The sequence below is a fragment of the Adelges cooleyi genome, unplaced genomic scaffold (genome assembly GCF_023614345.1).
Source record: "Adelges cooleyi isolate 19-005CV unplaced genomic scaffold, UGA_ACOO_1.1 ACOO_flye_CR_arks_rails_tigmint_CR_PRNA_651, whole genome shotgun sequence".
NCBI lineage: Eukaryota > Metazoa > Arthropoda > Insecta > Hemiptera > Adelgidae > Adelges > Adelges cooleyi.
Genome location: NW_026096352.1, coordinates 7,013,715 through 7,157,893, shown reverse-complemented (window position 1 = coordinate 7,157,893; position 144,179 = coordinate 7,013,715). Strand labels below are relative to the sequence as shown.

The window sequence follows — 144,179 nt, the reverse complement described above, 5'->3', positions numbered from 1 at the left end:
TATTTGTCTTCCATTTACTTTAACACCTTTCGTTTTTTCTTTAAATCTTTTAATGGCACTTTCAATAAAAATATTGAACAGCAAAGGTGACACAGAGCAACCTTGTCTCACTCCTTTCCTAATCAATTCGCATTTTTTAACGTCTTTTATTTCAATTTGTGTTTTTTGTTGGTTGTATAGTTGGAAGATGATACGTCTATCCCTCCAGTCTATGCCTATTTGTCTCATTGTTTTAAATAACATTTTCCAATTGACGTTATCGAATGCCTTTTCAATATCCACAAACGCTATATAAGTGCTTCTATTCATATCTATTCTTCTTTCTAATAATACTCTCAATGCAAGTAAGGCTTCCCTTGTTCCTTTTCCAGGTCTAAAGCCGAATTGATCGTCATCAATATTGTTTTCAACCTTATTTTTTATCCTGTTTTTTATTATATTTAGCAAAATTTTCGAAGTATGCGATATTAAAGATAAAGTCCTATAATTAGCGCATTCTGTCGCATTACTTTTTTTGGAATTGTGACTAGTTTACTAATCGTAAAATCATTTGGTATACTTCCTGTAATATAACAATCTTGTATCTTTTTATAAATGATCTTCTTGACTTCTTCATCGGCATTCTTCAATAGTTCGCTTTTCATTAAATCAGGTCCCGCTGCCTTGTTGTTTTTAAGTTGTTCCAATGCAATGTCAAATTCCCTCCTAATGATCGATGGTCCTTTAAAGTCTGTTTCTACTTCATCTTCTTGTTCGATGTAATCAGTCTCTTCTGTGATGCATTCTCCGTTATATAACTTTTCGATATACTGTTTCCATCTATCACTTATGTCTTCCGTATCAGTTAATAATTCACCCCTTTTATTTTTAACTATACTGCTTTTTGTCCTATTTTGAAACGATATTGATTTAACTATATCGTATGCTCTATCCATCTTACCTTTACTTATCTTGTCCTCAATTTCTTGTGCAATGTCTTTCATCCATATTTCCTTTGCTTCTCTACATTTTGTTGCTATATAGTTTCTTGTTTTTTGGTGTTGTTGATAATTTCCTTTTTTCTTATAATTGTTCCTTTCTTTGATCAAATCCAGTATTTTTTGTGTTATCCACGGTTTCCTAGGAATCAATTTTTCACTTTTCAAAGTTGTGTTGACTGCATTTAATATACCTTCTTTTATTGAATTCCAATCATTTCAACCATCTATTATTTTTACATTTTCCTTTGTGCTATTGGCGAACAGTTCTTTTATTTCTTTATTCTTCAGATTCTGAAGATTCCACTTTAATGGGTTTTTACTTCTTACTCGATGCTTCCTATACTTTGAACATTTTAAAGAACATTTAGCTATCACTAATTTGTGATCGCTGTCAATTTCCGCACCTGGGTAGCTATGGCACGATTTTATTAAGGTGTTGGAACTAGATTTTGTTAAGATTAGTCTATTTGGTATCGGTCTACCTCACCCGGAGAGATCCACGTGTATCTCCTTCTTTTTGGTACTTCGAACATTGTGTTTTGTGCTACTAAATTGTACTGATTGCAGAAATCAAGCAATCTTTCTCCCCTTTCATTCCTGAGTCCTAAACCGAACTTTCCTGATCCCCTGTCATCATAATCTTCACCGATTATGGCATTAAAATCTCCCATAATTATTAATCCTTCGTCTGTCCTAGTAAGTTTCAAGGTATCTTCAATTTGCTCGTACATAATTTCTAATTCTTCTTCTGTGCTATTTGATGTTGGGAAATAAACTTGCAGTATAATTAGACTACCTGTCTGAGTTTTTTTATCTTTATCAACAATATTCTATCATTCACGTGTAGCGTGTTAACAATATTCTCTGCCCATTTTTTCTTCATTAATATAGCTACACCTCTCCGTCCTTGAAAATCACCACCACTTGTTATAACTTTGAATTCATCGCTATTAAAGTCACTATTGCCTTGCCATCTGGTTTCACATAGACCTAGAATATCAATGTTCTTTTCGATCATTAAGTTTTTTACTTCTTCTAACTTCCCTGCTCTTAGCATCGTTCTTACGTTCCATATGCCTATATTCATTACGTTTTGTTTATTTTTTTGTTTGACTGTTTTATCCGTTTTGTGATGAGGTTTTCGCTTGTTGACGACCTGAGAAGCCTCATTACTTCTCTTGCCGAATCTTGAGTATTCGGATTCATGATTAGTACTTTTTATATGACTAGAAGAGCGTATCATGGTTGTGTGTTGGGAATGGTAATGCAGTGGTTTCCCCTTGCCTTCTGCATCGCAGTAGCACCTTATATTTCTATGAGGTGCTATTCAAGTATAGATAAATCTATACTTGATACAAACAACGCTGCTGCCCATTGTTTGGTCCATTTTGGTCGCCTTTTACGACTGGCATGGACTACCGCAGGTGTATTTTAACCCCCCCCTGCAGGGGTAAATTGGTGAATAGATTACTAAATTCAAACATATAACATCATAGAAATGACCTCCATGTTTGACCCTCCCCTCCGGAATTTGTGACCTGTATGTCCAGATCCTAATATTATGACGGAAAATGGTTATTTTCATCCAAAATAAGTGTCTGGGTTAAATTTCAGCCTTCTACAATATTAGGAAGTGGGTTAAATTCATTTGGTAGATTTGAAAAACATGAAATTTCAGTGAAATGGCCCCCACATATGACCATGTGTAGGACGACTTGGATTTCTTAGTCCCAATATTATTACAGGATATTGTATTGTCATCCAAGGTGAGTGTCTGTCTTAAGTATCCTCTACGACATCGGGAAGTGGGATAAATCATTTTCCAAGATTAGAAAATACCCGTACAAAAACGTACGTTCGTGTTAGTGAGTTAAAGCAAATTAAAAAAATAATATAGCGTTGGTTGTATTAGGTATATCGAAAAAATACGAATGACGGAACACAGGAAATTTTGTCATAAATAATATATATGAATTTCTTTTCTAAACTATATGTATATGAAGCCTGAGAAAAATTAATCCTCGTAAAACTCAACTTAACAGAATTTTTTTTTTAAATCACTGTCAAGGATACTGTGATAGTCCAAAATATAATTTAACTACTAAAAAAAGAGTCCTAACTACTGAACTCATAGTTACATATCACAGTTTAAACTTTAAGGTAAGATTTTGTAAAAAATTGCCTATACTTAACTCCTTAAAAATGGGCGTCCTCTTATGTTTTAAATTTTTCAATCTTAAGATATTTTTTACCATCTACAATTTTCCACCAAAGCGTTTTTTAAGTGATCAAATCACAAAGGGTTAAAACTTATTTTTTCTGGCTATTATTTATCTTTTTTTAATGAAACCTATAAATTAAAAAAAATAAATTTGTGCGTGCAGTGTGCGATTAATCATAAATCAGTATTATTTTCAAAAAATATACCTATGTACAAAAAAATTGGTTGTACAAAAATATATAAATATATTACACAACACCTAAATAAATTGAATAAAAAAAAAATTATGGCGGTACTGGTTCAATTGCAGTTATTTAATATAATTAATTAATACTTTATTAATATTAAATAATACTCCAGTTTTTAACAAAAATGATTGTACTGCAATAACATATCTAATATCCCTTCACTGCATGATTTTTTTTTTACCATATGCTATAAATGTACTTAATATTACTTAAAAAATTTTAAAAACTTTTTTTTGAGTTTTGGTTTTATGGAAAACGCTAATTAAAGAATTGTGCCAAATATGGAACATTGTGCATCAAAGATGTATAGCATAAGCAGATTTAAACAATAAATACAATTGTTCCATATATGGAACATTGTGCAGTGAAGGGATATAGTTAAAATTAATTTAAACTTTTTAAAATAACTAGAGTAAGGGTAACAGAGCTCTTAGATTAATACTAAATTGATCAAATATCTTGATTTTCTTTTTTAACAGCTTGATAATCATCGACAAGTGCATATAGTTTTAGGCTCTATTTGTAAACAAATAATTATAGCTAATCATCATAATTATTATTAGATGTAATTCGTTTATGAGTTTTTAAGTCTATAAACTAATACAACAACTCTGTTATCGAACATACATTTCTATTTTTAATGTAGTTAAATCTAATATTCTATTATTTATTATGGTGTTTAAGAAGTTATAAATTAACATTAATATAGATACATAAAATAAGTAATAAGTAAAAACTACACTGTAAAATCTTTAAATCTAGTGTTCTTTACAAAGTTATAGCATTTACTAAATCTAGGTACTCATACTAAGCGTGATTTATTTCAAATGTTGTTATACTGTTTTTTTAAATCTTTAAATTACATATGTTCTAATACAATGTTTTGTTTTTAAAAGGATGAAGATGTGCAAGAGGCGTCCGATAGAAGACGCTGTTATCTTAAACGAAGTATTTCACCGGTAAGAAATACAAAAAACAAAAAACCTAAAGCTGGTTCATCAAGTAATAATGAGTTATATTATTTAAATTTACCTTCCAAACATCTGATAAATAAACAACAGTTAGAACTATGTGGGAAAATCCCATTAATCGTTCTTCGTCCCTTAAGTCTTGAAACAATAAAACAATCGCCAAATTGTAACGTCAAAGATAATACTAATACAACGAACCTAGAACAAGATACAAGAAGCGAAGTTATTAATAACCTCAATAACGATCTCAAGGTAAATCTCATTGAAACAATGACTAAATTGTTGAGTCAAAGCTCAATTAAATTTAGTTCCCATATTATGAAAGGCTGTACTAACGCAAGTTCGGTTGAATCGACGACTTCAAAAATCCCAGTTGAATCAAGTAAACTGGAACAGGCTAATTGTACTGGTCCCATTGACTATGTTTCTAGCTACAAAGAAAAAGAAAGCTACAAGAGTCAGCGGGAAACTGAATTCTCGAAACAGTTATCCAACATCAGAGATAATGACCGTTTACAGGATCTTAGGCAAATTTCGGACAGTCAAACTTTAAAAATCCCAGTTGAGGCAAGTAATCTGGAACAGGCAAAATGTACTGGTTCTATTGACTTTGTTTCTAGCTACACAGAAAAAGAAACTTGTAGTCAGGGGGACAGTGAACTCTCGAAACAGTTATCCAATATTAGAGATAATAACTGTTTACAGGATCTTGGACAAATTTTAGAAAGTCCTTTATGGTTAGAAATGTTAGACATCTCGGAAGACGAAAACTTGCTGAAAACGTGTTATTCTGAGACAAGTCTATTGAGATTAGGTATCAACACCTACAAAAAAACGTTGTTTGATGAGTTCAAACCTGTATCAAAGAGTAGAAAACTGAAAAAAAAGAGATTGCAGCTTCAATTAAAAAATAATAGGAGCCTAATAACACTTTATAAAAAGAATAAAGGTACGCAAATTCGAGTTACAAGTAAAAAAAGATTGTACAATAGTCACATACGCGAAAGACGTCAATTTTGGGCTGAATATCGAAAAACACTTGTTAATACAGATCAGTGGAAATCGTATGTTCGTATGTTTACTCCAGGTTCCACTCAGGATTTTAAATCTACTGATTTAAGTGATTCTGCTGATCTACATTCACCTATTACTTCTCAGGATCTCACGTTGTTGGAAGGCGGTCTCGATTTCGCAATAGTCTTTAGCGAAATTCGACGATTTAAACTAAGACAGAAATTATTTTTTCCAGATAAGTTGAGTGTAAAAGACCAGGCCATGGCTTCTCGTTTATTAAAATGCATGTCTAGTTTTAAAGGTTCACAACCCAATTCACCTAAATCATTGAAAGACTCAATTAACTATAGTTATAACATTAATAATGAACGGATAGAAGTTGAAGATACAATACGTGACGTTCTGGATAATGTCGTAAGTACTGTTTGCACTACCCGAAATGAATGCAATACTCAAAATTCTGACTTGAATATTACGGATAGTTTATGCTTTTATGAAAACGAATATGACATTAGAGAAAATATTTTGTTTAATGTTAATCTTTCTGACTTAGCACCAGTTGACATTCTACATAAAAATAATGAAAATGATATTGTTAACCTAACCATTCCTGAGGTTGATATGGCCGATATCAATAATATGAATGTACCTGATTTGATTAAATGTTCGAATGTATTGTCCAATTTGAACGAAACATTGATAACAAGGAAAGTGTATACACAAAAAGATGCGTTGGAGGTTAATGTATTAGAAAAATCAAAAAGTAATGACATCAAAAACTTGAACGAGAATAATAATGAAAATTTAAGTGAAAAAACAAAAACTAACGAAGACAAAAGCTTAAACGAACCATTAATTGAAAACTGTAAAACGTCCACTATGATATCTACCGAATGCGACTCTCAAAACGCCATTGATTTCATGGACTATTACAGTTGTATGGAAACGAGCATGTCACGCAGTAACGTTAATTTTATCTCTTCCGATAACACACTTTTAGCCAAAAACTCGGAAATCAATAAGGATGACGTATCAGTAGACGTGAATACGGCAGTAGACTACAAGGTAATTAAAACTAATGACTTTCATGTTACAAACAATTTCGCCTATTCGATTGATGACCATATGAATTCCGTGCTATCCGAAATTGCCATAGACGCTGAAGACAACGGATCGCCCTCAACCGACGACTCGTATAATTTGTGCATCGTGACTAATGATGACGACGTACCCGTCCCTGATACATTCAGTGATGAAGACAATGAAGGAGAAATCAATACTACCAAAAACATCGGAACTCTCCCATACGATCATAAAATCGTTGACACAAACGAAGTATCCGAAGTTGCAATTGATTTAACTGTTGATAACCATGAAAAAAATGTCAATATATATGAAGGACCAGTAAACGAGTTGCAACAAATAAATTCAATCTCTATAACTTTGGAAGACGTTGCTGATAATAATGTCGTCACCAAAATCGACTCGCCAAAAAACTTTGAAAATATAGTGCAACATGAACAAGACTTTACGGGTATTGTATCGGTAGAAAAAATAATGAAATGCCAATCTAACGAGGATAAATTAAAGACGTGGAACGTAGCAAGCTCTTCTAGTGTTTCTAATTTAGACAAAGTGAACATCCACGATTCAAAATTGTTTGAACCAGTTACAACTGACAGTGACGAATGGTTATCCGACGATTCTTCTAAACCTAGTACTATATCCAGCATTACACACTCTAATTTGGACAATATGAGTTTCAGCGATGACAGTCATAATTTTGGAGAGCCAGAACCTTTCTCATCCCATCAAATTGACGTCAACAGTGAGTTGTACAGCAACATTGATGTTATGTCAGACGAGGATAGTAATTCTGTTTGTAGTTCTTTGGATGATGATAAAAACACCCAAGTAAAAAACGATGTTAATAATGAAACTAATAATAAATTTATTTTTCCGCTTATCAAAACTATTACGGATATCGCATCGGACGATTCTAATTCTGAGAAGAATGAAAACTCTTTAAGTGCTTCGAGACCATCTCTAAGAGAAGATCGAGAAAACGATGTGGAAAATAATATAGTGTCTCGTGAATTAAACAATGTACATTTTTTAGAACAGTTTGATCAGCAGAATTTAGAACACAACAGTGAACTCTCCTTGTCTTTAAATTCTGTTTCTCTTAGCACTGACATTGACCCGGATCAGGAAAATATAGATTTTAGATTAGAGGAATCTGAAAAAAATACTTTTAAAAATGCTACCGTAACTTCTGGTGAGCTCCGAGAAATTGACTCCGACAATGAATTACCTATAAACATACAAGATGAATTGGATACATCCATCAGTTCCTCTTGTAATTCACCAGAAAGTGATCAAATCATCAAAGAGAGGGATGACGTAATATTTGTTAACCAAATAGAAGTTTCGACGACTATTGTTGATAAAATTGATTTGACCGAAACTTCAAACCATTCTATTAAGACCAATGTGCCGCAAAATGAATTTATTATTGTACTTGATGACGAAGATATGAAATCTCCAAGTGGTGTCAGTCCGATAGATCCCATATTGGAATACGAAGTACATACTAGTGCAAGTAATGATTCCATAATTACGAGTATCTCTGGAATCGACAACGGTCAAAATCGAAATGATAATTCTATGGACACCAATACGAATCGTAATACTAGTCCTCTTTATGAAACTATTACAATAATCTCATCAGATGACTCTAATTCTGCTACAAATGAAATGTTGAATTCTTCCTTACAATCTACAGAAAAATATCAAGAAAACAACGCAGAGATTGCATGTAATTCGTCAGAAGACTATCCAAATATGCAAGATCAAGAAGACGTGGTTGCTGATAACTCAATAGAAATTAACCAATCAAAAACTAATACTGTAGAAAATCTCAGCACGACACCTGTGGCGCATCGGGAAATAAATGTAGACAGTGAATTGGCTATGTATATAGAAGACGTATTAGGCGAAATCAGTGACTCTGAATCTGATTCATTGGAAAGTGACCAATCCCTTCAAGATGTCGAGACTGATATCAATCCAAATAAATTTGTACCAACTTTTAATAATGATATGATTTCAACCACAATTGTAAGCCAACCATCTTTTAAAGTATCGAATAAAGCAAACCATGTTACTGATACGAACCCGGAAGACCCTAATTTCAAACTAGCCAAATCCAATACTGTTACTGACCTCAACAGCTGCGAGCAAGATAATTACATCCCTACCAGTACTATTTCAAACTCGCAAAGCACAAGTTCAGATAACAGTTCTAGCAATGGTGATAGCGATAATGATAGTGATCTCTCTGAAAGTGTGGTAGAAAAATATGATAGTGATAGGTGTAATAGGTATTCTAATGCCGTTTTAAATATTATCCCGGACAGTATTGCAACTCCAGATGTTAGTGTCCAAGATTACGAAGACAAAAGTATTAAAAATTCAAACTGTAAAAATAACTTGAAACCTTCTGAAGTTTCCAGACAAGAAGATAAAGATGTGACAACTAACACTAGAGTGCACGATAATTTTAAACAAGATTCTCCACCACCCGACGGATCCCATCTTTTGAATAGCACAGCAACGCCTACAAATATCTCCCAAGATACTGAGGTTCAGATTAAAGAACACAAGGACAATAATAATTTAAAAAAAAATATTTCCTCGGTGGTTGATCACTCATCTAACAATCAAAGTGCCAACAAAGATGAAGAAATACCAGTTACAGCTACAACGTCCACGCAACAGATTAAAAATAGTAACAAAAAATATCGCAGTGTGTATTTTAACGGTACCACCTATTTGATGACTTCTAATACCAATTTTTATATTGGCGACTTCTCCGACTTAGTTAACAATGATGATGGACGTAATCTTTATGCTGATATTGTTGCCACGGACCAGCCAGCCAACCATAGTGCTGCCAGTAGTACCACCAGCCATAGTACTACTGTCACTCGTAATTTAACCAAAGTTACCGCAAGTTCTTCCGTGACAGTTAGTCCTGATGTTACCGTCAGTCAGACTACCGACAACATTGATGCTAGTGTACATTCGGACCGTAATAACGAAACTGGTCCTTCCAATAACATGTTGGATGAAGCTAGTTCTACAAAAACTGACTTTGGGGTTGATAAACGGCCTGTTTATTTTCACAACCGCCCCACATACACTACTAACCTTCCTGCTGACATGTATGCCGATGCTTCTGTTACATTTACCGGCCTTCCGACTAACGTCATCGACCCAGGCTTAAATGACAACTTTAGATTCATTGAAAACGACAATCTTGAATCGTTTTACGTGGACAGCATTTCGCACCACCGTTTTTATAACGATGAAAACACTGTTAACAGTAACATATATAGGGAAAACAACAGCGTTTCTGTCCTAAATAATTATTCCAAATATTGCGATAATGTACAACTACCTGATCAGTTTGATGCTAATGAATGGAAATTGTAATTTTCACACTTTCACTAACAAAAATTAAAAGTTTTTACATAGTTTCATGTTCAATTTTTTTAAATTTAATTTATAATTTATAATTGTTAATGTACATAATTTAATCTACATTTTTCTGCCTATTTACTTCAATTTAATTTTTTTTAAATTCATTTTGTATAATTCATAATAATGTGTTACAAGAATTTACTTTCTGTAATTTTGTGTAATTAAAAACATAATTAAATTAGTTTTCAATTTAATATTAGTATAATATACACATTTTTAATTACAGAGAATATTTTTTTTTATTTTATTCTCAATTCATTAATAACAAAAATTTGATTTTTCTAATATAGAAAATAATATATCGTAATATATAAAATATATTACGATTTTTAAAGTGAACTTATGTACTGTTACTGTATATGCTTTGCTTGCGTAATTAAATATTTATAATTTGATATATATTCAAAAGATCTTTTGTTTATAGTGACTATTTTGATTTTCCCAATATTAATGTATAAGACTTCAACTTTTTCTTTTTAAGTAAAAAATATAAAATTAATTAAGTACTCAATTTGTTTATATTAATAATTAGAGACACTGAAATAGGTATACTCTAATAGTGCATCCTATTACCTATTCCTTTGAATTTAATGGATTTTGTTTTAAATAATTACAATGATTAAAAGTGACAAATATAGTACCTATATTTTAATACATGTTTTGAACTTTTTTGTGAAATTTAAGGAGTTTTGGTTAATTCTAATTCTAATAAAAAACATCTATTAAGTTGTATGTACATTTATAACAGTGAATAACTTATATGTAATGTATTAAATTGTATTCATTTTATGATATAATCTCAATTTAAAAATGCCAAAGTATATTTTATCATTTTGAGACTGATATCGTTCAAAATAATTATAATTACCTATATGTTATTTATTTCACTTCACAATATTTGTAAGTTTGTGAGTTGTTTATTTTTTTGTGTTTTTATTTAATTTTACAGTGTGATTTTTATTGATTTAATTTTAATATATTGAGTTGTTACTGATGTATAATACATGTATAACGTTTTTTTATCCCATAAAGATACTAATATCAACTGCTCGAAGTGATAATAACATAACCTATTAGGACTTTGATTCGTGAATTATATTCTACCATAATCTGCTAAATAAATTAGATATAAATAAAAACAACTTTAAGATCTCAACTTCGTTTTACTTTCTTTTGTTATTTTTATTTTATTATTTTAAATATTTTTTATTTTTTTTAGTTATTATTATTTTATTTTTAATTACCTTTTTTTAAAGGCATTAGTACCTAACAAAATTAAAACGTGCAATGAATACCCTAACTAAATGTTTTTTTTTTTTTTTTTAATGCATTATCTTAAATTGGGGTTTAACCTTGATATAAGGCTACGAAACATGATGAAGCAGCACATTCTCTTAATAAGTCTTGCATCAGTGAGGACATAACCAGATAAGCAGTGAAACGATTTAAACTTAAATTTTTGTATTTTAAATTACTCTTGAATTAAATTTTTTGGTTTCCTTTTCAGTAATTTATATTTTATTTTTATGATTTGATTTATTTAATTATTTTCATTAATTGTTATTATTTTTTATTTTTACTTTTATTATTTTTTTTTTTTAATTAATAAAAAAAGAATACCTAGTTATTATTCAGTTATGATTTTGTAAAATGATAAACCTAAAAAATTTGATTATTAAAAATTGGTTTATAAATAATATTCCTACTATAATTTACTTTCGTTAAACTTTGAAAAAATAATAAATAGAAATCGTAGATTACAGTCCTATACGTAATCGATAACTACGGTAAGTTTACAATTTACATAGGTAATATAAAATTGCTATATGTTTGTATTATGAATTAGTACAATATGTAAGAGTTGGCTAATTTATTTTAATTTTAGACAAATGAGTGAAACAGGTTCTGCTCAGACATTATATTAATACGTTTTTCTCTATTTAACAGCGATAACTTAAAAATTAAAGGCCCGATTGTATTAATAATTTGTAGGCTTCTTATTTATATTATTTATGCAAATATATATGATATAAATAAGCAATGGTAAGACAAAGGATTTTTTTTTTACAGCCTTTTTTCTAAATTACTAGGTAAATTTATCTTTTAAAATTGTATTAACTCTAAAATATTTTGACATTTTGTTTGTAACTCATCTATTTAAAACACTGCTTGTACTTTTGTACTACCAACTTATATTGTTGAAACACAAATGATAAATTAATAATTAAAATACCATGGTTATTAAAATAAAACACCACCCATAAAATTACGTCTAAGTTCTTTAGCTCTGTGTCTTTCATGGGTTTTTTTTCTGGTTCATAATAACGTTTTTAACCTAACCATTTGGTCAATTTCTTCATGTAGACCGTTTTTCTAAACGATTAACCACGTTGATGGCAGTAAATGCTATAGTATTCATGATTTTAAAGTCTTACGTTCCACATGACTGCTATTATTTCAAACCGCAGTTCTTATCTTATATTTTTAGGTTATGGCAATGACACGTTTAGGAACATTTATATCACGTGCGCTCGTTCGGCAAATCTTGTTATCATATGATTAAAAATTTTGTTCTTTCTACGTTGTGCTATCACAATATTCAAATTACAAAAAAACACTGTAGCTTACGATATTTATTTATTTTTTTTTTTTTTAAACTGTAACTTAGCATAGCATTCGTGACCATGTGTACATTTGTTTTAAATAAATTAAGTCATAGGACCAAAAACATGTTATAGCCGTCATGTGTACAACTTTCTCATTTTATAAGAACAGGTTTCTTAGCTTTTCGGTCATTTTACCTCAAACTTTATAAATTAAAATTAGTTCATAGATAATCTATTTTAGTTTACCTATCTTACCTACCAAATATTTTAAAAATTATTATCTTTTTTTTATGTGCAGAAAAATTACCACCATTTAATATTTAAGGGTTTAAAATATTTCCACCCAAAATGTACATTATTTGCAACTACAACAAATGTTCATTACAGTTTTTAATAGTTTGCTATCCTAATAACTTTACTAGTTTTTAACTTATAAAAAATAAGTCAATAAAACGATTTTTAATGCACATAACTCATAAGTTATACCTTTTGGAACGTACTTAACGATTTGTTTCATAGTCAATATTTCATATTGTCCCAGAAGGATTTATTCTAAAATGTTTTAGTTAAACTTTTTTATTTTAAAATCAATTAAGTTCAATGTAACAAACAATCCTAAAGGCTTCACAATACAAATGGTCTTCTCTTCCTCCCTACTTTCCCCTTGGAATTGGTCAATCCACTTTATACTCTTCCTCACAGCCAATGGTTTTATGGCCTCCATCTTTTACATTAAGATGTTCCTTAATTTTCCCGCTTAAGTTTTGGACCGTAACTTCTTCCTGCTTTCTCTATTCTCGTCTCTTTAATATCCTTTTCATAATGCACCTTGCATGAGCTACCATCCATTTGTTATTTTCCTAACTCCTTTTTTCATTGTCCCACTCTTTCTCCTTACAGAATTATCCTCTTTAACTTTCTATGCTTTATAGGTATTGACTCCCGTTCTGTTCCTATCATTCAATCCATTCTCAAATTTATCCTTGAAGTTGGATTTATTATTTATTTAAGAACTACCATTAATAATGTAAAAAGCCAGTACAGTAGTGAGGTAGGGGTAAAGGGGGGACAGAACATGGTGGGGTTGAAGCACAGTGAAGACGGGAAGGTCACAGGTTTACAGGAATCATCATTTTTAGTTGAAAAATTCCTGTAAACCTGTGACTTCCCCCCCTCCCAATGTACCAACCAGATGAATTAGTGATTCATAGAGTTGCTACTCGAAGGAATTAACCCAGTATTAAAAGAGTTACAGCGTATACAGACAAAAAAAAGCCCACGTCATTGTAAAACCAATAGCAACACTGCTCCGTATCGAAGCTAAAAACATAAAATATGGCTTGGTAACCTTTTTAACCCCTACATACATAAAGAAACAATTTCATATTGTCAGCGTTTAACAAAATAAATATTTTTTATGTACAACATTTTAATAAACTTATTTTATATTTTACAAGTCTATAATCTGAAAATATAATTCATAAGAAAGCATTTTGATTTATCATAATATAATCGATTGAAGCCAATAGAGGCTGGCATAACTGTGTTGCCTTATACATGACAAGAAACTAGATCGTCTTAAAAATTTAAGAACAAATGCTGGTCGCCGCGGAGGTAAGTTTTTAACGTTATCGGTAGTAATCGGTTTGTTAATTTTAATTTTATGATAAATATGACGATATTATAAATAATAAAACCAATCGCGTATCTTCCCTTATTTTTTATCTTATAATTTGTTATTTATTTTACTGTTACTTATTTTATAATCTTATAATTTCTCATAATTGTTATTATTTTTCCTACTTATTACCACGGCTTTTATAGTATTCATTTTACCTAGACATTTTTTAAATTCATTAATTTAAAACATATATAGCCTATAGGACCCGTGTTATTATTCTTGTTTCTGTTAGATTTACGATCATTCCTTATTCAATTCACACTGTATTATATTTTAATTTTAACTAATTGAATATTATTTTATAGTTTATATCCATAATAGTAGTAGTAGTAGTAATAATAATATTAATAGGACACATATTTTCATAATAATACGTCATTGTCAAACTGATGACATGAAAGTATTTTATTAAAAACTAAGTAGTAATAACAGAACTAAATTGAATAACAATCATTACATGCGTACACCAAACGATGAGCATAATTCTTCGTAGGCCACATAACTGATAGTCATTCCGGGTAGCATTTTGACTAGAGCGGCTAGAAACCCTCTGTACATGCCTAAAGCACCAGACGTCTTCCAATTGTGCTTAACTAAATCCATAAACTTAGCATCCGGCTGATCTGGCACAACAGAAAAAAATGTTTATTATTTTTAAATACATATTTTTACCAGAGTAGTAAATAGTTGATATTTTGATTAGGAGCTGCAAATTTCGGATTGCCGATTTCTCAAGGGGCGGTATGAACAAGTTAAATTAAATGATCTTATTTCTTGTTACATCAGGAGTCCTTCAAGATGGCCATATCTCTCCACTACTCTTTAATATTGTTTATTAATGACATTAAGTATACAATTAAGTGGGCTAAAGTTAGCCTGTTCGCAGATAGTTTTATAGTTTACATGCAGATTCAATCTGTTAAAGATTGTTGCAATCACCAGAACGGTAATATTGCTTTTGTGGACTGATGTACAACAAATGGTCTTAGTATTACCCTCAATGTAGGTGACAAATCGTGTCTTTTTCTATTCGTTTTGAATATAAAATCATGGATTCAGTACCTCTTAGGGTAAACTCCATACGTGACTTAGGTGTAATCTTATGTTGTAATTTAACCTTTAACGATGACATTCAGAAAATAATTATTAAGGCATCCCGTATTCTTGGGTCATATGTCGTCATACCACTTAGTTTACAAGTTTTAATTCTTTAATAATGTGTTTTACTATTCCTTAGTGAGACCCAACTTAGAGTAAATTATGGTAGTCTGGAACCCTGTTCATGAAAATTATATTATCTGTAATATTGAAAAAGTCCAACATAGGTTATCTTAAGTCTCAATCGTACTATTCTCTTTGCATAATTAATAACAACTATCAATCTGTCATCTCTTGTTTTAATATTCATACACTTGAGTGTAGGGGATTTTTTTGATATCAAATTTATCTATAATTTAATAAATGAGAGGGTTGGTGTTAGTAACCTTTTTCAAGTTTCCTGCATGTTATCCACAATAGGGTACTGTGTTTTATGTTGAATAACATTAAATATTATATGACACGCACTCACCAATTAATAGGTTTCGCTCCACATGTAATAATTTCGTGTTAAAGTTAGTGTATTTTTAAATAATATTATCACGATAAAAAAATCCAGCATTACCTTCTCCTAAATTGTATGCCTTTTATCCTAATTGTTTACCTCTTTGAATTTTTTATGTTTATAATTTATTAAGATATATTTATTGTTTCTATAAATTTTACTACATTTTACATTGATGTATACTATTTAAATTAAAATGAATTATGATGCTTTTTAATTTAGCTATTTTAAGTTATTTAAATAACTTGTTATTTTTATTGTTGTCATTGGCTAATTATTGGGTAATATTAAATGATCTTTGATTTACACAAAGAGCCATTGTAAGTTGGTACTTATTTTTGCATTAGTAACAAAATATTTTTTTAATTTAGCACACTCTAGAAACGTATCCAACGATTGATTAGATACTAATAAAAAAAAAAATGTAATTGAAAAATCCTAGTCAGCAGAATAACTAATTCCTCAAGCATATATCAAAGAAACCTTAAGATCGTCCTGCAGATATCCTAATTCAAGATATTCAAAACATTAACTTATCCTAACAGCATTGGGAATCCTAGTCAGCAGAATAACAAATTCCTCAAGCATATCTCATAGAAACATTAAGATCGTCCTGCAGATATCCTAATTCAAGACATTTGTATGTGCAAATCAAACTAAACTCCTATTAAATATTAAAGAGTCAACAATTCCATGTACTGTACAGTTTTTAGAAACAACGAGAATCATAATCATAATTATTAGGATAGTTGTAAAGGTGTTATTAAAAGAAACCAATTATTGATTTTTCCTATAATTAAAACTACCTTTTCAGACCCATGCCCCTTGCTCATGATTGTAAGATAAAACAATTTGTATTAAATTAATATATAATATAAAAGTTTAATAAAACTGATATTCTATATCAGTTTTATATAGACTATATTGTTATTTTATCAAAAATATGTGTCATTAATGAAAAAAGAAAAAATTTAAATGACTGATAACAACATTTCTTTAGATGGTCTACAACTTAATTTTAGTGAAAAAAACCTTATCCGAAAAAAATATTCTGGGTTTGAAGGGTTAAAGTTTTTAAAATAGCATTTATGATAATCACACAATTTGGAAATCTGGAAATCCTTGTAAAGTCAGAGAATTGCATTAAGACTGAGAAAAAATTATACAGCGAACAAAAATTGAAAAATAGATGAAATAGTTTTTTTAATTACATATTAGTATTTGATAAGTTATTTAATTTGTAGTTTTTAATTTTATAGCAATATAAAGACTGATAAATAAATTAAAACTACTTTTATAGCATCAAAAAGTCCCTAGTTTGGTTGAATAAAAGGTCCAGACAACCACGATTACAAGAATTCACATGCTTTTCTGTCTTATCCATTAATTAAGCCTTCATACATAACTGTCGATGTAATACATACTAATACAAGTTGTAAATACTAAACTCTCTCATTATGAAGAAATTATATAAATTTATGGATATAATATTTGATATTTCAATATCGTGTAACAGAAAACTAATACTCACACGTCCAGGTATGTACCTACGCAAGATCAAGATGATTTACCAACAATGATGATGCTGATGAAAATGGAGTGAAAAGTTGACAAAATCAAAGTATAAAGTGTCAAAATACATAATATAACATAATTACTTTTCAAAATGTTTAGATTTTGCGTCTAGTTATTTTTGTAGAAAGATTAGTAAAATTAACATTTGTAACGTTTTTCTTCAAATTATCTAAGGTTTAGATTTTGATCAAACTGCAAACATTTTACATTTTATATAAGATGTAATTAAAAGTAATATTGAGTTCCATGTTTACGTTCTCAAAAAACCTAACCTAATCATAATAATTGAAATGTTATATTTTAAATTATTAAAAATACAAACATTTTATTCCAACATTTTATTGTATTGTGGTTAAGGCCACTGGATATCGACCATTTTTAAGGAGTTTTGTATAGGCAATATTTAAGAAAAAAGTGGTTTTAATACATTTCGACCATGCCAATTAATTTACCGGTTAATTTTTAAAAGCATCATGGTATTATTTTTAATTTAAATCATTTTGTCTATGAGTAAAAGCCATTTTAGTTAATATAAAGTACATTTTTTGTCCATCGCACAGGCTGAACTAGTGATCCGATAAGTAATCTAAAAACAGATTTGAATTTGTCATGAAGTTTACTTGAGATCGGTCAGCGTACTTTTTTGATATCTTATTCCTACTATGCATAAAACACTTTTGAACATTTTATAAAAATTCAAATTTAGAAAGGGTTAAAATTAAAAATTGAAAAAAACGCTCTGACCGATCTCAAGTAAACTTCATAAAAAATTCATATCTGTTTTTAGATTGCTAATCGGATAACTGGTTAGACATGTGCGATGGACAAAAAAAGATGTGTTTTGGCTGAAAAAAACAGTCGGTATCCAGGGGCCTTAAGTTGCAGCATTCATATCTTTAAAATTCTAAATACGTACAGGTCTTTCATTTTATACTTGAATGAATCTCATGCTTATGAATAAGATTGATTATAATTTATTTTTAAATTTACAAATCGGCGGTAATATACAAAAATTGACAATAACTAGAAAATACGTTATTGACAACAACATTTAGTATAGATTGTACAATTTATACTCGATGACAATACTTAGGAAGTACAACGAGAGGAGTAGATATGGTTAACGATAACTTGCCTAAGACGGTTGTATTTCATTCATATCATTTAATTGAAACTTATTATTTCCTCGACTTTCCATTAACCCAGTATTTTACTATCGTTGAAAATTTGGACAAAATAATCGGTCGGGGTCTCTTATAATTAAGGAAATGATTTGTTGACACTAATATAATTATAACTAACGACTGATACAAGTACATTAAACTTGTTGTAAGCACAAGAACATAGCTACAAGTCAAGACAAGTAATCTACATTTTTATGGAAACTTATAATATGTTTTTTTTTAAATACATTTTGCAACGCCCTTGATCGTTATTCACTTAATTATTATTTTTGTATATTTACTGTTTGCTTGGAATTTAGTGGTCAGCATAGAAATTGGATAACACGTACAATGAGCAACAGTGCTGGAACATATGGCAGATGCCATGTTGACAGACCACTGCAATCTTTCACCATTTAACCGATTTTTGGACATTTCGTAAATCGTAAGGTCGATACCTGTAAATACCAACATACCTAGCGTATGTGGCACGTATCCCTTAAAAAATCCTGTTAAGCCTTCTTTCTTCCATGTCGTTGAAATAACTTCTGAGGTGCCGGAATACTTACCGACCATTAGCCGGGTTTTAATAATCTGCAAAAAAACTTGCACCGAATTAACTAGTTATAACTTTTCGACGTTATCAAAAGATTAATAGAAGCCAAATGATCAACATTATTCATTAGTCGACATATTAGGTTGTGCAGTTAATCTATAGGTTTATAAGTTCTATGTGAAACAGGATCAATTGTTACCCATGATGCGTTAGACTGTAATAAAATTATGCTGAGTTGGACTAAACGTCATTAATTTCATAAACCCGTAGTAGAGTACTGTGATTAGTCCAAACACTATTTATGGAACCTAGAAAGTTAGTTGTAACACAGTATTAACAATGACTAGTCAAATGTAGCATTTTTTTAGTCAGCAATCCTAGTAATTTCTAGTTGTTTCATAAAAATGGTAATCGAAGTGAGTTAAGATTGATTTGGCATTAGTTTAAATATCTCAAGTATAATTTGGTCGCAGTGTTAAAAACGGTTACACAAAATTACAAAACAATTTATTTTGTTAACTTTTTTATGTTTTTGTTTTAAGTGAATATTCATTACACTACACATACTATGAAAATAGTAAATACCATAAATAATAATGGATTATGTACATGTTTAGTTGATTCTGGAAATAAACATAAATCATCTACATTGGCTAATGTGCACCGGCACCATAACTAATGTCTAACATGTACAATATAGTCGAAGTTATTGGCATTGGCTGTAAAATTATTTGGGCGATTTTGCCGAAATAATTAGGTCAATAGTATATAGCGCAGAGTTTTTTTATCATCCCAAATAGGTGGTAGTAAACTGCGCGGAATTCAACTTTTTATCCGAGTTGTATAATATAATATATATTTTGTTGATCTTTTGGATATGAAGATTGAAGTCATCCTCTAGCATTGTACATACTTTTGTAGTAAATTTTATAATCACTAACCTCTAATGTCTAAACAAATGCGCTGAACTTGCTGTAAGACACTAATTTAGTATTTTTAAGGTCACCTAGAGATATCATCTTCCGCTTAACGCTTAGCCGCAGATCTCATTTTTTGACGCTCCAATATATTTGCATAGTTTTTTTTGTGGTTACGGACGAGTTGATTTGAAAATAATATTATATTTGTTAGTGTTTTGAGTGTGGCGGAACACGTTTTCATGGAACACTTCCACTTTTTTTCTCCATTCTACAGTTCTCCTGAACAACGATAGTTATATTCGTTTTTAATTGTTAACCTTAACCACGTTCGCTTAATATCACTTAAAAGTCAGTCATATCGCTATGTAAGTACTACTTAAGCTCGTCTGAAAATTTCCATGTGTAGTTTACTTCACTCATAATGATACAGATAATATTCCTGGCGCAATTTACTACCCCGTAGTACCATACGATAAAATTAACGGCGCATTTTACTACCATATTTCTGGTAAATAAAATCATTCATTTATTTTAGTTTTTTTTGCTATTTCATATTGTAGTTCTAAGACACATGTATTATGATAATGGAGTATGCGATTAAAATTATAAATACGCTTTATTTATATTATATCAAATTTTCTTTGAAATATCTAGATTTAAGATCTCTTAACTAATATTGTTACAAATACAATACACACACACACATATATATATATATACAGGGTGATCAACTTATCGTGAATTACTGGGTTTAATTAATAATATAATTTTTTTTTCCATAATGTTTTTATACAATTTGATCTCAATTTCTCACAATTTATTTATTTGTTTTTAACCCCCTCTCAACTAAGATACTGACTGGTCCACGGTAAGTTGATCACCTTGTATGTATATGTTTATGTATATATATATACCTCAAGTGGATATAATATACCCTGACTGGTTCCTCCGGCTACAGCGCCAGCTACAAAGCGGACGCCGTTGGTCATTTCTTTATCCATGGATACCCACGACTTTTTCAATAAGTCATATACGGTAAACTTGATGGCAAATTCGGGCGAAGTCTTCAGTAAGTTGAGACCATTACCTCGCCAAAACGACCGAACGCCGCCGTCATGATAAATATGATTCATAGCTTTCCGCACACCACCGTTGTCCGTCGTCTGTGCGCAACGAGAATATAAAAATGTGAACAACATTTTAACATCATTTCTACATCGAAGAGATATAATTACAAATATGCTGTGTGTGGATAATAAGAAACGTAACTATACTCTATTCAGAATAAGAACGCACCAGTTGGCGGACAAAAACTTGTCTTAGTTTAACTAGTTGAGAGGTTTATGTTCGCTTAATTAATTTGATTATTTTTAATTTTTCTACAGTGACTAGGAGATACGTTTATAAATAGTTTTTTTTTAAAGTACATACGTATTATCATATTATTCTAGTCTTCACCTGCAAGTAAGTTTTGATGCGATCTAACGGGGCGGTCACGGTTTTGGATATAGCTGCCGCCGAACCGCCAGCAAGGCTATGCATCATCCATGCATTTGTATCGGCTTCATTTGTATCGGCCAAACCCATCCACGACTTGAACAAATACGGTCGTGGGTTACCGATGGTGCCGTTATTCATCGTAAGCGTGTACCACTATTTTTTGTCTTGCATACTTTAAATAAATTACATTGCATATTTAATGATATGTAGATAAGTATTATTATTATACAAATAAATAATATTCACGATAAAAATGTTTTGAGCCAGTAATAATATATTTTAAATTATTAGAATGATTATAGTTTTACATTATTTGCTAGCTGTAACGATTTTTGTAAACTATCACATACCTATTATTTTTTAGTGGTTTTCTTAACAGCTTGGTTTTGAAAATCTTTCTTTAATTCTTACAAAAGATAATTATTTTTTTTATACATTTAAAAATAAACCAAAACTGATTTTTTATACACAACGCGAAATTTGTTTGCGTAGCACATATATTACATATTTTAAACATACTGCTATAGGTGCCTTGTGATTACAATAGAAGGATAAAGGAATATAATGTAATAATAATCTCGGGGTCGTGGGTTTGAGCCCCACGTTTTTAACTTATACGTGGAGCTCGAACCGAGAGAGTGCGAAAGTATTTTGGAAAAAAAAAAGTTTTTCAGCCGAGTCTGCAACCACGAAAGAGCATTTTCATGTCTCGTTGAAGTACCGAATAAATATAGATTAGTTGTGGAATTATAATTTTAAAAAAATATTACATGGAGCTTCCAGTTACAGCATAAGCCAAGGAGATTAAAAAATTATATACAATCATGTTTCTGGCTAAAATTGTAGTGTTTATTATCTGGCCAAAAGTAACTTAACATAGAGAATTAAGCTATTTTGAATTTATTATTTAGTTCTAATTTGAACGTTGAGCGTACAACATATCTCTTATCTCATATCAGTTAACAGCGTAACAGATTAATATTCGAAATAGATCCGAAATGGTCATTCCGATAATTGTATTTCGTCGTCGCTTCGTAGTTATTGTTACATTGCGGCGCGTAACAGCGTAACGCTTTTTTGGTAACACTTTTTTCGGTTATTTACCGGCTAAATCTCACCCTTATCTCCTACCCCCTATTTCACTCCCGTCCCCAACCCTTTCGCTTTTTTCGTTACGCTCTTTTGATAACGCTCTTTTGGTAACGCTTTTTTTGGTTATGTGCCAGAGCTAAGACATGAAAATGTCAAAAAAAACAGGTGGGACTGTACCCCCCCCTCCCTCTAGTTCAGTGACTTAGGTACACCTATGGGTACATTCACACTTTATCCAATGTAATACAGGAAGTAAAACATCAACAATATCGGGAATTATTTAATTATAAATGTTCATGGTAAATATATTTTAAGAACTATCGATTATTATCTAATTAAATTAACTATGTTAATTATTGAAAATCAGTAACAATTTTTAATAATCTATCAATGTATTTACTTAAACATATTGTTGATAATTGCTTAGGAAACATCTGATTTACAACCGAATGAAATCAATAGCAATTTTTTATTTATAGGAATGAATTGCCGCATTTAAATATTTTTTTTTGTAATGAAAATGTGGTGCAATAATCTTATGTAAAAAATATCTTCAACAATAATATATACCTACGGCTTGATTTGAAATTATGTCGTCTTCAGTAATAAGCATTGATCGGTCGATGGAAAGTAGCTCCGAGCTGCATTCGACTATACTTGCCAATCCTCTTAGTGTTACAATATCGACTGTGAACAGTTCTTTGAAAACCGTCGAAGATAACAAATACCTTAACAGACCGGATATGGACATCCAATACGCTATGAGTCTTTTAAAAAAAGATGACGACTACATAGACGTGTATGTAAATTAAAACTAATAATAGATTATGGTACGATTGGAGGGTAGACCAATAGATAATAAATTTCTATTTCTGGTTCAGTGTAGTTTAACCATATTAAAAACAATTTGTCATTTTGACGACACAATTGTCATAGTTAATAGACAGTCTAGTCGCTAATGTCACTCTACTATATTACTAAAACCCTCTGAAAATTCTATAAAAATCGTGATCGGTTCAACAATATACTGTCTATATTAATTATTATTTAATTATTGATTTAAAAATAATATATTGTTGATTTAATAATACTCACTGTGCATCTATCATATTAAATTGTACCTAAACTAATCGATTGATTGGAGTTTTGTTTAAATTAACAATTGTTTCATCAATTAAAAAAATATAAGTCATCGTTCCAACTAAGTAGTTTTGTGAAATTAACAAAACTATTCCTATTTTAACAAATACTGTATTAATATTAATACAAATCAATAATCATTTGTATTTTTCTTAGTGTACATCACATATAATTTAGTACACGAATTTGTGGGGAATAAGAAACTTATGAGTGATCAACTAATTACTATGAGACTTTACTATGATTTGCAATGCATCTTTCAGAGTTCTTTAAAATTAACAAAGTTGTAAAACAAAAATACTGTTATGAGATTACTATAAAATCTCTAGAAATAATTTAAACATGTTTGTAGCCTAGGGTCAGTCCATGTAAATCATCACCCACGCTATAACAACACCATGGATACAATAATCCATAACTCACAGATAGAGATAGGGATTAGGTGTGAAGGAGAAGGAAATGAGGTCTTACATTTAAATTATAAAATTAAATCAAATAAAAAAAATCCTGCGCATCTTGATTGATAATTGGAACTGCTTAAAACATATTCATGATTTCATGTTTTAAGATTTAGCTAAAAATAAGTTGATGACTACAGATGTTTACCAAGGAAAACTCAAAAATTCAAATTACACGTTTTTTTGTATACTTTTTTTTTTTTTTTATTATTATTTCCCTCGGTGGCAAAAGCCATTGGGTTACATTGTGCAGAAACAGTACACCCTCATAGACAACTGCATAATTTGGTCTGGGATATAAAACTAACAAGCCTGTTAATGGCCCCGAGTTGAGGTCCGAGGGTTTCTGACAGATCATCCGATATTTCGTTATCAGTTCGTTGAGTCTGATATTTTGTGCACTCCGTAAGTATGTGTTTCACCGTTAGCCGAACCCCACATGCTTCGCAGATAGGGGATTCAGACTTTGACATTAATAAGTCGTGCATCAATCGAGTGTGTCCAATTCTCGTTCTGGTAATGAGGACTTGATTCTTTCTAGATAAGTTGGTCGGTTGGGTCCATTTGTAAGTGTGATTTTTGATTTCATTGAGTTTTGTATGTAAGGACCTCCATTGCAGAATCCATTCTTGATAATATGTCGATTTGATATGCAATTTTAGGTCGCTGTGAGGAAGAATGTTGAGAGTTCCCGCCGATTGTGATGATATTGCTTCTTTTGCTGCAATATCAGCTATTTCATTGCCAGCTATGTTACAGTGACTTGGGATCCACATGATTTGAATTAAAAACCCTTGTTTTTGGAGTTTGTACATTAGGTTAGGAATCAAAGTGGTTATGTCGGAAGGATTATAAACGTTGTTCAGGTTTTTTATGACACTGAGAGAGTCACTAAAGATGGTGGATTTCCTTATGTTATTTTCTTTAATGATTTGTATTGCTTGTAATATTGCAATAGCTTCTGCCGTGTAAATAGATGTGAAGTTAGCTAGTCTAAAAAGATGTTTTCTTTCGTTCCAAATGACCGAAATACCGACACCATTTTCGTTTTTGGATGCGTCCGTATAAATTTTTTCTGATTCATCTAGGTGACATGTTTGTAGTAAAAGATGACTGTACATTTTTGGATCTGTACACTTTTTTTTGTAAGTTGTTAAATCTGTATTAATGTTTAAATCTGATTTCCATGGAGGGATATCGGTAGTTTCAGGTTTGATAATGTGTGCAAAAGGGATGCTTTCATTATGTGTACTTTTACAGAGCAAGATTATTTGTTGATGATTATCTAGCAAAGAGGGCGTTCTTGCTAGTCTGCTTGCTAATAATAATGATGACATCTTCCTATGTATTGTTAATGTTGGAATGTTACCTAAGTTGTGGATACTTGCTACTGGGCTAGAACGAAAAGCACCAATTGCTATTCGTATGCCGGTGTTGTGGATTGAGTCAATTTTTTTAAGAATTGACTGTGCTGCGTTAGACCAGAGAAATGACCCATAATCAAGTTTGGAAAGTATCAAGGATTTGTATATCTTAAATAGGGTTACAGTGTTTGCTCCCCATGAAGTGTGAGAAAGTATTTTCATTATATTTAGTCGTGACAGTGTAGCTTCTAAGATAATTTATATGTGAGGCCCAAGATGTTTTTTGGTCAAAAAATACCCCAAAGATCTTGACGACTTTATAGTTGACTATTTGCTGGCCATCGAGTTTGACATTTAGTTCAGATGGTTTTCTATTTTTTTTTTTTAATGATTGCTTGTGATTTAGACGGAGAAAAAGAAAAACCGTAGGTTTTCGTCCATTCTGTGAGATGGTTGAGCGCTTCTTGGAGGTGATATTGGATTGTTGATACTTTTTTGCTTCGACAAAAAATGTTGAAGTCGTCGGCATACAGGGTGGAATGAACAGGTGGCAGAATAGTATCGACTATGTTATTTATAGCTATTAAAAATAAGGTGACAGATAGGACGGAACCTTGGGGTACTCCGTTTACTTGGATAAGCTTATCAGATAGGATGTTACCAATACGTACTTGGAATGTTCTTGTTTTAAGGAAGTTACATATGTAATTCATTAAATTACCAGAGCTTAATAAGTGATTTAGTTTATGGATGATATGTGGGCGCCATGTGCTATCGTATGCCTTGGATATATCTAGACATATCATGCCTACTGATTGCTTTCCTTCGAAGGCACTTTGTATTTCGGCGTGGATTTTGGAAAGGCAATGGTGTGTGCTTCTATATTTTCTAAAACCATATTGATGTGCTGTGAGGTAGTTTATTTTGTTAAAGTACCATGTTAGTCTATTATTAATTATTTTTTCAAGTATCTTTCCCATAGTATTTAGGAGGGATATTGGACGGTAACCTTCCGGCTTAAATTTATCTTTATACGGTTTGCTTAGGGGGATGATTATGCTGTGGCGCCATGCGCTGAGAAATGAATTGCTTTTCCAAATGTAATTAAAGATTTCTAATAGGTATTGTGTAGCGTTAGAGGGGAAGTTGCGTATAAATATGAAGGGGATATCATCTGGTCCTGGGCTTTTGCTCTTGCAATTTTTTAGGGCATTGTAGTATTCGTTCAGGGTAATAGGACTGTTTAGATAAGTTTGATATTCTACGTTAATGTTTATGGCTGAAACAGGTGGGGATGCGTCTATTGTTTCGTTGTTTTTTTAGAAATTCTGGATTGTAGTTGTTGTTACTAGTGTTTTCTTCAAAGTATTTGGCTAATTCGTTTGCAATAATTGTTGGATCGGTAGTTAAATTAGTGTCGTCAGAAAGGAATATATTTGTGTTTATTTGTTTTCCTTGAAGAGAGCGTATTTTATTCCACATAAAATGGCTAACGATTTCTGAATCTAGGTTGGAGGTGAAATTAGACCAGCTATCGGCTTTACTTCTTTTAACTAGGAACCTTGTTTTAGCTCTAAGTTTTTTTAATTGTATGTAGTCTGTAGTTGTTTTAGAGTTTTGGAATTGTTTGAGTGCTCTGTTTTTATCTTTAATACATTTTTTAATCTCTTGGTTCCACCAAGGGACTTTTTGTTTGTGGGATGAAATGGCTGTTCTTCCTATAGTACGTTCAGCGGTCTGTATGATTATATCACTAAACTTAGAAACAATTACATTTATGTCACTCAAATTTAGAAAGTGTTTTTTGTATACTTAAGACAGCACAAAAAGAAATTTTAGAGACTAAGAAGGGAACTTTTTTCTTGCGATAAACAATTATATTATTAATTTTTTATGATTGAATTTGTATTCATTTAATTTATTTATTTCGTTTATATTAATATATTTTATTTTATTAATTTATTTATTAATGGTACTAATACATTTTTAATTATTTATTTAATCATTTTTGAGCAGATAGTCAAAACATAGCATGCGTTGTTCACTGGATGTTATAAATTTATGTACTTTGGCATATTTAGCGAAAAAATTAGAACCGTTTTTTAATGTGTTTATTTTTATCCAGTTTGATTTATTGATACCAGTAGTCCATTTATTATTAGTTAATTATTTAGTGAATCTGTTTTATTTTTAAATGTCACTTTATTGTTCGTATTACCATTATAAAAAACCGTTTGGCGTATATTATTAAAAATAAAAATTATACATCCAAGTGGCTGTTATTATTGTTGATAGTTTGTAAATGGGTGAAATAGGTTCACTATCTACTTGAAGACTTTAAACAACTTTACTTAACTTGACTAAAGCATTATTTCATTTTTTTTTTTGCTATAGTCATTATTTATATTATGTGACTAAAAAAAGGCAGTTGATTTTACTTAATGGGTAAAAAAGATAAGATTATTTCAAATGTCCTCTTGGCCTAATTACAGACTTGGTCCCAAGATTCAAATTCTGAACATGCCACTGAGATTGAAAAAATTGTATTTTTTATAAAACTGATTAGTTTAAAAATGTTATATTTTAATTTAGGTATAGTCATTTAGAAGCAGTTTTGAACAAAATGTTATCCGAGAGGCCTTCTAATCCTGTCGAAAATTTTGAGCTCTACAGCAACATATTAAAGCTCGCGTACCCAACGGTCAATACTAGATTTGAAAGTGTTTTCGTGGATAATATTAACATAATGGGATGTCTGAGAAATTTGGAACTATACAAAGTACAGTGAAAGCGTACCCAAACATTAGTAATTATCTAAATCCAACATTAAATATTATCAATCTTAAACGAAACCTAACGGCCGTTAAAACTGTTCTTTAGTGATACCGATGTAGCAGTCACGTATACCCAAAATACACTGATAAGTGGTATCTCGTTGAAGTAGAATGAGACGAACCCATATAATTTACCTAACTTTATAATATACAGTGAATTCATTATGTAGTGATACAATATTTATGTAAGAGTGAATTAAAAACGGGAAATTTTTTTTTAGGTTACTTACTTATTTTAAATAAGCATTAAGTTTAGCCCATTTCTGGCCAATGGTGCGTAAGCGTACCATAAAATAAATACATCCTTGGCCGGAAATGGGTTAAAAAGAAATATGTTAACTGTAGACTGATCAAAAAAACTTGTGAGTTTACTTCTTTTATCTTAACAGCAACGAAACAGGCTATTTATTAGAGAGCAATAGATAACCAATAAACAAATCGTCCTTTTAGCCCCTACAGAAGATATGTTTAACGTTCTTCTTTGAAACGTTACCTTGGAAAGTGACTGCGTTTTATTTTTTTTTTATATATAAGATAGCTATTTCCGTTGCCTTTAAAACTCATCTCAAAAATTAAAAAAAGTACAATTTTAATATGAGAAATTTATTTTAAGGCATCCCAAGTAATTGTAATTTTTAATCTTATTGCTCAGAATAAAAATATATTAAAGTACTCGTGCTATGATCAATTTTTCACCTATCTAAAATTGTATTGGGTAAAAATAGTTTAATATTATAGCCGGACTATCACGTAAACATCAACCGTCCTATGATAATTTTGATTAGGTTTATTGGTTTTAGTATATGTAATAATAGTTAATTAAATTTAAATATATATATATTAATATGATATAGTAAATATTTTGCTTAGAATAAAGAAAAAAACCTTTTTAAAATTTGTTTTCTATCATACAATAAAGATGAATAATTGATCATTTCAAAAGAACGGTAGAGCAAAACTTTTCAAAAAAGAAAATGCTTGATCAGTTTTAGACCACTCTAATAAAGATAATTTTTTTGTATTCTTTTAATAAAAAGTATTTTTAAAATAAAACTATTTTGTTTGAATAACTGTTATTTTAGAAAAAACCTTAACCACAAAAAATAATTCACTCTAGTGTATAAGTGTTTTTCAGCAGCAATGTTACCATCATCAGCGCTAGAGTGTATTATTTTTTGCGGTTAAGGGTTTTTCGGTTATTTCAAACATGTTTTTATAATAATTTTATTTCTTTAACTTTTATTTTAATCACAGTGTGCGTTAAACAGTCAATTAGAAAAACAAAAGCGGCACGAACGCCAAAAAACCAACAAAGAAGTAAAGTTTTCAAAGTATAAAAAAACAACTGCTAACGAATCCGTCACCGACGAGTTTAATGGTTTTAAACAAAACCTACGGGAAGCAAATTTCCTATTTAACAAAGCAGGATGTGGACTGTCTGAGAACGAGGTGTCTATAATATCCACGTCCATGAATCACATGGCCGAACTGAACAAATTCAAAAGTCTAAGGTGACGTTTTAAGATGTAAATGTTATAAGGATAAAAACAATTGTTAAAACCAATTTACCCTACTGCAGTAATCATATTCTCATATTAATTTTTCAGATATTGGGGTAAAATATTTGGTGTGAAAAAAAATTACTACATTATTGAATGCGAGTGGTCAGAGTCCGAACTACACAACAGGTTATCCGTGGTGAGCACAATAATATTCTTTAGCATACAGAATAACTATACTGTTTTACTAACAATAAAATAAAGTGTTTTATTACACTTAAAAATGTCTCGGCAAAAATCGTTTATCTTTTTTCTCTCAATGTTCGTTATCGACCAGTACATAACATTTTAATATATACTTGGGGTCCTTTAAACCTTAATACTTCAAATTAGTGCTACATTTGTTTTTATTTTAATAAATCTCTCACTAAAAAATAAATGTAGATATTTTGAAACCCACTATTTTTAAATTTTAAGGTTTTCAATATCCAAAGCCGCCCCCCCCCCCCCTCTGATTGCCACCAATGCCTAAAATTGTTTCGTGCTCCAGGTTTTTTGATAAAGACATTGAATCATGGATATGTTTTTAGGTTTGATAAATACCCCTCTCCTCCCTTTTAATTTCTACTTCTCCAACTATTTTCCAATATATTTATTTAAAAGTAAAATAACATTTCGATAGGCGACTACCGGGCGATAGGTTTTAGTGGTGGTAAAGATAGGTCACCGTAAATGATTAGTAAAACGTTCTGTTCGGTTCGTAGAAATTTATTTATGTCTTGTAATATATTTTTTACAAGGCGGAAAATGTTATAAGTAGCAAATCAATAGAGCCCAAATCAAACAGCTTTGATTCTGAAAAACAACCGATGAGTTTATCTCAGTTGAAAGATGCACCTAGAAGTAAACAAGACTTTAGCATCGAGTACATTGGAGGCGATGCTTCCAGCAAAGTGACTGAAGTTTTATATCAAAATGCAAAAGAGAATAGCACCCAGTTTTCTTTTAGTTCTTTTGTAATGCCAATCGAATCGGAGCTGGTATCCAAAGTCGGCGCTAAAAATATGATACCACCAGAAATACAAGGATTCGGCGCCAATAAATCCGTAATGACATAAAGTAATTCCTACTCGAATTTATCAACCGAAATAACGAGTAGTGTTATTGTGCCAGGTATACTTTGTGACGAACGAGCTAAACGGGGAATGGATTGAGTTACCGCCGGTCAAACCAAACCATGTAATCGAAGCTCGAAGAATAAAATATTTTCTATCTGGAAATTTAAATGCAGTAGTACGTAAAATTAAAAACAACTATATTTATAATAACTAATCCACACCAATGAGGACAAATCACAGTGTGGTAAAAGTAAAAACGGTTATTGATTTGTAGGATTTTTTTTGTGGAAAAGTGTATAAACCATTTAAAGGCTCTTCGGTTCCAATTTTCGGATGATAAAAAATTATTGAAAGTTGGTTAAAACAAAGATAACAATAATGTATTTATCATAAATCATGAATATTGAATAAGAAAGTTGAAAAAAGTGTAGATACCTGACATCAGAATCTTAAAGGGGAGGGAGGGAGCAAAAGTGACTAAGTTGAATGAATTATGAAAGAGTATGGAAGGCTTAACTATGGAGTTGTGTTAAAATATATACAAATAATAGAGAACAGATTTAAAAGGATCAATATAAGAAAAAAATAGACCATTAAAATGGGTGAGATAGTTTAGAACTGTAGAGGAATTTAAAAATAAAGCTGGCAATAAGTGTGTAGACTAATCTATTAACTGTATAAATGCAGAAACCAGCAAAGTGGTTTTTATAAATTAATAGTGGACCTCGATAAAAATAGGTAAATCACTAATCTAATCTAATACTCTAAATATTCTATTATAATCACTATAGTATAATGCCATTCCTTGCTGTTAATGTAGTACATTTTCAGGACAGCGTCAAAGCTAAAAATAAAAAAGAACACCATATTTGTGTATCCTTTTAAAGCGTTTGCCACTTATTCTGTTGTAGATAAACACCTATCCTAAGTTTAATGGCTTGGAAATCCACTATTTGCGAGCGCAAATTGCTCGAATTTCGTCAAGCACTCATATATGTCCTCAAGACTTTTGCGAAATCAGTTCAGTTGAAGGAAATCAACTCATAACTCCTTATTCACTTCTCAAGTCTTTGCCCCAGTTAGCCAAAAGAAGTAAAAACCCTGTAATTTATTAAATAAATTGTTTACCTATACCTATACCTATTCTCACAAATGTATCGATTAGATATCTACTCTTAGATAAACATTAAATAGATATTTAACATTAACACGGTAGTTATAATAGCATAATTTATATAGGGGTTATTTTCATACATTAAACATTTTTTTTATCAGTTAATATCATTTCTAATCTTACAGCTACTGTCTACCGAACCGATTTTAATTGTTTTTATAATTTTGGTTATAAAGTTTAACATCTCTTTGTTTTAAATTACATTATTATGTTTACACTTTTATAGATTTCCTAATAAATCTATCTAATTTATTAAATTATAAAATTAAAAATTGGGTTTCACAATCTTACGGAAAGTTGTAAGCTTTGTTTAAAAAAATAGAAATCCGTCTAATAGATACGCAAGAAAGTGACTTGACATAACACAAATATAGAAAAAAACACACTTTAAAAGTTTTATAATTAGAAAAACTTGTTATTTATATACCCTTAAATTAGCTAGCATATTTAAAACGGCTCCTAGATCATTTTATGTCAAATATTACCCATTAATGAATAGCCATTTTCCTCTTTGTTAACAGAAAACACACTGTCCAGATTAATATTCACGATATTCATAATATTCTCATTTATCCGGTTGAAATATGTTTTAAAAATTATAGATTAATTTATTTTTGATATTATTATATTTAAATTGTGTAAGTATATATTGCGTGAATAACTTAATAGTATGCCGGGTTGGACAAAATGATAATAGCTAATTCCTATTTAAAGGACCAATTTAAGAAACCAATAAATATCTACATATTTTTAATGCACAACCTGACATTTCAAATACTTAACTATGCCTTACAGCTGTTTAATCGACTATACACCTATTATCTAAGTGCATACTCGAGTTTTTTTTATAACGAAAGAATTTGTTTTTTTCAAATAGTCGTTTTTAACTGTGTGCCGAACATTGACTTTAAGCCGGCAGCGAATTCGAAACTAATGCGACCACACTATTGGGTGCACGTCAAGTCCAACATAGGAAGCAAAGGAGTCACAAGACAATGGGCTTACCTGATGGCGACCAAATCGTTTTTGGGCGAAGGCGATTCCAAGGGCGTGTCTGGCATGTCAGAGAGCGAGGACTCGTACAGCGACTACGACGGTGAAGCTTTGGATACCAAGGCAGACTTGTTGATAAACTTGGCGAAAGACAGTACTGTCGGCATGACGGACGCTTGGAAGGGCGAACAATGCTCGAAGTTCTTGCCACGCGATTCTTGTGTAGCGATGAAGTCCAACATATGGCCAGGAGCGTTAGCCGTTTCCCGTAAATCGTAAGGGAATCTTTTTTGCTTTTTAAATACTAAAATAATCTATTTATTTCTTAAATTCCTTCCAATTTAATACAAATATGATCAATTATTCATTAGTTAATAAAGAAAGAGGTAACTTTATAACAATTATCTAGTGGTAAAATGATAGGTACTAGGAAAACTTAAAAATTGTTTTCTTATTTTTCTTAAGCATTCATTGATTAAGATTAAGATCTTTGTAACACCTACACGTGTTCCGTTTATCTCTGTCATTGCTCTATCGTATTCTTGCTTGTAGCGCACATTTATTGAGAGCATCTATAATTTTATCTGTTCCTCGCTGTATCGTTGCTTCTTGCCAAGGCACGATCTTAGTGATACTACTTGACCTTTAGACATGGGCCATGGTCCGCCCATCCGAGAATTTTATTAGATTAGATTTTTAATAAATTTGTTGCAGCTCATTGTTTTTTGTTGTCCTGCACACTCCATATTCGAATTAATGGGTCACATGGCCGTCTAACTTTTGATGTAAAAATTTGTTTTGTCGATAAACACATTTTCAACTACCGTCTTTTTTTTAGTTAAAAACTAAATGATACTCATTACTTATTCCATATTATAATTTATAAGTTATTAACATATAAGAAAAAAATAATGTTGTATATTTCCAGACAATCGGAATTCTTGTACGTCGGATGGGCACAGAAATACGATTTTATAGGGTTCAGTCCGTTGTTGGAAGAATTTGATGAGGAACACTTCGCCGGGAGACATATAGCAGAGGGCAATGACCCCACACACAAACAAGAAAATGAATACAACATGCATGTACAACAATTAGAACAGAAGATTAACGTATTCGAGCAATTGTCTGGCGAAGTTTATGAAGGAGACGAAAGAATACTTAACAACTATACCTATGATTGAATAAACACGTTATACACGTCATAAATGCAATTATTTTGATGTTTTAAGATTTGTTTATTTATTTTATTTATATAGAGATAGAGTTCTAGTCATGTTAACCTGTAAGTATGCGTAATTTATAATCGTACAGATAGCTATTGTTTATGTTTATGAACTTAAAACCGCTAAACAGCAGCAATGTTACTTCTGAAGAGTGGAAAAGTAAAAAATGATTTTAAAAATCAACACGATAGAAGAAAACAGTATAGCGAAAAACCAGCACGGCCAAAGTCAACTAGTAAAACTATCATTATAGATAGTAAGAAATTATTCAAAATTATCAAATCACTTGTCAAACGCTTCGATACTATTACATAATGTCAAGTCGTTATTTAGTACTTACAACGAAGCGTTTATTACCACCACAGGCGGATAGGCCACCGAGATAACGGTAAAATATTTATATACCTACGGTGATTTATAAAGGATAAAATGCACTTTTTTGGAGACACTTTAGTTTGTGTTATTTTAAAAATTAATGATAACCTGAAGTTAAATATTTAGGATGGGAAATAGAGTGCAGTAGAGCTATGCGTGCATATTACTACACTCCACCCCACCACCCGTCATCAATTTTAAACTTAATAACTTTAAAATGAATTATCCAAAACTGTTTATCGACCAATCAAAATGTTTAGCAAATTATTATTAAATGGTTGATAAAATATCTGTGTTACTATTCAAGTGTTAAACGTTTATCGAGCTCTGGAAAATACTAAAGAGGTAAATATTTAGTAATTTGTAAGTAAAATATAAAGGTAAAAAAACTACTAATATATGTAATTTTATTACTTAAAGTATTATTCATAAAAATGTATGTTAATATAGGTTATAATTATAGGATTTATACTTTTTATATTTATTTTAACTTATAATTATATTTCCTAAGGTTCGACAAAAAAAAAAGTATTTCAGTCGTTCCGTGTACTCATAAGTTTGGATCCTTTTTGTATATTTTTCCGGTGATACAAATTTAGCCTATCCAGCTCTGTCTATCATGTGGTTGTAAAATTACGTTTAAGCTCAGCATAGTGAGATTAACATCCACGTAGTTTGTAAGGTAGTATAAATACTGATTCAAAAACTATAATTTCGATGCGAATTTACGAATACTGTAAAATTGTATCAAAGCGTTTGACGAGGGTTCAAAAGGACTATAGTATCTTGCCTGCACTTTGTTAATTTCCTACTGTGTTAATTTTTTACTGTACTTTGTAGTTCTAACTTTTATACTTCAAGGTTTATATGATGTGATGAGAAAACATCACTCAACCGGGTGTATTCATATATATGTAGCCTACAAAAGAAAGGATAAATTCCTCCTCACACAGAAGTCAAATATTCATTTTAGGTACTAATTTGCTAATAATGCTGTATATTTTACTTTTATACTTTTAAGAACCAAAGTACATAACTATTATTGGCTGTATCAGAATTTTTCTACCATATCTATATGTTTGAAAAAAAAACAATATTATAAACAATAAAAAATATTGTATATTTTACAAGAGCCATTGCATGTTATTAAAATAGGTTTAAATAAAAATAAATAATAAAATAATTGTATTATCATCGTGCATGTTAAAATTTTACTTATAGTGCATTTTTGTTTAAAAAATAATATGTTGTATGTAAAAGCAATGTGGATGTTTACAACAAAATGACAGACTGTAGTAAGATTATAATAACTAACTAATTAGAATAGATAAATAAGAGCAAATACAAGGGCAAAAATAGATAAAATCATTTAAAAAATATTATCACATGCATGTGTATAATGTACACACATTACACGCGTTGCCAATAAAAAAATATATATAATATATTCCTCTTCATCTCACAAATTGTACTATAAATATAATTTGTACTATAATATAGCATAATTATTATCATTATCATATTTTGTACAAGCGAAAAACATTTAACAACAAATTGGTAATATTTATTAATGAATACACATGGTCCGAGTTGAAGACAGTACAACTTTACTAATAATAACGGCGTAATAAAAGTTAAAAACTAAGAAAACTATAAATTATATTATAAGTTATAAATATAATACATTTATATCAAAAATTAGGTGAGTGTCAAATTCTATGTTCATTGGTGGTGTCACTTGGTCCGATTACAGTAGTACACTTTGGCATGTCATTCTTCTTAGCAGCTAAAACAATATTAGTAGGTTTCCTATATAATTTGAGCGGACGTTGAAATCCCTTTGATGGATTATAAGGCATTGTGAGCGTCTCACAATGAGAAAAACCCACATCGGTCAACAAGTATTCAGTAAACATCGGAGGTCTCAGCTCTATAGTCTTATAGTTTCGCCAAATTGTTTCCTAAAACACATATATTTATAAATTGACAATATTTTTTGATAATCTGTAATGTTAAGTGTGACTTACTGTCAGGGTTTTCTTGCGACCATATGACTTCCATGACTGAGGTTCTAAGACTAGTATGCCGCCAGGCCTGAGTTGTGCAAACATACGTTTAAAAGCCCGTTTTAGACCGTCATCTCCCCAATTCAAATGGATCCATTTGGTTATGCTCAGGCAAAGGATGACGTCAAACTGACACGTTTCCATCGCCAACATGACATCAGACTCAAGTACATAGTTTCCCTAGAACGATATATTAAGTGATTAATTTGAGTAGAACTTCTTATTTCACGTGTACACGAAAATACTTTTATCTGAGAATGGTTGGAACTAAACGAACCCATCGTACACATACAAATACACAAATTCACTAAACTGAACAAAAACTCTAGTTTGCAGTATATGAGGTACGTTTGTTTGCATAATTACAATTAAATTTTATGTTGTTCCTTACCTGTATGAATGATACGTTAAATGGAAACTTTCCGGAACTCTGCGTTCCAGGTAAATTTATGGGACCATACAATATTGGCATGGACATAGGAAATGACTGTATTATGTCATTTATCCGATTTTTGTCTGACGTATTACTGTAATTTGACGCCAACCGCATTGAATGATTTGAAGTATTACTGATGTAATGTTGAACATTTTTGCGTGCAATATTTATTAGTTTACGATCAATGTCCATTCCGACCACTGATCGAGCACCAAAATCTCTGGCCACACTGAACGTTACATGACCGATATTGCAGCCAATATCCAACACATCCTTGCCATAAAACAAGTCCATTCTTGCTGCCAATACTTTTAGTCGATTGTCTCCGTCTTCTGTATTACGATAACCATAATATCTAAAAAGAAAAAAATTCAGCATAAAAAATTAATTTAATAAGAATACAAGCAATATTTTGTGTTATCATTAATAGTGAAAGTGAATAAAAGTTGTTTTAGTAGGTAACAACAAACTTTTTCACGTGTTTCCAATAACCCCTGAGCTAGTGATTAGCACATAGCCAATATCAATAAAAAATTATAAGAACTAGGTATGGGAAATAATGCATTGAAAACTACTAACTTAAATATAGTAATTCCGCCCATTTCTAATGAGTAAAAGATAAGCAATTTTTCGCAAAATATTAATTTCGATTTTCAACTATAGTGTAACTCTACTTATTAATATAGTAAAGAGGATACTTTTATAACTACCATTAAGGTTTTGTAATAATTTTTATAAATAATTGTAGGCTATTAGGTTAAATTACTTTAAGTACGAGCCATTTATGTTTATAGGTAATTTCATTAAAGAAAAAAAATTAAAGATATTCAATAGAATTTTAGTTGTATTAATTTAAAAATAAATATATATACTGCATTACAACTGAAAAATTACTAATAACAAATAATTAAATTACATTATTTAAAAAAAATGATTACATTTTTATTTTGTTACTGTAAAGAGCTGTATTTGTATTTTACTTCTCAAGACTGCTAGAAATGTACATGACTATAATTTCTTATTAAGACTTACCCAATATTAAAGCCTTTAAGACCCCCCAAAAAAAAAAAAAATTTTAAAAATTGTGAAACAAATCATAATAATCTTAGAATGCAACGTGAAACCAATAATTAAAACAACATGCAGTTATATGCTTTAAAATGTTGTCTTAAGTTATAATTAAAACAAATGTATTCTTTTTAAAAATAAGTAGATTGATTATATTTTACACATTTTTTATATGAATAGATAAATGAAAATTCTTAGGCCGGTCCATAAATCTTCAATCGCTATACTTTACGAGTCGTGTAGGAGATATTTAATCGTAAATTATGACAATTATTTTTACTCAGCGTTTCCCGATGGTTGTTGGTAAATGTGACAGTCAAAGGGATAAAGAATGTTCTTATTACCTATTGCTTAGATTCTCACAAAACTCGGAGTTCATCGTCTACAACAGTCTATATTCGCCACACGAAAGACGATAATTCTGCGAGCGTTCGCGATGACAATGATCGTCAGCAATAATTTGTTTTTAAAGTTTAAATAAGTAAGTCGAGTCATTCTATAATTTTAATAGTTGCACCATGATGAAAATGGTGTATAAACAGACATTCTGATTGTGGACATTTCTTTTTTCTAACTACGTTAACACATGGTATTTTAAGATAAATATACATAATACACTTGACAAATGTATAGGCGGTTCTTACCTGTTGTAATTTCCATATTTAAATGCAGCGTTTTTTTCTTTAAATTTGGGCTCATTCTTATTAACCTTATTTTTCGGTTTAGTTGATGGTTTGGTGGATAACGGCGTCTTGATGGCAGACTTATCCGATGAAGAAGCCTGCACAGCGACAGGACTTGCTACACTGCTCTGGGGGTCAATTTTTTCGAGCTGCTTTTGAGTTTCTTTATCATCTTTAACACTTTTAACAGGTAAAGGTGATAGGCTCTGGTTAGGTTCTGGTATAGTTACCTCCTCTTGAACCTCTTGAACAATGATTTTTGGAACAGCTAAATTACTAATTTTTTTTTGGCAGATCGGTTGTGTACTGCAACTATTATCTTCAGTCTCCTCTTTTTGCACTTTTTGAATGATTTCTTCAATAATGTTTTCCACTACTGAGGGTGCAACTACATTATTATTCTCAGGCTTGCATAATGGCCAGTTTCCTGAAGTGTCTGTTTTTGGTATTTTAATCAGAGGATAAATAATATCTTCACCTGAACCATCACACTCATCTGGTTCATCACTAAAAAAATGGTTAATTTAATTAATTTAAGTTTCAATTGTAATTTAATACTGTAACATTTATCATACATAAACATATACTATTAAAAAATAATAGAAAATATTCATTTAATGTGCTGTTAATTGTTATTGAACATTTGTGTGATATAAAAATAAATATTTATATATATATATATAAGTGAGAATATGCTAACTAAGAAATTGCATAATGTTTTTTTATTTATGACTTATATATACAATAGTAAACAATCTATAAATAGTACATTAAATTGAATATATGAAATAAATTATGTTTTATTACTCACTCGGGTACTGGAGTATTTTCGATTAACAAACTACAATCAGATAACAATTTTGTTGTTTGTTTCTTGGTCTTGCGCTTTTGAGGAGTCCGTCTTTTCAGTGTTAGTAAATTATCAAAACAGTTGACTTGCTTAGCTTCAACACATGTACTCAGTTCAAGAGGATCAGCCAGGTTACGCGGAATCAAAACATCTACTTGGTCTTTTTTAATGTTGACTTTGTTCGAATGCAAAGGTGATGATTTTGGAGTCTTATTCATTGCTCTAAATTTATATATAAAATGACGTTAATATTTTTGAGCCGTAAAATTATTAATTATAAACTTATGTTATACCTGTTGACATCTTCATCTTGTAGGCTATTTAAATTAAGTGGATCTGAAATGTTACCACCAAGTAAAAATTTATTAGGTGGTTTTATATTATGAGCTTCTTTTTTCTTTTTTTTTGGAGACAAATTTATTAAATTTGATGTGCTAACACATCTCTTTCGAGTTGGTTGAATTTTTAATTGGTCATCAGAAAACTGAAGGTTTTTACATACTGCCTTCAAATCACAATTTTCACTCGGAGGAAAATCCTCAGACTCATTTTCAGCCTCAGCTTTGGTCGCCATAATTAACCTGTAAAACAGAAATAATTTAATGTTCATTGTTTTTAATCTAGTTTTAAAACACACATGATTCTTTTGAAATGTTAAAAACGGACATTTAAATTATTTACCATAAATAAAGTATTACTAATATAACATTTACTTGGTATTAATTTAAAAATTTCTAACTAAACAACAAATTTTGAACTAATATTGGCAAAATATTAGTTTTAACTGAGAAGCAGTTTTAAAAATTATCAGTTCTCACTTATGAATTAATTACCAAAGAAATAGTGGATAGTAATAATATTTAATATAATTCTTTAACATTATGTTGACATTAGTTAGTTTTTTTAATATTATAATTAAAAATTGTATTGGTACCTATATCTAAGAACATATGACACTAAAAATAGTGATGAAAAATTAAAAACATATTTCCTAACCTACTTCAATGTGGTCAATAAACATAATTTGTCGGGGGAATAACAAAAAAGTAAAACCCACGATGATCTTTCGATCAATGTTATATTTTGTCATCAAATTTAAAATTAAGTTTCAATTTAAATATTTGTTTAAGTCGATTGCCTTCTAATTGAACATCCATCTGCTCCAACAGTTTAGCATACAATGTTCAACTGAAGTGCATAATGACACAAGTTAAAAAGAAACTGGCAAGCAATTTGGTCGCCAACAGATCGAGTATTTATACTTGGAATAATAATTATAAACATGTGAATAAACTCGAAAACCATGGTAAGTTTGAAATAAAATAAATTATTTTAAATACGTTTACGACTATAATATCAAATCGATATGAAATAATAAAATAATTTAATAATAATTTCGCAATAATTTTACTGCATCACAATTAGACGAGTTCTTTAGCTGGCCGCATAAAGCAGGCGAATCGTTAATCAGAATTATTAATATTAGTACCTATGCAATTAAGAAGCTACATAAATTAAAACGCAACTGTTCTTTACCATAGAGCAAGCCTATAGGTTTCAACTAAAACCGTTCTGTCAAATCATGTTAATAATGTTTTTACTACTTATACTGTTGACAAACATTGTCATTTTGTTTTTTAATTTGATAACTCTATTATAATTATTATAAGTGATCTTACAAAGCCGGTCCCTTACCGACAGTCTATACAAACAAAAAACAATTTACAACCTCGGGTGTATACAGGTAAAAAATATAGTACTAAGCATTAGTGAAACCTGGAGTGCGAGAGTGAATAGAAGTGAGAACTTCCTTTTATTTACTAATGTAAAGTAGCTTCTACAACTGAAAAATACTAATGATTAGTACTAAACATCGCGTACCGGGCATTAGCAGGAATGAAAAACAAATTAAAATGTTTTACACTTAAAAAACAAGATCTACAAAAAGAATACTAACAGACAACAGGCAATGTATCTGAATAAGTATACCCATCAATAATGCTTTACGTCATGACGGATCTTTCCTTTAACGACTGGTCGTATCTAGTGACGGTTTAAATTATACGACATTTGATGGCTTAAGAGGCTTAGGCTTTTCTTAAACGCTTCTTATCGTTGTCAGCTTTAATACAAACAAACACGACTAATACATAACCCGGTTTAAAATGGTAAAAAGAAAAAAGAAAATAAAAAGATAAAATCAGTTCGGGAAGGTGGACATGTTTTCAAACCATAACCATAAATAAATCAACAAGGACAGTTTTAAAGCTTTCAGAAGATAAGAACTAACAACAAAAACTAAAAATACAGTATTCCAATATACTTTTTCTATTTTTTTTATGGAAATATATTAAGAATGATATTTTATTCATAGGTTTATCTCTTAACGATTCAGGATACAAAGCTTTGATTAAATTGAAACATGTCTAAACAAACGGCATTTATTTAATCCGTTGTTAAATAAAACAACAGTAATAAAAAATGTTCTTAAGTAGGGTACATTTAAGATGGCCAAGTGATAAAAACAGTCGTAGTATTAGTCGATGACCGAAGTCAACGAAATAGCGAAATAATCAAATACAGTAGTAAATAAAGTAATAGAGAAAAATAATTTACTTAAAATATAATATTGTATAATTCAAAGATTTTAAATACGAAACACAGGAAAAAATCGTAAAAGACGTACGTACAGTTTTAATCGCAAAAGTATTACTAAAATATAAGACAATAATAATTGTAGAATACCTACAATGACGTATGCTTAAGGGTGAAAAATATCAGCTTTTGCAACTCATAATACAAGGAAAGATTTGCGGAAAGAGGAGCAGGGGAAGACCTAGAACGAGCTGGCTGCAAAATCTAAGAGAGTGGTTCCATTACAACACTAAGGAACTATTCAGTGCAGCCAAGGACAAAAAACATATAGCCATGATGATTTCCAACCTTCGATAGAAGAAGAACATGAGGAAGATCTACAAAGAACATTGTTTGCTGTCCAATTAGGTTAATGCTACGTTCAATGCGAAATAAATCAAAAACAATATATTCACTTATTAAGACACCAAGACAAAACTGAACTACAACATATAATAAAAATAAAACATAGTCTACACATTTTATTACATACAAATAATAAGCGTTAAAATAATTAATATAAAAGTTATGTTACGTTTAAGAGTTGATGGAATTTTTATTTTCAAAAACAAAGAAACAGTGTTCTCCTAAGTCCTAACTAAGGAGTAAAATCCTTCAGTTCGAAGTGTACATCTTAATATAATATAATACCTACCAGATACAGACGTCCGCTATCTACTCACGGAAATAATTCGTCTACGCCACAATATGCCGTTGTCGAGCAGGTACCGGTTATTGCGGTATTACACCATGTACGTTACCTTAATCACCTACTATACATGATTATACAATCATGCATACTAACATAATAAACAAAACTGCTAACAATAATACAACTAATCCGACTAGCCGCCTACTAATAAACCGATCTCTCCAATACAATTAAATAATTCAACAGACGAATGGACCAAAATCTCAATCAATTAAAGACATCGCTCTGGCTCATCAAATTTAGATACACACTCTCCTACTTGTCAACAACAAAAAGACAACTTTTTCACTCCTCATCGCTACAAAATACTTAGTCTAAATGAACAATTAAAAATATGCAGGACGATGATGACATATTCTATATATATCTTATATACGATTGAGCAATTGTCTTGAGCTTTGTACTGCACATATTGAACTAATTAGTGTCGGCAATTTCGTATGTAAATCGACATTTGATCGTTTAAAAATTCAAACTAAAGACTCCGAATCCAACAGAACTATAAGAAGAGAAGGCTGAATAATATCATACATTGATACCTACCAAAGAAAATAACCCAATCCATAATCTACACCCCTCTACATCGATAGAAACAATACAAAGAGCTATAAATACGCCTCTGAAATTAAGACAAGTCGCAAATTTGCTCCATAAAGCGAATAAGCCATCTATTAACGCTATTTTCGTGAATATAGAGCCTATAGATAAATACAAAGCAATAAGTGTGTAAATTGTCAAGAATATGACCATATCAAATCGAACCACGGCAAAAGGCACCCATTATCTAAGCGTCAAAATCCAAAATTCCTTAAGCGTAACTTTAAATCATTTATTTATCCTTTAATTGCATTACTCACAAAAGTAATATCTAGTTTAATTAACAACAAAAATAACTAACCATAACCATACATTAACTAACAATTCATTATTCATTTTACAATTTAATGCCAACGGTTTAAAAACGATATTAATAAACTTCAAACAACATCACATTCTAAATGTATGGACATTATACTAACCACCCCGACCATACTGCTCACGGTGGCGCGGCGTAGCCACTACTTAATAACCATGTTTATAAAATCCCCTATTGAATTCCTGCTCCTTCCATCTTTCTATAGACTATTGGTAATCATGTACTATACGTATAAAATTAAATAACATACCGTCTCTACTGCAGCTAATATATTCCCCTTTCAAACAGAATAACAAACTAACTTTTGAATGATTACTTTAATACAATACAAAGTAACTTTATAATTGGTGGAGATTATAATATTCCAACCATCAATTATTATGATCTTGTCTGTCATACTAACAATCAATAAATTTAGACACATTTGTCGTTAATATTTCAAATAGTATAAATTATACAACCGAAATCCCCTAAAACTGAATTCTGAAGTCTTATTAACCCTTAATACTTCACCTCTAATGCATCAAGAGCATCCAAGATTATTTAAGTTCCATACGTGATCAGCATAAATTTCGTGATACTGTATTGTTTAAAAATAAATTAAATCAAACGTAAAATTAAAATCTACTGACGACATAGATTTGTGTAGTAAGTAATCTTACAAACATTATAGAAAACTGCTGCTTGAGCATGAGATATTACAGATACTACACACTTCATACAGACCTTAGACTAAAGACTGTAAAGATCTACTTTATTTCGTATGTACAACAAAACAGAACGTTCGGTCGTCACGTGTCATCAGAGTATAATATAGATTACATAAAGAAAGAAGAAATCTAACAGCAAATGATAGGTGAAGACCAGTAGATACTCTGGCTTCGGTACCTAAGACGTTATAATAGGTGCTACGATCAAGATTTATTTTAGACAGTATGTTGGAAAATATTTTACAGATCCTATCACATCACAGTATAAGAAATAAGAATCGTAGTATATGATCTGCGACGTCAATTGTTTCGTTTTGGTCGACTTCGCATGAGAGCAGTACGAAGAAATAAAAACGTATGCTAGAGACTAGTGATAACCGTAAAATGACTGGCACCGTTCTAGAGCGGCCGTGTATTTTTCACTACAGTAGCAGCCACGTCGTGAAAATGTGTAACACAAGTTCCTGACGTACTTTTTCATTTTGTCATGGGAAGCAGCACTGAACGTCAGTAAAACTTCCCATGACACATGAGTGTCGTTTTCAGATCAAAATTCGATTTTTTTTTTTTAATCGAAAGCTAAATAATCTCGAAGAACATTTACATGAAATAACAATCCGACTTTGTGGGGCGCCTATGATACGTTTATATACTGCACTTTAATAATAAAAAAAAAAAATTGCACGGTTGTTAAGTATTTGTCTTCACTCGCGTCACGTCATCAAAAACAACGGTGTCGAGTCTTTGGAGGGATAGAATTGCGATGTACGTGTCAAGACTACGTTCAAGCACCATTTTATTAGCTAACATTATTATGTGGGCTTGATATTAACATAATAGCAAATACTATGCCGGTTTCGCATTACAGTGGGTTAGCGGGAAACCGTTACTAGCTTAAATCGAATGTCTAGTTAAATGAAGGATTAATTAAGTAATTAAGGTAAAATCAAACGTCTCTAAATGTAAACCTCCAAGACTCAAATAGATTTACAATCGGAAAAGGCCAAGCAGTATAAAAAGAAGACAACAAAAGTACCCATATACCGCACATTATTCGTTTATAATATATTATAGATAAATATGTATTTAATAAACGATGGTTGTATGCACTAATGAAAAACTAATACAAGAGAATGGTTCATTCTTTTACAGTAATAGGTTAACACAACGTCTAACGTATACTTCCTATTTAAGGTTTATAAATTAATAGTAATACTGTTAAGCGACAACATAACTCTTGAGAATAAAGTAGTAAAGTGGTTTCCAGTAAAACTAAATAACTTAAGAGTTATGCCGAACTAATCGGAACTTGCACTAAAGTAATTGAACACAATCAAATAACAGTCGCCAGAAGCGTGCTTTAAGGCAAGGGAGGGGAATCCCCTCAGGGTCAAGGAAAACAAATTTAAGCGTATTATTATTATGCGACTATTTTGTAAACATATAAAAATGAAAGTATTAGAAAAATAAAAAATATTTTGAAAAAGTCACTATTGTAATCTGAGCTACCAATTCCAGGTATGGTATTTGACCCTCGTGTTTAAGATTATATCTCGCGCGGCCGGTCGCGGTGATTTCTCTAGGAAACTACTACAATATAATTAAGTAAACCTAACATATGAAATAATTTTTAAGTATTCCACTGAATCCAGTAGTCAATAAAAATGTACAACTAAGGCGCGCGTGGTACGCATTTACTGACGAACATTTATTCAAATTATACACTGTGTAAAGTATACACTAATCACAGAAAAAATAAAAACTAAACTTTAACTTTATTTTACTTCAAAAAAAAAACTTCACCATTTTATTTTCTGAAATACAAAACTATAATAGAATTATTATATGATGATCTAAAAGATAGATCCGAAAAACCACTGAAAAATCATTCAAAGGGTGTGAGTCATAACCTAACCTGGCCAAAACTGTGTTTAAAAAATCAAAGTATTTTGTTGACATATATCAATATATGTCAACATTAAATTGTCTCTTATATCTTACATTGTGTGAATGACAGAATCAATATTATAATACGTCCGTTAGCATGCTTATCATTAAAAAGTAATACAATATAGATAATAACTATTAAAAAAGCATTGAAATATCGTTATTTGTTACTTAATATTTATTGACATACTCACATTAAGTAACTAAACCTAACCAAATATCGTTAAATGAGCAGTACAGCCATTTATTTTTGTATATGTGTGTCGTAAGGTACAGATGAAGCGAAAAGTTCAAATTCCATTATACAAATCTGTAGCTTGGGTCTAAAAGGGCCAATGTCAATTTTGGGCATAAACGAGTTAGTCCGCTAAATGGAAAAATTGAAACATCCTTTATATACTGTGAAAAAATCACACTCCGAGGCCAAAAAATGAATTACTCGTGAAGAGTTTGGTAAAAAAAAATAACATAGAGCCTAATGGAAAATAAAAACTTTAAAGCTCATTTTGCGAAAGTTGCAAAAAGTGAGATTGGCCCTTTTAGACCCAAGCCACAGAAATATTTATAGGAGTTTCTTACGACACTGCAAAAATGTTTAACGATGAATGCATTCCATATGAATAATTGGACGAAGGCCCTCGAAACGAACGTTATACGCCAATGTCGCTAATATTAACATATTATGTACGTATTCCGTTTTACACACATTAAGTGCCTTGCATATAGCGTAATACTATAAATTAATATTCTAATAATTAATGTTACCAAATAAAAATTTTTAAAATAATATAATATTTACTATACAATACAGGATATTTCAATATAATTAAATATATAATAACAACAATAGTATGAAACTATTGTGCGAGGAAACGGTAGCCAACGTTTATTACCAAACACGCGGCCGGATCAATGCAATAACCCAAAGGCAACTAAGTTGGTACACTGCTAATGGCCAAAAATTAATACTATTCCAGCGATACCAAAACCGCTTTGACCCTCACGCAGTTGTAATATGTACTTTAAACGTAGCCACGAAGCAAGTTCAGCAACCCATACATCTCACCCAAACAACCCCCTCTGGTTTAATAATATTATTATCATTATAAAAGTGACAATTTCTGTTCTCGGTGCTCTGTCGTTTTGTCAAATAATTATATTTGCGCTTTCATTAGTGTACTTGAGATATCTTAATTAAATTATACTGTTAAATCTTGGACTTATTTAGGTCCTTTAATATCGCTCGTAATATTACACGTCTTGTCGTCCGGGTTACAAGTTAGAACTACCAAGTTGGCGAAAATACTAAAAGATTAGTGAGGAACAAATCAATATAAATACGAACACTACTTAGTGTCTTCAAGTATTTCTTAACAGTACATTACTGTCCGCTTTTTGATAAAACGTTACAAAAACATGCAACTCATGATTAATAGGAGGTAGACAGCAGCAGTTAGCCGGCCATTAGTTCTAATACAGCGTTAAATTTTGTCTAAAAATAAAACTGTGACGAGGTACTTAAATTTGCGGTAAATATCTAGGTAGTTTAAAGATTTTTGTTAAAAATATCGCCTACAGGTAAAAAAACTAAAATATCTATAAGATGAGAATATAAACTACCAAGTTATGTAAAAAAAAATGAATGAATGTTAGAATGTTTTCTACCACGTCGCAATTCGATGACGACAGTATATTTTGTTTCAAGATTGCTTGTGTTTACCTAAAGAACCAAAAGCCTTTTTTAGCTATGTATTGTTTTTGTTTTTATAATCATGTGTTTTTCTCAGTCTGTTGTATGCGCTGATGATGGTAACACATTGCTGCCGAAATACGCTTTAGAGTATAATTTTAATGGTTAAGGGTTTATTTAAATATTCAATTATTTTATTTCTTTACTATATAATTACCACAAGTGTAGCTTTTTCTTTTTTTATTAATTCTTTTTTTTTAATTATGTTGTTTTTTCTGTGTATTTTTATTTATTTATTATTTATTCTTTCGTGTGTGTGTCTGGACTCGCGATATCTTTTAAACCGTTGGCCGATTTCTTAATGTAGCAAGACTATAGATCGTGGGTATACCAAAAAAATATCATAAACCTTTTACTCTAGAAGGGGTAGAAACTTTATCGAACGAAGTGTTAGGTAAATGAAGTGTCTAGGTTCTGTAAACTAAAGGTAGTTATTGAGTGGAGCTATAACATATTATACGATTTTCTTAAAAATTAGTCTATTTTTTTTTTTTTACTAAGGAAAACCCCCGAAAAAGGGGAAAATAACACTTTGACACGTATACATTTCTAAGTATGTGTGAATCAACAGTCTATTTCGATTTAAATATATTTTCATTAAATTAGTAAATATGATATATAAGTAACAACAGAACCAATTCATAATAGACTGGAGACGATCAACACTAATGGTATATCCTAATATCCAAAATATAATTATATGGATATTCTAGCTTTAACAATACTTTTATCGATTTTTGTACTTCTACCATCTACAGATTCGCATCAAAGCGTTTATTTAATGTGATATTATGTTATCTAAGCCATTCGATTAAAAAATTAATTAATTAACCGGCCATTAGCGGAATGATTTAGAAGCAGTCCGCTGTGAATACAGTTTGTGGTTAAAAAAAAACACAGCTAATAATAAAAACGTTGCAACTACCATTTTATAAAATTAAATGTCGACAAAAATTAAAAAAATTACTCTTAATGGGTCAACGAAAACTTACCACGAACCCAGTGTTTTTTAGACTCCGTTGAAAGCTTTAATTTAAAATTACAATTTTTTTTTGTCTTATTTTACGATATTTTTTTAACTGTATGGGATAGATTTTTTTCTTCATAATAAAAACAGTCAATAGACCAAAAATTGTTTACTAAAGGTATTTTAAAAAAATAATGATAAAAGAACCCATGCTCGTAAAAATCGCGCAAACACTAGTGGAACAATAGTTTTTTCTTTAAAGATCTGCATAGAGACTTTTTCTTTTAAATTATTTTGATACTCACGCATAATACAACCCTCGCCTTACTAGTCATCACCTTATTTTTATGCCGCGACTTTTTTATTTAATATTTAGGTTTCGGTTGAACTCGATATCTCATAAGGAAACGATATCCTGATAGATTTGAAATTGGAGAGCGTCCGAATTCAAAAAAATAAAACCACTTTTATAAATTTGCCAATAAATAAACCCACCCTTAAGAACTTTGAATCTGCTAAGTGTGCGAAATTAAAAAAGCCGTCTCAGATTAATTAAAACTAAGAAATTTGCCCCGATGATTAATATTGATTCAATTTTATTAAATTACTATTAATTATAATAGTAATTAATTATAAATATAACTATTTACTATAAATACCAATGAAAACTATCGAGAACTCAGCGAGTGAACAAAGCCTATTTTCCCACGCATTTCATAACGACCGTGTGTTTACAATAATACACGGCTTATTAGCATATCATAAGTAATAAGATAAATGTATACAGTATTATTGTTATTATTGCACGTAGTATTAATAAGAATCGGGCGGACGGGCTTTTAAATAAAACAATATATCCGTCCGCCGGTCGAAAATTTATTTTCAAAAATTATGTGTTGTTTAATCTTTTATTTATTACGAGAGGCGTTTGGGAAGTGTAAAACTATTCTAGTCATTTGCTGCTCTTCGATTGGTGAAAATCGCATGGACAAGGTCGAGCCGGAAGAAAACAAAATGGATTTTAAGAAGATGAAATGCCGTCGAGTTAGTTTCGATCGGCGATCGCGTCTCAAATATTTTTTGAAATCAGTGAGGAAAACAGTGAGGGTGAAACGATCGTCAAGTTTTATATTACAATAAACATAACTACTATCAACCATAACATAATACCTACTACTGGACTTACGCGTGCCGTAAATATAACTTGATGATAAATAAATTAGGTTCATAATAATAATATCGTAACAATAGCAAAAGCGATATTTTCTTAAACATTTATAAATGACCGTTATTATTTTAAGCCTATAGTTGCTATATGAGTATTGTCGCAATGATAATAATCAATAAACATAAAAAAAAACATCTTTAACCAGTAAAATATTTTATGATTTTTTTTACGGATATACCAAGTTAATATAATATTATAATAAGTAATAATAATTATTCTTCTAAGTGTATTATGAATGTGCGCTTTAAATTCCAGCTGATCGGAACGGACAACGTGCCGTCGCCGTAAAAGGCTGGCGACCAGTGCGCATGACCGGGACCGTCGTACGGCGGACGTGTATTAATCATATGCGACCGACGACGGTACGGCTTACGCACGGCGCGCGGCCGCGGTGATGTGCCCTGTGGTCGCCGCATCAGATTTCCCGGGAAACGACAAACGTATAAAATAAAATAATAACTATTCACATCGAATATTTTCGACGTGCCGATAGGGAAAAACGTCGCCAAACACAATGCAAAAACAAATAAAAACGGTACTCACAACATGGATGACGAGGCGCTGTAGGGTTGTTCGGGCGGACGGCTGCTCGGTCACGGAACGGCCGACGCCATTTTCAGTGGATCGTTTGCCGTGTATACGGGTGATGGCTGAGCGGTGAAGCGCGGGGTGAACGCTGGCGAGACTGACGCGTACGGTCGGAACCTCACAACGCGGCAACCAAATGTTTAATAACCGAACCGAACGACGGCCGCCGGTTTCGGGCCCTCCGCCGAGGCTAGCGCACGATAATTATGCGTCCACAGTGCTGCCACCGGCGAACTCCTTACCGTGCTCGTACACACAACGTCTGTGTACCATACGGCAAAACAATAACGTGTGCAGCGACTTTATCGCGGCACGGTAGTAAATTTTATTGTGCAATTATTATTATTATTATGTAGACGTTAAAAGTACAACAATTATTACACTATCGTTATCGCCCCGTTCAGTATTATTTATTAACATGTTATGATCGTTCGAGTTGACGGATCGTATAATATGGAATATTTAACAGTGTTTTAGGAAACATTACGTACCACTGCGTACCTTATCCAGCCTCCTCTCCGCCAAGTGTACGTGCACGATAAAACGAGTAAACGACCCAATGCCACCAGAACGATCATTATAATATGATAGGTACGCTCAGCTGAATATACTGTACTCTATACCGAACGAAAGCGAAAGGAAGAGATAAACAAAAATATATTATTTTTCAAATGGCATAGTACCTACCTATACCCAAAGATACCGGTCACTGAGCGGCTGCTGGTGCCCTATATACGATACATACGAGGCATCACAGTACAAACACGATTTCAATCAACTGAACCTACATACCATTATTTACCTGAGGCTTAATTATTGTTTGGAAATGAAAGAGATGTCGCCTAGGTTATGTTCGGACTTCGGTTTATTAAAGACCCAACTCAAGAATTCCTCTTAAAACATAGGCATACCTAGGCATTATTTAATTTTTGATTCAAATACAAATTCGAATAATTATAAAAATACAAATGTATTTTAGTTAAAATTTAAATAATAACTACACATTTTTTTTTTCAAACAAAAATTCTAAATTTTAATATCAAGAAGATTTGTATTTTGTTGAATTAGAATAACAAATGAAACATTATTTAAATAAAGTTTAAAATATTGTAAAATAGTTAAGTTTTGGTTGACGGACAATTTTAGACATTATTTTATTAATTATTTTTTAAAATAATATAATATAATATATTTTACAAAAATATTTATTAAACTTTTCAATCAATAAAAAATGTATTTTAATCACTAATAGGGGTTTAACTGTAATATTTATACTTAATTCAAATCCTGTAAATGTAAGTAATCATAACAGAATAAGAGATGGATTTCTATTTTTTCGAGGGTAGGACCTACAATAATTTATAATTGTACTTTACTTCTAAAAGTTCATAGAGTAGGCGAATAGAAATTAGGATCTGAAAAAAAAATCTGAAGAAAATAATGTCAGTAAGATGGTGTCCGTTCCTCTGTATGCATTCCTTGAATCGCGTGTGGTGGTTTTGCACGACTGTAACATCTCGGCGTGTGATTTTTTCTTGTGCACTTGCCCAACAACACTTCTTCAATTGAAGACAAGAATCCAAGAAGAATTGCTTTGATTCCCATTTATAATACTTGTATTTTAAAAATTAGTGTATATATGTATATTCTTTATAGGCGTCCAAACGGCTGCACTTATTTTGTCAAAAAATTTAATTTTGGCACATAATATTGTATTATATTTTGGATCTTGGAAAATGCACACGTAGGGCGGAAATAAGGTGCTCCGGAGAACACCCTATTACTGAAAATGTCTTCAAAATATCCAGCAGTTTTAATGAGTTGCAAAAAGTAGGACTAAAATAAGTCTGCCAAGATAGAAGAAAATAATTATCGTTCAATATATCGTGGTGATAAGATATCAATGATAACAGTATTTTGAAAAAATATTTTTTTTAATTTAATAAAATATATTAAATGTATTATTATTAATTTTTATATAAGGTATATAAGTTTTAACTATTTATTAGTATTAATTTACAACAATGCCTAGTTGTTTTATTTGTCAATAGAGACTTTTTTTTTTCCTTTATGTGGTCATATTAGTTTTTACTTCGCTCTTGCATACAAGCTAGTATATGTTAGTTCATCTCTTAATATTATTAATCTATGATCTAAGCTGACACGGTGCTATCGATCCGTTTAGTATTTACTACGTAATATACATTTTTCTTGAATTAGTTGAAGATTAATTTTTTCTTATGGCTAAAAATAGAAAAAAAAAATTGAATAATCGATTGCCCTCCGGGCATAACCGACTAAAAATATTGAAGATTACTTATATCATATAAGTGCGGTAGTGCGCAGAAACCGAAACGCATTACTCTTGTATGAGCCTGCGCATCCAGAATTTACGCGTTTTGGTTTTTACGCAGTATCGTTCTTATTTGGGATAGAATATAGTTTTTCGTAATGTTCTTTGTGTGTTACAGTTTCTTATAATCCCCAGAAAATGTTAATAATAAAACCAAATTTAAAAAACATTGGTTTTGACAAACCATTTGTATTAATACAAAGACATGCCTAATGAATCTTTGAAAAAAAAACCGTTGTAATTATTTGACACGTCATTTAATAATAGCGTTCTGAAATGAAAAGCGAGATAAGCTGTTAATATTTTTAGAGTGTTCTCTCGATGAGACAATGTTTGGATTTTATTCTCATGAATTGTATGGTTAGTATTTAGTTCTATTGGAAAAAAATTGGTCGAGCGAGTCTTGAGCTGTGGTGCAAATATTATATTTAAAAAAATAATACACAAACATACGTCATAATTTATAATAAAACCGACATCATAAGTATAATAATATTATTATCTTCTCAGACGTTCTTATCGAAATTAAAATACTTGTTTACCTAATAACTATTTTCTTTATACAAAAAACATAATATGCCATCTATTATGTTATGCCGATGATCATCTGTATACTATCTATATATTATCTGTATGTTTTCATAGACTAATATTATACGGTCGTGTTTAACCGTTATTGTATTTTCGTAGTCCATTTATCGTGGTGCGTTGTACCTACACGTTGTATGAGATTACTAAATGACAGCGATGCGAGTACAGGGAAGACTTATATTTCAAGAGGGGAATGGGAAGGGGAAAGGCTTGGCACTAACCCATCTACCCCCTCTCGTGGCCCGTGCGGTATCGTATATCTCACGGCATACGCCTAACCTGCTATAGTTTTTATTTCCCAACAGAAAACAGTGCAACAATACAACACGGCCGTTTTCGATTGTCTGCAACAAATAATGCAGTTTTCTTCCATTTCCATACAAAAGTCTACATCCAATGCACTCCACGTGAGTCGTGGTAGACTAGACCTCGTCGAAACGAATCGGATATTATAATATTAGATAGGTATAATATTCTGGGTATATTTTCTATAGGATATCATTTTATCTAAAAAGTAAAATATTGATCATTATTTTTATAGACGCTAAGACGCTACCCACCCATTTATTAAGGAGTAAATATCCTAAGTAAGTATTATGGGCAATTTATCACCAGTTCCTATTTTAGTTAGTAATATATACGTACTATACCATTTTTCGTATACTTATTAATATTATTATTAGGTTTTATTTGTTTTGTCTATCATATTCCTATCTTTTAAAAAAAACTATAATATTTTTTTCTAAAAATAATTTTGCGCAAATCTAAACCAATGTGAATTGAAATTATTATAAAATCGCCAAATTTTCACAGTAAATAGCAGACAAAATTATCTGTGTTTAAGCGTTTTGTTAATTATTCAGTTTACTAATTCTCAATAATTTATTAAAAAATACTAATAAAAAAACCTAAAATTGAAAATTGTATAGATCAAAAATCATTAGGTCTATCAAGAAATTGTCATACGTAAACATGGAGAATATTTTCCTCTATTATTCGATGAAAATTCGGTAAATTAGTAGTGTTACAACTTTTATAGGTAGTAGGTATTCATTTGAGTAAACTAATTTCACACTATAAATTACGGGCGGGAAGACGTTTTTTGCCCACGGATATCAACAAAAAATAATTGAGGTAATTTCTTTAATTTTATATTTTTTGTCTTATATCCATAAGACCATATATCCATAATTTACTCTTTTCGAGTACTATTTGATTTTTCTTTGCCCTTTGCAGTTTTTTGGCGATAAGAAAATTATACTTGTCATCAAATGAAATCGATAACGTCATTGTCACAAATGTACATAATTCTCTATGGTCAGTAGTTTGCATTCTTGGCCTAGTATATTTTTTTCTGGTAATAGCTAAAGGGCCAATCAGGTGCCAGACTTTTTCTATGTCAAAACAAACAATATTATTATACTAATAATAGTGTCTTATCAATAAAAACAGTTTCTGATTTAGTGTTGTAAATTATGTAGTATGTACATTACAAATTCACATAGTGTTTTAATAGAACTATAATTAGTATATAATTAGCTGTCACACACAATACTCGCCAGTGGGCGCGCATTGTCATATATCACAGCTTTTCAGAGGACATTTTTATAAGCATATCTATGAACTAAATGCTTAAATATTTTTGAATTGATTCATTGGTAACTTACAATCAAAAAAAGTAAACTATGAGTTCATCGGTTCTATACATTTAACTACCAACTATATATACTATTTAAGCTAACAATAATTTTTAAAACAATACCAGCCTAAAGCGAATGTACTCTACTTAATCCAAAACAAAATATTTCATACAATTATAAATAATCAGGCAACATTAGGTCTCAATTGTAAATATTATGCATATACTTATTAGTTATAAACTGCTTTAATGAAACTATCAATACGAAATTTAAGTGGTGTTAAAACAGTACCATAGGATACTTATAATTTGATTGATTGAGCTATTATAATATAATAAATATTATACAATTACAATATCGTATTATTATTATTACTATTATTACTTTATAACCTTAATACACCTTAATATATATTTAACCATTCAGTTAATACTTAATTTAGATTTAATACCACATTTTAAAATGTTATTGCATCTACCTTGTGGGAGTTACTAATTATATTATTCATAGCTGCTGTATTTTGTTATCAAACTAAAAAGGAAAAAATGTTTGGACGTGTTTACACAAGTGGGAGGTAATTATAACCATTGAAACTTTGCCGATGACACGAAAGTGCTTTGTCATTTGTGTACGAAATGAAAAGTTGTTTAAACAGGGGAAATTGAAAATCCCGTCGTTTCCTATAGCGTCTCCTATACATCAACGCTGTGTTTAAGTACAACTTTTGAGTTTCCCAAATCACTACATTTCTGGTATGGGAAAATTACAGAAGGTCCCACAGTTCCAATGGCAGTTCATAATAAACTAGAACCAATACAAATGCGTTTTATTGTCAATAAATATTGGTTCATAAAGTAATATCCAAGTTGATGTACAGCCATTCCCCAGAAAATCAATATTTATTTAATTGAGAGGACGCTTATAATATATTATATGTTATATATACTCACAAATTAAGATTTTCTGGCAAAAGAAATTAATCGATAAAATTATAGTTTTAGGCACGAAAGTTCAGGACGCATTTATTGGGTATGGGCGGCGTTGAGACGTAATAATTATTCGATGGTAAAATTAATTAGGTGTTATAACGATGTTCATTGTATTATAAATTACTTTTATCTTATTTATAACACCATTACTAACTCATAACAATGTAAGTTTTAAGTCTGTAAGTATTTGAGTGATTCTAAATGCATACAAAACAGTTTCCTAACTTCAGCTTCCTAGATCGATTCTTTAGTCCATATCATTTAATGTTGACTTTTCTTTTCAGGAGAAAACCCGGTTGAGATACTCTAAATAATTTTTTATAAGTTTTTTTCAGAATTAAAAAATAATGCGTATTATATATCACAAAGAAATGGTAAAAAGTATACGTGTTACCAACTGATTAATGTACCTATAGTGTATATTCAACCGGTGTAATAGTCTGTTCCATCCCTCGTCAGTTGAACATATTTCAACTTAATCTGCGAAATAATCTGTAAATTGTTATCTAGGGGTTAATTTATAATTAATTAAAAGTTTTGATCAAAGACTGTGGACGGTTTTTATGGGCGGAACTGTTTTAATTAATCAAATCAGAATTAGTTCGGCATTGTCCCAGGGGAGTGGTGTAAAATATATTTTGACTTTAAATGGGCGTTGAAAAACTTAGCAAGATTGGAAAATAAACGGCAAGGCGATCGATAACGTCTTATTCTAGGTTTCTTCGAACACTGTTAGCTTTATGTTTCGTGCCGTAAACATGCCAATAATTTATTTGAAATTTTAAGATAAAAACTCGTTTATACCATAATTATTTGTATTATGGCTATGCTAAAATGTCATACAAACACGAACTAAATTATCAAAGTATTTCAAAGGTAATCAAGTACGTCACGCAATTGAATATTTTAATATTGGGTTTTTTTTATACTTTCAAATAATTTTGCATTATGTAGCTCAGTTTACAAAACAAAAATATATACGAATTTTTCCAACCGCAGTATACAACTAAAATTATACTTACTTTGAAGTCTACAACCAACTACGTTTCTAAGCAATACCATAATAACATAATTCGAAAAATGAAGCCGCTTTAAAATACCCTCGGAAACTTAAGGCGTATGCGTGCCAAAAGTTCTTTTAGTGAAAAATACATTTACTATTATATGTCTTGCACATATGTAATTTTATTAATCTCGTATAAAACACCACCAAAGCCAATTCAGCGAGTTACATTATATAAGTAACACATAACTTGACTGATACAATTTTAGAACTTTATCAAGTATTTTGAAGCGTACTGTGATCATCAAACGCAAATACACAAATCTCTACGCGAAAACAGCGCACGAACAAGAAAAACTTTTGTAGAAAATGTTATTATCGCATCAGCTATGTATCGCACTTGGAAATTGTTTAGAAAAATTGACTTAGAAAAACTTTTTAACGCAATATTTATGAAAGCTAGCTTAGAAACTTTTTGTTCAGTGTCAGAACATGTGGTAATTGAAAAGCTGTTGTTTAATAAGAGACTACTTGCTAGTTGTAGGTACCTACATTTGTTTTTATGATTTCTGATTGTACATAATAATAGGTACCATGTCATTGAAATTTTAATTTTAACTGTTTGGTTACGCCAAATGGAGGTGGAAATATTCAAAATTTAATTATCTATATTCTAATATAAGTTTTTTAAAATTTACAAAAATAAAAAAAAATAAAAATTGAAACCTTATTACTGGTGTCAAAATAATTTCTCTATCACCAAACTTTTACCAGATGTTCTACTTACTTATAAGTAAGTATTGCATAATTTTGGACAATTTTCGTTCAGTCACATTTGTGTTGTGGGTCATTAAAGTAGGTAGTTTTCAGCAAATTAGCCATGTTTGAAGCCATAAATTAATAGCAAAAAAAAAACTTAATTGGTTTAAAGATCATATAGGTCATAAGAACAAAACTTCAATTTTATATAAACAAAATATTTATTTAAAATTTTTAACTCTGACCCCAAAAATTTTTTTTGAAAAATTTAAAATTTAAAAAAAAAATTCAAGGGTTAAAAAATAAATGTTTCTTAAAATATGGTTAAAGTACACTTAATTAGTATTTTAACTGTGCAGGTTTTATGTCTATACCACTATCGGCGGTTAAATTACAGAGTCGGGAACACGATGTGTTTTATATAATTTTTTTTTAAAATTGATCTACCTAGGTAAAAAAAAAAAAATTAAATTTTTTTTGTTATTAAGGACCTATAAATAATGTATGATAAAAATTTCTAACATTTTTGAAGTATAGTCGCACACACATTAGGTGATTTCACGTGGAATGACCCTTAGACGATTCTTCTCTGTTACTGGATAATAGGTTTCCTAATTTCTAATTTTTTTTGTACAAAACCACCGTTAGTATGTTATAAGATTGTACACAAACAAAATTGTACATTTTCGAAAGTCTCAGTTCTATTATACAACAATATCAAATTATGATCATTCTACGAAGCATCATTTCTTTTACCGTAGGTTGTAAGACAAAAAATTAGGTATGTAAAATTATACTATGATGTTAATATTTAATTGCCGTATCAAGAAAAACAAATTTAAGGGCTAGTTTTAAAGGGTAATTATAAAAGTCAATATCACCCTACACATTTTAATTACCTATTAAAAGCGGAATGATGTAGTAAAACAATGAGTGGTTGATAACCAGTTTTGAATAACTAGTACTGTATAAGTTATTAGCATTTAAAGTTTAAGTAAGGGTGTATGTGGATATACGAATGAAGGTTTAGCGCTGAAGATGACAACATTGTTGCTGAAATACCTATAGAGTGTACTATTTTTATGGTTAAGCGGTTTTAATATTAATTTCTTTACTATATAATCTATAATAGGTTGCTAAAGTTTTTCTACGAGTACAGGGTTATCAGAATTTCATGTTAGACCTGATATTTTGATGATATACTAAACATTTGAAAAAATTACCTATTTAAAACATTTTTGATTTTTATTAAAACAATAGTAATTTAAAGTGTTCGTTTCAGCCAGAAGCCAAAATTAGGAAGTGTAACTTTTGAAACTTAAATAGTAATGTATACATTTAAATCATTTTTTAAATTAAGAGTAATTTTCTGAAACTTGTTATTGGTCGATAACCAGTTTTGAATCATTACTTTTAAAGTTATTAGAATTTCAAGTTTATGACGGAGGGGGGAGGGTGCGGAGTGTAGTATTATTTTTATCTGTGCTCACCACTTAGCTAATTTAAGTTTCAAAAGTTACTCTCCTTAATTTTGGCTTTTGGCTGAAGAAACGTTTTGTTAAAATTGTTCTACATGTCATTTTTCCAAAATTTCAGTGCATCATCAAAATATCAGTTATAACATGAAACCTGATAACCCTGTTTTAAAATAACAATACAGTCTATATCACCACACTTTATATATTTAAACGCCAATAGCATCAGATTTATTTATTTAAAACTGGTTAACGACTAGTCATTACTTTCATTTCGGATTTTAATGAGCAAATCAAATATTTATTTCTATAGAAAAAATTACTCTTAATTAATTTCCACTAGCGGTGTCTTTAAAATTGAAGAACTATAATTAAAACTCTTTAAGCATTAAAAAATAATGCTTTAAATTACATTCAATAATTAACGTACACTATTTAGTATGAATTTTTTGTTTTTTTATTATTACATTTGAATTACTACTTAACGAAATAAAACGAGATGATACTTATTGATTTTTTACCTTCTCGCGTGCAGGCCTTATGATATTATACTAGACTACAAACTTTACGTCGGTTGTTTTTGTCGTTTATGCTAAAGTTCGAACCCCAACGTGAACCTTCTCTAATATTATTTTGAATGATTTTGTTTTGTTGTTTTGGTAGGGCTTATATATTTTGATCAATTTATTCATTATAAAAAAGTTTTCTTTCAAAGACATTGAATTGATTTAATTGTCTTGTCCTTAGCGTTCTTAGAAGTATTATGCCAGCCCTGTTAATTGCTAGACACAGACCACAGTATTATTAAATATGCTAATCGAGAATCTATAATAGTTGTACACTAATGTACAGAGTTACATATATTTTAGCCATGCCTAATCTACCAAGGTGATTTTGTTTTTTTCAACTTATAACTTGCCGGGAGTGCGTATGTCACCAGTCGCCCATATGTTTCTAAATTATTGACACACATCAAAGCGAAAACGAAAATTAAAAAATATGATTTTCATTATTTATTTATTTAAGATAAAGCACAAAGTAGTGTGTAAAAATAATCGTTGATTAATGAAAACTATAATTATAGGTAAGCTGCTTGGTAAGATGGAATATTATATACTCACAGTACTTTCGCTTCCATAAATTAACAACAAAAACCTTGTTTAGTCATTTTTAGTTCAAACAATGATAGTCAATCCGTTTTCTAGTAATTATTAGTAGCGAACTATATTAAATAACTGTTCTGTGTACTAACACAAATATAAGTAACCAACTTTTAGGTTATTCAACTGTACGAGTAAATAAAAAAATAGCAGCCCATTATAAATACTTGACGTAATAACTACAGAATTAATTATCCTTTTTGGGTCAAGTATAACAATACATATGACATATAATAATAATAATATTTATTTATTTAGCAGTATCAGTGTATCAGCAGTATCGCCAAGCCAAGTTCCAGCAATGCTATAGACTATAGTGTATTTTTACACGAACAAATTCACTCAGTTTTTCTAAATCACATATCTCTGTTTCCTCTTAGGATATGCTTTTGAAATTTGAAACATAGATTAAACTCAAGTAGCTTAGGACACTGTACAAAATTGAGCCCTTAATAGTAAGCTTTTTCAAAAGGGGAGAATTTCAAAGTTTTCATTTTTATTACTGAATCATTGACTTACTCACTCACTCATCATCAAACTTATTAAACACTTTCCGTATAGATAGAAACGTGAAATTTGGCACAAAGTTAGGTCTTATAGTGTAACTAAAGGAAAAAATCTGAAAATTGCAATTTTCTCAAAATGAATGCTACTTTAGGGAGTGTAGTTCTAAATGCATGAAGTGACGTGCATGCATATTGCTTGATTAGATTAGCACGGGTTTTTATTATTTTTTAACAGATTCCTGCACCGTCGAAACAAACGTTCTCTTTCAGTGTTACAAAATGGCAATAAACAATTGTTTGTAATTGACAATAAATACTTATCAAACATAATGTTTTCCTAATTTTATTGTATTGTATTTATTTTATTTATCAGTCATAAAATACAGAATATTCTAATAATCGTAATAATATCATTAGTTAACTCAGTCTATATAAGTACCGTGTACCCGTGTTATTCTTCGTCGGAAAATTCGTACAATCAATTAAAAAATAGCAAGTGCCGTTTTTTTAGAAAAATGTGCATTAGAGCAAACTCTTTGAGGTGGCCTCGTGAATCAAACCATAGCCAGCAAAAAGGAATGATAACTCCAACAAAAACCCAACAGTGAAAAAGGACCTAGTTCCAGACCCCCTATTATGGCCAAGTTTGCTATTTCTTTAGTTCATAACCCCACTTCACTTCTACTTTCATGAGCAACACTGCTCTTTTATTTGTATTGTTAACGCTTTACCAGTTTCTGAATGAAGCATACAACATCATTATAAAATGTATTTATTTAGGAGTGGTTGTTGAGAAGGAGATACCTCAGAAAAAAGGTTCAGATCCCCACTCAAAAAAGTCAGCCAATCAAAGTAGTGTATCTACATTGCGACCAAGTCTGTTTTATGCCTCATTCAGAAAGGTTATGTTTCATTCAGAAACTGGCCAAGTGTTAAGCAATACAAATAAAAGTATCGATTGATCGTCATTAGTAGGGCAGATGTTTTAAATTATTAATACAATTCAAAACAAATATTTCTATAAAAAAATGTATATCATGTTATAATATTATGTAAAATATTCGACAGTAGAATAAAATATATTAAGCTCACTATTGATTATTAGATATTTTTTTAGCTGATAGTTGATTAAATCCCGAGCTGTATTTGATCTTTGAGAAGGATTTGACTAACACTGGCTGGCTCGGCATGTCTCAAAGTTTCTGGTCTGTTTACCTATTAGCTAATTAATATGATTAATAATGACGGTGACCATACCCATTACTTTTCAAGAAAGGCATCTATACAATAAGATGAAACTAACGTAAAACCAGCTATCTTCGCTCGTCGTATCATATGATACATGGATTTCCTTTAGCATGATAATATCAATTTTGTATTCTTGGGTCGTATAGCCTTTAAAGGGATTTCGGAAGTGAATGTTTAGTCGTCAAAAACCGTTACCCGAAGTACGTTTTAGGGAAGCGATCCACCAAAGTACCCATCAAATATAATAGATAATAAGTGTAAAAATATACTTCTGGATTTATACGTCTTAATATGTAAATTGTACAGAGGGTTTTCTGTAACAAATTTGTTTGTTATAGTTCTAGTACTAGTTCTGTACCAAGTGGCTTATTGCTTTAACGATATACGTAGTACATTGACAGTTTTGCTCTGACACATTAAAGTTAATCAGCTTGACTTAAAACATGTATATAATTGAGGCATTAAACGTGATTAATCATTCGAGTTACATAGCAATTCACTTCAGTTCGCTTTTATTATCCTATATTTATACGTCCATTGATTTATCTTCCGTCTTCTTTATACATAAGCAAGCAGCTTCGATTCGATAGTTATTGTCAAAATAAAATGTTAGTTCATAAAAATATAATAAAAGTTAAAACAATATCTTCGCCAGGAAGCTAAAATAACAGTTTATGAAAATAAGTTTTAACAATAAGCTGATAATTTGGTAACTGATGTGTTATTATTTTTATTCAGTAAGTAGATAAATTAAAAAATATGTCGGTTTTAGTTTTATTTCAACGATAGTTTGTTAATCGTCTCTCTGATTAAAGACTCGTGTCTCGCTACTGAATATAATATAACATCATCTAGTTTAAATTAATTAATATGAACAGTACTTTATGACATATACAGTTAAAAACAACCACACTACCGAATCGTGTGTGCTAATAAATAAATACTAAACATATGTAAACATAATCTAAGCATCGTTAATCTAGACGACTAAATGTAATTAAACCACATAATATTTTAACCCAAGTATTATATGCAATATCACAATATAGTCACGATTATTTAAACAAGCATATAGCAAAATGGTTATATAATATACATATAACATATGTGTATTCAATATTTATACAGGATGTTCAGAACTTCATGTAATAACTAATAACTGATTTTTTCATAATGTACTAAAATTTTGAAAAAATAACTTATGTGAAACATTAAAAATATTTTATCAAACAATAATAGTTTAAAGTTTTTGTATTTTTTTCAGTCAGAAGCTACATTTAGAGGGGATAACTTTTGAAACTTAAATGATAATGTGTACATTTAAATTCGTTTTTTTAAGATAAGAATAATTTGCTGATAATTTTTACTGGTCGATAACCACTTTTGAATCATTACTACTTATGTAGGAATTAATTATTATTAATTAGGAATTATTTATTTATAAACATAATTTATTTTAGAACATTTTTTTAGTTAGACAGTAAAATGTGAATTGGGTATCCGGATACGTTGCTACAGATTGTTTCTGTGTAATTTGAATTCATCAAACTATATAATTAAAGTATTTCCGTTGAAACAATTATGTAAAAAGCATCGTATTTTGTGTTCAAAAACAGTAGAAGAGATTGAAGTTTGCAGTATTGAGAACAAAAATACTAACAAGAAAGTACTTATCAAAACATATTTGTCGATCGTTTTTTTATCAAGTAAAATTAAAACTCATAGCAGAGTTTCGGACGTAGGAGACAAAAGAAAATGACGATAATTATTATGAGTTACTAATAAATAGAAATAAAATATGTACATAAAATAAACGACAAAAAATCTTGAAGGAGATATTAATGGTCAATTAAAACGTACATTTAAATTTTTCAAATAAGTTATTATTATTATAACGAACTGCTGGCGATTCTATGTTAATTGTCAGCCTTAACGTTTATGACTAAATGTGTAACCTTTATATGTAGATACACCTACATATTATAAGTATAATATATGTGTATATATATATATATATAAATAATGGTATATGTTTTATACCACTGCAAATATTGAAATTAGCTATTCACATTGCATGTGCGCAATTTATTTTGTAATTACTGCAGTTTTGCGCTGTCAACCATAAATAATAATTACAATAAACGTTTTAATATCAACAGCCATAATAATATCATTGGTTCTTAATGAGAGTAATAATTCACATGGCATTTACACAATTCGAGTACATACTTTATTGCTGGTAGAAAAAAGTAGTGAATTTGCGGATAATTATCGCTAGAAAAGTGTAAATACAAAAAAGTAATGCAAACATAGGTGGGATTTTAATCGTAAAAAGCGCCTCAAAAATTATTTGTCAACTTAAAATAACGGAACTTCCTGGCATTTAAAAAAATGATGGATTTATTTCCAAAAATATATGGGATATAATACAGGGTGGGCCACGGGAATAGGGACAAAAATAGGTGGGTTTTTCTCAACAATGAACCGGAGTAGGAAGGTCTAGATAAGCTCATTCGATACGTCAGATAATGCCATTTAGTTATCTCTGTGGTGCAGTGGAGTGTTGTTCACCGTGGGTTTGCGTACGACGCGGTTGTGAAAAACAACGCATCGATAGTTAAGGTGCAGCGTGCATTCAGACTTCACAAACGCGTCGTACGCAAACACACGGTGAACAACACTCCACTGCGCCATAGTGATAACTAAATGACATTATCTGACGGATCGAATGAGCTTATCTACACCTTCCTACTCCCATTCAGTGTTAAGAAAAACCTATCTATTTTTGTCCCTATTCCCGTGGCCCACCCTGTATTCTTTAGATAAACCATAATCGTATCTTACCCTCTATATTATGTTAAAACACAATTATATATATATATATATATATATATATATATATTTAGGTAAGTATACAGTACATTATTTATAGACTGATTGTTCTGAAGCATTTAAAAAAAGGAGGTATTACTGCAATACCTATAAAGTTTTTCAAGTTAATTTTAAATTTAAATAGTCAATTATACTGTGAAACCAGTGATCGTTTAGGCTTAACCATGCTTACTTGTTAGTTCTTAATGTGCGGGGTTTTTACTGTACTGCTTTATATTGTGCTCAGTTTATTGTTTTATTATGACCAATAAAAGTGCAGTTTTTCTGACAGATTAACACGTTTACCATTTTGTAATGGCGCATAAAAATTATGATTTTTTTTATGTTCCCCGAGGAATACCGAACGAATTCAACATAAATACTCCCTGTAGTTAATTTTGTAGTCAGATGTCCGTGTGGTTACCCAAAAAACATGACGTCGCGCTGGGCCTAACGTGTGTGTCATAATTTTTTATGACCCACGCAGGAGGTGGTGCAGCATTACAAACAGCGGTGTACGCTGCACAGTATTCCAATTTATCAAAAACCTGGCCAAAATTCGACTTATTTTAATTATTTTATTTCGATATTAAAAAATAAATGTTTTGCTAGTTTTAAAAAGCTTCAAATTTATATATATATATATTGAATTTTTATAATATTCATGAAAATTGTACCAAATTTTCTTCTATTTTAACAACCTATAAATTGAGTTTTAAGTTAAAATAAATTCATAACGAGTAAGGGATACAATTAAATGTAAAAATACAATTTTTAAATTTGGTGTTAGTATTGTAATATAACGTACATAATAAGTGCAAAGCTTTTCATTAAACAACATTAACTTTGAAATTGTATTAATTAGGTATTAAAGTGATATTTTTACATAAATAGCTCATTTTTTTTTGTCTTGATATTGATGACATTTGTAGATCTAAGCTTGTACGCAATCTTATAGACCACGGTTAGTGGTTTGGTTTCCCGAGGATAACGTAGGTATTAATAATTTCGATATTTATGACCATACATTGTATCATCAATAATACTTACACAGTACGCTCAATTTAATAGGAATTAATTGTATTTTTGTTTCGTTATTTACTATTACTACTTTCATTAATTTACAGTTAATGAATGACTAGTAGTATAAATTAAATTGTATATAATTATTACTTCTTAAATTATTATTATTTTGTTGGAAAAAAATAAGAAACGACACCTAAAGTCCCATTGTAATTAAAAAACTAATATCAAATTTGAAATCGGCATTATCGAAAACATATAGTAACATTTTTATTTATCTCGTAGAGTGTAGACTAAATTTTAATCTGTATTCATTTTGTTCAGTTTTTATTATAACGTTTTTATGAACTCACAATCTTGTTTGTCGTTCCGGGTGGAATCTTGCAACTCAAATTTCGAGCACATCCCGATTAGTTATCCGGCTGAAACTTTCAGGGTAGCTCACAATTCGATGACAATGCATTATTAATCCACAAGAGGTTAAAAATTCCAACCCTAAGGGGGTTAAAATGGGGTCGATTTCTTGTCCGTCGTTCCGGGTGGAATCTTGCAATTCAAAAAGACTTATTTCCCACCCGCCAGCAAAAAAATATGCGTGGTGCGTGCACGGTGCTCAGATATGAGCGGTACCAGGTTCAAACCCGTTCCCATCATCACACTTTTTTTACAACTTTTATTCAAATTTTATGATAATTTATATAGTAATTACAACTTAATTTCAACTTTTATGATAATTTATACAGTAATAAATCAAAAATAATAAGCTTTTGAATTGATTACTAATTCTTATGATAATCTTTCTGACCATGCAGCCTTTTCTAATGTATGTCCAAAGAGTAGTAAATCAGTCCAGTCCGATTCCAAGGAGATGCCTGTTGGCCGGATGTTAATATTACTCTATGGATTTTTGAATTAATTCTTTTAAAATATATGTATACAAATATATGTATAAAAAATATGTATGACCATTATATAACATTGTACATTTAAATATATAGATACGTACATACGAAAACGAAAAAGAACAAAATAACTAAAGTAGATTAAAAAATTAATCCAAAAATAACGTTTTATGCGCCTTAAAAAGTATAAAATAACCCTCCGGGAGTCTTGGTAACCAATTAGGACAGGTGAACTAGAAAAACGTGGGACGCATCTTTACTACTTCACACGTCTGAATATATAATAACATTCTCTTCTCATTAATAACTACCTTAACTCATAATTCATGCACAATCATTTTTTCTCTTCTAAATAAAATAATACTTGATGACATGTCATGTAAAATTGAGTACCACATTTCTTTTAAAGTTAAGCAAGCAGGTAGTTAACAAAAAAATGAAGCAACTTACATAAAACAAACTTTAGAGAGAATAGCAATTAAGTCTTTTCAATTTGCAATGAAATTTAAGGTTAGTGGCACGGAAATTCATTAAATTTAATTTCCAATAAAAAGTTATACTATCACTTTCTGATCCGTTTGGTTAGAGAGACAGCATTATGAGACACAACTTAATGCAATAGCATGGAAGCTTAGGTTTTAATATCTAAGTAGAAAGATGCGCCCCACGTTTTTCTAGTTCACCTGTCCTATTTGGTTATCAAGAATCCCGGAGGGTTATTTTATACTTTTTAAGGCGCATAAAAACGTTATTTTTGGATTAATTTTTTTAGTAATTTATTCTGGAATACTGTGCGCCGTGGAGTCTTCTGCTTTTTGTATTGGTAATAAAACATTGTACATATAGTGGTTGTAGTACGTTTAAGCGCTGTCGATTAACAAACCCAACAGTCATGTTGTTCTTAAGCATTTTCATACTTATATTATTTGTGATAATATATTTTGCGGTTAATATGATACACCAAACTATGTATTATTGTAACTGTTTCAGCCAAAAGCGATCCAAGGTGCCGTATTTTATTGTTAAACCTTTGTCTCGGCGCAGCGCACCAAACTAAAATATTACATTATTGTACCCTTCTGGCTTTAACATTTGAATACTAATGATTCAAGGATAACGCAGTTACCTTTATTAGACTGCTACTGTTTGTAAACAACTATAACTCGAAAACGACCAAACCGTAGCCTACATTACTCAATATTATACGACAAAGCCGAAACAGAACTATATTATTATTATCACACAAATAACACTTTTTTAAAATTAAATTTACGCTAAAAAAAATAATAATACCGTGGTGACGGAGAATATTGGGGCGGCGTAGGTCACAGGTCTACAGGAATAATTTTTACTGCAAGAAAAAAACATACTTTAAAATAAAACCTTCGATACAAATCTGTAGTTGGTTTAAAGTATAAAAATCGATAAAAGCAGTGTATGAGTCATAATGTGTTTAAAATTATATTTGGAGTGTTGGGGAGGATGCGATTAGGGTTGTCTATAATAATTTGTGGCCGTTGCACCCACATATCGTAATAATTAACAATATAATGAAAATATTTTCAAAGTTGTGAGAAAAATTACCTTAGTGGTTTATAAGATGTCGTTGGACCAGACCCATCAAAAGAAAAATACATCATTAAAAACAATACTTAAATAATATAAGAACAAAATAAAAACAATACGACTATTTTATGATCATCATAATAATAATACAATTATTATATAAATTACATTTATAGCAATAAACATCTAAGATAGTAATAAATATTTGCCGTTTATACTAATGGCTATAATAATTTATATAAGGACAGAGGACTATTCTAAGATATCAAGATAGTCCGTTGTGCAATAAAGTTTTGGGGTAATTAAAGTCTGAAACATAGTTTCATCGATTATTAGATAAATTTAATACCAATATTTATTACAAATATCAAATATAATAATAAAGTAATAATGAAGATAAATTTCTCGACCATTTGGAACAGTGTATTCTTTTTCGTCATAGTTGTCTTGTACTGTTGATAGTAATAAAAATCCCTTTGCCCGACACTACGGCGTAATAACATGCCGGCTTCCATGTTTTCCTTTAAATGAAACCTTTCAAAGTATCTCACGGGTCATATTCACACTGAAAATAAATTTACCATGCATATCTAATGAGAGTGCGTGAATATACTACGAACTTTTCAAGAACACTCAATGAAAACGAAGGCTGTGCGGCGGCTAAATGAGTTCGGTGTAAAGGCCTTGAATTTTATAAATACATTTACGGACTATGAAATACAATGATTGTGGTAAATATTACACTGAAATTAGAAGAAGTATGACATTTTCCATTATCCGATTCAATTAGAGTTCGTTTTGAAATTACTTAAAATATATAACATATTATAACCATTAGTTTTAATAGGCATTGCTTGAATAAAAATGGAGTTGACTAGTATTTAAACTAGAATTAGTAGAACAAAAAGTTTTTTAGGTTGTATTACTGGAAATTCGTCAGAATGGAATGATAAATATGATAAAAGTCCTGTCTATGTATTTTATTTGGGAGAAATAAGGTGAAAATCAATCTGCAGACGTCATAGAGCGGATTAACACCTGTAGGAGGTATTTGTATGATGGGATATATTGAAAGAAACACATCCACTAGGAATTCCAGAAAATATTTACAGATGTTTCGAGTATTACTTAAACTAGTATAAATTAATTTCTAACAATGAATTCTGGGAAGCGTTCAAACGCTATTTGGCCGTCTTTCCTTTAAATAGCCGAACTGAAATCAAGTCACGTTTAGCGACAGACGGGTAAACAATATTTGATTGTGCCCTTTTCTGTGTAATAAAATAATACATTATATGAAATTAATAATGATAATGGCCGTATTGCATGTTAAAGATCCATTTAAGTGTCAAACTATAGGCTTTTGCGAAACGCAGTCATCAATTTTATCACGAACAAAATGTTGACATAAAAGCTCAAACGGTGTACCACCTTTTAACATCAACTATCTACAACGCAGTGTTTCAGTTTTTGGTCGATAGCATATTTTGTATTAGTAATTTATCATTAAACATACCTATTTCGCGTAGCTAGTTTAATAGGTTAGCGCTTCAGATCCAAAGAACCAGTGTTACGGACAAAGCTATACTCGTACTCGTGTGTCAGTGATTTGGATATTATTATTATAATATAAAAATAATTAAAGACACTGATAGTTTTAACACAAACAAAACTCCGTGTATTGACAAATTTATGACACAGTAATAATATTTAAACTATGAACATGTTTCACCTTTTTGTAAGACGTGTACTGCCTTACCGACTGTTATTACTTATTACTGTTATTATTAAGGCGCAGTCACGTAGCTTATACATGAAGAGTGAAAGTGTCAAACGTTCCAAGTGCCAAAGTATAAAAATTGTACTTTATAATTTGATTTGTATTTTATTCATTACCGGAAACAATTTTGTAAATTTTTCAAGTAAAGAATAGTTATTTATAAAAAAAACAATCATATTTAAAACTCAAAAATATGTTAAAGGGTTTCCGATAATGAATAAAATACAAATCAAATTATAAAGTTCAATTTTTATACTTTGGCACGTGGAACGTTTGACACTTTCACTCTTCATATACTCATCAGCGTGTTCAGAATTGCCTAGACCGCGCCCCTGTACCATAAATAGAATTTCGATAACTTTTTTGCGCGTATGCTCATTTTATACTATTGCCTACCCATCGCGAAAGTACTCGAACATTCTAGATCACTTCAGTTTTATAAAATTGTATATTGTTCGTAAATTGTTAGATATAAAAAGGTCAAGTTAAGTTGAGGTACTTCGTAAAAAGTATTTAAACAATTCTGTAACACGATTATAAGTTATAACATGTGTTTTAAACAGCTATTTTAATAATTAAACTAATTTGCTTGTATAATATACAATGTGGAAGGTTGATGTCACGTTTTGAGTAAATCGTAGTAATTGAAAACGAATGGGCCATAACGTAATTCTAGATGACCATTTTTATTACTTAAAACAATATTGTTATATTAATTTTATTTATTTATCTTTTGCCCTTGTATCAATAAGTAAAATACAGTTTTTTGACGGTTGACGTGATGGAAAAATAATTCAGCCCCACTGTAATATTGATTTTTATGTCCCATCGTTAATTAATATCACATCTCTGGTCTCACGCCAGTCTTGTCGCTGGACAAGTTAATTATTTTAATACTACTACAACAAATGTTTACACTTCATTCCTATGGAGCAGTGTTAACAATAATAAAATGAGGACAACTTTGTTATGTATAGAATAGAACAACAGAAATTTCGTTTTATCAAAATATTCATATTTAATAAAATTAAATATTATTTTTAAAGAATAAGTCATAACTTACGTGAATTGTTATTGTAGAGTTTTTGGTCAACTCAGAATTTATCTAACTAGCCTAATTTTATATTTTAACAAAAAGTACTATGCCCAAAACTTTCGCGGGAGTGTACTAAACAACTTCCCAAAGTTTCATGGCGATCGATTCAAGGTCAGACACACACGCATACATTCATTTCTAAAAATATAGATTAAATATTTTAATACAATTAAATAAAAGGTTTTACTTTAAGCTAAGAATACATTTTCCACTATATTATTTATAATGCTTACTACAAAAGTGGAATAATGAATAATGATTATGCCTAGTTTCTACTTTATATTTTTAATATTACTCTAAGATATTATTATAACTTTGAGCGGATAAATAACTAAACAACAAGATGCAGGGAAACACAATTATACAACTTTAATGAATATTCAAAATATGTCGGTTTGTCAACTGAATAATTCAACATTATGCGAAACAAGTTAACGTTAAAGTTTATGCCGAACACAAATATGATGTTAACGAGAAAACCGTTCAACTATTTAACCACCGACTTTTGGAATTTAGAATCACCAAGATTAATGATATAATATACCTTGTCTAGATTTATTCATTTATTATTAAACAGTAACTAATCTACATTCTCTCGTGTTGTTGTCAATCAAAGAGTAGACTAATGTTGTTCCTTATTCCGCTGCCACAGTTTACTACTACTGCACAATAATTTTCTGCCTAACCAATTTATTTAATAAGTTTTCATAACGAGGTAAGTTGTTTTTAAGGATAAAATGGATTAATAGGCTTTGAATTTTACAAACTTACACAGTGGCATAGTGTTTAGAAATTGAGCGAACAGGAGTTTTATGTAGACAGTGTGTCCTTTTAGGTCTTAAATCTCGAAGTAGGAAAAGAAGGCGGTTAAGAACTAACTCGAAAAGGTTTCCAGTTTGACTTCGAGTGTTCGAGGTCGTTACGCCTTTAAGAATACAATTTTGGGATACAGTAGCGTGCAATAATATTACAATCATACGATTTTTTTAAGTCAGGCAAGTGTGCAGTAAAAAGATTATACAACAGTGTGCAACATACTGGACGGGATGAACCGAAATTGTAACATTCTCTTTTTACTAAGAGTTATGACTAAATACCTACCCTTGTGCCCTTTATATACTTATTTTTAAGCTGTTCCATTTGGAATTCCATACGGTCTATGTTGTTGGCAAAATATACTGCAAACTAAACCACTGTTTGAATTTATAATACCAAATTTTTGGTTGTAATTATTATTATTCATCGTGATAATAGTAAAAAGAAGAGTGATCAATTTACACAACAGCGTTAAGGTAAATGTTTTGTCAATGATAGTTATATTAGTTTTACAAAGCAAAAATATTAATAGTGTAATCGACTAAAAATATGTTAGCAAATTGTTTGATATACAATTAACCTATTTTATGATAATTAGCCAATTTTTTTTAAGCAATAAAATTATATGCACAAATAAAATAATAACATTGTAATGTTTACAGCATAACAACAGGAAAGTAGGAATTATTTAAAAATAACACCAAAACAATTTATTATTAAAATAAAAATGTGAATTTAGTCAGTCAAGTGATTTATGCATGTAGTTATACAGTACTAAAATGAAATAGGTCAAAACAATTGTAACTTTAATTATTATTGTTTTCTGTAAGTCATGATAAATACATTAGTATTATATTTTAGGATACTAATTTACGGCAAAAAATATACAAAGTTGGACCAACTAAAATTATGGTTATGAATATCCTAAGAACACAATAAGTTTATAGTCGGAATAACTAAATGAATAGTTCTGCCAACTAAATATTTAGTTATTCCAACTATAAATTTACCGTGTCAATGTAAATCATAGTTTTAGATGAGCCAACTATGCATTTTTCCGTGTTTATAGTTTTAAAACTATTTTGTGAAATTGATGACAATCTCTGTAAGCGACCGATATAGAATTATTATATTTTATAGTATAATTTGTGCTTGTACGAATAATGTTATTATTATTTACCAAATAATCTGATTTTACTTCTGGAAATCATATAGGTATGTATTAGTAACGGCATTTATGCTGTATAATAGTCAAGCCTTAATTGAATACCATACAAAACAGTATATCGTGCTATAGTTCATTTAAATACATGTACTGCGCAATAGTATTCATTTGGACCTGGCTACGGGCTGCCTTATAATGTATGGTTGAGTATACATACAAGACGATCAGTTGTCAACGTGGAAGCTAACATAGTATGAAATTTAACGAATAATAACCAATGTAGTCGAATGTGCTTGAACTTAGAGTAATAACACCTACATAAGTGTAACCGTCTACAACTGTTTATCGTGACCGGGTCATACCTACAGCACAGGAACTTACGTTTATTTGTTTGAAATTTTATCTTCTTTTGTAATTGGAAATAATAATAATTAAGTTAATTACGACACCCTAGTAATTGAAATTTGTTTCGTTAATATTTTCTCAATAGCGCGTAGGTCATCCGCTCAATTTTATATTATTCAAAAACCGCTAGTTATACAAAGCCTATCTATTATTCATATAGCGCCTGAGTTAATTGTAGTACATTTTTAATATACGCCTACACAATTAAATAAAATAACATTGTTATGGGACTGCCGCTACGCGACAACTGTTATTACTAATGTTATTTGAACAATTTATTAGTTTCCTAGAATATGTAATTTTCGATTGCATAACTTCCCCTGTCGGAGCGCACTCTTGACCCTAAAGTCCATAAGGTCTAACTTGTCCCTACGTTATCCGTCAGGCGCAGAGCCTAAAATTATTGCCAAACGCTCATATGCGTTTACGGAGTTTTGACGTTTGAGAGATTGAGTATATAGGTATTTATTACTATACAAACATCACATAACAATAACATTCTATTTTAATTTTAGTATGACATAATAATATTATATTAAACAAAGATAAATCATATATAAACTCTCTAATAATTAGTATAAGCTATAAATATGAACTATTTACAAGCTGATAGTTAAAATATAGGTTAAGAGCAAGTGTTGATTTGTAAAGAAGAAATAAAATTAAAAAACCAGTGGTGGGGTCGGGCATAGTGAGGACGGCGAGGTCACAGGTTTACAGGAATTTTTAAATCTGAAAGTGATATAATCACTTTCGAAAAAACGCTTCGATGCAAATCGGTAATTAATATTTTTAAGCCAGAACAGTCCAAACCAAGCACAATATAACCAGCAAAGTTAAAAAGTATTAAATTGAGCTGCTGTATTTACAAATAAGCATCAAAGCGTTAATTTGAAAGTAATTTTTTCCGAGAGGACTAGTACAGTAGAGTATAGGCATAATGGAATCAAAGCAACGAGGGGACGGAGAGGTCACAGGTCTATAGGAATTATTATAATTAAAAGTGATAAAATTGAATAAAATCACTTTCAAATAAACGCTAACTTAAAAACTCGTACGGTTTTTTTTTTGTTTTTTCAATTTTCGACTGTGAAGAAGTAAACTTTTTCAACTTTGACTCCCCCCCCCCAAAGTAACAACTAGATGAAATTTGTAATTTATAGAGTTGCTATTCGAAGGAATTGGTCCAGTATTAAAAAAGTTACAGCGTATATAGATAAAAAAAAGCCCACATCAGAGTAAAACCAATACCTTCGCCGCTCTGCATCGAAGCTAAAACAAACTATTTAAAAGATATTTCAAACAGGGTAATGGAATTAATGACTCACCTTTCCCCTCAAATACGACATATTTCAGTCATAGTACAAGTCGAATCAATTAAACATTAAAATGTAAAGTGTTATAGGTCAAGCTTAAAAGAAAATAGTGACCAATTTTAACCTGTTCGACATTACAAGTAAAGCGTTTACAGTACCAGGTTACCCGTTTTTTTGAAGAGCTCAGCTTGTTGTATTAGAATAACAAGTGTATTTAGGGTTGATACCATATTATGGTGGTTGTTTTTTAGTTATTTATTCTATAAATTATAAAAAATACTTTATAGTTTAATAAATAAAAAGTTGAGCAATCATAGTAAATTTACTGCTCTGATACATTTTGCTTTCAGTAATTAATTTTTAAAAATGTAATATGTTCTTTTGCACAACGTTGTATGTATACTTTGTACCTGAATTCTTTTCGATTTTTTCTCGAATTAACTAGCGTGCATGTGTATTAATAAAATTGTACTAATGGTGTTCCAGGTTAGGGATATGCTACTGCACACAAATTTAGAATACGGCCACTAGTGTTGCTATGCATTTTTTTTTATGAAGGACGAGAAGAGTTAAAGAATTCACTCGGTTCAAGATTAATTCTAACGGTACTCGTTACATTTTATATTTATTTTGTTTGTTCTTCATTTAGTCGATTGTCGTCATCTTCTGGCAGTTGACCGACAGCTTCTGACTGTTGCATCGAATACATGTCATTTTCTCGATATTCCAATTGTTGTTGACGCCCGTAGTCCGTCGTGGGATTACCTTCGGTCGGTTGTCCATCGTCCATTTGGTAACCCTGGGAATGGTTGTAGTCAACCGCGTACTCCTGATCCTTGGCCACCGAATCCGCATAGTCTCCGACACTCTGGTTTTGATAAAAGTAATCGTCAGTGGTGCCATAGCCTTCGTGTTCCCTCTGAGGAAGGTGCTCGTCGTACTCGCCTTGTGGATAGCTAGATTCTTGCTGCATGTCCCCATATCCACCCGTATCTGGATTATTTTGGTAGTAGTAATCATCTCCCTCTTGTTGTGGATGTTCTTCCTGATTATAGTGATTGATGGTCTGTGGTTCACTCGGCTCTGCGACGTACTGTTGATCAGATAGCTGTGGTTCTTGACCGTTAGTATAATTCCCATAGTCATAATATTCATTCCGCGTAGGTTGTTGTTCATCTACAGCCCCCTGATCACCTTGGTAATCGTAATAGCCGTCGTTGGTGGCACCTTGTACGGTAGAATAATCTTCGTATCGATTATAGTCGTCTTGTTGTTGCCGCTGATCCTGCTGTTCGGTGGTCACATAAACATTCTCCTGTGGTTCGGCGTAACGTTGCTGATGAACAGACGGATCGTTTTCGCCCCCACCTGCAGGGACGTCTCCATAGTAATATTGATCGTTGGAATATTCATTACTATCGTGGACTTGGGGTTCGTCATACTGTCGATCGACAGGTATAGGTTGGTTTTGGTAGTCTTGGTAATACTGATCATCCTGCGCTTCTTGTTGCCTTTCGCCGGACTGTTCATTGTCCGGATGATAGTAAGCTTCGTCTACATACCGTTCGTCGGCATGAGTTTCTGATCCAAACGGTTGGTAGTCGTTATTTCCAACAGAACTTTGGCGAATCAATTCGGACTCTCGACCGTTTCCAGTCATTTCTGGTTCGATGTCTTCGTGGTAACTATCCTTGGAATTCTGCTTAGGAATGCTCACGTCTCTTTTGAGTTGGCCCTGGTCGAAAACTGCGGTGTCCGGTAACATGGCCGGAACTTTGTACGTACTCGGCGATTGATTATCTTCTCCGGTACTATTGGTGTCATTTTTATAACTGTAGTTCCTATAGCTGCTGCTGTTTCTCCGATCGACCACGCTGCTATCGTCACCTACAGGCGACCTATCTGGTCGATCGTTACGCATGGTGACCGTTGACAAAGAACCTTGACCGTCGTCGATATTCTTCAAAGACGTTCTATTTACTATTTCGTCTGCCAAACTGGCATAAGACTTGGCTCCGCCAGTATCTATGGATTTTTCGTCAAAGCTCTCCCTAGAAAATTTGTCGGACTCGAAAGACTGACCCATACACTCGACGGTTCGTACGCCGGTTGTATCGGTTTTGGCCAAAGAACGTTCGTGTGACTTTATCCGAGGTGTCGTTGAAGATCGACGTACCCGATCTGCTTCGGGCTGCATAGTTTTGGAAATTGATTCTCTTTTAACTGCGCTCGACCTGCACGCACCGATGGTTTTTCCAGTTTCGATTGAACAGTCTTGGGAAAGTTTTCGAGGTAACTGCTCGTCTCCTGAATTGTTTAAGTCAAAACTTATCCGCTTGGGTGGCATAGCTGGTTTGTGTGTATAATCAGGTTTTTCGCTATTCCATCCGTCGTCAGGATGTGCTACACAATCATCGTCGACCAATGATATACGCCTCCCTTCCAAAGTAACACTGTTCTTAATCGTGCTTTTTTTTATCTCTTTGGCGTCTTGAATCTGAGGTCCGACCTGATGCTCTCCTTCTCTGGTCCGCCAAGGCCACTTGTCAACAAACCCATACCTGGGAGAACTCTCGTATTTAGCCATTCTCCGGCTCTCACGGGTACCATTTCCCCACACATAATCTCTGATGGTTTTTTCTAATAAATCTTCTGGGTCATCAGCATAGTTACAGCGGGACCGACTATAGTAAACTGGAGAAACGGGTCGTGTTACGCTGTATCGATAACCGTACTCAGGGTGGTCGTAGTAGTCATCGCCATGGTCATAACGCGTACGGTAAGGGTCGTGGTCGTTGGGAAAATGGTATCTAGATGGACGGTAGTAAGCAGTAGCCAAATGGTTTTTACGATCAGTGTAGCTCTCAGTGGTGGGGTACATGGGTTTCCGCTCGACCACTCGAACTGGCTTAGGCACTCTTGTAGACCAGCAAGGAGCTTCTTCTTCCGTATACCGTTCGACGGGTTTTCGCCTGTAAAAACGTTCGGCCGTGTGCTTAGGATACTGGGCTATAGGTCTAGATGCCGGAAAATAATATAAATCCTCGAAGCTTGGGGTCCGGTAGTTGACTATATCGCCGTATTTCTTCGGCACCTGCATTGGCACATAATACGGTTCGGTGTAATCTTGCATTAAAGGGTCAACGTACCGGCAACTTTGAGGCTTATACTCATCAAAGTTGTAACAGTCTGTATTAGCCGAATATGGACCAGTTATCTTCAAATCAGTGTCGTTGCGCTTTTTAACTCCTAAACCGTCGTCGAGCACTACATACTTGTGGTTATGCCCGATGCGTTTAGGGTAAAATGCATGTGTGCCGTATGTTTTTGGTGATAACCCCGATGGCTTAAGATCCATTGCACCCAGATATTTTAGCCGATGATGAATTGCTGAACCATCCAACAAAGAGTTTTGCTCTTGGATTGTCTCGTCCAGCGTTAGTTTGATCATTCTCACGTAGTTGTCGCATCGTTCCTGAAAAAAATGTGAATATTAAAGAAAGCAAAATCTCTAAATGAATATACGAAATGTATTACTTATTTAAGTTATTTTTGTACTACTTTTTATAAATCAGAAGTATAGACACTACGATAAATCTACATAAATTATAGTTATTAAAACTTTAAACGCAAAACAATTTTATAAAGGAGGTAAAATTATCATTTTGAAACCATAGTTATCAAAGAACAAGCCAGTTTAGCTTATTGAAATATCGATTATTTACCGGCGAATTTGAGATCACATTATAATCAAGTACCGTGAGTCCGAGCTTTACTCAATAACAGTATTTTTTAACAAGTTAATTTTCTTAATGATTTAATTATATGTGTTATGTTGTACAGTAAATGAAAAATTAGGCGATAGAAAAATTGCTTGGTGATAGCTTGTTCCACTAAAGTATAATATGTGAAATACAGTGGCTTTTTATATAAAAGAAATACATTTATTGTTCATAATATAATTAATGTTAGTAATTACAACTATGGTATGCTACATAATATAGTATGGTCCATTTCCATGTTATGTTCTTCTGTGGTCTACCGATTACCATAGTAACAAATAGATTAACAGTAAGACATGCGGCTTTACCTGAAAGTTACCGACGTTACCCAAATACGAGTAATTTTAACTCTTACGCTTAACTTTAGCAATTCATCGAATTTTCGCAAAAAGAGACTCTAACCAAAAAATTACTTATGCCCAAAAACTGTTAAATACCAACTTTTGGAAACTTCCCATAACTGGTCTTTAAGATAAAAAGTAAAAAAATATGTATAAACAATAATTACAGCTTGTATTATAGTATAGGTTGGGATAACGTTGGTAATAGTTTAAAAAAATAAAAAAATTCAGAAATTAAAAACATAAATGTTAAAATAAACCACAAAACTTTAAAATTACGTCTCTTTGAGAATTTATTAAATAATTACTAATGTTTCTTCCTTTTATCCACTAATAGGTTACTATATTTAACTACAAATTTATATGTTTATATTAATATATTCATCATACTATATTAAGTCCAAACAACTTGTTAAATGTAACAATTTATGTTGTTTTCCACGTGCATCGAGCTAATTATTTGATCTAAAAAAAGGCTACATGTAAAACAAAAGAAATTTAACGAATAAATTATTTTCAAATACCTGTTCAAAATTTAATTTCTCTCTTATTTTTGGGTTTTAAAAAAATTTGCTACAGATATTTTTAGAAAATTGTATATGCTAGAGCACCATTCTAGGTCTAATTTTTATACCTTAAATCCTAAAACTATCTAAAAAAAAAATTCTACCTATTCTAGAAGAAAGAGTTAATGATATTTTTTTGGTTTGTCAACGTTATCGGTAGTATATTGTCTACAGAATATTCCATACAAATTTAGGTCTAATGCGACGACTTTTAAAGAAGTTAGGTTAGAGCTGTAATTTCAAGATGAAATATGTATAATTTTTGGGGAATTTTTTTCAATTTTAAAGGGGAAAGAGGTAAACTTTTTTAGTTGTTGGCCCATTAAAGTTCCTTTCAGGTACGATTTCTGATCTATAAAGTTACTACAAGAAGAAATCGGTTAAGCAGTAGAAGATACCCTAGGTCTAGACCTAACTAAAAAAATAAAAACACATTAGTACCTTCCCAGCTACGGATTGAAACTAATAAACGGTTAATTTTTATTAAATTACAATATACTCATAGAATTAAAAAAAAAAAATAATAATAATATGTATTTTATAATTTACTATATTTAATATATAATAATATATTTAACTGAAATGTTTAAGAACTCCTCATACCTTCTTAAAATTGTATAATATAACTCTATGCGTAATGATATGATATTCTCAAAACTTGCAGAAAATAAATGTTACTGTACTGTCAAATATTGTTTATAAATTAGTGACTTGGTAACTCTGATTCATGAATCAATATTGATCAAACTTTATTTTGTCAAATGTACGCTAAAGACCAATAAGTAGTTATCTCAAGTTAAGTAAATCATAATGGCCAAAACCTATGATATTTTAAAAATGGCGTTTCAAACTCAGCTTTATTTTGCTTTAAGTGCACTAACTAATTGTTTTTTTTTGTGGGTATATAACACATTATTTGTATAGCATTAGAATGACTGTGTATTGTTAAATATGATCAACTGACCCTTAGACTTCGCATTCTGTCGATTTTTTCGGCCATCATTCCAAAATTTCTCTGTATCACGTCCATTTAGATTCATCTAATGCTGTTGCTTAATCTTCGGGACTCCACTAGAACAAAAACAAAACATCACAGTTTGTATATGTTGGTACCTATTATTAAAATATTATAACGAACGTGGCACGGTTCAGTACATTCAAACTGAAAGTACCTAAAACTAATTTTAAATGACACAACCATAATATGTGCGTTCAAGGAAGACACCTTCTCTACATTGAACACGTCATCATCGCTTAACGTGAAACATGTCTTATGAGATGGGAGATGACGTTTTGAACTATGAGATGTTTCATAACACATATTAAACACTAATATCAGCTATAAATTCTACTAAGTATGTGTAAACAAGTATCCTATTATGAGAAAACTAATACTGCATGTTGGCGTTTCATAAGTATACTAATACTTATACAGAGTGATCAACTTATCGTGAACCACTCAATATCTCACTGGGTTAAATAAAAATTGAATTTTTTTTGTTTCAAAATGTTTTTAAACAATGTGATCTCAATTTTCCACATTTTTTTCGTTTTTACCCTACTCCTTACTTAGTTTTTTAATAGAAACTTTATAGGTAGGATGGGAGGGGAAGTGCGGTTGAGAAATGCGCGCAGATAAAAATAATATTATACTCCACCTTTCCACCTGTCCTAAACTTGAAACTTCAATAACTTTAAAAATAGTTAACTAAAACTGGTTATCAACCGTCAAAATTGTTAGTACATTATCCTCAATTTAAAAAGTTAATGAAATGTATGCGTTACCATTTAAGTTTCAAAAGTTGCTATCAAAAAAACTAAGTTAGGCCCCCTCCCAACTTTCCCCCCCTGGAAAAGCAAAAAAAATGATGAAAAATTCAGGTCACATTACATAAAAACACCATGTAAAAATAAAATTCAATTACTAATTGAACCCAGTGAGATATTGAGTGGTTCACGATAAGTTGATCTTGTATTAAAATAATTTCAAAACGAAATTAAATCTTTCAGCTTATTTTAATGTTATTATTGTGAAAAAGACGGATAACAAAAAAAGAAATACACTCTTTACCGTTTCTCATTTCACTTCACACAAATATGCAAACGTGACATAATTAAATATATTTACAATAAAAACAAATCACACGAAATACGATTGCAATTTCTGACCTTTTATGATGTAAAATTGAGCTAACAATTTCTAATAGGCAGACTCCTTCAAACTACAAAAAGAAGGTAATACGTTAATGATACTACATGATTCCTACACTACCTATTAGCAAAAGATAACATTTAACGAGAAAACTGTATTTTCTCTGTGATCTAGTGTGACAGTTTGTTTAATAATAATTCAACTTAAAACAAGAAAAATAAAACTATTAGTTGTGTCTACATAGCTTCGTAGTTAGTAGTAGCAGGAAGGATATGCTGGTGCGAGGTAAGTTGTGATGGCGTGTGAAGCGAGGAAAATATGACGAGTATAATGATAATAAGAATAATTATCATTATCGTTATTAGAGCGCGTGTTTTTGTTGTTTAATATTGTACACCCACCGGTAAAAGAAGTTATTGGAGCTGGATAGGTTTTTCGACAACGTTTGTATATAATGATGTGATTATCATTAATTCACGACAAAACTGCAATCAGGTAAATGAAAAAAAAAAAATAAAAACGCGAACAACCAAGACGAGAAGAAGAAAAAATTGTAGACGTCGACTTACGGTTCCGACACGGAGACGGGTTTAAGGAAAACTGAGGCCAAACACGAGTGGGTTTTTCGGCGAACAACGAAGGGTGGTATCGGTCCGTCGTGTCAGTTGTAAAATATATATATATATATATATGTATATATAATATAATATAATTATATAGGTATTATTTACCAGCAGCACTATGCACACCGGTAACATAGGCAATGGCGAATCGGCTGAGTTGCCATTCCTCGGTGCTTTTGATGCGTCGTCACCGTCAAAGTTCCGAAAACACGAGATACGATGGCGACAACGACAACCGGCAATTACTGTGTCAGCCGTTTCGGGTTCGTCCTAGCTTTTTTTTTTTAATTTTTTATTTGTTAACAAGTGTATCTCATGCATCCGCGGGTACGCCGCAAAATCACAAGTAGAATCGCGTGCGGCAAACAAGACACGCGACCCCAACCCGCGATGGCGCACCGCTAAAACTTTTTATGCATTATACCACACACACTCTGAAATATAACAGTTGGTAAGCGCTATGCGTATACCTAGCAATAGCCGTGCGGTAATAACATATAAAAAAAAGGGAAAGGTACGGAATTTCGTCGTCCGCGTAGTTCGTGCATCATACACAACCGTACTATTATCATTGTTGTTGTTATTATGATTTTTGTGATTATTTCTTTTTTTAAATTCATCATTCGTCGATAGCGTGTTTGCGTTTTTCCATAAGCTTTTCGCATTTTCCAAAAAACGTCGACGCGACCGTGACTGTCACCGCGGTTCCTTACTTAAGCGCACGTCATTTCTCGCTTTATAACATATTATATCGGGCACCGATCGAGCACGCGTACATTCTTGGTCCGCCCGCTTTGTGTCATCCATTTTGTTAGTCACCGTTTATCTATTCGTTGCTTCCTTAAGGAGTTTTATACTAGAATCTGACGTGGTAATCCTACTCCAATTTGCCAAGAGGCTGTTAGTGTTTATAATTCATACCAATTCACTGCCTCGTTAAGGATGATCGAATGGCCTACGTTTGGCTAGGGTCAGCTTTGGTTATGATGTTTGCATACGGCGCTTTAAGTTGGAAAACCAATCGCAAGAATCGTTAGCGTTTTATATAATTTAAAATTAAAATTAAACCGATAATAATTATTATACCGATTACAACATGTAACATTCAATTTTCTATAACTAGTTGCAAATAATTTATCGAAAATCGCTTTTGAAAAATCCTAGATAATGTCTCGAACTTTCATTTCCTATGGATATACTTTCACGCTAAAACTGCGCAGTTTTACAGAAAAGTGCATGTGATAACGAAATCACATATATTACTTATTCTCTCATTAAAATAATTTATTTAAAATGGTCAACATTTCATAACTTATATTCACTATGCGTTAGTAGGTACTGTAGATAAAATACATTAGGTATCTGGTGCCCCCCCCCCTCTGCGGGACCCACCTTGTCGTGGTGGAAGGGCTCACAGGCTCTTAATCGAGTCTATGCCAAGCGGTCCCAGCAAAACGGCCTACCTTAATTGGCTGGTATGCATGTGGTCCGCCTTTGGACAAAATAAAGCACTACACTTTGGCGGTTATAATAATAACCCAAAGGAAGGCCACCTTATAAAACCGATTATGGAAATTTCTAAAAAAACAAAGTTACCTTCCCAGAGGGTTTGAAGACTCAGAGGAAGGCAGGAGTCGTGGAGACGATGGGGTAAAACCCTGACCTAATGTAGTGGGTTCACTCTGGTCGTCATTCAGTAACCGTGAGTGATGGAGAATCGAGCAGAGTAGAAACTAATGAAGTAGATAACGAAGCGTTGGTCCGACTGAAGCAATTAGAACCATTTAGTTTGGGTGTAGAGATGGATTGGAAGATGATGGAAATGAGAAAGTGGTTAGAGGCACAATAGTTGTACTTAAATAATAAATAATTTATTATTTAAGTCATGTGGCAGCACTTGTCAAGCACTTAAGGAGTGCGTACACGAGGCGAACCTGGAGGAGTTATGCCCAGTACTAAATTGCATAAGAGATAAGCTTTGTACAATGGACCGGGAAATAGTTGACATGACCAACCGTGAACACAAAAGGACATATAACGAGAAGAAAGAAATTGAAGATGAACAGCTGAGAATGTGGGTCTTGTAATGTACAGGGTTTGGAGGACGATGACGGGGCTATAAAAGACGGCCTGCGCCTCGGGGATCGGGCTGTTGCTGTTGGATCCGCTTACACACACACACGTATGTGGTGAATTGGCTACCTTGTCTGTGCCGCCACCACCGGTTTACGGGATAGAGTTAATATAACGTTTTTCGATACACTCTCGCTCGTTCTTCTGTCCGGTGTGCGCATCGAACGTTTTGGTTCCCGACGTGAGCGCCGATGTCCATCGCCGCCATATTAGCCTTCGCCTCATGGTCGCTAATTAGCAAAAAATCATTTGTGTTGTTAATCGTCCTAACGATTCGCGCGTGCCCTTGTACGCATTATAGTTAATCGCCCTAGCGATTCGCCCGGACTACACATAGTCGTGTTTTGTTGAAATCGCCCTAGCGATTCGCTCGTACCTCCGTACGCATTATAATAAAATCGCCCATGCGATTCGCATGCACCCTGGTGCATAATTAGCTCGCCCAGCCGACCGGTGGTGTGTGTGTCGGAAGATTCATATGTGTTGTCATCATCGAATCAACGTCAACCCGTGCAAATAATCAATGGTCGATAAGTACCATCTATTATAATATATTTGTTGTTCTATATTGTTGCGCCGGATGGCATTAGATTATAAGTATTCTCCCCCCTGTCCCCATTATTTAATAATTTTACATTAATATTATCATTTGTTAATACATACACTTTTATTGCATTTAATTTCTACATATCTATTTATTGTTTAGTACCATCTTTTATCCATACCATACAGTCCACTTTATCCCCCTTTATCTTAAGAATCCTTTAAAAATTGAACCACGCTATAATCCGACCCAACCCGTCTATAGATATCCGGGCGGTCGATTAAACAGTTGCAGATGACCCGCCTTAAATCAGAGGCGAACGGCGCTAAAGAGATAGGAAAGATTGCTAACCATATTGCGGAATTAATACACCAACTGAGTACAATTGGTCACAGCGCTCAACGATCTGTGGGCGATTTTTTTTTTTTGTGGAAGAAAAATTACGGCGATGCAAAGGGGCACTTCACCCTTGTGGGCGTTCCTTCCCCTCGTATCAGCATCATTTATTGATTTATTAAAATATAGCCACTAGGATTAGGTCGTCGAATAACTATGGAGGATTACAGTTCAAAATCGCCCTAGAAGCTCCTGAACTTCGGGAGATGGTCGAACAAATGGGAAAAATTCAAGCAGACATCAATAAACAAAAAGGAAGGATAGTCAGTTAGGCAATTGAGGGGCTACAATTCAAAACGTACCTTTTCCATTTTTCTACTTTTTCAGTAGAGCAAGTTTAATGTTTAGGAACATTTTAAATAGTTAAGATCATAACTCAATATTTAAAAAAAAAACTAAAAATTTGTTTAATTGATTTATAAACTCTTTCGTTTCCTTATTATTATTTTTTGTGCATTTTTTTAGGATTTAAAAATTGTATATTCAGCAAAACGGCCCTTTTCCAAAAACAGTACGTTTTTCATTAAATTTGGAAAAATTACGTATTGAAAAAAAAATGTGGCAATTTTAAGCAAAACGGGATTTTTCCAAAAAAAAGACAATTATTTTAAAAAATATATGAAATTTAAAAAAAAAAAAATGTCTTTTATTGTCTTTATTTAACTCTGTAAAAATATCATAAAATTAGTTAGTTTGTAATATTTGTTTTGTTTAATTTTTTTTACATAGATACATTGTACCTACGTCTTCATCATATTGTTGACAACAATTTTGTTAGTTCTAGTTCTTTTCATAATAATAATTATTACAAATATATTATAATTTTAAAAATAAAAATCAACTTCACTAGATATTCAAAAATATTAAAAACTTAACAGTACCTAATGCATTAAAAAAAAACATAAAATGTTATGATGATTGGTTATCATAACTGCAGTTTAATAAGATTTTGGAGGGAAATTGTATCAAAAAGTCACATTGTAATGAAGATAGGAAAGAGATTAATACATTTTACTAAAATTTAAATTATGTATAATTTGAATAGAACGTGTGGCACAAGATATTTCTAAATTAAATATTATTAAACAGTTGATTAAATATAATTTTTTAGTATAAATTGTTCAAAAAAAATAAATACATTTTGAAAAAAAATATTTAATCACCCATTGCTATTGTATGGGAAAAAGAGCGTTTTAAAAAATAATGGAAATGGAACGTTTTAACAAATATTGAAGGAAATAGTACATTGTGCAATACATTTATGTGTAAGGTATACTGATAACATTGGAAATGTCACATTTTGAAGTAAAATGAAAATAGAACGTTTTGCAGTAAATGGTCTATTGGAAAAAGGACGTTTTGAATCAATTAATATTTTTTAATCATCTTTTTTTTATGTAAGAGCTTTTGCCTAAAAATGACTTTACCATTCGACTCCCTATACAATTTACCATAAGAATCAATGTGTAACTCAATTTTCACGAAAGGATACAGAGATTTGCTACTAACGTAGTGCAGACAAAGTGTGACGAAGGTAACATAAAACCAGGGAAGACAATGGGAGCAATGGAAATCGGGAAGGATACCTCGAAGAACATTGAGGTTGAAAAGAAGACCATGAATAAAAGAAGAATGAACCCCTAGCCGAACAGACAGGAAACAATCACTCAGTAAAGCGCTAACTCCCACCTCCCAGGCCACAATGTATAGTAATTTCAAAGACCGGAGAGGGTGGAGAGCGGATATAGCCAGAAAACTCAAGGACAATATTGACCTGGACGTTCTTGGCATTTCGGTAACTGCAATGCAATTAAACCGCCCAGGTAGTATTTCATATAAAACCCTTTGGGTTTCCGAATCTTTTGGGGTTTTCTAACCAAAAAACCCCTAAGTACCCGAATGGGTTGAGTATTTCAAAATAGCCGGGAGTTTTGCCCACTCTGGTTCCGAAAAGCCATAGCTGGAAGTTAACAGCAACAAGGTTCAAGCAGAAACCTGGCTACGATGTGGACAAGAAAGCGAAGTGAAGCATGACAGCATCCGCGACGCATGGTAAAACACCCAAAAGATGGTGTACACTTAAATTATTTTAATTTGTAGTATTGTAATATTGTTGTATGGTGTTTTGTTGTTAATACTAAATATTATTATGTGTATGATTGTCACAATTAACTATATAAGCGGCCCTGAAGTAATGCTTAACGGCGGCGGATTCTGGGGCCGTCTACAATTTTGAAGTGTTAAAAAAAAGGCAACTGATGTCAAAAAGTAAAACTTTATTTATATTATTTTTTATTATATAATATATCGTAGTACATTTTAAATTTATTTATCGAAATTTAGTTAGTTTAAAAAAACAGTGTATATTAACTTAATTAATGTTTCCATCATCATCCACAGATTCTAATGAGGGGATCTCTGTTGCTCCAAACCCTTTTCAAACAAAATATTTAACATATATACTATTTAGATTAGAATATAGTTTGAAAAAAGAAAAACATAAAATAAAAAGTTCTAATGAAAATATTTAGTCTATAAATAAAGACCATAAACTGGACATATGATAAAAATACACACACAAGCGTATAAATCAGATATACAGATAAATAATAATACATTTTTTTTTTTTAAATATATGTTATCATTTTTTTCTAGAATATCGAGAAACATCCCCAACAATTAAAACCATTTTAAACTTTAAAGAAAAAATTTTACCATGTTGACCAAATATCTCTGAAAAATAAATATTATCTTGTAAATAAAATTATAAATAGGTATAGGAAAAGTTATTATAACTTTTTGAACAAACAAAAAATTAGTTTTAATTACAAAGTTCTTTAACTACTTTGCTGTTGTGTAAGAAGCCGATTTTCATTTAAAAAATTGAGTTTCTTGTAATTAAATAAATTAAAATTGCCATTTTTTCAATATTAAAACTCAATTTTTAAACAAAAAAATCAAAAATCTCTTTTCTACATATTCTAGCAAGTTACCAAAGAACTCGTACATCTTTATAGAATTGAAATTGTACCATTCTAAGTATTCGACATTTTGTCTGGCTATTTAGCCTAAAACGTAAAAAAACAAACCTAATAAACATACGTAATAGTTGTTTTAATTTTAATATTTTCCAAATTTTACTGAAATCTATTTATTGAACAATTTAATCGTATTCAAGAATTTACTACTCGAATTATAATATATGTATTAAACAAATTAGATGACAACTTTTGGTCTTCGAAAATGGAGGAATATTATAGTACAACATGAATAATAATTACCTTCATACATATTTAAGCTCTCTACATTATCTGTAAAACAAATTGGTTAGTTCAAGTTCTTATTTTTTTTTAGAATATCAAGAAACCTCCTAATAATTTAAATAGTTTTTAACTTTAAGTAAACGGTTTCCCTTGATTGGCCAAATAACTTTTGAAAAACAAAGATTTTTATGTAAGTAAAATGTATAATTTATAAAAGTAATAATAACTTAATAAACACATACAAAAGTAGTTTTAATAAAAATTGTATTCTAAATTTTACTGAAATTATTTAAACAATCCAATCATAGTCTATAATTAATTTGTATACTCGATTTATAATATATTTATTAAACAGATTAGATGATAACGTTTGGTCTTAAAACATAAAGGAATATTATAATACATCAGTCATCATGAATAATAATTACTATCATGCATATTATAGCTAATCACATTATCTGTCAAACAAATTGTTAAGTACAAGTTTTTATTTTTTTTTATAATATTGAGAAAATCCCCTAAAATTGTAAATAATTGTTAACTTTAAGAAAACTGTTTTCTCTTGTTGGCCAAATTACTTTAAAACAACAAATGTTTTTATTTAAATAACATTTTAAATGTAGAAAAAGTTATAGTAACTTTATGATGTGTTCGTGTACATAAAAGTAGCATTAATTTTAAGTTTTACTGAAATCTGATATGATTTAAACAATCTAATGATAGTTAAGAATTAATTTTTATACTCGATTTATAATATATTTATTAAACAAATCGAATGACAATTTTTGGTCTTAAAACATGGAGGAATACTATAATACAACATAAATAATAATTACCATCATGCAAATTTTGACTATTCACATTATCTGTCAAACAAATTGTTAAGTACAAGTTTTTATTTTTTTTTAGAATATTAAGAAAAAATCCTAAAAACGTAAATACTTTTTAACTTAAGAGAAACAGTGTTCCCTTGGTGACCAAGTACCTCTGAAAAACAAATATTGTCGTATAAATAAAATTTAAAATATAGAAAAGTTAGTACAAAAAAAATATAGTAACTTTTTGGACACACATAAAATAAAATCGTTCACATAATGCGACTGTTTTGGGACGAAGGTTGCAAGCTAGTTTCACTATACAACTAGCTTACAATCAGTACGAAACTTCTGTCTGTACACCGACAAGACTGATTGTGGATCAGTTGATGGTATCTATTAAACAGTGAAGTTGGTTTTTGCTATGTCGAATTCAGATTCAGATGAGAAACTCAAGAAAGACATCATTGATTATTATCAATACAGTAGGCTACGCATGGTACAGAAGGAACATAAAATCCAGTGAATTTCTCCAACAACTATACATTTTAACTTTGTAATTTATTTAGCCTTATTTTAAACAAAAATTATAGAAGAGATGATTATTTACAAAAAAGGTCTTATAATCTTTTCGTGTTCGAGTTATTGTTATTGTGCTATAAGGCCTACAATGTTCTAACTATTAAAGTATCCTTTGCGTAAATATTTCTGTTTTCTTTTGGTCACACAATAAAAATGTTCAATCAAAAAACTGTAGAGGATAGAATACTCTAAAGAGTTAATTTTCCGTTCAAACGGCTTGTAATGTTAACCATCCAAAATGACGCACATAAAAATATTACGATTAAATTTGTTTTACGCGTGGTTAGTTGAATATTTTGTTATTATGTTTCTTGATAGTCGTAGGGACCGTAGAGCTCCTATTGTCTTGTGGCAAGTCCTATTGAGAGGGTGGGGACTGGGGAATAGAATTGTCTTCGGCATTTACTTTATCCAGCGATACAGTAGTCATTAAACTACTATTGTAAAGCTAAATGTAAATATATACAAAAAATAGAACATTGGTATTGTTTGTAATAGAAAAAAATTATCAATGATAAAAAAAAAATGTTTGTAGCCTGTATATATCAATACACCTATATCAATAACAAAGCGGACTAATCGCAGATGTTATAAAAACATAGACAATATGTATATATATATAATTATAAAGCTTCTGGTGATTCTCCACCTCTCTGACAAATTATTAAGCTAAGTTGTTGATCACTCACGTTGACAAAAACAATTAAAAAAAAACCCCGTGGTCGGTGTAGCTTGAAACAGCAACTGCGACCGCGGAAAACGATTTAAAACTTATTGCAAACTACTCTTATTCCAATCGCCTCGTGTACGGATCCCGAGAGCTTTATGCTGCCAAGGTCACAAAACAGTTGCACGCACAATTGATTTGCAACCTTCGTCCCAAAACAGTCGCACCGTGTGCGCGTGGCCTAAATTTCACAAAAATTCGAAATGATTTCAACAATTCAAACATAGTCTAGAATTTGTTATTGCACTAGATTTATTAAATATATCGATTAAACAAATTAGATGATAACTTTTTTTCTTAAAAATATGGATGGATATAACAGTACACATCAAATAATAATTACCATCATACCAACTTTGGTTTTTTACATTATCTGAAAGTAAAATTGTTAAATTTAAGTTTTTTTCCTTAGAATATCAAGAAGGAAACCTATAAATTTAAATGCTTTTTAACTTTAAAGAAACGGTTTTCTTCTGTTAGCCAAATATCTTTCTCGAAATTTGATTGAAATGTTTGTTAAAAAGTTATAATACATTTTTTACATCAACATAAAATTAATTTTAATTTTCCCTAAATTTCACTCTAGAACGCGCTTTGAATAAAATACTTTTAAAACTAAACATTTGGCATAATATTGTATATTTTAGTTATTGTCAATGAATACTGATTTTAATAAAACCACGCGTTGATAATATTAGTTTTTGAAGTTAACTTCAACACAGATATTACCGAAAAATTTGAAATCATTTCAACAATCCAAGAATAATGATAACTTTTGTTCTTAAAACATGGAGGGATATTAAAGAACATCATGAACAATAATTACCACCATAAAATCCTTTGTTACTAGCTATAATTGCGAGCAATAAATATATGTGTAAGATAATATGCATGTTACCAGAAAATTTACGTTTGTGAATATTTAACTGATGATTGTAACGGTATAACTATAAAACACAAATATTTCACAGTTACATATACTTAAGTTTTTTTTTGCCTAACTTATGCTAAATCAATATGACTTACATTCACGTATTATTATGAACAACAACTACACAAAAAAACATTTGTGTAATTTAAAGAATTAGGTACAATAACATTTTGTACATTTGTTATGTTCAAATAAGAGTAAACTACGTAGGATATTATATATTTATTATGGATGAAGAATATTTAAATATATGTAGATAATGGTATAGTTATAATTAAAGGAGTTTCAATGTTATAAGACTGTTAGGTTTTCAGAATTGTGTAGTCCACCTGATGTTTTGTTGGTATATTAAATTACGAAAAAATTACTTGATATGAATTACTATAGGTATTCTTTTTTTGTACCAATAATAGGATCTATCTTGTTTGGTATACTTTAATTTTAGAAACTCAGATTAGCCGATTATTCGGGTTGGTTTATTTTTTTCATCCAAGCTAAATAATAAAGTTATTATTTGAAATAAACGTCATAAAAGTATATAGAGATTTTTAGAAATGTTTTATAAAAAAATTGGACATTTTCATGGGTGAACGTCATTGCGACGATGTTGTTAAGGTCCGCTTAAATTTGATATCCGTGAATAAGTACATGTGCCAAGTTAAACAGAGGAAGAGATATTGGTGCCTTTGGTCATAGAGCGTCAAATTTTGTTTATTTTCAATAAACGCCCATTATTTTAAGGTACATGCTGCAAAATATAGGAGCATCAACAACATATTTTATAACTATTAGTTTATTTTATACTTTTAATATTATAACAAATCCTTATAGGCTGCGTTATATATGATTGTCATTTGTCAATGAGATAATTAGAGTTACCGTAATCTTAAATATCATTAACTAGCTGATTCTTTGATGCTTATCGTTCAAAAAAAATATTTGTTCTTGAATATCAGAACTTCGTTTTAATTTGTATTATCACTGTAAGAATGAAATGTATTGTACAATTTCTATGACTTTACAATTCTTGTTTAATTTGACTAGTAAACAAACACAAAAATATTGGCTAAAAAGTTAGCAGCATTTTATGTTATTCTAACATATGTGTTATTTTTATCGGGAGAATATCGTAATCACATTGTTGACTCTTTTTGTTTGTGGAAGTCTTAGTCGTAAATAAATATGTAAACGGTCGAGTTTCACTCAATTACTCAATAGGTCTTTTTGAAATTGTGTAAATTTTAGTGTGATAGTGTTTTTTTCGTTGTAATGTTACGACAGACGTTTCATCGATGTAAAGGGTTTAGACGACCTCTATCAACGATCGTCAACAATTCGTTAGATGACTTTACCGTAGGCGGCTGCGTCAAGGAACCTAAGGCAAGTGCTATTATCATAAACGACCTGGCTAGACGTGATATCTTTTTAATTTTTAGGTGATCATTATCGGCGCGGGACTTGCCGGCCTGTCAGCCGCTCAACGATTGGCGTCTGCTGGTTTCAAAGACTTTACTATTTTGGAGGCTAGTCACCGAGTCGGAGGTCGTATAGAAACGTTTTGCTACGACAACAAAGTACTGGAATTCGGCGCTCAATGGTTCAAGACTGGATTAAACAATAGCATTTTTAACTTGGCCATGGAAGAACAGCTGGCCTTGCAGTCCGATAACAACTCTGCCGGAATATTTCTGTCGCCGGAAGGCCTCCCGGGCATCCGACAGTCCGTAAGTGTTTTAATCACAACATATTTCAAGAAACATCCTCGTAAGAGCCAAGGTAAAAACATCGGTAGAGTCAAAAATTGCCATTTCATTTTTTTTAAAGGCGTTTTTCTAACACAAACTAAATAATTTGATTGATTATGAAACGCAGAACTGAACATTTTTTTAATAAATTATTTATTTATTTTTATGTATAAATCTAAATTTATTTTTATATTCAATATCTGTTTTTACAGGTAGGCGACATAGGTTACACGATATTCAGCGAGATGAAGTCAAAGCTGAACAAAATGGACTGCAGCGCCGACAAAGTACAGCGATCCGTTCTAGACTACCTAAACTTGCGCATTCAACAGGAGTTAGCCACATTGTCTGGGCCACTACAGTACGACGTTTACCGAGTCATTTACGGGTTAACCAACGACTTAAAGGCCGAAATAGGTATCGACCTGTCTTTGGCGAGCGCCTTGGACGTCCACGGCATGGCGTCCGATTCCGGACGCCGTGTCACCGTACCTAGAGGCATGGCCAACTTACTAGCACCCCTCCTCCGAGAAATACCGGCCGAAAGCGTGCACTACAACAAGCAGGTTGATACAGTGTCATGGGGCACGCAAGTGCCCACCTCGCCTAGGGCTTTGTTAATGTGCCATGACACCAGCGCGTACGAAGCCGACTATGTGCTAGTCACCGTGCCATTAGGGGTGCTCAAGTCCACCGCCGACACCATGTTTTGTCCATCGTTACCGTCGTCAAAAACGGAAGCCATCAAAGCGCTTGGCGTTGGGCACTTACATCGAGTGTTCATGGAGTATACCAATCCGTTTTGGGCAGGCGACCAGCCCAAATACCGGTTTGCCCGCTGTATGGACGAGGTGAACGGCCCCAAGGGATGGGCGTCGACAATAAGTCGCATTGACTACGTGAACAACACTCTTGCGTTTGAAGTGTCCGGCCAACAAGCCGTCGAAATGGAAAACTGTTCCAACGAACACGTGGCAATGGAACTCACCAATCTCCTCCGACAGTACACTGGTATGCTTGCGTATAACACGCCAAAATCAACTACTCGCTTACATTGTGTAATAGACAGCCACGTTTAGATACAATTCAATTTAAAGGGGTAATTTATAGGTTTTAAAAGATTTCGTGAGTTTCAAAAAAAAAATAGACAAAAATGATTTTTTTAGAGGTTTTTTTTAATGGCCCTAATTTTGTGGTTCAGAAAGATTACGAAGGGGTTCAAACCACTTAGTCGATTCGTTATCCTGGTAACCAACTTGATAAACGCGTTAACTCAGGCCGGAAATTAAACTGCACTTGTTTTCTTGTTTAATCTATCATAACATTGTCAATCGTTGTTAAAATTACTTTCAGGAAATTTTTTTATTAGGGATAATTTAATTTTTACTAATTATTAAATTACTTATTACTTTATTTATTATAACTTTTTATATATAAGTTGATGTTATTGTCATAACGTGAATAAAATAAAATCTGAGGATATTAGCTAAGAGGACAGAAGAGTCATATTGATTTAAGAAGGATGTAAAAATAAATTGAAAAGAGATTAGCATTACATTTTCAAATCAGCATTTCGTAGCCATATGCTACGAAGGAGTCGGCTTTTAGAAATAGGAGAAATATTCAATTTTACTTCACTGCTTACTGTGTCAGTGTTTTGTTTGCAGGAAATTGGATTCCGTTTCCTAGTAACCTGTTGCGGTCTCGGTGGTGGACAAACAAGTTTTTCCGAGGAGCACAGAGTTATTTGGGAATGCAGTCGAATGTCGAGCACCAGAAAGAGTTAGGATCGCCGGTTTTCGCACACAACGATCCGAACAATCCTATACTATTATTCGCTGGCGAAGCGACCAGCATTGGCAGTCACGCCACTTTGCACGGAGCAAGGACTTCTGGCATCCGAGAGGCTCACCGCATTCTTAAGCTTACCAAAGCGCAAAATAAAATTTAAAATACACTACCGTTATTGCAAGCAGTCGGTGGCCATTTTCGGCAGATCGCTCATTAACGGACAGTGCAAGTTCAATTATCAACAAAACGCCTCTGACTAATTAAACTCTAGTGGCCGAGTCGTTAAAAATGGTCAATAACTACAAACCAAAATACTAAAACGAAAAAATAAAGTTATATTTGGAAAAAAAATGGGATTTAAATATAATAACAATTTAATAAATTACTCAAGGCTGGCCATAAGTGTTATAACTGAAAAAAACATAAAAAATTAATCTCGACCAGACTTTTCAGTTTCATGTAATTCTCGTATTAATTTGTTTACGTTAATTTAAAGACCATTTTTAATCAAACTAGCTATGAGACAGAAAAGTTTAAAATTAAAATTAAATTGATGTATGTGTAAAAATTTGAATGTTTGTTTGTTTGTACATATGTTTATATATTAAAAGAAATCACTTCCGAACCCTTCAACAGACCAAGCTGAAATTTGCAGGTCTTATTTGTGTTGTTCCAATGAAGGATTTCTGTGCACTATCACAATATATTTGCAGTCTGTCGATTATTATTAAAATTTAGTACGTGAACGTATTAACTATAAAATTATAACATTTCAGTAGGATTTAATGAAAGTTTGAACATTTTGAACCTCTTCTAAGCTAATTTATACTTCTAATTGTAAGTTTATGTTTTCAAAATATTGAAAAAATAAATTTAATACAGTTGTTTGTGTACTTAACTTCTTATCATCAATTTTCAAAAATATTGACCTAAGTTAATAATTTTCTCAGTGTAATAAAAATAAAAATAAATTGATAGTTAGTTCTTAAATATCAAATTTTAATGAAGGCGATTAGGTATGTGAAAATAGTGTCAATTTATAACAATAAATTTAGATGTCTTTTTATGGAGTCAAAAGAAAAAACAATCTTCTATTACACTCAGTCAAAAAAAACACAAATATATTTTAATTGCAAAATTTACTTTGTATGGTCATGACAACTAAACAGTCGAGACCATTATGGCCCTGTAGTTGGACTCTGCAATGAGTCCGAAACGTCGGCATATAACTATTGACGTAAATATATCCGAAAATCATCCAAATGATAAAATTTACTTTGATAACCTTTAAACTTTTTATTTGAACAACCTTTGTTTAGTTAAAAACAATAGGGAAATACTAATAATAACAATAAAAAAGTAATACTCAATATTTAAAGAATAATTCTCTTTAATAGAGATTTGCAATGTGATGACTGTTCTCTAGCCTTTATGTTATAAGAAAATCTATACACTTATTTATTAAATTTTTATCCATAATTATAAAGTAAAATAACATTAGAATGAAAATAATAAAATTAAATAAAAAGGTTTTTTTATCACAATTTATGATAGCTTATGGGACACCCTGTATATATATGTAAATGTAAGGTGATATCCCACGCCCAATATATTATATCATATCATTTTTTTCACTATTCATAACACAAAGGGTGTATCCACATTTGTTATCCATGCCGTTTTAAGATAGAAATAATTAAGTAATAGCCGAAATAATGAAGAGAATAAATAAATGATATTATGCTAAACCATATGTTAAATGTTATCAAGAATTTCGAAGAAAAAAATACAATCTAAATTTTATATCAGACTTACATATTTAAGCTTCGATTTGTTTTTATTATGCTTAGATCGCATCGCATTCAGTTGAACAAATAATAATAATTTACTAAAAAAATACATAACAGTATGTTTATAAAGAACTTAAGACAAACATAATTCTGCTATAGTTCAAATGACGTCAGGGAATCATAATATGTACAAAACCTATATCATGTAATCTAGAAAAAGTGTTTAAACAATATTAAAAAAAACCTTTTTAGGAGACGGAGTATTAAGACTTTTGTAGATTTTATCAACGTGACCTATTTTTTACTAGTATCTAATTACAATTTATTATTACCATGGCATGTAAAAAGTATTACTAGGTATCATATAATATGTTTTATTGGAGCCATTGCTTAACCCTACGAGTTGCATACTAATGACGTGATGAGAAATTTAATAATTACTTCTTAACGTCACAAAAATTCTCGCATACTCATATAGTATTTTCCACAATAGCAATTTAACTGAAAACAGCTATATTCATCAATACTAAATATTGTTATCCAATCGTTATCCTTAGAATATCGTTTTTTATTTTAGCTTCGACAGTATATAATTAAATATACAATGATGTGTGTTTTTTTGTTTCTGTAATCGCGATAACTTGATTTCCACTGAGCCGGACTTACTCGAGTAGCACCTGTAAATATCAGAAGCCATATGCAATTGTTAATTTGGTAAAAAGAAGAAAAATTCAACTTCTACGTCCCTCAAAACCTAGAAGACCCGACAAAAATGTGTCAACTTGGACTTGCCATAACTTAAAGAAAAACGGTCGGCCGAAGTCCAAATTTGTATGGAATATTTATTAGGAATGTCCCTATCCGCAAATAGACTTAAATCTAAATTTAAATAACCCTGTTTAAACCAAGCTCAGTCCAACCCAGCACAGTAAGTCACATGAAAATTAACAAAGATATAATTAACTGCACGAGTCAAATAATCCCATAATATAGTTCGAATTAATGTAAAAGATTTCAAATCAAATATTAATCGTTTCATATTTTGTGAAATTGCGCTACATTTTCCCTCAAAAACATTTATTAATGAAATTCTGAAATAAAAAATGTCTCATTATTTATGTTTATGTCTGTTTAATCTAATCTGATAATTAGATTTTATAAAATATATACAAATATTATAATTTGAATAATACTAATTATATTTAAGAACATTTTCATGATACATATACGAGTATAAACAATTTAAATTTTCCTATAAAGTATGTCATAAAACAGTTAGACACATTGTATACACAAAACGTTTTACGACTGTTGTATTTACTTAAAAAGCAAGAAATGTAATACTTGGTGTGAAAAAACAAAATAATAATACGCAGTTTATTATTTTCAAGCCAGTCTTATTTTAATTTCCAATACACGTTGCAGGCATATTTTTAATTACAATGTTTTCAATTAATATTATAATTTTTTCGAGTATCGTATTTTTTATTAAGGAAAGTAGTGCTGTAAATTCAAACGAAGTAAATTCTACGGTGGTAAGTATAAAACTCCGAAACTAAAAGACATGATATACGAGTACACAAAATAATATCAACTATTCTAATAAATAGTTAATAACATATTCTTGTTAACACGTTGATGGACAGTACATGCTATAGCATTCATAATTTTAAAGTTTTGCGTTTCACATAACTGCTATAGCATTCAAATTTAAAAACACGGTTCTTATTTTATATTTTTAGGTTGTGGCATTATTTGTTTTATTTTATGGTTCATAACACGTTTGGGAACATTTATATAACGTGCCTCGTTCGGCAAATCGTTTTATCATATGATAACAAATATTGTTCTTTATATGTTATGCTATCACAATATTCATAATACAAAACAGTTGAGTTTAATTTTTTTTACATTATTTTTTTTTTTTTCCATAAAGTTCTGTGGTGTAAAATTGTTTTATAACAAAATTCATGACCATGTATAACTTTTTTTGAAAAAAATTAAGTCATAGTGGCAATAACATACTATAGCAGTTGAGTATTTTTTTTTCAAAAAACAATTTATTTTTGAATACTGATCATTCGTGTATATACTTTATCAGTATTTAATGGTTGGAACATAATTATTCAAACTGATCCTAAAAGGGGTGTTTAGTTAGCGAATGCTATACAGTGGCGGGTTTAAGGGGGCAGTAGCCCCCCCTCCCTCGGGACTAAGCTATTTTTTTAAGGCAAGTATTATGATATATCAATAATTATTATATAATATCGGCATTGAAGAATATGGTTATTTAATATTTATGGATATTTGAATATTTAGGTTATAAGCTATTTTTTTATTGTTGGATTTTGGATTTAAAATACAGCTTGGTAAATTCTTGAACCTCAATTAGCCCCTCCCTTGGTGAGTGATAAAACCCGCCCCTGATGGGTGTTAAAGTGTGTTTGGATTATTAGTACCTACAAACAATATTATATAAGCTGTTATACTAATTTTCATTAAATTTCTACCAATAACGAATAGTTAGCAGCATAAAAATTATCTTATAAATGTGTATTTTATCTTTTTGTTAAGAATATTATTATTACCAAGTTTAAAATGCATTATGATAATAATAATTATTATTATGATTAGATAACCCAAAAATGTAATATCGATAAGATTTATACAAATTACAAACGTTATTACATTATTAATTCTTTACGAATTATTGATCATTTTTTACATAAAATGTATTTCACATATTATCATTATAATAGGATATAACATCGAGTGACAATGTAAAAGAGAAATTTTATAAGTACGTTGATAATAAGGATGGATTAATCTCTACAACAGGAGTACAGGAACTATTATTTAAAGAGCTGAACGTATTCGTTACTATTGACCAAGCAAAGAAATTTGTAGCTTTGTTTGATCGAGACGGTAAAATATTATTAAAAAAAACAATATTCTGTTTAAATTATTTTATAGTTGACATATTTTCAGGCCACCACAAAATTGGATTAAAAGATATCAAAAAAATAGAACTGATGCTGGCTATTTTGTTAAAGGTTTTTTAAAGTTATATTATTGTTAATAAGTGTATTATTTGATTTTTTTTTGTTATTTCTACAATGTGTCTATGGATATACTTTGGCCATAACAAACTTTTTAGGTTTTATTTGGCTCCTTTAATAATAATTCATATGTCCGCACTGTGAATAACATTGGGTAAATCAATTAGTAAAGAAAAATAATATTTTAAACCCTTCACTATAAACAATTATGATTCAGGGTTTTAAATACTAATTTCTTTATTACATATAACCATAAGTTGCTCAAAATACGATAAATTCACTGGATATCGAATGTAGAAACAAAAATTACTCTTTTATTATATTATGTTATAACATATTTTAACACTATATATATGTATAAAACATTACAGTGGCGTACGCAGGAGGCTAAGGAGACAAAGCCTTTCTTACTTGCCAATTAGAACGTGAATTGATTTGATTTTTCCCTTCTATTACGATAATCATCAAGTATAAAATTGGTCCTACCTATATTTTGTAATCTTTGAAAGTACAGGGTGGTGTTGAGCCGACTGGCGAGTTTTGAAGGGCTATAAATAACGATTAGTAGAACTCAGAAAAAATGTGTTTATTTTGTTAAAATCAGTGTGAAATCCCGTTTTTTAAGTTATGTTTTTTAAAATATGCCTCCAAGATGGCGGCCGTCAGCAGCAATATATTGCTGTAGCCGATATTTGGAGTTAACTCATCAATCTTTGGATCTGTGAATAAACAGAATTTTCGATACTGGGCTGAAAATAACCCACGGAAACTCTATGAAAGACGATTCTACTCTACTAAAGTGACAATGTCCCAATTTGGGGTGATCGAACGGTACTTTTTTGAGGAGGACAACAGGAATGTCACTGTCACTTCGGCGCGATATGTTCTAATGTTGGAAACTTAACTGCGGCACTGGTTGGAGGAAAGAATATGAAGAATATGACTTGGGGGATGTATGGTTTCAACTAAATGGGGTACGAAACCTTCGGAAATCGCTTACAACAATGTATTGCTAATGACGGCCGTCATTTTGGTGATATCATTTTCAAAACGTAACTTAAAAAACGGGATTTAATAATGATTTTAATAAAACAAACCGTTTTTCTCTAAGTTTTATTGTTCGTAATTTATAGCCCCTCAAAACTCGTCAGTCGGCTCCGCCCCAACCTGTATAATATTCCAAAACTGTATTTTTAAAAATAATGAGGCTGAAAGAAGCACTTTAATTATCTACAGAACAACATACACTACTCAACACCGATTATAAAACATTAATTTTTCGATTTAGAAAATAGCATATTAATCAGCAAGTTTATTAATCAAACTCTAGATTAAATATAAACATTTATCGTTCTTGATTATCAGAAGAAAATGTTAAATGGAGTTAGAAATTATAGAGATAATATTTCATGCCTACATACTAGTTGGCTGTAGAAGAGACTCGTTTGTGATTAGTTGAGTTTTTTCCCAACAACAAAAAACAATTTATCATTTTTCAATAAATATCTAGACAAAGTAGGATTAGAAAAAAGAAAGAAAGAATTTTATTGAGAGTTCATTGTAATATTATTTTAGGTATATCAATTGAGCCAAAAAAATAATATAATTTCTAACATTACTTTGTATATTATATTTGTACACATAAAAGCTATACTAACTTTAATAAACTAAACCTCGTCAAAGAAGTCGTTTAAAGTAGATATAACTTGCTTTTTTATATTATTTTAGAAGGAAACATTAAATATAGAGGATAATCACGACGACGACGGCGATAGCACTATTTCGGCCAATGATATTGATTTATTTTTATTAAATGATTTTGATGGAGATATAAGGTTGAAAAAAGCAAAAGAAATACTTCTAATTAGTGATCAAGACGGTACTAAAAAATTATCTATTGAAATTCATTTAAATTATTCACAATTATTTTCAGAAAATGGTCCAATAGAATTTGAAAAAATGGAAGAACTAGGAAAAATAACAACATCTTCGTTACAGGTTTATATATTTACTTTATTATTATGATTACTCATATTATATTTTTTCCTAAACATTATATTACAGGTAAAGAATAGTTAGTCAGACGTATTATGAGTTAAAATTCGTATTATGCGCTTTCTTTAAATATTCTGAAATACATTACTCTTAATCGATTTTGGAGTTATATAATTAGATGTATAAAAATGCTAGGTGGTAAGATAATATGACAAGTTTGGCCACTGCCCTCTCCATAATAAATTGTCAACACCATTAACCTAATGACATTTCCAGTCTATTTCTAAACTTGTATAACATTTATATTATTGTATGTATACTTATTATGGATTTCTTTAATTTTACACACATTCAAATAAAATATATTCTTTAAAAATAAATAGTACTTTATCGGTATGGTATTACTCTGTGATCTCGTTTATAAAAATATAATGGGTAGGGTTTAATCTGCTACATAATTTCGTCGATAGACTACTGGGTGATGCCGTTTCAGCTATGGCATTTGGGCGAATGTAAAAATGTAATAACTAAAACTTAACAAAATGTATTCAAAAGGTGAAGAAATAGGAGAAAATCCAGAAAACAATTTTTTTAAGATTTTGTTACCATCAAATTCGTTTTAGTATCAAGATGCAGTTGCCAAAAACTCCTATTATTATAAAAAAAATGTAGTCGAAAAACGTATAAAGTTATTGATTATTATTTGTTTGGCCATTTACAAAATTCCAAGTCTTAATAATCAATTTTGTTTTCAAATAACAGTATTTTTATAGTTTTATGTATATTTTATATTGTTTTACCATATAATTTACATTATAATATACTAGAAGAAAACATCTAGTAATACTTGGGAAGAGATATTTAGAAATTACGACAAAAATAATGATGGCAATATCTCAGCAGAAGATTTTCAGAAATTTGCTTTACAAAATCAAAAAATAAACCTTAGTTTGGAAGAGATAAAAAAAATTACAGATGTATTCGATGAAAATGGTACTACTTCATTTAACATTATTAAAATCATTATTTAATAATCATTCTTTTTATTTTTAGACGATGGTCAAATTAATCTTAATGAATTTCAGAAAATAGTTAAGTTAATGATGGTTTCGTTTAAGGTATGTACTATTTTTATATCGTTATTTTTGTAAATTAAATTCAAAATTTTAAGTCATTGCTATTGTATTGTATTTTTTTTAACTCCGTGTATAACTGCACTACAATTTTTGACCTCATTCCTAAATTTTAAACTCTAATAACTTTAAAAGTAATTTTTGAAATGGTTATCGATCAGTCAAAATGTTCAGTAAATTATTCTTAATTTAAAAAAAGACAATTAAATGACATTACCATTTAAGTATCAAAAGTTAACCCTCTCTTTAAACCTGGCGTCTGACTGAAAAAATTACAAGAATATTTAATTATTGTTATTTGATAAAACCCAAAAACGAATTACATAAGTAATTTCATAATTTTATGATATAGTCAAAATGTGTGAAATTCCAAAAAGTCTGTATATGATATGTTATTTCATTACTCTTTACAATATTAATTGGGTATTTTTGCCTTAAAACGTAGAATGATGGATAAAATAAAACGCTTCGTCAAATAATCGTACTTGGATATTTTTTCCCTGGTTTGAAAAAAGACTTCCTAAGTCCTACATATCTGATTCTTTTTAAATTAACAAAAATAACAATAACGGATAAAAAAAATCAATTTAGGTTGTAAAAATCCATCCTTTTAAAAAAAAAACTTTTACAAATTTAAATTTTTTTTACAAAATTCAATCTGCTTTCTCGCAAAATGTAATATTAAAATTACTAATATTAAAAGTTGTATACATTAAAATTATACCATAAAGCTACTAAAAAATTAACCTGTAAAAAAGTTGACTTTGTTAAAATTTATTAAAACAAATATTTTGGCAAATTAATAATTTACACCTTAAAAAATAGCCCTCAACAACAAATTATTAAAATGACGTTAATTAAGTAGACGGGTATACCAAACAATTTGCATTATAATATATACACAACTTTGCATGAATTAAATCTAAATGAATATGTGGTAAAAATGTTTACATAAATCGTGTTTTCTAAATTATTAGAGAGATCCAGAGACAGTTAAATATCTAATAGCAAAAAATATATTTCAAAATTACGACGAGAACGGCGACGGTTTTATAACCGTAAATGAATTCCGAAAATTGCTAGCAAAAGAGTTTTACCTAATTTTAAGAACACAAGAAGCTGAAGAAATAATAAAAAACTACGATACAAATAGTAATATACAGAGATTATCTTTTAGAAAGTACTTTTTAATTAAAATTATTATGCTACAGACGATGGTAAAATCGATATTGAAGAGTTTGAAAATATGGATATAATGCAGTCCAAGGTTCGTTAATGAACCATATCATTATTACCCATTTGTAAAGTAAAAGTTATAGAGACTCAATCTCAACTTTATTTGTAAAACTAATTATTTTAGCTTCATCATTAGTACTACACAACATTTTTTGGCAAGTAATTAAAAATACTAAGTTAATAATCGTGTAACAGTTAGTACAGGTAAAGTATAAAAGCCCAGATTACCAGCTTGGCCCTGCTATAAAATATTCTTCAGTTTAACACACTAAATGACTTAACTGACATTGTCTAATGGGCAAAACTGAGTAAAGAATTGAAAATACTTTTGAGTAAATAGTACAATAGTGAAAATAGTACAATATGTTCAATTTAAATAAGCTCAAATTTGGTACCCCTATAAAAAAGACATGGACTGTGAGAGTTCCAGTACACTTTTCTGGGTCCGTCTATTTTACGGCTACGAGCTATTAAGCTGTTCTTTTTTTTTTAGCTACTGCTAGTCCTGTTCTGCTATAATGTTTTATATTCTAAATGCCTAATCGGACGAGGTCGAGTGTACTATCTAGTACTGTTATAAAAATTAAAATACTGTTTATTCAATTATGTAGGTAATTATAAACATCTTAGATATTAACAATATGCAAGCCTATGTATATATTTTAAAGAACTTTCTGTTTTGGTTAACTACAAGTATATTTTGACTTTTATTATAATGGAATAAATCGTTGCTATATTGTAAAGGTTAGAAAATATACAATTATGATGCTATATACTTAAAAATCTACCAAATGTTACTTTAAAGCTCCTTAAATGTATCTTTGTTCAATTCTCTCAAACCGGTTTCTACAATTATTTATAATTAGGTATTTTTTGTATTTATTTACATTAACATGTTTACAATAGGTTTATTACTAACCATTATAGTTTTAATTTAAGGTCCAGTACGAAACGTTAGATGACTATTCGGAAGAAGATTGGATTCACAAATTCAAGAGATACGACGTAAACGATTCTGGGAAAATCTCCACATCGACATTCCAGACATTGTTACAAAAAGAGTTTTTCAAAGTCATCGACATTGATCATGCAAAAGCATTATTAGAGGTGTTCGATATAGACGGTATTAATCGAAATATATAATACATATTTATTAAAATTAATGACTCAAAACTGGTTATCGAGCAGTCAACATTTTTAGTAAGGAAGGAAGTGTGGTTGAGTAATGAGTGCAGAAAAAATAATACTAGACTCCACCGTTCCTCTTGTATTAAACTTAATAACTTAAAAATAACTATCTAAAATTGATTATCAACCAGTCGAAATGCTTAATAAATTATTTTCTATTTAAAAATTGTATAAATACAATATATACAGGGTATATATAAAGGGGGTTTACAAGTTTCAGCTCTAAAAAGCAAGTGGTTATAAACGCTTTGAACACCCTGTATGTTACCATTTAAGTTTCAGAATTTTATATACAAGTAATTTGGTTAAGGGGTTAAAAACATAAAAGTTTGTAAACATTTTTTAAAAAAATCACCCTTATCATCAGCCCTTATTTTGCAGGCAATCATGAAATAGAATTTGAAGAGTTCAAAAAAATGGGACCAATACTGACAAAATCACTTAAGGTTTATATTTTATTTCTCAAGTTTATTAATTTCTGAAATAACTTATACAATAACATATTTATAAACACCAAACGCATTTTTGAATTTATAAACTTAAAAAACTTTTAAATTACATTACATGGAATGTATGATAGAACAACAGACACATAGTGATACAAACTAATTTAAACAATTTAAAAGAAACTTTAAATTACTTCACCTCCCTATCGAGCAATATGATGTTCACAAATCGATTCAGCATCAAAACTGAATTATGATTTTTTATGTAAAAAAATAACTGTGTTTTAATAATGAAATAACTTTCCCTTTACGTCTCTTCTTAAACCTCGTTTCTTTGATAGCACCCACTACAGTGAGGACATCTGCCTATAAATGTCCAATAGGCACAATACTAAAATTGTTTTTTTTATTATTTTAACTATAATTTTTATTTTAAACACTCCATTCTCAGGGGCGTAGCTAGGAATTTTTTTTTGGGTAGGCCCTTTATAAAACATTGATAAACAAAGTTATTAATGATTATTCTTATTAATAATACATTATATATATATATATATAGAGAGAGAACATTTTGGGTAGGCCCGGGCCTACCAGGCCTACCTACTGGCTACGCCCCTGTCCATTCTTATTACAGTTTCATAAATTAAATGTTTTATATAATTAAGACTACAATTAAGGACACGCTCAATATTGTACTTCTAAGCAAGTACTATGTTGATATACAAGTTTAAAAGTTATAACCGTCATGTTATTTGTTGCAAATAGATAGAATTACAACCGTACCAAGATGCTTTCAATCATTTTGATATTGATCGTAATCAGTATGTTACCGCTGAAGAATTAAAGCAATCGTTGAAAACTTTAAATATAGATAAAACAATGGATGAAGTAAAACAAACAATTATGCAATTCGACACTGACGGTAACCACGTTGCATTATTTTTAAATACATTTAAACAACTTTAATTTATATTCACAGGTGATGCCGAAATTAATTTGCAAGAGTTTATAGAGATGATAAAAATGATGGACTAAATAGAAACCTCTAACTTAAGCTAACAACTATAGTACATTATAATGTAATAGCAAAAATATTTAGAAAATAAAAATCTATTTTTAATATTTTAATTTATTTAGGTAGAACTTACTCTTTTTTATCACTGCTCTAAATTACTTGACATCAGGAACCCTTATTAGCTACTAAATTATATTTACAACGATATTCCTATATACACTGCATTTACACCAATCACTCTATATATTTTTATGTAATCTCTAAATATAATTAATATAGAGCATTTTAATTATAAATTACTAAGTAAAGCGGTATTTAATTTTTTCTTCTCTAACTTCTCATAATAAATTGCCATATACATAATAATGGTTTCGTTGTTAAATATCCTAATAGGAATCCAAATTGATTTTTCTACACTCTTTATCATTTCTTTTCTCTTACATTGCTTCCCAAACGTTTATTGTGTAACTTATGAGCACCTATCCTATTCTCCACAAAAAATTACTTATCAGCTTCACCGAAGCTTTAATCTTAAGCTTAACAACTTCTTCTCCAAATATCTGGTATTTTATTTTTTCACGCAATATATTGTCGAAAACGTTAAGGTATATATTTTGTTACTGTGTAAAACTTTTCATTAAGTACAATATTAAACCATTTGTGTATGCCATATTGTTTGATTAAATGTAATTGTTTTTAACAAAATTTAGTCCGTACAATGTGTTTAATATTTAATAGAACTACAAAATACCATTATTATTGGTCGTGGAGACGTGCATAGGTACATAATATTTAATATGTATTAATTTCACCAGTATCTAGACATATACAAGGTGTAATGTAAAGTTCTACCAAGCTTCAAATGAGAAATTTAGGATGCTCTATGGGTACAATAAATGGTATTAATTTTTTTTATTTGAAAATTATTTAAAATAGAACTCGTATCTCGTTAAAAAATTGTATTACGAAAAAAAAAAATTCAGATTTGTAATCGGGAGAAAAAATCTTGTTGAATTGATATGTAATATGATTTTTCGGTATCTAGCCACACTTGCCACACAATACCATTTATTGTACCCATAGAGCATCCTGAGTGTCTTATTTGAAGGTCGGTAGAACTTAACATTACATCCTGTATATACTGTATGTATACTACGTTTCAACAAATTTTGTTTCACTTAGGTACACCATAACAAACATTTAGCCAACTGACATCTAGACATTTTTATCTGTTTTCAACCCAAGAGTAAGCAACACCGGACACTTAATATTTAACTGTCTAACTTCTAGACTATTCTTTTCAATTTAAAATTTAAAAAATTGTACTCTAATCTTTAAGCAAGAAACACCAGACATTCGCTTTTTTTATAGGTCGTTTCTGATCTGATAGGTAGCTAGACTAACGGCTAGACACTGATCTCCACAACCCACTCGGAATGTGTGACCTATCCGGCCGCCTACCAGCTTCTATCTGTGATCTACCCGGTCACTTGCCAGCTACTAGTTATTATTAACATAATTAATGTTACATTATTATGTTTTTTACCTTTCTTAGTTGCCGCCGTTATACTATAATAAACTAACCTTTATATTAAATTATACCAACAAATTGTTATACATATTATTTACACATTACCTTTTAAATTACCCTTTATATTTAAGGAAATATACATAAGGTAAACATTTACAACCCTAAAAGGGACAAGTGTTACAAGTACTTACACAAATCAAAACTATTTTTACTATTATACTTAATATTGTGTTAAAGTAATATAGGTTTTTTATGTTCGAGCCATAATTATTAAACCAATATTATTCGGTTTTGGTACACTGACTAGAATCCAAAAATAAAAATAACCATTCACTGTTGGACAAAATATACCTGGTACCAAGTGTGTGCGTAGCACATGTGTAGATTGGAAAATCCACCATGAAAGGTACGTACCTATGTCGTATGTTGTTGAAAAAATCGCTAAACGCGCTGCTTATGAAAAATATTTACTTAAGAAATAAGCTAACGCGGGTTTACTCACTAAACAAATTGTCGCTACACCATGCCACAACCCGCTATTCATGTGAATAAGGCGTGAATCGGTTTTGTGTTCTGTGGTGATGTGTGAAAAACACTTCAGTTTATAGTATAAGTACCCGTTTCGATATCATTTATCGTTTAAAAATGTATTTTTACAAACTTTGTGCGTTCTCGTTTATATTGATATCAATCGTTACTTCCATTCGTAACGACCAACAGAGTAGCCGTGATTTATGTAAACGCCGTTTACTTCACGCACAGAAATTCAATACGGGCTATGTCTTTAAGCAGCCACAATCGGAAGTCGACTTGAGGCAAAAATCTGACAAGGAGATTGTCGGGATGGAGCTGCTGCAATATAATCGAATCAAATGCTGTTATGTGTTCAACGCTCTGATACATTTACACTTGACCAGGAACGCGATACAGGAAGACAACCCGGAGCAACTCCGTTTGATAAATATGAATAGTATATCGTACGTCAACGAAGCCATCAGGATGACATATTCTCTAATTAAAATTAAAGAAATAGACCTGAACGAAATTTGGTTGCTTTACGCGTACGCTCAGAAAATAAGGCAGTACTTTAGCTCAGTCCGCGTCGATTCTGGTTCAACGACTATACAGCAAAGAAGCATACAACTGGGCATGCACGACTTTGTCGTTGACAAACTAAAGACTTACACAAACTACAAATGTGAACAGGGAAACTTATTCGATCCTAAATCAACGAGGTGCTACATTTTTCAGACGCACTCGCAGTTGCCGAACGAAAAATATGCCGACATTACTGTACGACAAGTAGTTGTGAACGAAAACAAAAATATGCTTAACAATATGATGTGGGAAAATGTAGCGATAGGTCTTAACTTCTATGTCGGAGAAGTGTTTACCGATTATCATTTGTATTTATTAGACTTAGTTAGCTACGAAAGCGTTATGGATGTTTTTCTCAATACGTTTTCTGTAGAGATGGACTGGGGAGATTTGTGGACAAGGTTAAAGGTAATGCACCAGAATGCGAAGGGGCCCGGCATAAATGGAGTAGTAAGTTTGCTACAATATCAAAGCATGATTATTGACATTTTCCAGACTGACATTCTACGGATAACGTTGAAGCACGTGGTGTATTTAAACAAAACAACAGATCAGATAAAAACTAACTACGATAAGTACATAAAATCATATTCATATATGTTAAATGGACTGGTAAAATTTTTACAAATCAATGACAGTCCGTGCTTCGAAAAGTTACTCAAATACTTCCAAAGCGAATTGCCATTGATATTGAAGAATAAAGATTCAATAATCTCTACTATAACTGAACAGCTTTCGAAAATTTCCAAACAATTAGATTGCAATTGTACGAAGCCCCTGAAAATAGACGATACATATTCAAAAGAATCTTTCAATGATATGAACTATTTTATTAGTGTATTGCGCTCAGAACCAATTAGTAATAGTGCAAACTCCGAACTTATAGATGATTCACTTTTAAGTGCTCGCGCATATCTTGAATATCTAAAGTACATATTTAAAACTCCTTACATATTCGAGGTCGTTCAATCCTTTAATAAACTAAACAAAGATACCTATTTAAGTATTTTTTAATTGAATAATTTAATTTAATATTTTTTAATAAAATTTACCGACGATAAAATAATTATTACTTTTTCCCCAAATAATTAAAAACCACTTATAAAAATACTTATACATGTGCAACATAAGCAATTACGGACTACAATATAACATTGATTCTAATTTTAAAATAATTTACTAATTAAAAATTCGTATTTGTTATAATTAATTTATATTATTATTGTTATTTATGTTTATTAATACTATCTTTTAAATTAAATGTCACATGTAATGTCAACAACCTCAGAGTGATTTTGTTGTTTTTAAAAATAATTCATTAAGTTTATTAGTGGTGTTTAACGAGTTAAAAAGTACTTTATTAATTTGATAAGTTATTAAATTATAATATGATTCAAATTTACCAAGAAAAGTAACTTTTAGATAAATGCAACAAATAAATATCATTCATGATGAAAATATATCCTATATAATCAGGTTTTGGGTTCATATCGAAAATTTAGATTAGATGTAGATCACTCTAAAGTTGTTCCCTGCATACGCATCAGCTAACTGATGATAATATGGATAATTCCAAAAATGATCAAATTAATATACCTATTGTGTTTTTATACATTTATAAAATATTCCGAAATTACTCGTTACTCATATAAAGTTATCTTTTTTAGTATCTTTATTTTAATGGAAAACTTTTTCTAAAACTATAAAACATAATTTTTTAAGAAGGGTGTATATTAACACACAATTTTAGTTACAAACAGTCAAATATCAAACCTTGGTCCATGACGTTTAAAGATACTACTACAATATATGAACGATATAATAATATTTTATTAGTAAATAGTAGTATTAATCCCAGAACTAATCAATTATTAAGTTATCATCAACCTACCTATTATAATATACAAATAAAAGTAATTCTTTAAATTAAGTACCTATTTTAGAATTATATTAACAACTATTACCAGTACAATTATTGTAGGTAAAATATAATATACACTTTGGATGGGCAACAAATAACAATAGTATTATTGTTTTTAACTATTTGTTTTTTTTATCGATAGCAATTAGCATGCTTATAAACCCAGATTTCTTTGCATTGTAGCAAATATTTTTTGAAATAATACAAATAATAGTATTAAGTATCACGCATATGCACGGTCTATTTTTTATATTTTGCCGATACAAATTAAACAAAGGAAGTAGAAAATATCTTTGTTTGTTTTTTACTGATATTTTGTTAGGATACCTAGTTGTGTCACTTTTCCAAGACATTATGCTCAATATTTTGTATGATCATTTGTAAAATGTTGTCAAAATAATTTTAAGTGTCATGATGAAAATACATATTTGGTAAAGAGTTACAGTAGAGTAACGATGTAACGGAGATTTATGGCTATAATTTTGCCTTTGAGTAAGTAAATAAATCATAGATGGTGCTTTTAAATTTGTAGGGGGAATATGAATATAATCTGACATTTCTGGGCAATCAATTTTATTATTAATTGATTATAAATCCAAGCAATATCATTGTATTTTATTCATTAGGAAATCGTGAACATTCCAAGATCTTTGAGTAAACTATTTTTCGAGGAATAAGTCAGCAAACATCAAAATAAAAACAACGTTAGGTATATTATCACAGAAATGTTTTTTTTAGCGTGTAGTTAACCCTAGGTCTAATTTTTCACGAACCACTAAAATTCAGCAAACAACTATTAGCAATACAATAATAATATAGATTTTCTGTATATGTTGTCTCCATAAAAATTTAATTATTAAAAACTGTAGTTTAAATGCAAAATAGTCTACGAATATTTTTGTTGTTGTAAATTATGACTGTTTAGATATAAATAGTAGTAACACAATAGATTCTTGTTTACAACAATTCTATATATATATATATTTTTTTTTTTTGAAAAATACAGACATAAACACGTAACTATTATTTTTACGATAATAATTTTTTTTTTAAAGTGATTTTATTCAATTTTATCACTTTTATTTATAATAATTCCCGTAGACCTGTGACCTCTCCGTCTCTTCAATGCTTTGATTCCATTATGCCTATACTCTACTGTACTAGTCCTCTCGGAGAAAATTACTTTCAAATAAACGCTTTTATGCTTATTTTTAAACACAGAACCTCAATTTAAAACTCCGTTCGCAATATACTCCGTCCCCGCTGTACTGGTTTTTTTTTGCAAAAACGTATTGGACCAAATAACACATAAACAATGTCTTGTTAAATTTTGTTGGAATGGTCGACGATTCATGTTTCAATCGTTTGTACTCCATAGTTTAAATTATAATCGCTTATTCTCAATAAAATTAATATTTATGTATTATATACTTTCATTAGAGCAATCTCACACAAACTATTTATACTTCATAAATTATATTATTTCAAAGCTCTATTATGCTTCTGTTTTACTAGATTTACAATGTACAAAATAAAATGCAACTAAAAAAACCTTTTCATAGATCCTTAAAATGTAAAGGGTGGGGTAGTGAAACGGGCTTTCCAATTTAAATACATTAGAAAATCACCGATTTACTGCCCCACCCTGTATATTAATTTCTTGTTATTTTCTAAAGAAAAATTGAGTTTCTAACATTTAAATTAAAATTAAATCGTATACTCGTACAGTGATGGAGAAAACAATAAATTTTACCCACATATATTACTTATTAGTTAAATGTCACTAACGTTTATAGCCACTAGCTGTCGGCTGTTGCCTGTTACTTAACAATAACCTATTATGGAGATTTTAAAAATTGTGTTTTTTTAATAATAGTATAGGAGCAGTATCATAATATTAAATGTTCACGAGATTTGATCTACATATTTTAGAGAACAAACAGAAGAATATGAGCCCTCTACTATCAGAGATGAGGCAATTATTTTAAGACCGCCAGGATTCAACCATCGCCTACGGCGTCCAACCAGTTCCGACGCCTCGCTCTCTTGATCGTATAAATTCGCAACGACGTTATTGTACCGCGCATACTCTCTCAGTCTCTTCTAACCAAGTACTTGCTTACTCGAGATATCTATTAAAAGGTTTTGCATACTCTTGACTGATTACTAAATAAATTCGTATTTTATGATTTTAAACACAAAACAAATATTTTACATATCCAATAATCAAATTATTTCATAGTTTGGATGTAGATATATTTCTTAATGTACAACTTTAAGTATGTTATATTATTTCTATCAAAATTAGTAACTTTATTTCTTTAAGTACAACTCTTTAAAAAAAATTAATTAATTAATAATAATTTAAATAAATTATCCAAAAGCAACAACGTTTTCTATAAGTTAAAAATACGTTTCTTAATTCTTTTAAGAAAACTAAATAAGTTAATATGTATCACAATTTGTAAACATAACAATATTATAACAACTAATTATAAAAAAAAATATCTATAATTATCTAGTGAGATAGTCAAAAATAGTTCTTTAAATGTTAATATTTATATCACAATTCTTCAGAAGTAAATGATAGTTTCAAAGTGTACATTTTCTTATCAGCTAAAATAAACAAAAGTTAAATGTTAGAAAATAAAAAGAAAGGTTAAAATACATAAATTCACAAGCACATGTGGATTAGATAATAATGACAATAGAATAAAATTGTTAAATACTTGAAGAATAACAAAAGAATTGACGAATAATATTATGAAAATAAAAATGCCAAAGTCACGTTAAATCAAGTACGGTACAGCTGAACCAACTTTTAATACAAAGTCTTGGCATATGGGATTTTTTGTTGATCATGATAGTTTGCACCCACCAAACATCTTAAGATGGACAACTAAAAAAATATCAGGCCCTTTTTGTAATTTATATAAATTGAGTAACTGAAATACGTTTTGAAAATTTAATAATATACATTGAAATATATTTTTAATTTTATTTTAGACAAACCTAGTTTTAACATAATGTTAATTTAAATAATAAATATTAACAATAAGTAAATTTAGACTACATGATCTTCAAATAATACATGTAGATTATTAAATTCCCCCATTGCTTCTATGTTTTCATTTCATAAATAAAGCATTCTGTAACACCACATAATTTTTAGCAAGACTTAATAATTCCATAAAATATTTATCATATTTATATTTGTTAACGTCGTGCAATTTTATAACTGCTGTATTGAACGTTTGACAATACGGGGAAGAACGCAGCAACGCACAATACAAATTTTAAGTTGTGTTTGAATAAGGAATGTCCACTATTATATTCAACGTCATTTGTGCTGGATGTTTACAAAACTTGTACCGATTCAAGAATGGTCCACTGAAAACTAAACCACTGCAAGATTTAAGCCGTCCAGAACAAAATGGTGTAAGTCACGTTTTCACACAACCTGAAGTAAAATACCCTGACGATAATTCTACCTTAAACCTATTGTCTGCACAAGTTGTTTGAGTTTTGCTGAACGGCAAAAGAACTATTACGTGACCTTTAGTGACTATACCACTTTTGCTCTCGGTGACTCATTTGTTTCAGTGTCATGCGACAAAGGAAGCTAGATTACCAGCCAGTCATCATGCCAATGCCCAATTTGTAAAATTTTAAGAAAACCAATATAGAAATATCTAACTCTTTTTTTTAAAGAATTGTATGCACAGAATAATAAATCAGGTCTACAATTGAAAAATATAATTATGTCGTTACTTTTAAAAAAAAAAGCAGTAAAAAAAAATCGCTCAACTTATCTTTCTCGGATGTAAGCCTTTTAAAATGTCAACAAATAAAGAATGTACAAAAAAATTAACTAAGAATCCAACGATATCCATGGATGTATGATAAAAATTCTAACTTGTTTAAATCTCATTTAAAATAAAACCTTTGGAATTGCATCTATGTTTCGCGTGGCAAGAGTTAAAAGGAAAATAATTGATCCTGAATAAAAAAAAATCAGCTGGTATTCACTGTTTGAATAAAAATATTTTTAATTTACAATGTTTAAGCAGACAAGATTTCGGATGCTAAACAGTTATAGTACTGCTAAGATTTAAAACGGATTACTTGAATATCTGACTTGAAAACGTGCAGTAATTGAAGTTTATACAACCATATTTACCCTGAAATTTGGAATCGATGGCTGTGTTAGAAGAATTTAATGAAAAAAACACTAGCTTGGGCAAAATCGTGAAATGTTAAACGAGAAATAAACCACGATAGCTTTTGGTTCAATGGCAAATTTTTCACAATTCTATAGAAAAAACTTGACGTTTTGCGCTTTCAATGCCCTTAAGATTCCACGGAAACTGACGAAGCGAACTATGCAAAGTTTTCGTTTGCGCCTTGATGCCTGTGTCACCAACAAAGGTCGTCATATGCCAGAATTCGTTTATCACACATAAATTGCATATCTATATAGTATATTAATTATAAAAAATGTTGAATTTGAGGAGGTTTTTGTGTTTTTATTGAACTTTACTTTCGTGGCCTGATTTCTGACGGACCTGTATATTACACAATTTTAGTCAGTTTCATTAAATTTTCAACAGTTTATTCAATACAATTTATATTTTCTTTTACTGGTTCTACAATTAATGCGTTCAAACGTCTACTCTTTATTAATTACCATACAAAGTACTTAAATTAATTAAATATGAATAGGAAAAATGGCACCCACAAGGAAAAAAGCTTCATATTTTTGCAGCTCAACAACAAACTATTTTCTCTAAGATATATTTATAATTGTTTTAAGGAGACTATATTTTTAATTAAAAAAAAACATAAATCATAAGTTATAATTATTTGTAAAAATGAAATTATAAATATAATGTTACCTTTTCTATAGAAAATGACATAGTTAATATGCATAATGGCTTCTAAAGCATCAGCTACGCTATCAAAAGTAATTGAACCTTTAGCAGTTAACTCGGTTTTCGAATCTGCAGTTGTTTCTTTTTTTGTATCTACAGCTAAAAAGTTCTTACTTTTAATAGAAAAATGTATTTCAATAAGATACAATTTTAATTACTTTTCGAAGTCCATAGTTTAACTATAAATTTCTTATTCTTGCCCAAATATTTCTTCAACAAACGTACTAATATTTCTACATTCAAATCTGGTGGCGTGTTATAAAAAGCAATAACCTGAAGAAAACAAAAGTTACATTAATTCCTTAACATATAATAATAAATTAGTATAACAAGAATAAAGTCTTTTGAAATAAACATTTGTTACTCATACATCGAAAAAATTATCATTGATATAAGTATATGAAACTATCCAATAATTTAATACTAGATACTCTCCTAAATTAACTCTACACCTCTCTCCATTGATTTAAAATTCTACACCAGTACAACGACGCATATTCTTCATAACGCAATTAAAACTACGTCGATTGTTTACTAATACCAGATTGGAATAGAGTTCAAAAAGTACTAGCTTACCTGTCTAACTTAAAGGTGATTAATTTTGAAGAAATAAATTAAACGGAAATTGTTGATAAACTTTTATTTATAAAGAACTATACTTCAAATGCTAAAGAAGGATGGAACAAAGATTAAGAAAGTCCAGAAAAAAGATAAAAATACTTTTTATTTTGAAAATAATAATATTCAGATAGGTACAAAATTTAAAAAAATAATGTTGAATATATAATTTGTATACCAGAAAGTAACGTGGGAGTTAAACGATTTTTTTCGGGGAAGAACTAAGTAAAGACTATCCGACCATCAGAGGGCCATTTGAAAAATTAGCTTAAAAATTTTAGAGACATAAAAATATATTAATTTGTAAATATAATACAGATTTTATAAGTAAACACTAAACAATTTAATAAATATTTAAAACAATCACTTCAGTTGTTAAAAAAAAATTGATCAAATTAAAAATATACCTAATTAAATTTACAACGCCCTCTTACAAAATTTCAGCTTGGAACTAAAAAAATTCTCGTTACTTTATAAATAAAGCACTGTAGTAAAATTGGTCCAAACATGATTCAACTAATCAAGTTTTGTCCAGCCCAGCGTGCTAATCATAAAATATTTTTAACTTTTACTCACCTTTGATGGAAATAATGATGGAAACTTTGTTTGATTTATTGTATTAGTATAATCAACAAATGACGGAGATCCATCCAATAATTTAAAATATTGCACTTCGTTTCTTCCAAGTGCCCAATAGTTCTTAGAATATCTGAAACATTAGTGACAAACGGAATTAACATAGTTATAGTAACATAGATAAACACAGTTGTGCAAATTCTTATTTAAATATAAATATATTCAAATAAGCTTTATTTAAATTAATTATTTTTATAATTTATTATCATTATGGTAATAATATATAAAAATAATTGTGTTATATAGTGTACCTAATGTTAAATAAACAATAATATTACTAATTATAATAGCCCAGGGTGATCAATTTAACGCAAGACACTAATAATTAAATCTTCATTTCCTTTAAAAGTAATTATTGGCTAGTCAACATTTCCAGCAAATTATTAAATATAAACGTTACCTTTTAAATTTGAAAAGTTTATTCTCTGTTCTATCGCACAACACTCCGAACCATACAACATAATCGGTCCTCATCAAAGCCACCATTATTTTGTACAAAATATCTTAAATACTTTAACTCTCAACCTCGCATACCAACGTCACCGCTTATTGTCAGTTTTCATGTTGTCCAGTCAACATCTTATCATCTTCCTACAAATTCATACTCTATATATTATGTTTACTTCTACTAATTATTCTTAGTCCTTTTCCTTCAAGTGCTATTCTCCACAACTTAAACTTACTGTTAACTTCTTCCTAATTTTCTCCTACCAACACTATATCATCTGCAAATATCATGTATCATAGTAGCTCACCCTGTAGTTCCTCCGTAACTTCATACATTGTAACAGAAAACAAGTCAGCACTCAAAGCAAAACCCTGAAGCACACCTCCTCTGATATAAAATAATTTGTCACTCTACACATACCTCCATTGACACTCGTATTTGAACATTTAAGCATATCCGCTATATAAATAACATAGGTACGATGATTTTGGAACTCCTTTTCTTATTAATGCCCACTTTAAACCCTCTCTCGGCACTACGTCCTACGCCTTCTCTAAATCCATAAAACCATAAGTATAAAGGTTTTTCTTCTTCTCTCTATACTTTTATATAAACTGTCTCACACAAAACACCGGGTCCATCGTCAATGTCTTCGGCATAAAACCAAACAGATTATTATATATTCATGTCTCACTTCTAAATAATCGAATTTCCTTTCACACATATTCATTCTATAATTCATCAACTTTACTCCTCTATAATTTCTACATTTCCTTTGCCTTTCAATATGGGTACTACAAAACTCTTCCTCCACCTTGTATATAAACAAAATAGTATTTATTTTTTAAATTATTAGAACCAGATTTACACATTTGTATTTTGTTAGCTATGTCAAAATAAAAAAATATGATTTGTGGTCGGGTGGCTAAGGCGTCAGTGTTTGGGGCTCGCTGTGTTCCATTTGCCTGGCGAGGCATCGTCCGGTAAAAAGGAGCAGTCTTATCCCTCTCCAGAGACGGACTGACGACTCGTCTCGAATAACGAATACGACAAGAAACCAATTCGTTCATAGGTGGGCGCATGGGTATACCTTATTAGGCTATAACTGAGGAAATTTTAATGCAGTAGCCTGAAAAAGAGCCAAATTGTTCTTTCCCGGGGACAAAATAATACATTTATTGTATTATTGTACTTATTTGAACAGCTCATATTTTTAGCTGGGGAAAAATCGATAACTTTAAAATTTACTGGAGACGATTAGTGATTTGATTTTAATTGATCTATTTTAAGACAGGCATTTTTAAATACTGTTTGACACTGATATTAATAAATTAAAATCTGAGGTTAAATTGCTAAATAACTTGGCACAGGATTATTGACTATAAAAGGAACATCAACTAAACTAACTCATCAGTGAATACATTGGTTAAATGAAAGTGATCGTTCAACTATTTTTAATTAATTTTCAAACATTCTACATTTTTTTTTTACTGTGTCCGTAACTAATTATTCGTGTGAATGATCCTTTTCAAAGTTGAGCATTGTGAAGACAAAATTATGGTCCACAAGAACGACCGGACGCACTATTATATGTTTGCTGATCAATAAGTTACTAACTCAATAAATGATGATGGGGTAATTGAAGAATTCAAAATTTTAATAGAAGAACGAATGTTAAAAACTAAATAATTGTAATATTCCACATAAATTTGTTATGTTTATCAGTTTATCTACGTTAACATTTTAATGTAATGTAAATTATTAAAAATATATTTTAATTTTTTTCTTACGTTTTGATTACATATTTTTATAATTCGTTCGAGACAGTAGGTGGTAAAAAAAATAGTAGTCATAATATTGTCTGCTACTAAAGTCTGTGCACACCTATGATCTCGTTGGTTCTCAAGGCCACCGTTAAACTACATGATAATGAAAATAAAAGTAAACCAAATTCTTAAAGCAGAAGCTAACCATTTAAAATGTGTAAATAATACATACATTTGAATCTGTATGAAATTTGTATTATACATAAGATCACAATTTTTTGTAGTAATAAAATAATTAAAATAAGCAAAAGGAGTTATTGTTAAATACTTTTAAAATTTTTATTTCGCTATCATTATTATTTTTATTTGTATATTGTATAACTTAAATACAGCAAATTGTTTGAAAGTCATTCGAGTACAACTTTATTCAAATAATTTTCTCTTAAATAATGTGCAATTATTATATGATTATTCATATAACGTACATACAAATTTTTTAAAAAAAATTTCTTTGTGATATTGCGTTCCACTACAAAACCCAGTAGAGATTGTTTTCAACTTACTGAAATGACAAATTTTTTCCATGTGATAATTTGATATTTTGAAGTAAAGCTAAAATGTTAATATCTTGTACATTTTCAACTTCTACCAATGCACAATCTAATTTTGGTTGAAAATATCTTACCTAAAAACAAAACTCATTTAATTTTTTTTTTTCCTAATTGAAAAAAAAAAAATGGAAATAAAGCATACTTTGGCCACATATGTGTACAAAGAAAGTATTCTAAATACATGATCACAGTTACTCTTTTTTGGATCTAGGCCATACACGTACAGTAGAAACAGCTTTTGATTACTAAAGATAAACATTGAAAGTGTTGTTATATCATGATATTGTTTAATTACCTAAAATACTTAAAACACTAGTACATACATTGCAGGATTTAGATTACCCTTTGTATAGCTTTTGACTAAACCTCCACTAGTTTTAACTGAAAAAATAATAGCAATACATGTATTATTCTCATACTCTATACATGAATTATTAAAGTATTACGTATTTGAAATAAAAATAACTTTATTATAATACCTTCATTTTTCGAACATTTTAATTGCAATGTAGAAGTGCTAGCAATTGTAAGTGAATTTTCCAAAATATCTGTAACACATTTAAAAATATAACGTTATAAAAAAAAACCATACATGCTAAATAAAATAGTTGGATTTAACATTTAAATAACAACTTAGTAAATAAACATAATATATAAAATCTGTTTAAATAAACTCATTGAAAACAATACCTACCCCAAGTTAAATCAGAATGTTCCGTTTCTGTGTCTTCGGAAGACGCTGCAAAAGCAATAACATGGGAATTAAGACCAAAATTTAAGATAAAAAACTAATATAAATATGTTACTTTTTTTCAATAGAATCCATTCCTTTTTAACTGTCATTTCTTGTTTACCTAAAGAGAAATCCAATTTTATTGAGAAAATATTTATCGATGATTACTATTGTAATATATGTAATAAACAAGGTGGATTTTCAAGCAATGTCTACAAATAACCTAGTCAAGTAACCTAAAAATGAGAATAAAAAAAAAACGCTGGCTTAAGTATACATTGCCTAGCTAATCCACTTTACCAGTAATAAATACATTAGGGTAATTTGCAAAAATAGCAATTTATTGTTGGTTTTAACATACAATAAAGGTAAATTAAAAGTTTAAAACCTAGCTTGCTTAAAATACCAATAAAATACATGTTACATAAAAAACTAAATAATGTAATATTACCCGGACTACTAGACGATGATGGTGTACTTATTAGGGGTTTTGATATTTTTACTGAACCACTCGTATAATCTAGTAGCAACAGAAAAAGTAAAAAATTACACAATCTTTATATTTCACATATATACACCATATTAACCTTTTAATGATAATAAAATGATATGTATAATAGTATAATATTTTATGATTGAGATCAAATTTTTTTGAGCAACCTATTAATTAGTTAAAAATAAAAAACTTTCTTACTCACTTGACTTTTTTACTTCTACAAAAATACCAAAGAGATTAAAATTATAAAATATATATATTGTACAATGACAAATACAGCGTAAAAACACATCAAAAACAGCAAAGTAGTAGTTAAAAGTCTGAATGAAAGCTTTCTTAAAAAATTAACTGTATTTAAGCCGCCCCTGGATACCTAACCGTTATTTCAGCCAAAACACATCATTTTTTGTCCATCGCACAGGCCGAACCAATGATTTGATAAGCAATCTAAAAACAGATATGAATTAGTCATGAAGATTACTTGAGATAGGTCAGAGTATTTTTTTCAATTTCTATATTTAACTCTTTCCAAATTTAGTTTTAAAATTTAAAATTTTCTAAAATGTCCAAACGTGTTTTATGCGTAGTAGGAATAAGATACCAAAAAAGTACACTGACCGATCTCAAGTAAACTTCATGACAAATTCAAATCTGTTTTCAGATTACTTATCAGATCACTGGTTCAGCCTGTGCGATAAAACAAAAAATGTATATTATATTAACTAAAATGGTTTTTGTTCAAAGACAATACGATTTAAATTAAAAATAATGCCATGAAGCTTATACAAATAAACCGGTAAATTAATTGACATGGTCGAAATTTATTATAACCGCTTTTTTCTTAAATATTTCCCATACAAAACTTCTTAAAAATGGTCAGTATCCAAAGGCCTTATATCAAATTTAAGAATATTGATTCCATAATAATCAAAATATCAAATAAAACTAAAAGGGATTCATAAGACTATATATTAAATATTGTAGTTTAATAAAGCCAGTATGTCATATATTTTATTGCTACAACTTCCTCTTTTAAGTATACCTAATAATGGTGATATTTCATAATTCCAAGTCATCATATTGTTGTTCGATACAGTCAAATGTGATATCTATAAGCAAAACCAAAAAAAAAAAAATTACAATTATTCATTATTTCATAATAGTGGTAAGAACAATTTATTTGTATATACACCTTAGCGAATTCAGTCTTCAAAGTACAACATCCATGATGAAAACCACTAGCCTGATTTTTAGCCTGCAATGAATCATTTTCATTAGCAAATTTGTATCTAAGTTAAGTAAATATTTAATGATAACTGCTGTTCATTAATATTAATCAATGTTAATTTATGAAATGATAGTAATCAAGTAGCGTAAAAAAAGGATATTCAACAAACGCTTTGGGCTCTCTGAACTTATGAAACATTACAACTCGAAGTACTTGTCCATAACGGCAAAAAATTGCATAGAGAACGTGCTAGAATCATAATATTAAAACAAATGTATAGACTCATTTATGGCATAAATTAATAATGTGAAATATAAATTTTCTAATATAATTTTTCAATACTCCAAGCAATTAAAATATTGTTAATAGTTCCTAAAAATAACAGTCAAGGGAAGTTTTATATATTTGGATGGACTGATATAATATTTTTACAATATCGTAAGAACTGTCAAATTTTAGTTAAATATACTATTAATAACATAATTAACTCTAGGAAAAGTGTTATATTGGTAATACTTACATTGAACAATTAACAGTACAATATTCACTGTCAAAAGCATGTTAAGCACGGCACTGTGCACCGCATTTCAAGTATAAAGGTTAAGTATAAATACATTATACACAATTTAATACTATAAAATGTATAATAAAAGTGGAGATGGGAAAATCATTAAAGACAGTTTTTAAATGTATAAAATGATATATGTTAATATGTATTTTATTTTATAATAATTTAACTTACTGTAGTGAGTTTGATTTCAGGCCTGATTATATTCAAAAAGAGGACACGATTTGGACGTTCCACAACTCTAAAATGTTGAATGTATGAAAAAACAACATATAGGTAAAACAAAACAAAAATGTCAAACAGTAGCTTTATAGCATTGTGATGAATACATATATATTATATATTGATATCTATCTAAACATTGGATCCAAAAACACACTTTTTGCAACTGAAGTTAAATGTTTTTTTTTAGAAAGTTTAATTTTTCCAACTTTTTTCCAAAAAGTTTTATTTATTTTCCCAATATAAATGAGATGTTCACAAGTTAAGTTGTACAACTCATTTAGTACAAATTTAGTACTGTTAGACCCAAGGTACAGATATATATTTTTATTAAACTAATAAAACTACAAATGATCAATGTGTATACTAAAGAGAGAGTCAATGACTTACTCATGAAAAGTATAATGGTCAAAGACGAAGCTAGAACAGAGTTATTACCAGTATTGTTCAGGGAATAAAAGCGATCATTTTTTTTTTAAGTCCATGATCAAAATGCTTGACAACATTTTGACTAGTACAATTTTTTATCACAAAAATTGTTTTTACTCATAAAAAAAATCATATACGTTAAAAATAATAACCTAAAGCTTATAAAAATTGACCAGAAAATAAATTGATATAGTTGAAATTTTTTTTAAAAAATATTACAGACTTAGTTTCAGATTTTTCTAGTGACGCTTAGATTTTAATAAAATCCTTGTCAAAATATTATTAATTGTTTATTAATTAGATTTAGTTCTAACAAAAAAACTAATTAAAATGCAGATTTTTCAAAATTTGCAAATCTAATTATGCGTTTAAAAAATGGACCTATTTAATTTTTATTTCAACAAATATTTGGTTTTTAGGCTTCAGATACAGGTGTAAATATGACCATTACCAAACATTACTAAGAGATTACAATTTCCCACAATGTTTTTAATAGCTTTTATGACATAATAATATAGAAACACATTTTAATAAAATTGTATTTTTTGTGAATTTATCTGTAAATATGGTAAACTTTGATTTTACTAATGTATTCAACACAAAAAATATCACATGTTTAGAGAGGGAGGAATTAAAATAGGTTCATTTTTAAGAGAAAAATTAGTTTTAGCACATATTCAAATAATAAATTACTATTAGATAAGGATAATAAATTACTATTACTCAGGAGAAATCTGAAAACCTAATTGTACTTAAAATAAAAATATACTTTTTCATAGTAAACATAATTCAGAAAACAGTCAGTAAAATAAGTAAAACAACAAATTACATAAAGCCAAATAAACAGAATTTATTCCTATTCTTATCTTAAAAAATATATTAGAACTCATCCCTCAAGATAGGTGGTAATAGAGTCCATGAAAACTTTCATTTGGAACTCTTTTCTTGATTTTTAGTAGTATTATTTGTTAGTAATATTATAACCAGGATAATATTACCAAAAATCAATATGTGAACATTGTCTATCCACCTAACCTATGATTTCACTAATACAGGGTAACACTCAATGGATCACAGATTTAAATGGTACTTTTATTGTTCTTTTGATAAAATTTAAAATACCATTCAATTTAAATTTAGCATGTTGCTCAAAAACAGGTAATTTGAGTACCGTTTTAACTTATAATTTAATAATAAAAAATCTATTTACATTAATAGTTATTTTGTATTAATGAAGTTAAGCAAAAAACTAGTTTTGTGGTTTTCAAAAAGGGAAGGGAAAATTTTTTTTTTACTTTTGCACTTTTAAAAAATGTCTAATGATTAGACATTTTTTTACTTAGACTCTAATCAATAGAATGTAAGATATTAGGGTAGATAAAAATAAGTAGTTTTTAAGGAAACTTACCTTCTAAAAATTTCTTTTAAGTGCTAAACTCCTTTTGTAAAAATTTCAGAACATCTTAGCACAGCACCAAATACTACCTTTTTCTAAGCAACACACTATATTTGGAAATTAAATAACTGGAAATCTCGGACACAGGTTTTTTTATTATGTCTAAAAAGTAAATTCTAAAAATTGTATTTGAATTCATCATCCACTGCCTGTTACCTTGCTTTGTATACATATCACTACAAGTCAATAAACTGTACATACTTTTTATGTTTAAGATCTACAGCAGTATTTACATGGTCATCTTTTTTTCTACTACATACAATATTCTATAAACAAAAATAAAATAATTAATTATTATTGGTAACGACAACAGCAAAATATACATGTATGTGTTAGAAATAATTAGGTGATAAATAATTTTATGGTGTTTAAAAAAATAAAGTTAAAAAGAAATTTAGGTTTTAGCATTTAAAATACATACATAGCATTTATAATAAGTATAATAATTTATAAGTTCAATGTCTAAATATCTACATAGTTAACCAAGGACAGACTTTAATGTGCTAATAAGTTTTAAAAAGTTTTAAAATAAATTGACTAGTAAGACACTAAACTAGAGAAGTTATATCTTAATTATAACTAACATAATCATACATTTAACTTAACATACCTAGATCTACTTTTCCATTTTTTTTAATTAGTATTATGATTATTCATTTTAAGGCATACAATATGATGAAGGGTAAAGCAATTTACTATAAGCTAAACTTGTATTAATTGACTAAGTTCATATAGTTTAGCTTTTAACTTGACTACCTAAGTTAATACTAGTTATTAATTTGTTCAGTCAAGTAATTAACAAATAACCTCCGAAAGAATAATACTATTTATGTTTATGAATTTTGTATTTATTTTAAAGCTGCTAGATCCTAGTGTAAATTTTAATTTACACATAATTACCAGCGATCCTCTATTGACAATTTCAATATTGACATGTTCATAAACCCAATTATTCCAAGTGTTTTTACTACTCATCGCTAAAGTACGAAAGGAATATTAATACCTTGTAAGTACTTCAAACCCTGTAAATAGAAAGACCACTTTGTAAAACAATTCAGTAAAATAATGAATTGGTCTAACACGATATAAACAAAAATAAACATATATTGTTGAATGACGTATATTGTATTATGTATTTGTGATAGAACTATAGCACTAGTATTAAACTGTTTAAATTAAATATATTTACTTCTTTCTAAAACGTAATTAGTATACTTAAAATTATGAGACAACAAGAGCCTAAGATAGAATTAAAAAGTTAATACCCGAGTATATAATTTCACTGACATTAAAATAACATGACAATATAACTAATAAACTAAAGGTCTAAACACCGGATAGCGGACAAATGATAATTGAGGATTTGGCTATCACATCATTGAATTCAACTGATTAGTGATTACAGAACTTATATCGTATATAATAAAAAGATAAAGTAATATTATTATGAAGATTTCAAGAGATTAAATACAATACGTTATGGATTAATATCCCCTTATCAGCAGAGTGAATACTATAAACTTGACGTGAGTTATCCCAAATGCAAAACAAATAAAGAGACTAAATATAGATCTGCTTTATTTACATTATACACAAGGTGGATAAATCCACCTTGTTTATACAGTTTTACCAGGCCTCGGACACTGATAAAAATTAACACGGGGAAGATACTTATCACACAAAAACGCGGCGGACATCTTCTTAAGGCTACACCACTGTAATGTTACATCTATACATTTTTAATTTTAGTTGTGTACAGATATAACATTTAGTACTAAATAGGTCTTTACAAAATGGTCGTCACTTTTTTATTTCCATTGAGAGTGACTCTTCTGCTTTTATCTATTCTATGGTGTGACAGGTGAGTGGTGACTAGTGTCCTCCCCTCGACGCCGTCCTGCCTGTCAGCCTGTTCTCGGTGGTTGCTTGGGCTCCACTCTCCAGCGACCAGTCTACATTACGAAAACCGGCATGGTGTCTCGGCGGACAGGGTATAAACTATTGGGCATTGGCAACCACTTTGACAAGATAGCGCTTAATTGGATGATAATTTATTACTTAGCTTTAAGATTATTTAAATACATTTTATATCGTTTAATTTCAAAGTTTTGTCATAAGTCAATATGTAATTCACTTTAGCTGTTATAAAACATTTATTAGACCCACTTGTGGCGGATGTCAACCTACCACTTATTATCGGTCCTCCGTCAAAGAACAAAAACCGACTAAATTACCAATGTCCAATTAGCTTAGGTATGTGCGAAAAGGTGGGATTTATTTAGTGTCCTTTACAGTTAGACTTTGTCGGTATCGAAAATCTTAGTCTAGAGATATTTCAAATACTATTTATTATAAATTTATGTTATTAAATAAATTGGTACATTTACGTAACTTTATCTGAACACTGTACAGATAATGATATCAACAACAAATCCAAAATAGATTATTTTGGCAAAACATCGGCAATTTCTGTTATTATTACTGAACTGTGGCGGCGGATATAATATAATATTATCTAGTCCAAAAAATATACTTTAAAATATTGCTGAAAGACAATATTAGTCGGTATTAATCGTCACACACAACCAAGGTTCTGTGAACCGTTATTTATTTGTTCATGAACGTAAACTAGGAATAACGTTATAATTTTTTCTACCCCGAAACGTTATTCTGAATAACGTTTTAAATTTATTTGTTTCGAGAACGTCATTATGAATATTGTTATATAGTTATACACCCTGAGAACGTTTGACCGAATAACTTATTATATTTGTTTATTATGAATTTGTATACGAATAATTTTCATTTATTTATTTGTTAGTAATGTCTAATAAATTAGACAGTAGATCACAATATATGTAAATTAAAATAAACTTTAATTAGTATAATAATAATATAGTTAAATCATGTAAATAATATAGTAAATATGCAATTAATAAAGTTAAACTGTACCCGGTCTTCCCTACATTTTACTTTATAATAAATAGTATTTGAAATATCTCTAGACTAAGATTTTCGATACCGACAAAGTCTAACTGTAAAGGACACTAAATAAATCCCACCTTTTCGTACATACCTAAGTTAATTAGTCATTGGTAATTTAGTCGGTTTTTATTCTTTGACGGAGGACCGATAATAAGTGAAGTGGTAGGTTGGCATCCATCTAATTATTATCAGAAATTTGGCTACCACAGAAATATATATGACAACGTCTGAGAATTTAAAATTAGAACTTTTAAAAGTTTTGGCAAGATATAAATTGAGTACTAATAATATTTATTCAGTTACGACTGACAATGGAGCAAACATGTTAAAATTGTTACATTATTAAAAAAGATATGAACGATAATGAAGAGGAAAATAATACTTGTCAGTTGTCATTTTACTACTGACAAAGGAAGTGGTGTTGATGAGTGCAGCTGTTCTAGTACAGATACTACCATTAATGAAGACGAACACCTTCATAATAGTGATAATGAGCCGATATAATTAAGTGATCACTTACAATCATCAGTAGAGACGTCCATTATCTTAAGAGGTATGCGTTGTGCTGCACACATACTGCAGCTTTCAGTTATTGATGTGTTTAAATTAAAAAATATACAATCAGTGTTAACCAAAGCAAGAGAACTAGTTAAAGAGATAAGAAAACCAAGACATAAAGTAGCTTTAATTAAAACTAAAACTATACGAATAATATCAATAATACCGGACTATACCAATAATATAAACTATGTATTTTAAAGGTTACTTAAAACTAAATTATTTTCCAGTGTCAAATTTATATTAAATGATCAGCGAACAAGAATGACACCTGAATTATTGGAGAATATAATGGTAGTGCGATCAAACTATTTTTTTGACCGATATATTTAGACATTAATAGTTTATAATTTAACATTTGTACAATTTACTTTCTAGTCAAATAGTATATTTTGTTTTTGTTTTGGAAATGTTTAACATTCAGAGTAATATATTAAAAAAAAATGTATATATTTTTAAAAGAAAAATATAATACCTAAATGTGTTAATAATTTAACTTTTAAAATTATTATAATATACTGTTAAGTTATATTTTATAATGTAAACTAGAGGCTTAGCTCCTATCGCCCAATGATAGATAGTTTAATACACTTTTACATTTTATTATAGTTTGTTATTTAAAAAGTTATACTAAATTGATAGGAAAACAATTTATTTTTACATTTTTGTTTATTTTCAAACATATGCCTTAGTGACTGGAGCATTGCGCCGTAAACTTGTCTTAACATTAAAAGGTCCTGCGAAATCGACCCCAGACTTCTGAAATACTTTAGTTGGTTCTACGCGCTCCTTGGGTAAATCTCCCATTATAGGCTGTACTACTAAAGGTTTATACCGAAAACACATAACACATATTCTGGATATGTCGCGGGCAATGTTGCGACCATTGATAGGCCAATATTTTGAACGTACTTGCGCCAACATAATCTGCGGTCCACCGTGTAATGTCTCATTATGTGCATGTAAGAAAATGAGACGAGTAAAAAGACTGTTCGGAGGAAGAATAATAGGGTGTTTTCTAAAAATATCAAGCGTAAGGGCATTTTTGAGTCGACCGCCCATCCTACTAAGACCCTTTTCGTCTAAAAATGGATTTAGTTTTAATAATTTGCTTTTACTGCTAATTTGACGCGCGTTTTTTAAATCGTTTAACTCGCTGGGCCAATTACTTGACTGTATTAATTTTATTAAACAAGTCGTAGACTCTTCAATCTCCTCCGCTTGAATCGAACCAACTAGTTTATTGCATTTTTTTATAACATTGAAATAAAATCGACGACAATAAGCAACAACGCGTAAAAGTTTCATTAAAGAAGAATATTTTTCAAAAATAGACAAATCATAGATAAAAGTCGTGTGCAAACTAATCATATTACGCTCTTCAGAAAATACATCTAATTCTTTTACTGTAGAAAGATCAATCTTGGGCCATTCATTGGTATCGCCATTTAGCCATTTAGGGCCCTCCCACCACAGTCGATTTTCTTTCAATTGTGCGGGACAACAACCACGCGAAACCACGTCTGCTGGGTTATCCTTCGTGCTGACATAATGCCACTGATAAACAGATGTTAGCTCTTGGATTTCACCAATTATGTGAGCAACAAATGTCTTCTACCGCGACGACGGGGCGGCTATCCAAGCTAGCACGACTCTAGAATCCGTCCAATAATATTTTTCGCTAATTGGTACTTCTAATATTGAAGTATAATTCGAAACCAACCGGGTAAGGAGTAGTGCCGCTAAAAGCTCTAAACGCGGAATGGTAATTACTTTTAAAGGAGCAACGCGTGATTTGACACATAACAATCTAACGGTAATCTGTCCGGCCGTATTAACTGTCCGTGCGTATAAACACGCACCGTACGCTTCTACTGAAAATCTTCTGAAAATCCATATAATTGAATATCAGTTATTTCTCCCGAAACAAAAATGAATCTATCGATTGACAAACAGTTAATCGCTTCGAGTGAGCCTCGATACTTTTTCCATTCGCTCTGAAGTTCACAAGGAACTGGTTCGTCCCATTCTCCCTTTAATACCCAGAGCTTCTACAAAATAATTTTTTATCTAATTTTAATGAGACTAATTAGCCCTAGAGGGTCGAAAATCGCTGCAATTTCAGATAGAACTGTTCTCTTTGTTATCGTAGATTAATTATCATAATATTGTACCCGATATTTATACGTGTCATTCTCTCGATCCCAATACACGCCTAATATTTTTTTTACATTTTTGTCTGTATCATTTTCAGACAAAGATGTCGCTACTTGGACGCCTTCTAATAAATCAATACTATTACTGGACCACTGCCGCAGCTCAAACCCAAACTCTGCCAAAATTGATAAAAGTTAATCACGCAATATTAATGCGTCCTGAAGAGTGTTTGCTCCTGTGAGTAGGTCGTCCATATAAAAATCTCGACTTAAAACCCGACAAGCGTACGGAAATTCAATACCTTTTTCTTCAGATATTTTTTACAAACATGCAGTGGCCAAAAAAGAAGAAGTTATTATACCATAAGTAACGGGTTTTAAACGAAATATCTGAATAGGTTCGTCCGGACTGGTACGCCAAAGAATACGTTGCAAATCGCGATGGTGCTCGGCAACCCATATTTGGCGATACATTTTTGCTATATCCGCGGTCAAAACGAATTTATGTGTACGAAATCGCGCCATAATATAAAATAAATCTTGTTGAATACATGGACCTTTTAAAAGAACTTCGTTTAAGCTAACTCCATTATCGGATTTACACGACCCGTCAAAAACTACTCTTAATTTCGTAGTGACACTCTCTTTATGGACCGCGTGGTGGGGTATATAATAACAACGGCTATTGATAGTTTGTTCATCAGAAACCGGCTCCATATGACCTAACGCCATATACTCGTCCATAAATCGAGTATAATTGATTTTAAGTTCCGAATCGCGTTGTAATCGTCTTTCTAAGCTTAAAAAACGGCGTAAAGCAATATTATAAGATTTTCCTAAAGTCGGGCTATCTTTTAAGGGAAGTGACACTATAAATCGACCGTCGACGTCGCGCTTAACGCTTCGCTCAAAAATCTTCTTACACAGCCTTTCATCCAGACTGTACACTGTCGTATTTTTTACTTCTTCTAACTGCCAAAATTTAACGATTTTTTCTTCCAAACTGGACGAAAAAGAAATATTGGTATCAGAGTTACTGGTATAGAGCGATAAAACCTTATTTATTGATCCCTCGACTGAGTTTGGAACTGGTCCCGATACCACCCATCCGAAATTAGTATTTTGGACTATAGGACCGCGCTTTATAGGTTTTAGCTGACCAGTACACATCAATTCAAAAAACACTTCTGCGCCTATTAACATGTCGATCTTCTGTGGCGAGCTGAACGAAGGATCCGCTAATAAAACATCATCGAGTATTTTTTATTTAGACGGATCAATAGAAAACAAGGGTAAACGACCAGTTAATTTTGGCAAGGCTAGACAATTTAAATTAATTTCATAATTTGAAACGCGAGATTTTATTTTTGTTGACAATTGATGGGTAATGTTATGGTTAGATTTATTTATGCCGTAAACTGAATACGATATTCTTTTTCTTTTCAATTTCAGATAATTAGCCATTGAATCAGTAATAAAATTGTTTTGTGAACCGAAATCTAACAATACACGGCATAATACAGGTTCACCGACACTGTTAATAGCATAAACTACGGCAGTCGCTAATAACACGGAACTGTTATTGTTATTACCCTGATAAGTGTGTGCGTTTACAGATACTGCTGTTTTATCATTTTCTTCTACTGTCGTGTTACTATCTATATGCGATTCCGTCCTATTAATATTATTATCGATACGAGGCAAATGTAATAAGCTATTATGATCTCGCCCGCACTTTGCGCACCTCCTGGCCTTACATACTTTTTCGGGATGAGATCCTAAGCAAATTTTACAATTTTTTAATTCCGATATTCTTTTTATTCGATTTTGAACGGACATTTTTAAAAAAACTCGGACAGCGATAAATTGTATGCGGTTGTTTACATGAATAACATTGTATTCCATCGCTAACAAATAACGAAGTTGACTTACGTTCTTTTTTTGGGTTTGAATTATTGCGCCAACTATCCAACTGATGCGCTTTCGTTGCAGATTCCACTGACTCCAACATTCGAAACCGAGACTGCAAAAAATCGAGAAGTTCCCTTAAAGGCGCTATTTCTGATCGGGACGATTCTATTTCCCACTGACGAATACTATTCGAATCTAACTTCGATGTAATGATATATAAAATCGCTAGACCCCATGATCTGGGACTATGGCCTAGCACATCAAGAGCATTTATATGACCAGACGCTGTGTCATATAATTTGCGTATAAGCTCAGCTGATTCATATCGAACAGGTTCCAAGTCAAACAATGCTTTAGTATGAGCTAGTACCAAAAGTTTATTATTATCGTACCTATCCTTTAAACTTTTCCACGCTAAGTTATAATTATCAGCTGTGGTCGGGTAACACTGACGACTTTTTACCACCAAGTGAAGAGCGTAAATAAAAAATGTTTTGAACATCATTTAGCGCATCATTATTATGAACCAATGCAATAAACATATCCTTAAATGATGTCCATTCGGAAAGCATACCGGTGAATTTTGGTATTTCAACAGCTGCTAATTTAACGACCGAAGGAACATACTGCGAATTTGAACGAACGGAACTATTTGAAAATAGGTTTTCGCCATTTTGGGATGAATTTTCGTTCTTTGGAGGATTATGCTTTTGTACAATTCTTTCATAAATAGCCAGAGCCTCATAAAATATATCCTCCATTTCCGCTCGATAGTTTTCAGTTTCAGAATTCACCATGTTCCTCTATCTCAGACTGGATCTGTTCAAAATCCTGCCATTCTATTTGCCATGCTATTCTATTTCTGCCTTCTCTTTTCGAATACTTAGTTGCTCAATATCAACATTACCAGAATTATCTTGTTTTTTACGTAATTTAAAAAACGAGTCATATGGCCCTTGAACGTACCGCGACGAAGAGTTAGTGAGGCTATTTCCGACATATTGGTTCAAGGAAATTACGCAAAAAATATAGCTTCTAGCAAACGTATCGAGCGTTGTGTAACGATAAAGCGAAAGAAAAAAAACCCGGTACTGCTATAATAATAATCGCGTTGTTTTCTTTTTATAACATGCAGAGAAAGAAAAACAATAAAAAATATAGTTTAAATGAATTGGATCTGACCTTAAATTTTCTCCAACAAGGTATCCAACTTGATATGTAAGCCAAACGAGCTTAAAGCACTTTAGGTTTATAAGCGAACGAGCTTAAAATAAGTCAAACCTGTAAACCATACGAGCTTAGTATTTCGATGTTGTAAGCAAAACGAGCTTAACAAAAAGAGAAAAAAAACACTTTGAACTTATAAGCAAAAACGAGCTTAATCACGTCGAAATTGTAAGCGAAACGAGCTTAATCACTTCGACAACGCACTCGAGAACCGAGCGAAAAAAATGCACTTAAAAAACGACTAATACAAATAACAAACATGCAAATATCCGGCCCGAAGGACCAAATGGTTGGGTTAGACTTTGATTGAATAACTCAATAATTATAATATGGACTGTATTGTTTATAATAAATAATATTACATATTAATACGTCGGTACGGCGAGGTTACTGTGCGCGTTGTCGTCTTAGTACGTACTGATCGGGTAGGCCGTTATCGGCGGGTAACAATAGTATATAATATAATAATATCACACGCCAGACCAACCATGTTCAATAAAGAGCATTGGCGATCCGGGGGCAAGTAATGCCCCACCAGGCAAGGACCCCCCGGAACGCAAAGGATCCAAGTGAGGATTAAAAAAAAAGGATGGTCAGGGTACTATAAAGTCTCAGAAGTTCCGTTGTACCCCATAAGTTACCAATTAACTGGTCCATTTAGAAATCGTTGATAAAAAAAAAGTTAACATATTTTTTACACACATACCTATAACATAGGTGATCGAAATTCACTATACAATATTTTTGTTAACTTCTAAACCTTGTACAACTAAAAAAAAATCTAATTACATATTAAAAGCACCAAAAATAAAGTATTTTACAAATACATAACATACATTTTATTTATGAACAATAAGTGTAAATTTACAATATTTTTTTTATTTTATTACACTTATAACGTACAATAGCCAGTGATACAATAATAATATTATTGATGAAGAACATTAATGATTGAACCCAAAGTAAGTAAAATGTATTTATACCCATAAACTCTAACAAATAAGCAAATGCAAGCCATCCAACTTGAGGCATTACCCAAACTAATATGATATTAAAACATTCAACAGCTGTAAAGTTCAAATGAAGAAAAAATACAGGCATAAATGAAACAAACCAAATAAAGTATTGTGAAGTTACAACTGTATTGTAGGTGACCATAACAAAACATAGACAAAATTGACAGAATGGTAAATCTTCAATTTGACCAAATTTAAATGATATAGCTATTATCAATATTAAAGGACTTATTTTGGTCAATAAACTGTATAAGATTTGTACTTGATCAGAACTTGATAATAAGTAATTCAAATAAAAATATACAGAAAAGTTATGACGTACATCCAACCGACGTATATGATACAAATACGAGTCATCCAAAAATTGTTGACCATACAGAAAATAACAAGGCCAGGTTATTAAAATTACTGATACAATAAATACTATTGCAAACAGAATTCTCTTTTTTGATGGGAACAAGCTATTATAGACTACTTGAAAGCGGGAAGTTGATGTGGCCCCATTCTCAATTGATAAATAAAATGAGAGCCCAAATATAATGGGATACATGCGTACATGTACAGACAGTGCAAAAAGTACTGCAGAAATGACATAATTCTCTTCAATATGTGCTAATAACGTCACAAGAACCAAAAAACAGGATATCGAGTCTGCGTTCCCACGAGTTGATATGATAATACTTAGAGGATTGTACAGCCAAAGATATGCGCAATAATTTTTATATTTAGAATGTGACTTTGATACTATTTGGCGTATAACAGTAACGATGGCTAAATCAAATACAGAAAACAATAACTTTCCCCAACAGGGATGTAAAAATATATTAGGCATTAAAAGTGCAGCTATTAGAGGTGTATACCTGTAAGTTGGTCTCATATAAGGAGATTCGCCATACCACATATGTTGAGCTGCATCAGTAAAAACTTTGTAATCAATGTCAGTATAATGTACACCATTATCGTCTCTATCATACCACTGAGCAAAAACAATTAATAATGTTCTTATCAAAAAACCAAAAACTATATGCCACAGAAAATGCATATTATTTAAACTAAACTATCAGTATTTTTAAAAAAAATGTTTACATCAAGACTATATTTTGATTCGATGCTTCAATGAGTTAGCTATTAAACACTGATGAAATTTCACAAACTCGTCTTTACAGGAGTTTAATTTGAGGTCTTTTTCACTTTGAACGATACATGTAGCATACTTGAAGCCTTCAACACGACATGCTAATAGTAGATCAGGATATTTCTTGAAGCGCAATTTTGCTTTGTTAACAGCATCCATAACTTTATTTGTATTATTCGTGTTAATTTCTAAAAAAAATGATAGAATTCTCATTACTATATTTATTATTGGGAAATTAAATCAAGACACATGCCAAGGGTGAGTGGGATGCCTACACAATTGGCGTCAACATTTATTTTGAATAACTAAGGCATACAACACAAAAAATGTACTTATTAAAACGTTTTCAAAACACAACAGTAGTTGATTGATAAAAATATTATACGAGAAATTTACTACTAAATAAATTATCATTTATCAAATTATAGAATGAAACTATTTGCTAGTGCTCTTATACTTTGGTATATGCCATTAAGAAAATATTTAATTTTTAAACAAAAAAATGTTTCACATTCCAATTTTCTATACTTAAAATTTTCAAAAAATAAATTATTTAAAATGTTGAGTTGTTTCTGAAATCAGAGTATTCTTGAGAATACTCAAACGAGTAGCTGAGTGGGTCTGTAGTGCTCCCCTTAGCATCATAGTCATAAATATCTAAAATGTTTATTTAGTTGTTAAGCATTGGAATTAAAATATAATATCAAATTGATTGAATGTATTATGTAAAATAGCATAAGTTATAGTATCCTTATGGCTATAAAAGTTACCAATCAAGAGCTATTGTTACAAAAAAATTATACATGTATCAACTGATAATAATGAATAATCTTACAGCTGATCAAACATTATAATGATTAAAAAATATTTTTTGTAAATAGAAAAATTAAATTATTATAAATATAGTATTTTAGTGCTTTGAAAAATATAAAAAAAATTGTTTTGACTAAGCAATGATTTAATTTTTACGAGTCCGAATTAGACAGATTATCAGGTTTTTCTGATTTAATCTCTTTATGTCTTTAATGTCTAAGTTAAATAATACAATTAATAAAATGCATTAAGTTGAACCTCTGTATGTAGGTGCTGTTATACAGTTAAACTAATTTTATTAATTTAACAATAAATATGACTATTGTTTTTGATTTTTAGCTATGTAGCAATTCGTTAACATGCCCCCTTATGCTACATTTGTGTAATAGAATATTATACAAAACATTAATAAATACTACTAACTATTTAAATACATATATTGCTTAAGACGTGTTTACAAAAATTGTTACGGTCAAATACAATTCCATTTTTTACTTTTTAGATAATCGACTATCAAAACATTTGCTAACCCTCTCTAAAAACTATTCTTGTGCGATTTCATTTAAAATTATTGTTTCAACTTTCAACTTTTTAAAATCAGAAGTTTATAGACTTATATAACATTTAGCTAATTGATCTCTATTTTGGTAACCCATAATACTGCTATTTGTTTTTCAAAAACTAAATTGTGTACACTGATAAAATTAATATAATTTTTCAAAAATTAATTAATCTATTAATTTCAGGAAATTCATCAAATAAAAATGTCCCGACAAAATATTTGTATACATTAGTGTTGTAGTTTAAATTTTTTTGCAAAATGCTCTGAAATTGTATTTGGTACCAGACGTTTATTTCTCTGGACACTGATAACAACTTACTCTTTTTAGAAAGTTTCTTGTAAACGTAAGTGATATTGATTTTCTTGACTAACTGTCGTTGAAGTGTTAGGTCTGAAAATATCATACAATCCTCTACTAAACAAAATCAAGATGCGCAGTGTACTTCCAATAATCACAATACTCTTGGATGTCTTCTGTAAAAAGGCAGTTCTTTCAATAATTTTCTTTCTGTGAATTTTTGAAAGCTGTTTTTTTGTGCTTGCCGGTATTGGTTTGACATATTACTTGAGAACCTAAAGAAAGAAAATTAAATGAACTCATTTTCATTAACAATGCAGCATTAGGTACAGATCTTTTTGTTTTTCAAATATTTTGGTCCCCAATACACTGAACAAATATTAAATTAATTTATGCAATGTTATCTTTTCATTTTAATCTAATAATCTGTTCCAAAAATGTTTGTCTAAAAAACTATACCAACGCAGAAACAAACACGTTATTCCTAGGTATAGTTAGCAGTCAATTTTTTGAAAACTTCTTATAACTTACCACTGCACACAATAATTGAACATAACATCTAACATTAGATAGGCAAATAAACAAAATACAAATTTATCAAATTTATTTTGTGAAAAACTGACTGGTTAGGACGGCAATATTATTCTACATCAAGTCAAATTTATCATAAATTTAAATACTAAGTAATTCCATTCCTTTTCACAAGCCTTTAATTTTTTCAAAATACTTACTATTTTTTCTTAATTTATTTTTTATAACACACAAATTCAGTTTGAAAAAATATATATTACTTAGAGAACTAATTATATGAATATCAAAAAATGTATAAACTTTGAAATCAGTTTTATTCTCAATATAATGACTAAAGAGTCCAACCAAAGCTTCTTCATAAAAAGTCGTACATTTACTTTTTATTCATCTGAATTCAAGTTTCTCCATATTATTCAATACAACAAAAAAAAACAATGTAAAAATTGATAGTTGCACAAGGTATAATTCCCAATATAATATAGGTTTTATTGGCATTTATCATCATTCTGATTTTTCACTATCCATCAATCTAAATAGAAGTTAACCAAATTCAAAATTAAATTTATCAATACTGAATGTGTACCTTACCAATTACCATTACTACAAATATTTATTACATTAAACCATTCCTGTTTACCATGTAAATGGAGTGTTTTTTCAAAATATTTGTGTAGATATATAAAGATAAATTTATCATCCTACTTTCTTCAAGCCAAAGTTATACAATTAAAAGAATATTTTAACTATTATATATATTAGCCCAGCTTTATATTTCTCAAAATAACATACTATATTACTCAATATATTATCTTATATGCTACTATAATTATTAGTCAAATTATTAAATAGTCTTAGGCACCGTCCAATGTATGAGCTACAAATTGGAAAAGACTGCATCGAAATTGATACAGCCATTTTAACTTAATGTGTTACACAAACACATGGCCATTTAACTAATATGATTACAAGATAGATTAACTTGTGATGTTTCCTTACTGTTTTTTTTTCATCATCAATAGTAGAAGCAGGTTTCATGCCTGAGCATACAAGTGAAACATTATAGAACGTTTTACAACACTCTCGAAGATTTTGTATTTGTTTGGTACAGCGAGATTCTTGAAAATCGTTCTCTGTAAAACAGTTCATATTGGTGATTTATATCAACTATTTTATAATTAACGTAGGCAAATTATTTAAATATACTTTAAAAAAATTACTTATAGTATTTATAAAGTAATGATATGTATTAATTTAGTAAATGACACATACTAATGTAAATATCAAGTAAATACAGAATAATAACAAATAGTGAAAATTGTTTTAATTATGACTAAACAAATCTAGACTATACTCCATCTTATATAAGGAGGTAGTAAACAGAAACTAAGGCATTTTTCTTGTATGTATATGAACAATGATAAATAATACTAAAAATACATACAAATATCTTACCAGACAAGCACTTTTGAATCGCGCAAGCCAAAGATTTACAAGGGTCTGGTTTAGGCATGAATATAAAACACTGGCCGTGAGAGAAATTAGAAACTAAAAATGTAGTGTGGCCTCTTGTATCCAAGTATCCAACACCGAGTATCAAAATGATAATATCGAAATCAGTATCGACAATTTTTATAGATACAACGGGTAATGTAATAAAAATCACAATTTACCATTGACCGTCGTCATAGATTATAATATACGTAAATACGCCCGACAACGGATCTTACCAAAAACACAGATTATATAGATGAAAATTACTATTTCATATAGTCTGTGCCAAAAACGTATATAAATTATAAAATTGGCCAATAATATCACAAGAATAATATCACAGATAAGAACCGTTTCATTTAATCTGTAATATTATCACAGGTGTACCGCTGTAACGTACCGTAACATTCTAGTTCGTATCAGGAACGTATCGATACGTATTATTTTTCATTCTTGAAAATTTTGCATAGACCATAGAGTAATATAAATCTTAATAGATATATAATATTATTCTATAATAATGTATGGATATGCACATTAGCTACTATCCTGTCGGCGGCATATTAGAACAATAAGTTGACTGGCGATCTACCGGTGTCTGTTTACCGGTTACCCTCTTTAAATATTAATTAACAATTAATACTATTTATCTTACTCCACGATTTATTGTATCGTAGTAAAAAAAAATTGAATAGTTAATTTTGATCTCAGTAGTTTTTTTTATTCTTTATATTGAATTTATCATCATTTTTGGAATGAAATTAAAATTTCAAAAACAGTCATCTATGATGTAACTAATACAACATTATGTAATAACCCAGTAAAGTGTTTTTGGCGGGAAATTTATCATAGCATGAATTATGAAATAATGAATTTATTATCAATATTAATCATAATTTAAATGTTGATATTGAGTAAATACTTAAATTAGCATTCTGTATTAAGCAAATAGTAATGTAGATTTATTTTATGTTTATAATGGAATTTAATTATTAGTTATTAATTTATTACTAACTATACTATCTAGTTATACGTTTACAAAACTGTAATATAATAATAGAAGTTTCATACTTAAAGATGGATGACGTTATAAACCACCTAGAACATGTAGTAAGTGTAAAACCAATAATCAAAACTGTACTTAATTCTATCAACGGAGAGTATAAATTGTATTACAGGTGTCCAATATGGAAAAAAGAATTGATACACTAAGTTGGAAAATAAAAAAATTTGAAAGTGTGTGTTTTGCAGAAGCCGAAAGTTCACATACGGTACATTTATTTTTTGTTAACTTAAAACCAAATAATATTTGAACTACTTTGTGATAGGTACATTGTACTTAAATATTTAATAAAATAAGTAAATGTGTTTGTGTTTTATAGTGTAGGATAATGACATTAATGAGCAAAGTTCTCCAAACATGTCATAAATATGATGAAATTCTACTGTTATTAGAAGAACACCGCAATGACCAGAATATATTCACTGATACATTACAAATGCAAGTAAATTTTGTAAAAAGCAGAGTAGAAACATTAATTGCGTTAGTTACAAAAGGAAAAACCACCGAAATATAACTATATTTACTTAATTTATTCAAATTTTGAAATAGCTTTTCATTATGAAGTATTCTTTAATTATTATATTATATATTTACAGTTTCGATACGGAGCTGGGCATCATTTTACTATTTTTTTTTATATATAACAGTTCCAGATAAAGTTCTAGGCAAAAAATCATATTTTCTAAAAAAAGTTCCAAGTTAAATGTTTTTTTAAACTGGACAATCATTTTACAAAAATATTTCATTTGTTGTGGAAAAAATAACTCAATTCAAAAAAAAAAATTGTGTTTAGTTTTCTTTAAGTTAATTGATGAAATTGGACCCTTTCTAAGAATAAAATATTATATAAGAAAATAATTTAAAAATATTATTAAACAGTTTTCTATACATTTTTTTTTTTTTACTAGTACCTACTTAACCAGACTTTAAAATTAATTTAATTGTGTAAAATAATAGCCACAGATTATGTTGTCCTTCAAAAGTTAGTGTCTTATCAATTTATACAAATACATAAGTAAATGTTATAATAAGGTCTTCCGCACAGGAGACGATTGTCATGCGACACATTTTTTCCCTTAAAAGACTGCATAATATATAATTGAGTGAGGACCCACTAACGGCGCGATTCTATAATGCGTGACAAACGACTCATGCGACTGGGTGTGCTGATCGCATAGCAATCACGTTGCACCAATCGCACGTCAATCATCAGAATAGACCAGAACCCTACACTGCATATTAGTGCATATATTGCATATTTTTATATGTGCATACATGCACACATGCAATGTATATTATTATTATTATTATTACAATTTTCTGCGAACTAATCACAGATGTTATAAAAATAAATGTCTAGCCAATGACTGGAGCTGCCAATGTTTTATAATTCAATAAAAAATACACGAAATG

The 144,179-nt window shown here is 30.4% G+C and overlaps 10 protein-coding genes across 13 annotated transcripts in view; 5 read left to right on the top strand and 5 right to left on the bottom strand.

Annotated features, from left to right (window-relative positions):
* Window positions 1-9,940, top strand: part of LOC126844405 (serine-rich adhesin for platelets-like) — a 45,504-nt gene extending 35,564 nt beyond the window's left edge. The window contains exon 3 of the mRNA XM_050582581.1: window positions 4,346-9,940. Within this exon, the coding sequence (XP_050438538.1) occupies window positions 4,346-9,931 (5,586 nt within the window). The 3' untranslated portion in view covers window positions 9,932-9,940. The remainder of the gene's footprint in view (window positions 1-4,345) is intronic.
* Window positions 9,941-14,719: 4,779 nt separating this feature from the next.
* Window positions 14,720-19,183, bottom strand: LOC126844785 (calcium-binding mitochondrial carrier protein SCaMC-2-B-like). The gene is made up of 2 exons (XM_050583194.1): window positions 18,910-19,183; window positions 14,720-14,889 (listed from the first exon to the last, which is right to left on the bottom strand). The coding sequence occupies exons 1-2, from the start codon at window positions 19,181-19,183 to the stop codon at window positions 14,720-14,722; spliced, it is 444 nt and encodes a 147-aa protein (XP_050439151.1).
* Window positions 19,184-20,883: 1,700 nt separating this feature from the next.
* On the top strand, window positions 20,884-34,439 carry LOC126844784 (radial spoke head protein 6 homolog A-like). Its single transcript, XM_050583193.1, has 9 exons — window positions 20,884-21,722; window positions 28,230-28,416; window positions 29,726-29,982; window positions 30,079-30,169; window positions 30,771-31,076; window positions 31,144-31,263; window positions 32,000-32,180; window positions 33,140-33,530; window positions 34,184-34,439. Exons 2-9 carry the CDS (start codon window positions 28,261-28,263, stop codon window positions 34,437-34,439), a joined length of 1,758 nt encoding a protein of 585 aa, XP_050439150.1. The 5' UTR covers window positions 20,884-21,722; window positions 28,230-28,260.
* A 1,619-nt stretch (window positions 34,440-36,058) lies between these two features.
* On the bottom strand, window positions 36,059-51,555 carry LOC126844811 (7SK snRNA methylphosphate capping enzyme-like). The gene is made up of 7 exons (XM_050583229.1): window positions 51,367-51,555; window positions 40,253-40,540; window positions 39,921-40,181; window positions 39,071-39,616; window positions 37,314-37,713; window positions 36,884-37,102; window positions 36,059-36,817 (listed from the first exon to the last, which is right to left on the bottom strand). Exons 1-7 carry the CDS (start codon window positions 51,369-51,371, stop codon window positions 36,566-36,568), a joined length of 1,971 nt encoding a protein of 656 aa, XP_050439186.1. The 5' UTR covers window positions 51,372-51,555; the 3' UTR covers window positions 36,059-36,565.
* Window positions 51,556-70,165: 18,610 nt separating this feature from the next.
* On the bottom strand, window positions 70,166-117,878 carry LOC126844974 (uncharacterized). Of its 3 annotated transcripts, XM_050583514.1 has the most exons (4): window positions 117,774-117,878; window positions 81,729-81,835; window positions 76,692-79,550; window positions 70,166-70,240 (listed from the first exon to the last, which is right to left on the bottom strand). In XM_050583514.1, exons 2-3 carry the CDS (start codon window positions 81,792-81,794, stop codon window positions 76,701-76,703), a joined length of 2,916 nt encoding a protein of 971 aa, XP_050439471.1. In that variant the 5' UTR covers window positions 81,795-81,835; window positions 117,774-117,878; the 3' UTR covers window positions 70,166-70,240; window positions 76,692-76,700. The 3 variants fall into 3 exon arrangements, with proteins under 3 accessions (XP_050439471.1, XP_050439469.1, XP_050439470.1); XM_050583512.1 differs by lacking the exon at window positions 70,166-70,240 and having other exon boundaries at window positions 75,675-79,550; XM_050583513.1 differs by lacking the exons at window positions 70,166-70,240; window positions 117,774-117,878 and adding an exon at window positions 83,318-83,402 and having other exon boundaries at window positions 75,675-79,550.
* Window positions 94,200-96,626, top strand: LOC126844783 (uncharacterized). Its single transcript, XM_050583192.1, has 4 exons — window positions 94,200-94,310; window positions 94,367-94,654; window positions 94,888-95,686; window positions 96,343-96,626. Exons 1-4 carry the CDS (start codon window positions 94,200-94,202, stop codon window positions 96,624-96,626), a joined length of 1,482 nt encoding a protein of 493 aa, XP_050439149.1.
* LOC126844975 (uncharacterized) lies at window positions 99,652-108,929 on the top strand. Of its 2 annotated transcripts, none has more exons than XM_050583515.1 (13): window positions 99,652-99,791; window positions 101,016-101,181; window positions 101,245-101,309; window positions 103,044-103,194; window positions 103,249-103,313; window positions 104,138-104,303; window positions 104,364-104,428; window positions 105,421-105,595; window positions 105,655-105,710; window positions 106,619-106,802; window positions 107,249-107,313; window positions 108,079-108,235; window positions 108,293-108,929. In XM_050583515.1, exons 1-13 carry the CDS (start codon window positions 99,699-99,701, stop codon window positions 108,346-108,348), a joined length of 1,464 nt encoding a protein of 487 aa, XP_050439472.1. In that variant the 5' UTR covers window positions 99,652-99,698; the 3' UTR covers window positions 108,349-108,929. The 2 variants fall into 2 exon arrangements, with proteins under 2 accessions (XP_050439472.1, XP_050439473.1); XM_050583516.1 differs by lacking the exon at window positions 99,652-99,791 and adding an exon at window positions 100,231-100,288.
* Window positions 117,879-136,672: 18,794 nt separating the features above from the next.
* On the bottom strand, window positions 136,673-138,038 carry LOC126844977 (GPI mannosyltransferase 1). The gene has a single exon (XM_050583517.1). It carries the CDS (start codon window positions 137,913-137,915, stop codon window positions 136,722-136,724), a length of 1,194 nt encoding a protein of 397 aa, XP_050439474.1. The 5' UTR covers window positions 137,916-138,038; the 3' UTR covers window positions 136,673-136,721.
* Window positions 138,039-138,463: 425 nt separating this feature from the next.
* Window positions 138,464-142,004, bottom strand: LOC126844978 (cx9C motif-containing protein 4). Its single transcript, XM_050583518.1, has 4 exons — window positions 141,665-142,004; window positions 141,209-141,342; window positions 139,703-139,956; window positions 138,464-138,665 (listed from the first exon to the last, which is right to left on the bottom strand). Exons 1-3 carry the CDS (start codon window positions 141,720-141,722, stop codon window positions 139,945-139,947), a joined length of 204 nt encoding a protein of 67 aa, XP_050439475.1. The 5' UTR covers window positions 141,723-142,004; the 3' UTR covers window positions 138,464-138,665; window positions 139,703-139,944.
* A 597-nt stretch (window positions 142,005-142,601) lies between these two features.
* Window positions 142,602-143,355, top strand: LOC126844638 (uncharacterized). The gene is made up of 3 exons (XM_050582957.1): window positions 142,602-142,813; window positions 142,882-142,974; window positions 143,086-143,355. Exons 1-3 carry the CDS (start codon window positions 142,781-142,783, stop codon window positions 143,278-143,280), a joined length of 321 nt encoding a protein of 106 aa, XP_050438914.1. The 5' UTR covers window positions 142,602-142,780; the 3' UTR covers window positions 143,281-143,355.
* Window positions 143,356-144,179: the final 824 nt, after the last annotated feature.

Coding starts and splice junctions, on each gene's coding strand:
- LOC126844785 (XM_050583194.1), bottom strand. CDS start 19,183: ATGGTCGGTAAGTATTCCGGCACCTCAGAAGTTATTTCAACGACATGG. Junction 14,890..18,909: donor CACTAAATTCCAAGCAAACA/GTAAATATACAA, acceptor CTGTTGTGCCAG/ATCAGCCGGATGCTAAGTTT.
- LOC126844784 (XM_050583193.1), top strand. CDS start 28,261: ATGTTATCCGAGAGGCCTTCTAATCCTGTCGAAAATTTTGAGCTCTAC. Junction 28,417..29,725: donor GAAATTTGGAACTATACAAA/GTACAGTGAAAG, acceptor TTTTAATCACAG/TGTGCGTTAAACAGTCAATT. Junction 33,531..34,183: donor TTAGCCGTTTCCCGTAAATC/GTAAGGGAATCT, acceptor GTATATTTCCAG/ACAATCGGAATTCTTGTACG.
- LOC126844811 (XM_050583229.1), bottom strand. Junction 37,714..39,070: donor AAATATGGAAATTACAACAG/GTAAGAACCGCC, acceptor TTTTCTTTTTAG/ATATTATGGTTATCGTAATA. Junction 37,103..37,313: donor TTAACGTATCATTCATACAG/GTAAGGAACAAC, acceptor ATATCGTTCTAG/GGAAACTATGTACTTGAGTC.
- LOC126844974 (XM_050583514.1), bottom strand. CDS start 81,794: ATGGACGTGATACAGAGAAATTTTGGAATGATGGCCGAAAAAATCGAC. Junction 79,551..81,728: donor ACAGAATGCGAAGTCTAAGG/GTCAGTTGATCA, acceptor CATTTTTTTCAG/GAACGATGCGACAACTACGT.
- LOC126844783 (XM_050583192.1), top strand. CDS start 94,200: ATGTTACGACAGACGTTTCATCGATGTAAAGGGTTTAGACGACCTCTA. Junction 94,311..94,366: donor GCTGCGTCAAGGAACCTAAG/GCAAGTGCTATT, acceptor TTTAATTTTTAG/GTGATCATTATCGGCGCGGG. Junction 95,687..96,342: donor TCTCCTCCGACAGTACACTG/GTATGCTTGCGT, acceptor TTTTGTTTGCAG/GAAATTGGATTCCGTTTCCT.
- LOC126844975 (XM_050583515.1), top strand. CDS start 99,699: ATGTTTTCAATTAATATTATAATTTTTTCGAGTATCGTATTTTTTATT. Junction 99,792..101,015: donor ACGAAGTAAATTCTACGGTG/GTAAGTATAAAA, acceptor TCATTATAATAG/GATATAACATCGAGTGACAA. Junction 106,803..107,248: donor AGAGGTGTTCGATATAGACG/GTATTAATCGAA, acceptor CTTATTTTGCAG/GCAATCATGAAATAGAATTT.
- LOC126844977 (XM_050583517.1), bottom strand. CDS start 137,915: ATGCATTTTCTGTGGCATATAGTTTTTGGTTTTTTGATAAGAACATTA.
- LOC126844978 (XM_050583518.1), bottom strand. CDS start 141,722: ATGCCTAAACCAGACCCTTGTAAATCTTTGGCTTGCGCGATTCAAAAG. Junction 141,343..141,664: donor GATTCAAAAGTGCTTGTCTG/GTAAGATATTTG, acceptor ACTGTTTTACAG/AGAACGATTTTCAAGAATCT.
- LOC126844638 (XM_050582957.1), top strand. CDS start 142,781: ATGGATGACGTTATAAACCACCTAGAACATGTA. Junction 142,814..142,881: donor TAAACCACCTAGAACATGTA/GTAAGTGTAAAA, acceptor ATTGTATTACAG/GTGTCCAATATGGAAAAAAG. Junction 142,975..143,085: donor AAGCCGAAAGTTCACATACG/GTACATTTATTT, acceptor TGTGTTTTATAG/TGTAGGATAATGACATTAAT.